The 144,179-nt window shown below is 42.2% G+C and overlaps 1 long non-coding RNA gene across 2 annotated transcripts; it reads right to left on the bottom strand.

Moving 5' to 3' along the window:
• Positions 1-77,826: 77,826 nt before the first annotated feature.
• LOC133215941 (uncharacterized) lies at positions 77,827-128,701 on the bottom strand. 2 transcript variants are annotated; one of them, XR_009726521.1, is made up of 3 exons: positions 128,404-128,663; positions 83,679-83,820; positions 77,827-78,271 (listed from the first exon to the last, which is right to left on the bottom strand). It is a non-coding gene; the product is annotated as an uncharacterized LOC133215941 (long non-coding RNA). The 2 variants fall into 2 exon arrangements; XR_009726520.1 differs by lacking the exon at positions 77,827-78,271 and having other exon boundaries at positions 83,518-83,820; positions 128,404-128,701.
• Between the last annotated feature and the right edge of the window lie 15,478 nt (positions 128,702-144,179).

The following is a 144,179-nucleotide window of genomic DNA, read 5'->3' as shown; positions in this document are numbered from 1 at the left end:
TATTCACTTGCAAAGGTCATCCTGTTACCACTGATTAGCAGCAGACAGCCAGTCATACTTTGGCAGAAGGCAAGTTCATTCATAACAGGAATGCAGAGTCTTTCTCAGAATAGGTTTCCCAGTGACTGACTTGGCAAAGGCACAACATAGAAAACACTCCTGCCCAGTATCAGACATTCACCTTCTGACAGCTCCAGAGGACACCTATTCGTCACAGCAGTGCTGAGCACCGTCAGAGCCACAAGTAAATATGCAGAGGTGAAATGCAGGTAAATCCTTTCCAGATACTGCTAACCAGCAGAGTAAACAACCTCATTAACTAATCCCCAGAAGAACTGTTAAAGTTTGAGGAAATACAGCAGCAGAGGAAGCTGAAGTTCTATGTTAGGTCTGTTCTGGTGTTGGAAAAACCTCTTCCCAATTCCTCCTTCTGCATCGCCACCTCACTTCATTATAGGCAACCCAAGGAGCCTTCATGGGCTTTCTTAATACATACACACACCACTCCCCAGAGCTTGGTAAGTATCTTGCATCGTCTCTTTGATAGGCATGTAGGAAACAAATGAGAAGATGTCAGAAGAGTCCATTAACATTGTTAGGTTAGATGCGTTGACAATAAATCGATTCTTTTTGACATGACTGTCATAGTAATGAAGGTACATTTCTAGATAACTCTTCTTAATGTAAGATAAGATATGGACGGCCCATGTCTTTTCTGACATATGTCCAGCATATCAAATGGTGGCATAAGTAAAGGTTTTGTTGGTGCACCGATCAGAGATAAAGTTTAAAATTAATTACGATGAGTGGTTTTGTCTGTTGTATTTTTTGAGAGATAGAGGTCATACACTCCTGGGGATGGCAGAGTTAGCGTCCCAGCTCTGAAAACAAAATGAATACCCAACAAGACCCATATTAAAAGGTCCCTCTTTCCTCTAGAGATGAAAAGAAGCAGTCAGAGGGAAAAACATGCCTAAACTTGAATGTCATGCTACATTTCTCCACTGTTTCTGATGTTCTGGCATTTGAAGGGATCTTTTAAGGCTCTTTTCTTTGATACATAAAAGAAATTTCTAGTACAGTGAAGAAATGTATATAAGGGCCAAAGTGGCAAGAGGAGAGAAACAAAAATTAGTTTGTACCAGCGGAAGGCCATGGTTGCCTCACCATGGTAGTAGGCGTAAGCCATGTCCTATTGATCTAGTATCTGCTTGCTGACAGCCGCAGAAAGGATGGATTGAAATACGATGATCTTCTTTTCCTACTCCTAAATATACATTGGCCTGTCACTCTTCAGTTGCAGTCTGCTCTGGGGTGCTATCTGTTCTATGAAACAGAGCACAGCCCAGGGCTGTCCCAGCTGGTGGCATCCAGACAAGCTCTGAGGCCAGCACATGGTCCTGCTGAGGGCAAAAACAGTACCAGCCCTGGGACTACTGCACACTTTTCTTTGACTGGCTGTAAAGACACACAGAGCATTGCTTATAGGTGTTCCCTGGCAACGTTATGCCCTAGTCCGTCCACAGTTAAAGCTAATGTAATAGCCATTGTAGCACACAAGTGTTAGCCTATCTTGTTTGTAAGGTGAGGTACTGATATGGTTTAACCCCAGCCAGCAGCTAAGTACCATCCAGACACTTGCTCACTCCCCCACAGCTGGAGTGGGGAGAGTAAAAGTGAAAAAGCTTGTGAGTTAAGATAAAGACAGTTTAATAGATAAAGCAAAAACCACACATGTAAGCAAAGCAAACCAAGGAATTCATTCACCACTTCCCATTGCAGGCAGGCATTCAGCCATCTCCAGGAAAGCAGGGCTCCATCACACATAATGGTGACTTGAGAAGATAAATGCCCTCACTATGAACTTCCCCCTCTTCTTCCCCCAGCTCTACATGCTAGCTCTATGTCATATAGCATGGAATGTACTTTGAGTCAGTTGGGATCAGCTGTCCTGGCTGTGTCGCCTCCCAGCTCCTTGTGCGCCCCCAGCCTCCTCAGTGGTGGACTGATGAGCAGAAAACGCCTTGGCTCTGTGCAAGCACTGCTCAGCAATAGCTAAAACGGACCTATATTATCAGCACTGCTTCCAGCAAAGATCCAAAACCCAGCCCTGTACAAACTACTGTGAAGAAAATTACCCCAGCCAAAACCAGCACAGGTATTCAATTAATGTTTGGTGAGACCTCAAGTCTACAGAGAAAAGGCATTATTACCTTGAATCACCTTGAGGACAAGCATAATTATGTCATTAGGATCAATAACAAAACCCTTGGTAGTAATAAAATCTTAATTTTTTTCTGCTTCAGAGTATAGTTTCAACTATGGAAAGAATTAACTTTTAATTACTTTGAGAATAAAGAAAGAAACAAACAATTAACTGCTTTCAATTTACTTAGCTAAGTGATTAAGTCATGCGAAACGTATTTTGACTGGAAATAGGTAAAAGCCAAAATCTTGAAGATCAACGCTTCTAAATTCCGGGATAAGTTCAGGCTCAAATCCCAAGGTCTGAATCAGCCACCAGTGTTTTGGTTTTGCATCTAACCTAAAATGGGAAAAGAACCAAGAGCTCATTAGAGCAACTACTCTTGTGATGCTTTTGCAAATCAAGATAATGGAGCAAGATGTTTGCTGCTGTGCAGCCAAAAACTACAGAAACAAAGTTTGTGTGATTTCAGCCTTAAACCCCAAGCCTGGTCCAAACCTTGACTCCCAAAAAGCATCAATCTTTCTCTACAAAAGACCATGAAATCCTTCTGGAAATTCAATTTGCTCTTTAAAAGGCTGCATTTTGAACCTCTTGACTCTAACACTTCTGTTTCTAAGCTAATTTGATAGCACTGGAACTGATTTAAACAAACAGAAATGTTTTAAAATGTCATAGTTTTTTTTTTATTCCAAAACTTTTCACTCTGAAATATTTGTGGTGATTTTTCTAAAGCCTTTTTTTTTCCCCCTTCTTTTTTCTTCTTCACTAGGTTTTGAAACTTACTGTGATGGAATCACTGATACTTCCCCCATTTTTCCCCCTCCATTTTTACTCTCTTTTTTCCAGTTGATTTTCTGCAGTTTTTTAGTTTGTTTACAGTTGAAAAATTGTGAAAACGCCCACAAAATCCACAACTTTAGGAAGAAGTAAAACCGAGGAGATATAGAGGAACCCGTTCCAGAAAGATATGGCTGCTGTTGCATTCTCTGGCTTCTCATCTAAGTAGGGTGTAGGGGAACAGAAAGGAAAGAAGTACGTGAAGTGACATACCAGTATATAAACTATTAGCAGTTTGAAATAGCTGGTTTTAATCCAAAATACCCACTAGATACCCAATTTATTGTTTGTTTCTAGATTTAGGAAAGACACCTTTTCACAGGTGAAAACATTCCAAATTTTGGCTAAAACATTTTGGGTTTGATCTTTTTCCTAATACATCCAGTAGATTCAAGACCATCTTGCCAGTCTCCTTTTCTGTTAATCTGTTCCCCCAGTAATAACCTACCAAGGCACACACCAGCAGTAATTTCCACACACTTCCCTGATATCAACTGCCATTTGCACAGGTCCTGCAGTACCTGGTCCTTGCACATGCATACTTCCCATTCAGCTTTAACACTAGGAATTCATTCAATAAAATCACAGCTAATTAAGTAAATAACTAAGTCCAGAAATAATTTGCTAAGGAATTAAACATTCAGCTAATGGCAGCAAGCCTCCAAAGCTATTCAGCAAGATGCTTTTCCTACCTCTTAAAACAGCCCATCACATAGGGTGCAGTAGCAGGAAGATGGATTGGGTTTAAATTTAAAAGGGGCTGCCTGCATCCAGCTTGCATCGTTCTGCAGTAATAGGCAGCTGTGGTTCTTCCTTCCCCTGTGGCTATGCCAGCTCCAGACCTGGCCCTTTGTCTCCTTTGCTTCACTGTCTCCACACAGTGAAAACTCTAGATTTCCTCTTCTTTTTGGTTTATTTTGTTTTGGTTTTTTTTTTTTTCATTTTGCTCAGTGTACTGTGGGAATATCCTTGTTTTCTGACTTTGAAGCTGCAACAGGCTTGCTCTGGCTGCCTTTCTGCCTGGCATCAGGAACACAGCTTCAAAAACCCAGTGGTGAATTGTCAAGCAGTAACATGCTGAGCAAAACAGACCCAGCTTCTAATCATGCCCAGCAATAGGGCCACCAGGACTATCTGCAAAGGCAACTTTCCTGTATAGGCGAGATTAAACACAAATTTAATAGCAAACTGAGGCCTAGGGCTATTTGTGACATCTCTAAAATCTCAGACATTGTTCTCACTAGAATCTGGCCTCAAATCATAGAGGTAGGTTAATATTAGCCAGTTCAAACAGACTTTCAGTCAAGATCTCACTCAGAAACAGCTGGAAGAGAAAGCCAAATTAAAACCGTACTTTTATTCCTCACTTTTTTTCCAGTTCAAACTAAGTCTGAAGCCATAAGGTCAGGTTCTGACCTAAGAACTCCAAATTCAGGGACATGGTGGATAGTTTCCACTCCCAAATAGAAATCCAGTCCCACTCTTTCCCCATCTTCTCAGAGAGCTGAAGTTTCTCCATGAATTCACCTCTCAGAGCTTTCAGATGACACTGCTGATCTTTGAGATGAAGAACTGGGATTCCAACCAGATTTACAAAGCCAGTGCTGAGCAGACGAGCAGAATGAAATCATAGCTGCCTGACCTGCTTATACACTAAAAGGCCTGGGGGGGGGGGGGGGGCAATAAATCAATTAATCAATTTGTTTATAGAGGCAACTTAGCAACAGGGAGCACATGGAACTGATTGGTCAGGTCTGTTAATAAGCAAGTTGAACTCAGATAGTTGCATCAACTGATTTCAAATTTTGGGGTATTGATCTTTGTTAAGAAGATTCATTTCCACTGCCCCTCCTCCCAGAGAAGGAATCACTTTTCCTTTATGTCAGAGTAGTCACATGCTGCGATTAAGAATTACCACGTTACCATTTCAAGGAGGCTAAACAGAACAACTGCTTGTCTGCTACCTCCATCATTTGTGGAGGCACCTTGGGAGGCAGTGCTCATAAGATGCTAAAAGGAAAATATATTTAAAATTAACTGTAATAATTGCAAAGTGCCTGCTTGAGTAAAATAGTAGGTTATGTTCAAAATCCATGCAAAACAGGGAGAATTCCTAAAACCTCTTAGATTTTAAAGGTATGATAATACATATGATAAAGAAATATATAAGTATCAGTACTACCTGACAGTTTCTATAGTTTATTATTTTAAATTATATTTTTAAAGGAACATTCAAAACCCACGATACATATGAGTTTATAGTGCGTATGGTAATTGGATGTTACAAGCAGTATGAACGTTACAGCCCATAACCTCTCAACAGACAGAGGCTGGCCTCAGGGAAACCTGTGCACCCAAACACCCACACCCTGGGAACATCTGACTGCCAATGCCACCACTGCTTACTGCTCTGTAAACCCAAACTGTAATTTCCTTCTTTCTGCCACCACAATGTAGATGCTGACATCTCACTTCCATTCACCTTTTCAAGGTATGTTCTTTACTAAAACAGTATCCTCAAAGCTGACGCTTTGGAGAGGAATGCAGATACCTGTATGGATACTGGACACTGCAGCATCCCAGGAATGTGCTCCAGATACCCCAAAGGAAAAAAACATCCTGTAGGATGCAGAGACTGCAGATAACCCAAAGTGGGAGCAGCCTGCCTATGTGAAAAAGACCCTGTGTAAGACTTACACCTCATGTAGTCCACACATTAACCTCTAGACTCAAAAAGAGTGCTGAGTGTTAATAAAGGCTCAGTAGGAGGAGTGCCACAGAGAGGGGAGTTGTCATTCAACCCCAAACACCGCTGCCACAGTGCAGCTTGCAGGGAACAACTACATACTTAGGAGGCTCCAACCAATCTAGAAGATGACAGGAGTTGTTTGGTTTCTTTCTCTGCTCCCTCTCAAAACCTGGCACACGATGCACACGTTTAATTTCTTCTTCTGGCTCAACAAGACTGCCCACGATTATAAATTTTCTTGATAATTTCTTTGGAAACTTTGCCTCATTTAAGCTCATGACCTCATAACCTCCTGATACCTTTACTTACATCAGGACTTTTTCCACAGAAGTGCCTTTTATTGTCATTCTCCAGAGACTAAAAGGGCAAAGGAAAGGAGCTACAGGCACTTACATCTGAGATGCAAAAAATAAGGGTTTGAAAAAAGTATAAACAAATGAGAATGTGAATGCTGGGAGTGCAGGATTGCCCAGCACAGAGTTTCTACAGAGGCCCTTTTATTTACTGAACATTTATGTGTATATGAATATTCAGCCCTTGATAGAGCAAAGGGCTGGTTTTGATACTAGCAGCAAAAATATTTGCTGTAAATGTCATGACACGCCTTGTCCATAATATGATTTTTTCCAGATGGTTATTTTTTTCAAATTACTGAATGGAAAAATATGTCTTCAGACAAGTACACATAAAAATAATTCTTTTTCCTATTATTGCTTTTTTTTTTTCTTTCTTTCTACATTTGTAAATGCTCTGCTGGCTGCCATGGGATGATATGCTGGGAGAGAGCATACATCCTGACATCTGATTAATCATGCAAAGTGGTGGATGCATTATTCTTAACTGACAGGGCAGCTGACCAGGAATCATTTTATTACATGAAATGCAAAGGTGGACAATATCCTCACCCACTTCTAGATAGCTTCTAACACCAAAACATTCCACTGAGGGAGCAGTCGGCAGATATTCAAGCTGGCTTTAACTCCAACTAAACCCATACCTCTTTTGTTTGCTGGGACATGAATCTGCTTCTGGATCCAAAATTATCCCAGCTGACACAGTCCCACCCCATACAGCATCTGGATGATTGTCTTGATCCTGCTCCTAATTTATTAAATTTGGTGTCCATGAGGTTGTACCAGATGTGGGGCACCTCTCCTGTAAAACAACATCCAGCTCTGCAGCGTGTTTGTTTCCCACGGAGGAGTCAGTTGAGCTCTGCTCACAGTCTGAAGCCTGGAAAGCAGCTTCTCCAAGACATGATTGTGCTTGGACTGAGAAGGACAGACTGCTGCGTAACAATGGCACTAGTTTGGGAAGATTCCTCATGACAAGCATCATACCATGGTTTCCACTTGCTAAAGCTTTCTCTTATTTGCATTCCTGAGAAGCACAGTGACCTGCCAAACTGCTGGGGTGAAGGAACAAGGTTTTAGTGATGGAGTTCAGTTAAGAGTCTCATGCAGTTGGTGAGAATGGAAAGGGAGTAACCTAGCTGTGGGCTATTCAGAAAGAAGACTGGGGCCAGATCCAGACCACAAGATTTTCTCTCCTGTTCTACAGGCATCCAGCTTCTGCCCTTCTCCATGAGGGACCAATAGCTTCTTGTTTAGCAGCCCCACTAGCTGGTTGAAGGCACACTACTCATTTTCCTGCCTAGCACACTGTCGAGTAGTGCAAGAGGTATGGGCCCCACAAATGAAAACACTACTGCAGGTATGGTCTGTTCTTACGTATTAATACCATGTGTCATGCTGAATGACACCCTTTCCCAGCCAGGAATGGGGGTGTTGCCTGAAGAGATCAGTTGACATGGGCTGGAGATTGACTTTCTAGCTTATGGCCAAATCTGAATCTTATAGCTCAATTCTGGCAAGGTCAGAGCAACTTTGAGCTTGGACAAGAGTTAAGAGCACTTGGCATTTTGTAGAAGAGAGCCCTTAATGCAAACCAGTTAGTGAAGTATGAGCATAGTAATTTCTCTTCTGTAAAAAACAGAAAAAGAAATTTGGAAAGGGGATAGAAGGGCAAAGTTCAGAGTGGTTTCAGATTCCCACAATAACAACGAAGCCCCGCTCTTTCCCAAACACTTGCACATTTCCTTAGAAACAGGTGACAGACATCTGCAAGCTGAGTTCAGTACTGGAACGGCCCAGCCTCCCTTCCTTGGTTGTGGGTGTTCTGCTCTTACAGGAGTGAAAGAGATTCAGCTTAAATATTTCCAGACAATGCTGCAATTTATTTCAAGTGTAATAGGGGTCATTCTTCACTGAAATATAATAATTGTTCTGTGTGAAAGCAGAAGAAATGTGGGGAGGCAGTAGGTTGGAGGATTTACACCCACCCAATACATGGTTAAACAGCTTTCTCATGTCTCCACATCCTGGGTACTACATCCAAGCCAGTAATCCTGGTGCCAGCCACAGAATAGCACAAGACCTTTTGCTTGTGTTGTTCCATATTCACCAGGGGGATAGCTCTCAAGGAGTCAGATGCTGATCCTGAACAAACTATGGGTCTCATCAGCTGCATTAAGAAAGAAAAGTGTAAAGAACAAAGGTGAAAATGACCATCCAGCAGCAGTATAAACATCCTGCCTTGCTGAGGCTCTGATCAAATAACAACCACATTGCATCTGCCTGGTTTTCTTCTGGGGACCCTGAATGACCTTGCACAGTGCCTCATCTGGTGGGGTAAACAATTCTCAGTCTAGTTTCCTCCCTCCTAAATGGCAGACTAAGGGAAGAAGAGCAGGGAGTAGAGGGGTAGAGTCCACCCTGTAGAGACCACTCACCATCACCATCCTGAGAAGCATGAAAATAACAAGACAGAGAAAGCATCAACTGTCCTCAACGAAACAAAAGCTTCTCCCACCCATGGAGAAAACAGGGAGATTGACCCACTGGTCACTTCATCTTTCTGTTCCTGTCTTTTCCTAGTGTAAAACAGATTCAATGATACCTTCTTTGCAATGCAGAGGGCAAGACACTGTGTGTAGGGAAGTGGTGTTACTGCAGAGAAGAGGTACAGAGCCTTTGAAGTGATCCCTGTCCATCTTGAACTCCAGATTTGGAATTTGGTCTTTAAATCTTGACCAACACCAAAGAAAAAAACTCATTTCAAATCAAGTGGTAGAAAATCCAAGACTCAATTACAATACCTGCCTTAAAATGAACAAGCTTTTCTGTCTATGAATCTGACACACATTGGACTGTTTCTAGTGCTTTATACGGGAAATGTTTCAGTTGGAAAGCATCATCACTTAGAGAGAAAAATAAAAATACCGTAGATGGTTTTAAGCTCTACATCTGTGGAAATCTCATTAGGTAGTTTTAGATGTGCTGGCATCTGGAAAAAATCATCCCTCTAAACAGAAAAATATGTCATAAATGTCATAATGGGGTGTTGGAGAAGCACATGAAATTAGTTTGGTTCTTCAACTCAGCATCTCTGGCCGGAATCATTAAAAAGAAAATACTTGTATAAGGCATTAAAAAGTTTTTGTCAGGGTTTGGCTGTATGGACCAACGTGGTGTCGAAGAGCACTGAATACCTGATTTAAAGTTGTAAAACTCTGGAGAGCTACAAGAGGTTGGAGCCAACCCAAACATTCATAGAAGGTGAGTACAAGTACAGCAAACCCCACTATCTGGACAGGCTCCTTAAGCAACAGGCAGACGTTTTGCTCTGAGCGATGAACTATTCAAAGCCTCTAAGGGAAATCCTCACTCTGTCCTTATTCACTGGATGTTTGCAGCAGCATCACTGAAGATCTCAGGCCAGCATCACCTTCAGAGAAGTCCACTAAGAGCAAGCAGACAGCCATTGAGGGACCTCAGCCTTCCTTCAGGTGGGCAGAGGTGGAAAGCATTCATTAGCTTGGTAGGCTGATACTGTCTTCAGTCCCTCAAGAATGTCCATAGGGATCTTCTCAGCTGGATACGACAGCATCATGTCTATTGCTGCTCTGCAATGAGCAAGTAGGTGTTGGACAGAAGGCACACAGAGCTTAGCCTGTTCCTGAGTGCCGAAGGGCTGCAGGTACCTGCACACACCACACATCTCCAGCTTCACGACTAGCTGCTTGTATCTGCACTCTTTTTAGGCTCTGCCCAAGCAAAGCACAGTCCCTGTGCTAAATTTGGGGTTGGAATCACATTAGGCTTCTTTTTGCCAGGTGCCATGTCCACAGCACCATCAGTGTAGAATCTAGAAGCCCAGCTAGGTATTTTTCAGTGCTCTCTAGAGGCTCCTCACCTTCAGCTGACTCACAAACACACTGAGCAAATGCCTTTCAAACATCCTGAGCCTGTCCCCAAACAACTTTCAGTGCTTTTTGGTATGTAGAGTGGCAGATACGTTTTGCAGGGATGGATACGGCAACCAAAGCTGTTTTCTGAGGGGAGATACTCAACTTCTGAGATGTGCAAGCTGCAGTGATCAGATAGTGCTTATCGCTGCTTTATTATTACAGACTATCTCATCAAAATTAATGTGAGTGGTAAATACCAGCCCTCTAGGTCTTCACAAGGTGCACATCAAGGAGGTATAAAGCAACTGGATATACAGATTCCTTGAGTAGTATGTAAAACACAAGCCATGATCACAACTGGTCATTAAAAATCCTGTGGCAACGTCTGCAATAGAACGTTCAATCCATTGTCCCAAATCTAATCATTACACTCTGCCCTCTGCCCATTTAGCATCCTTCTAGTGTTTCAATTGAGGATAGTATTGCACTGCATTTCCTGACCTGAATAGTTTAACGGATCATAATTGTCTCATGGTTACTTCATGCTCCTGCAGTTGGTTTGTTGTATCCATCTGTTTTCTTTATTCTTACATGCAAACTGTAAGGTCTTTGGGGCCAATGACTGCCGCTGAGCTCTGTGTTAATACAGCACCGAGCACAGGGGGGGGCACAAGTTTTAGGTTCAGCAGCAGAACAACCCATAATTAATAAATGGCGGCTTGTCTGTTCCAAGCAGAAAAGCAGCACAGCAATCTGTCAGGGTATAGAGGAGGAGGGTGTGACCTCTCCCATCAGGCCTATGTCCCCTGGGATTCTCCTGATCATCCTCATTTTCTTTGGAAAAGTTATGGTGCCGATCAGTTTTGTGTGCATTCACTTTCACTCCAGCCCAGGAACAGATGGTGGCACAAAAGAGGAGTGACTTAAAATCACTTTGTCCTGTTCTCCCCCTCCACCTGCTCCTAATCACAAGCCATCCATACATTTAAATAGCAAACAAGAGGAAGGAAAGAGCTTGTGTGCAACAGAAATACCGAACAATGTTTGCATTAGAAAAAAACACAACTCAGACGTGCCTTTCAGCCCCTAGCAGCAGTCCCCATGGAAAATGATGTTAAAATAAACAAAAAAGCAACAATTCCTTTCTGACTGATGATTTTATAACATGGTCGGTGCCGCTAAATGCAACCAGCCATCCCTCCCACACTCTTGCTCTCTACCCAGGATGTCCCCCTGTGTTAAGGGTGTCTCTTCACCCGCTGACATGTGCACATGAATTCCCTTTCTTAATGATCTTTAAGCATTATTAAGAACAAAAGAAATCCTAATCATTATATAAGCCTATTAAAGGATGACAATGATAAATCATTAATAATGATGCAGAATGGGCAGAAATGTGCATTTAGCACTTCCACTTCTGCATGTAGAAAGAAGCAGAGTGATGTATTTTTATTAAATGAGGATGATGAAGTATCCCCCAGTCTATTAGTAACCAAAGAAGATGTTAAACAGTATTTATCAGACAGTTATCTCAATCTGCATACCTAAGAAACACAAAATCAGAATAAACTGGGTTGGAAGGGACCTTCAAAGGTCATCTAATACAACCCCACTGCACTGAGCAGGGATATCTTCAACTGTATCAGGTTGCCCAGGAACATGAAGCCAAAGTCCTCTAAGACGTGGCCAAGGTGCTCTCTGGTTTTGTACTATTATTTCTTAACAAAGCTGGAAAACGACTGTATTTCTAAAGATTGATACATGATTTGTGTATCTCCTCACCTCAGCTTGGCCCCATCTTGTACAGTTCTGTTGTGCACTCCTGGGCAGGTCTAGAAGTTGGCTGGAAGATCCACACACCACTGCTGAAAAAGAAAACAAAACCATGATGCACGTGACATTGTCTCTAAAACATCAGAAGGATTATTCAGCAGGTAATAATTCAGTTGTAGCCACAGATGCTACATCTACACTGTGAGGGGTGGCTACAACCACCACATGTGCCACATACATTAACTCTGTGCTGACTCCTGCAAGTAATGAGCAGTCACATGGCAGGAATTCTCTTAACCCTATGGAAATAAAATGGTTCATGGCAGATCAGCTGGAGTTACAACACTCCTAAATGCATTTGGGGTTCTACCTTCCTCAGCCCCAGAAGAATTTAGGCTTTACATGCCTTCAGTGATCTCTGTCTCCTGCTACTGTGGCATTTTTGGAGCCCTAAACTGGCCTAGATAGCTTGGAAAAAAAAGAGAGATGATCCTTCCACTGATGGTTGAAATTAGATGCTGCTATAAGTCATGGAAGTTGCCAGCAGGAAAGAGAACTGTCCCCAGCCTTCAGGTTTATAAAGCCAGCTCAGATGAGCCCAATTCCCACTTATCTCCATAACTCTCTACAAGAGCTGGTAATTCCCACAGCCCCACCCTGCATTCCTGAGTTCCTGCATCCTGTGCAGGACGGAAGCTGCATTCAGCCACCTGGCAACAACTTTTTTAGGGGAGTGGATAAGGGGTGGCAAGAGACCACTTTACAGCTCAAATAGGGCAGCAAAGATGAGACTCCCCTTGCTCCACCCTGATCCTGCCTGGGAGGTGCAATAACCACCATTGCTCCAAGGAAGATCTTTGATGTCCAGCCTCTAAACTGCCTAATGCTTGTCATCCACATGCAATGCTCCTCAACAGCACCTCTCCTTTGTGCACTATTGATGCCCCAGATTTCTCGTGAGAGGCTTCACACAGAGTTGTTGGGATGCCTGAAACAAGAAACTGCCACGCTGTTGCATTTGTGCTATTCAGTGGAAAATTGCCTTCATCGGGGATACTTTGATTCCTAAGCTGGGATGTAAGGAGTTGTAGATCAGCACAGTCCCACTGCTTTGAGCAGACTTACAGGATTTGTGTCAGTGCAGGAATTTACCACTTCGTACAGAGCTCCTTTAGCAACAGCCTACCCTGAATGAGGCCCCGTGGCCAGCAAGGGGAGGTAGCAATTTTCTCGTCACTGTGATAAACAGCAAAATCACAGACATTATTTTAATCAGCTGCAAGTGGATAGGAAGGCTCTATGCAGATAGGTGTGTATTAACAAGGCTCACGCTCATATCACGCTGCTAAGTATTTTTGGGTGGCCGGTCAAGCATAGCTGCCTTTCAAACTGCCTTGGAAGGAGAAATATTAATAAACTCCCTGCAGCAGGCAGATTTGATTGAATTTCTCATGGATCATAGCTCGCCTGCAGCAGGGTGGCATACCTGTCAAGCTAAGACATTGTTCCATAATTGTTCCTGATGCATTGTGTGCTAATTACCATTGCTGAAAATAATCTCCAAAGATTATGGCAGGCATCATAAATAACAAGCCAGCGGTTCAACACGGCATTATGACAAGGCCTCAATCGCTCTTATCTTTTACTGGAGTGGAGCCTATGCATTAGCTTTACTAATGAATCTTTTTCATTTGTACAAGTGATGTTTCCATTTGACAATGACATGAACATAAAGTGGAGGTTAATTTACTCTATTCCGAGAGGTTCATTATTTAACCTGACGTTGAGGACAAAACAATGTAGCCTAATAGATGGCAAATAGAAATTAGTTGTGATGAATTTTTGCCATTTAACACTCTCGTGCTCAGAGGCAGCGCGAACAGCAAGGATGAGTTTGCTTCACTGGCAAAACCGCTTTATTTCCACAGTTTGGAAAAAACAGAAGGATTCCCTGACTCCCAGAATCCCCTGTACCTTGTAAAACACGATGGATTTACACAGACATAAAAACTGCTGGTAACTAATGGCCCAACGTTGTCATTGTGTCAATTTTTATCAGATTAGTTGGCATTAACACTGTATCACCGATTGCCTTACAAGCCAAGCTGCTGTGAATTGGATTGGATTGAGGTAGCTATTAGAATTGCCAATTTAAACACTCGGGGCTTATCTCAGCTTTAAGCCATTGACAAAAAGGTTTGGTCACTTCCCCGACATATTCTGACATGTGTGCTCTGGGCAAGCGATGCAGCATCCAGGCGCTGGCTGCGCTCATCCCTCTAGGCCTTCAAAATGTATCTATTCAACAGTAATTTAGCATCATCCAATGTGGTTTGAATCAAGCAAATATTTTCCTTGTTTATTGCACACGCTCATTGTGCTGTTTCAAGGAGGTTTATTAATAGTTTGTAATAAATTTGCTAAACAATTTGCAATAAATTATACAGTCATATTTATAGCAGTGACACATTTTAGAGGACAAAAGTTGACCTTTCCCATGCCTCAAAGAGAGAAGGGGCAGGGTGTATCCATTACATCCCAGCCTTTCGTAGGCTCATATCCTGATTCCTCCAGCTCACAGAGAAGATAAAATGTAGCTGCTCAAAAGCTAGTTTAATTTGTTTACAAACAATTGGGCATATTCTCTGGGACCCTGTGAACGCTGCTGTGCTGGATTCCGATGTGCCACAGGAACTGAAACCTGTAGGGTTTACTTAGAGAGGCTTGCAGGGCAAGGAGCCCTTTGGATTTGGGGTTTTGCTTGTTTTGTTTTGTTTCGGGAGGGTTTTTGTGTTTGTTGTTTTTCTTCCTTTTCATTCATAGCTTGACAAAAAGCAACATCTTGAGAGGAAACAGTCCAATTTCAACAGTACTGAATTTTCCAACAACAACAAAAACATTCCTTTAATTACTTCCAAATCACATCTAATACTCAGTCAGCGAGAGATGTGGTGATGCTGCTCAGGGGTTTCTCCAGTTCCACCCTGACCCCATCTCACCACTCTGGCTCTCAGCTGTCAGCTGGCTCACTATCACAGCCACCTACACTCCTTCACTTATGGACCACCAAGTAAACTCTACATCTTCTCACTGCTCCAGCACAGAGCTGAGGTGGCATCTCTTGAAGGTGGCACATGGCAAACCTCTGCTCTTCCTTCAGCTCTGGAGTTTATAACCACTTTCTTGGGGCCATCCTCCTCCAACTTCCCCATTCACCTCCAGCTGGGAATACAGAGCTGAAAGAATAATCCTCTATTTTTCCAGGCATCAGGTCTGCTGTGGCTAACTCTGTCCTAACAAAGGGCAACACGGGATCATCAGTGACCACACGTGCTCAGGAAACCATGTTTTACTTTTCAGATTTACAAGAGACAGCTTCTCCTGTCACACCAGGATCACTTTCTTATGGGTGACTTGGGGTACCCAGGCTGCCTCCCTGCCGCCTATCACTCTGAAAACAGAGAGCAGCCCATCAAAGTTGCTGGTAAGGTAATGGTCTCACTTCTCAGATCAAGAGAGCACAGTAGTGAGAAAGAGCATCGTTTTAGGAATGAACTGGGCAGCAGTTTGACTATGCCTCTTTTTTACTGCATATTATTACAGCATTGCATTCATAGTAAGGGTCAGCTGCCATTTCCTGGGGTTTATAACTTGCCTGTTTTAATTAACATCAGACTGAAACTTGGTAGGGGGGCGGGGTCAGCCCAGATGTTAATGTTATTCCAAAAGTGCCTTATATCAGGGCTGTTATTTAAAATATACTAAACAGGGAATATTTCAGGATGTGCTGATTTCAGGATTATATTTTAGACAAATAATGAAGACAGGGCTTCATTTCGGAAGAAAGCAATTTGGGGTAGACTTTGTGCCTCCATGAGTGGCTCACCACTGAGAAGCAGGAAGAATCAGCCCTTTGCTGCCCATGGGGGCTCCTCTGGACTGGATCAGCCTGGCAAGGGAACAAGCACCCCAGCTGCCCTGTCTGTGCTGGTCTGGGGTCTCAGCATGGCTCTTATTAGCTCAGATGAAGTGGTTTACAAACTCAGTGGCATCCTTTCACTTAGCAGAAGTGGTTTCTTGATGTTATTCTGCCCCAGGAGCGCTGCTCCACAAAAGCAGAGCCCTCATCTGGGTTTTTCCACTGTCCTCTACCCTCTATTATCCTGTGTAATGAAGAATTGACTGTTTAGAGTTAGCAATAACACTTTAAAGAGTTGCCTTAAATATGCATTCTCTAATTTCCAGGACATTGTTGCTGGTACTGGATGTACTCTAGTAATACTAGTGCAGTTACAGCTATAGCAAAGTGGTCACTACTGTTTCTGCAGTATTTGCTTACAGAGTTGGGCTATTCTTTGCATGTTTGCAAATTGTGGAGGTGATCTGCATTATACACACAAAATCACTGTGCTTGTGCCATTGACATTATGAATGGAGGCACTGGGACTTGGCACCACCTTTTCAGAAATCCCTCATATAGTTAATTCAATCGGCTTCTGTCTAAAGAAGTTGTTGTCTTCACTATTCTGGTAGTAGATGGCTGTGTGCAGTGTTGTTCTGGTGAGTTAAAGACTGACAGGAACTCTCTACCTTAACTCTGAATGCCAGTGCTGTTGTGCACATAGACTATTTCCTGTGCTTTAAGCCAGATGTCTGGGTGTGCAAAGTCCATGTTGCTCTCTGTAACTTCGCCTCAGTCAGGCTGACTAATAATGCCTGTCTCTCCATGCACTTGCCTGCAAACTCAAAAGCTCTTGTAGCTTTAGGAGCAATTTTAGCCTACTCAGTAAAAAAGTCATCCCCAAAATCTGCATGTGTGCTTAACCGGCTTCCACCACTGGATCATGTTGCACTTGCCCATCTACTGAGTATCTATCGTTGAGACAGGACCTGGGCTCTCTTGGTGTTACAGGCAGAGAGTTGAAGTATGAAGCAGACAAGGAACTTGCCTGAAGTGATACTGGGAATCTGGGTAGAGATGATAACAGAACACAAGTTCTTGGGCTCTGAATAACTGGCTATCCTTCCCCAAAATATGGCCTCTTCCTAAGGATGCTGTAGAGGACGCTTGGAGAAAGCAGTACACAAAATAGCCCTAACTTGCATGCTGCTTGTCACAACATCTAAGAGAGACAGATCTTTAGCCTGTGGGGATGATTTCCGAAGGACACAGAAATGGTAAATGAGAGAAGCAAATCTATTTCCAGTTGGTTTAAAATTTTCTACAGAGGGTCATCTCTGTTAGGAAAAAGTTAGAATTCCATACATCAAAGAAGGCTAAAAAGTGCTCATTACTTGCCAGTTACATTATGCTTTGAGCTGGTCTACCCTGTCCCCAGCCTCCTTCCTTTTCTGCATAAATTAATAGAGAAGTGTCATATCATTACTCTTGCTACATTTGGATACCCAGGACTAAATGTTTAGGGATGTAGTTGGTACAATAGCTTTTCCCTTTGTGGTAAAGCTACCACAACTGCCCCAGGCAAAAGTGACATTTCTCCAATGCTAACAGTGAAAAATGCTAACAAGCTAATTTTGCCTGGTTTGCTTTAATTTTGATTAGGCACAAGCTGGCTACAGGTAAATATCTCAGTCTGATGGAGTTGAAAGTGTGCTGTTTGCTTTGTCTTCACTCATTAGTGAACAGCAGGAGCAAATAGAGTGGGTAAGTTGATTACAGCTCCTGGCTCCTTTCACAGGCAAGCAGTGAATTCCTCAGGACCACATTCCACCTAGGTGTTATATCCCCTGATGACCCACACAAATCATGCACTCTGAGATCATGGCTAGAGCATCCTATTGGTTTGGGGTGTGTGTGGTTGGGGGGGTTTGCTTATTTTCATGCAGAAATCTGGTAAGTTCACCAACTCTATCCTGGACATCTTTCATTGTGTTTACCTTCAGAATCAGCAGCATTTGATTATGTGTTGAGGAGCTGCGTGCTTCCTTGTAAACTGAGAAATTATTTTCAGGTGTATTCTGTGGGTATTCTCTCAGGAACTGAAGATGCCCTTGTAGCAAATACCCAGGTATAAGTATTTATGGAGTCCTTCTCATTTGTTTCTTGGGAACACAAAAGTCCCTTCTGCCCTTGCTAACATTGGTGGGAAGGAGTCAGTGGTGTTAAAAGGAACTGAATGACTGTATCACAGCACATCAGATGAGGGCATGTTTTCTGGAGGAGGAAGGGGGCATCTCTCTGATCCTGCTCCCAGTCTCTGCACCCATGGAAATTGCTGAATACATCAGTGCCACAAAGATCATAATTTCCTTTTGCCTTTAGTACATTTTCCAAAGAGCCACAGTTCCATTACAAAGGGAAAATGTAGAAGGATAATAGATGTTTCCGTAAGCCAGAAGCAAAGATGGGAAACAAGGAGCATCCGTATCATGGGTATCATATAACTATCTAAAAAGAAATGACAGCATGGTGGTTCACTGTTCATGGAGGTGAAAAAACTGCAAGTAGAAGAACAAAAACTAAACACATGGAAATACCTGCTATAAAGAGGCACTGAAGAAATAGCTCTGTATTAATGTGGGAGGCACATTAGTCCCCAGTGCTATACACCATGAGGTGTGCAATAAACTGGAAGAGGTGAAACAGGAAAAGATCAGAGGTCAGACCAAGTCATGTGAGAGCCCCTGGCTCTCTCCTGGGCCCACTGGTGACCAACACCCAATGCCTGGGAACATTCATAGCCCTTGACATCCTAGTCCTGTCTAGTCAAATACTGGCGACGCCCCAACCAGGAGATCTGCAGCACTTGCTCCAGGAGCAAGCAACTCCATTGGGATTGTCAAAGAGGACTTGGGCCACTGCTATGGCTTTTCACTGCAGATGCAGTCAGCTCTTGCCTGCCTGGAAGGACGGAGCAACAAAAAAAGATCCATCAGCAGAAGGCTGCACAAAATATAGTTTTTCTACACTATGTGACACCAGAATCAAAGATGCATCATAAAATATCATAAAAAAAACAGGCTGGATGGGCCTTTGAGCAACTTGGTGTAGTGGAAGGTGTCCCTGACCATGGCAGTGGGGTTGGAACTAGATCTTTAAAGTTCCTTCCAACACAAACCATTCTATGAGTCTATGAGAACTTCATCACTTTAGAGGAAAGAACTGTGGGGTTTGGGAGACCAAGAAATTTTCAACTTTTTTGTTTAATGTCAGGAGTTATTTTCTAACAGGCAAAAGTTATAAGCAGTTCCCAAGATCCGGGGATGAAGAGTCAATAAAGGCAGACAAAAGATTTGAGGTTATGTTCTTCAGAGGGGAGCCTCTTTTGTTTGTTTGGTTTGTTTTTACTCAAAGGGCATTTTTAATTTGTTCCTCGGTTGGCTGTTTCCAAATATATTTGTCTTTGCCTTTTCCTCCTTCTCTGCCTCGCTCTGGTTCTGATTTTCACAGCCATTAGTAAATACATCACCAGTGGGGATCTCTTCTCTAGGATTTATGTTTATAGTTAAAAAACAATTCCATCCCAGAAAAGAGAATGAAAAGAAAAAGTGCAAGAGAAAAAGGAAAAAAAGCTAATAGAAAGAATAAGTAAGAAAGGGAGAAATCGCACCAATGTTTGGATGAGACTGAACAGTCTCCCCAGCTCATAGGCAGAGCCCCGGTGCCATACACTGGCTTTGAGACAGTGTTCAAGAACGTACTGTTCTCAATTTATTAATTGAAATAAAGATTAAAAATAATTAAGACCCTTATTAGACTCCCTATTACAACTGTAATCATGTATGACACCAAACTGGCACATGAATGAAATTGATGTTTGCCAGAAGGAGTGGTTGCTCACACAAACTGCTGGGAAGCCCTGTTATTGTCTGGTGAGATTCAACTCCAAATTGCCAAAGCTTTGTATGGGCAGACTTGCATGTATTTAAACTTGGCCTCAGCAGATTAACTTGCATTAGCTTTTCCCAGGCACACACCAAATGGACACTAACTTATTTAGCTCAAGAAAGCTTAAATAGCTAAACGATTCAGGTAAATCAGCTGACGTGTCATATGTGGCTGGGGCTGGAGGCTGATTTGAGGAGGGATTGCTGTGTTAAGGCCTTGCCACCACCTCCAGGCTCCTCCTTTGCCCCTTTGTAGACATGCCAGTTACCTCACCCACACAACTGCATCCCGATGAAGCCATCTAAGTAGCCTTTACTAAGTTAGCTCATTTAGGCAGAAACTGATCTAAGGATCCCCCATACAAATAGCTGAATACTGCTTAGGGAAGCAGCCAGCTCTGGAAAGGGACAGCAGCAGGAGATGGCAAAGTCCTCCACCAGCAAAACTGCAGCCAAAAGAGACTGTGTGATAACAGCCTGCTGCCCTGGGGCAGGAAGGGCTTGTCCTTGCCCAAACTCTTGATTCTCATCAATATAAGCAAACCCTGAAAAACCGTAAACTTTCCATCCAGTCATTCTCAATTTCTTGCATCAGGAAGGAATAAACATCATACATTTTCTACATTAGATCTACCCTGAGCTGCACAGGATTTATTTTATTTAGACCACACATTGTGTGGTGTATTTATAAAGCAGAGACCTCTGGAATACAGTTCTGCTTGGGGAGTTCTCCATTGGGCCATATATTGAACAGTCACACACTTTAGCAAGCTGGTGAATGTCAGTGAAATCTAGAAGTCACAGAAGAATCTGGTCAATACAATGGAAAATTGGTAGGAAAGTGATGGTAGGGAGAGCAGGCAGGAGCCTGGAACTGCTGTTAAACTCCTGCAACTCACAGGAGAACCTTTTCCCAGCATCCTCCCTGCTCGCCATGAGTCACTACTGAGGCTCCAGGTTGAGTTATCACCATTTAGAGTGGCATTTCCTTTCAGACTGCACAAAGCAAAGGAGCCATATTAGTAAATTTATTGAGTATTTCATTAGATCAATATGGAGTATGATTTAGGAGCCTCTGCCCAGGCTCTTTAAATCTATTTAATCAAACCAATTAATAAAAAAAAATCTAGAAAGTTGAAACATATCCTGTAAGGTGCATCGTAAATATACTCCCTTACTTATGCTTTTGATCTCAGCCAGGTAATTAACGACTTTGGTTAAGTTCAAGTCATTCCCTCATGCCTGCTCATGGTCATAAAGCCCCAGGGCTATGCATAGCTCATGGATTTATTATGGGTTTTTTTCCAGTTACAAAAACCTCTCTAGCTCCGTTTCCATTTTTTTCTTCTTTTAATTCCATGTATGCAGACTTGTGTGGCTCTCCATCCTAGCTACAACAGCACCAGTTGTCATGCTTTGTGCAATAACACATCAGAAAAACAGGGCCCTTTTGTCTTATTCTAGCTTGTATGATACCATAAATACATCTGAAACCCTGACATCCCAACAGTTTTGCCAGAGCCATAACATGACCATTGCATATGCCAGACTAACACTCCTCAGAGGGGCATCAGTTTCACTTCAGGAAGGATGATTCAAACCTGGCAGAACATTGGCCTTACCTTCCTCATCCAAAAGCAAAGGGGTGGGAATATATTCCTCTATGGAGTAAAGAGTCTCTTAATTCTTCATCTAGAAAACTCTCAACAATTTAGACAAGCATGGAGGAAGCTGGAGGGAGAAAATAAATTGTGTCCATCACAGAGGGGCTGCATAGTGAGCTGGAGAGCGAGAGATCATGAACACATTCCTTCCCAGAGTCTTTAAAGTCAAGATAGCAGCTTTATCTTGCTTTACAATCAAGGAAATCCGGGCTCTGGGGGAGAGAGACAAGGAACAGATGAATGGGTTTCCTCTAAGCACATGTAATATATATCAGTATCTGAAGAACATTGGTCATAACTCTTGGACAGTGCCCCAGAACAAAATAAATAATGAGGAGTGCTGTGCTCACTGCCTGCTTGGAGCAGGAGAGCTGAGCTTGAACATGCTGCAGGCAAGGAGTTTCTTTCCTTTCTGTTTGCAGTAAGCATCTGATTTTACTCAAATTGCTATAGGAGGTGAAAAAGCAAAACAAAAATGTAAGAACAACTGACTTTAACACAACTCCCTAGAAGAGCAATGTATCTTTCCAAAACGAGTGTCAGGTTAATTCTCCATAGTTATGTGAACATCATCGGGACCTATACTGAGTGATTCCAGGTGATGAATAGGCCTATATAAAATGCCAAATGTCCTTCTATCTGGGATAAGATTTCTTTGCTAAAATAGTGTAAGACAAATACAGAGACTGTGGGAGGCCTGAGAGGTTGCATTTCTCACTGAGCGCTTTATGCCACCACTCTTAATTTCCAAATGAAATAAGAAACTTGCAGAGCTACCAAGATGCTCCAACAAAGACTCGATCTAGACAGACAAGCTAGAGAGAGAATGGAGGACATCTTTCCTGTGACAGATAGGACAATGCCCTGATTGTGATCTACAAGTTGCAGTCTTGTTTCTCAATGCCCAGTTCAGCCTTGTCACAGCTTGCACCTTTCAGGAAATACTCTGGCACCATCTGTGCGTGAGGATTACAAAACCTCCTGGGTTCATCACAAGAGCCCTGGAGGAGAACATCCCTTTTCTATAAACCTGACCTCCAAAGAATTGCCACAACCCAAGACCTCTTGTGGCACCCAATAAGAGCTGGGATCTTCTCCTGACTGCAAGGGGGGACAACAGTTGGTATGGCAGGAATAAAACTGGTTTGAGGTGTCTACTTGTTACCCAGATCTACCAAAAGCTTCAGGATGAGTCAATCTGACCTCTGCATAAGTGGGAGTACACAAATGGATCAATGCCTTAACATAAACCCTAAAAAAGAGCACAGAGCATAGCCTTGCTTCAGCTTTCAGCTGAGTTTTCCACTGCATTGAGCAGCCATGTGACCACAAAAGGAGCAGAGGAGATCATCCCTTCCTGAAAGCACTTGCAAGCACAAAAACTTGATCACAAATCCTTTGAAGACAGCAAGAGTCTTTCCATCAACTCCAGCTGACCTTGGATCTAGCCCAGGGCTCACAGCTGAATGACTCATGGGTGAGGTCTTTTTCTGCACAGGAAAGAGAGAAAGATGCTGCTGCTCTCAGGGCAGATTGGGGTCCATGCTGATGAGACCCCTCTGTATTTTTAGGAGGCAATGATCTGGGCAGATTCTATTTAATATCTACTCAGCTCTCGTGGGATTAGAGCAAAAGCATTATCAACTGTGTCTTATTGCCAGAGGGTTTCTAAACTTATCAAGCCAGAATGGGGTTCTTCCCCACTAACCCCCTCTTTCTTCCCAACATCTGGGGTCCCCACCAGTGTGGTCCTGTTCTCACCCAAACCATGTTCAGCTCCTGGGAGGTGGAGAGATAAAGGGACTTCTAAAAGCAGGAAAACAAATCCATAGCTAGTAAATTATATATAGCTCTTATCCCACAATTAGTTTGTAATTCTGAAGGACTGCAGACAGTCAGACTCCTGTGTAATAATCCCCAAGATCAGATTCACATTGAATTGAAGGACTTAAAGATACGCAACAAAAATTAGGCCAGGTTCTATACCAGTTTACACTAGTAAAAGGTCTGTAAAAGGGTTTTTAGCCAAAATGTGAGGCCCTGTCTTCAGTTAGGTTTTTTTATTTGCACAGGTTCTTTTCCCTTCTGAATGTTTTCTCTCTCTCAAACAGTTTATTCTTTATCACTACTTCAGTGTTGATCATAATAGGGTTACTTCTACTTTGCACTATTGTAAACCAGTTAGAAAAGAGATATCACTGTAGGTGAAGAGATACATATTTCCAGTTTGGATAATTAGAAATAGACATTGAAAACAATGTATGCTTTATATATATCACCTTATATATATAACATTGCAAAATGGGTGGTACTTGAATTTATCCATTCATCATAAGTATTGATTACTTGCGTAGTAAGTGATAAATCAAAATGCAGTAATCACTAAATCAAAGATTTATATGAGTAAAGAGCAGCAAAGCAATTCATCAATTCCCTGTACAGCCAATGATTAATTAGGTTCCAGTCTGAAAGTATAGAGGCTGGTTTACAATTAAGACTATTACAGATAGGCTTTATATATATATTATTTTTTCCCTAAACATCCTGTTCTTGAAAGGAGATAAGTTGACCCCAAACAAACAACGCTCTGAGAAGGATCAGATGATGCAGTTGTGTGTTTACATTCAGGGCTCTCAGGTCCTAGAAGCACAGATCACAGGAAACGAAAGCAGCAGCATGTTGCTAAAATCTCATAGTCAGACTCTTCACTCTGCATGGGCTTTCTCTGCTCAGAATAGACACTCACCCCGGTGCATGAGATGTGGGGGTTAAACCCATCAGAGGGACCCTCTTGGAGCAGCATGGAGCCTGCTGGCTCTCTCTAACAATGACTATTGAAGAACTACCAGAAGCCAGCATGAATCCAGGCTGCTTCTGACACCCAGATATGGCAGTTCGCAAGTGCCACCAGCTCTCACAGCAAGAAGCCCCAGCCCCCTCCAACACAGAGTCTGTGCTCCCCTTCCTGCCATACAGCATCATCACACAGGCATAGGGTAAAGCTGAAGCATCAAAGTGCCACAGTGCTTCCCATTGCAGAGGAAAGCATGTCCTGCTGAGACCCAGGGAGTACCAGCTGCAGCACCCCAGCAGTGGATCCTGCCTGAAACTACTGGTGACAGGGACTAGGACAGCATCCAGGGCAAACCACAGGCTGCTCTACACATCCCTTGCACAAAGTCACAGTGAGCAGATACCAACAGGGTATCACTTCCCAATCTAGATCATGGGGAAAGCTTCTGGTGTCCCACCTCCATGTTTTGCCATGTCTCACGTAGAATTCAGTTCTGAGTCAGGAGCACTGCTCCAGCCTGTTGAACTGGAAGCACTGGGCTGACGTGGGATCAGCTGCGTAGATCAGCAGAGCTGGCACAAGACAAATATTTTTCCCAAATTCTCCTACCATCAAGAGCTCCTCCTTATGCCAGCCAGCTGTTTGGCAAGAGCTGTCTCCTGCTCTTACTCATTACTTAGCCAGGCCAGTTCTTGTGCCTGGGAAAGCAGCATTAGCATTATGCTATGGCTGTTTCATCTCCCTCCCTTTTTCCAGAGAACTGAAGAATACACCAGAGAGCAGCTAAAAAATGCTGCAGAAGAGCAACAGGACATGCTGCTATGACTTAAGGTGCACCCTTAGTTTGGAAGGATTAAGCAAAATGTTCATGCAAAATGCTCTTTTTTTGGCTTTCTGTATCACCACTACAACATAAATTTGATGGCTGCTGGTTGTCAGCTGAGACCATCACATATCTGTATGAGAGACGTATCAAGCTGTATCTGTGCCACTGCTCATATCCAGGTGAGCAAGAGTCAGACCTGAAAAGGAAAGCTATCAAGGAAGGAATGATGCCTTGTTCATGAGAAAAAGGTTTTTTCCCTTGTCTGTTTTTTCACTCTAGTGTTTTTTAGGGTGCTGATTTATCTCCCGTCCCTAGAGAAGGAGATGATAGGGATATGAATATATATACACATGTCCCGAAGCCCTGTGTACTTTGGCTGAGAGGCACTAGCTGGAGCCTCCTTCACTTTGTCACTGCAAATTACTCAGGATAAGTCTTTTTGTACAATGTGCATATTGAAAATGTCATGAGTCTGCAGCCCTACCTATGAACCCTCCTGAGGCTCAGACGTCCAGCTAAGCCAGGTGGGAGAGCTGGGTCTGGGTGCAGAGGTAGGGACAAGGTCCCAGGCAATTATTTGTTTTACTCATCCAGAAGATGCAGGTAAGGGTTACCCAGACATCCCCAGATAAAACATTATCTAATATTTTTTAGGAAAAAGTCCAGTCACTTTGTTTGACATTTTGAAGAATGAAATGTTACAGCTCCGTATTTTAACAGGTAGGTTTTGAGACCAAATTTGCTAAAACTTAGGCTTTTTATATATAGTTGTATACATTATATTTTTTTCAAACAGAACAAAAAAGTAGGTTTTGCATAATTCAAAGTGAGAGGTCCCAGCACTGTCATCTCTCCTGAACACTATTTCAGACGAAAACTTGCTCTGTGTTCTCTTAAAATGGCGAACAAGCAGAGAAATTAATTATTCACACATCTCTAAAGTACCAACTGCACAGTGCAGCCTGGACCCAGGCAAAGGGACATTAGAAATCTCTCCTAGTCAGCAACTGATTTTTGATCCTGCTTCACCTCTGTACTGGACAGGGTATGAGAGCATTATGTGGCTAATGGCAGGTTCTCTGCACAGAGGTAGCATGAAGTATCCTTCCTGCATAACATTGCTTGTAAATGCTCTTTTTGACCTCATTTTGCATTGACGCCTGCATTGCTCACTGTAAATTCGGCTGCCTACCTTGCTCTCAAGCCTCTTGTCTCTACTTATTTGTATTAAACACAGGACACATGGACAAAATAACCAGAGCAATGCCAAAGCTGTAACCTAACCCTGTGTGTTTTGCAAACAAAAGGAAAAGAGAACAGCTTTTGGTGGGGAGAGGGAGAGGAAAGGGGGAGCTGGGTTAAGGAATCAGCTAATTAGCCTCATCTACATTTCAGCTACATGGTTCACAGGTACTAAATCATTCCTGACATATTTAGGTTGCCATTTATTACCAAAATTATTCAATGTGAATTTTGCCATTTAGGACGTGTTAAGAAAAATACTTATGCCTTCAGAGTGACTCCAGCTCTGATCCCTTCTGACATAATGGCACCACTGGGCCATGGTTTAAGTGCACACGTGCCTGCCCACAATAGCAACCTGGGCACACAGCTGTAATCAATAGGATTCCAGGGCTGGGTCCAGATCTAGAGAGTAAGAAATCACTTCTGTGTACCCCAAAAAACCCCATATCTCCCCTTGCCCCACAGGCTACAAATTAATATCTCCTGCAATGATAATCTTAACATTCAATTCAGAGTTCCTGAGATGTATTGGAGATTTTGCATGTGTAAAAACTTAAACTTAGTCTTGAAACTGTATAATCACAATGAAAACACAGCATAGCCTTTACACCAAAGAATACACAGAGATAGGCATGTGTAAACATGATTCACATGAAGGACAAACTGCCTTATATTTTTAGTTAAGGCTTCACTGATTGTCCACATTATTTTGAGCCATAGCTCAGCTCCCCCTCAAAAACACTAACTCAAACCCTTACCATACCTATGGGAGGGACTGATGGGGCCACTCAGCAGACAAGACCTCCTGATGAGTAGGTAGATTTGGAAAGGCAAGGGTATAAGTCACTTCCCTGCAGCCTCTCACCTTCCTGAGCTTCTTGTCCCAATTCTAATGGGCTTCTCCCCAACCCCTGCTTCGCTCTTCCCCTTCCTTTTGAATTTCAACCCTATTAAATCCTCCCATCCTTTCAGGTGAAACCACTAGCCTGGATCATCACACTCTAATCTATACCCAAAGCTTTAATGCTTATGGGAGGCTTCACCTGGTTTACGTGTGCTAGCTTTTGAAATAGCACAGCTATGCATTGTATTTGTGTTAGGTTGTATCTCTGATCGTATCACCACTGCCTCTGATCATCAGAACCAGGAGCTTTTCTCTTTTCTGATGTGCTTTCATTGCTCTTCCAATGGAAAAATGAGATTTTTCATGCTGTGTGTAACTGCATGTGTTTACATCTGTAGGTCCCCATTTAATAACTTTAAGATGCAGTGGCTAATTTCAAAGAAAATTTGACAGAGCAACTGAGGTCTCAGATATATGGAGTTCATGCAGGTTTTATGAAAATAGATTCCTGGATGGAGGAAACTGCTCTTATTAATGTCTTCCACAGAGAAAATGCTAATAAACTTACCCTTATTAGACATGAGTGAGTCATGTAGAAAAGAAACACTGGAATCTCATCTCGTCAGTCCTGCTGCTCGTGGAAAAAAATGTGTAATCGGGATTTAGTTTGCTCTGGGCCACCACAGCCAAAGATAACTCTAGAGAATTAAGAGTTGCCTGTACAGTCTCATATGAAGTAGCAAACAAAGCCCACTCTCCATTTAGGTGAATTTCACCAGATTAGTGATAGGTTGAAGATGAATTTTAATGATATATTTTGGCTGGCCACTTCCTCTGCCGCTGAAAATCAGCACGGGTCCAGAGGTGTGAATAAAGCAAAGCTGATTTTCACCACTTTATTCATCATTGTTGAGAATATCTTCATTCCTGAATCTCTGAGTTCAAAGATGAAAACAAAAATAGCCTTTTTCATTAGAGTACAAGTGGGAGGGGTTAGTTGGCAAGATTTTTCTAGTGAATGGGTCTTGATTTTGCAACTGGCTTCCCACTGAGTCCAAGGCAGCCCAAATTTGACTTTTAGGCTATCTGCTGAGCTATTTTCCCAGGCATTTGAAACAGATGAGATGTAACAGCAGTTTTTTTCCCTTAGCCAGGGCCAGTTTTCTATCAGAGGTGCAAAATTCAGATTTATCTACTACAAGAAGCTTAATAAAAAACACCCTTTTCCCCCTCCCCCCGTCATTGGTTATCATAAACAAATCCCTCAGCAGAAGCTAAAAAGAAGATACTTTGAGGTTAAAAGCAGCCTTTAAAAGAAAATGATGTTGTACATCATCCCAAAATTTAATATGACTTTATGCACAATAGTAATGTGTCTGGTAATGCAAAGATTTTTCTAAAGTAGCTTAATAACAATCCAATATTCTCTTCCTTAAAAAATGAAAATGTATGTCAAAAAGGGATCTAATGTAGCTGCATCTTGTATCCATTGATGGAGAGAGCTGATTTACATAGATAGCATTTAACATACTATCATCATTATCCTATCAGTCTTCTGTCTAATCTGGAAGCCTTGAGACAGAGTTCTCAATGTTCTCTGAGGTAAAAAAATACCAGCCAAAATTATGGTAAAGGGGGAGAAAAAAATCAGTGAAGGACAGATGAATATCAAATCAGATGAGATAAAAATGGGGTTTTTTTTTAGCCAGCATAGTATGAGCTTAAAATGCTGAAAAGTGGATAAAACAAATAACATTTAAGACTGTAGCATACAGTACCACAATGATGAGGAATAAAAGAGAGAATTATGTTAATGGTTGGGTCTGCGTGTGCTTGTGGAGACTGCTCATAGATTGCTTGTGATGGCCTGAAGGATACAGATAGATTGTGTGGATCTCTGAAATCCACACAGTATACAATATTCATTTCCTTTCCCTCTTGCCCCCTTTTGCATGAATTTAATGATTGTGGAGGATGTAAGCAACTGAAGGAGGCCTTCTGCTGTGAGTGGGATGGGGTCATGTGAAAAACTAGAAGGGTGAGACTGTCAGTGAGGTTTTGTGCATCTCTCTTTTTGGACCAAGTTTGCATTAAATCCCTCACCTTCAACACAAGTGTGTGGTTATGGCAACATTTCCTGCCCCTGGATCTCTCCTGCTTTTGTAGCCTTTCTTTAAACTCAGCAACCTACCGATGCCTGCACCTTTCCCAGCCCCATCTGTAAAGGGCTGCCCAAATTCCCACAAACTCCCTGGTCACATCTGCAGGTCCCACTGTTGCAGTGCCAGGCACCCTTCTCACTACAGGACTGAGCTTTTCAGGAGGGAAGAGAAGTGAAGACACTTCTGTTTGTCCAAAAAACTCCTCTTTTGCAAACAAAGCAACTAAGCAGGAGGCAGCTCAGGAAGGTCTATGAGGAGATCAGGGCAGGGCTCAGGTCATCAGGTTAGGGCACCAAAAACAGCAGAAGAGAGGTAGCAGGCAAGGAAACCATGCAGGATCCCATGTGAGGTGCCATTACAGTCCTGCAGCTGCCTTTGCTACACTCTGCACCTTTAAACCCTTATTGAGTGGGACTAACCACAGCCACACAGAGTACAGAACTGATGCTGGGCCATATTCAGGGGCCACCCAGACAGCACTCTCCTCTTTATGGCTCTCTGCACTCCTGTTGTGGGGTGGCATCCCCTCATACACTTCTGCACCCACCCAACAGGAGGGCAGTTACCATGGAGCTACAGGCACTGCAGCATCCCATAGCATCCCAACTATGTGATGCTCCTGCTCTGGGTCCATGGTGGGGGCATGTCTGAGCAGACCTTTCTTCACTCCTTTTTACATTGAACTGGACAGGGTACACGGCTGCTGCTGACCCCATAGCATAAGAGAACATGGCGTTTCTTTGCTGTCTTATAGGGACCACTATAGCCTAACCACTGGTTCATCACACCACTCCAGTCCTTTGGCTCGTGTCCAGTTGTTTGCCTGTTTGACAGATTGGTTCTTTCCCTCCAAACTAAACAACTTGCACGATGTAAGGATGTGGTCACCCTCTTTGTTTGAGAACGCATGGCAGGAATTCCAGCAGTGGAAGAGACCCAGGCTCTGATCTAAATCTGCTTCCAGTGAGCTGACTTAGGCAGATTTCAGTGTCCTTCAGTTTGGATCAGGTCCTTCAAGAGAAGAAAGAGAAAAATTAATACCTCTAGCAGAAAGCTTTACTTTTGCCTGCATCTCATTCACCATACAGGTCTCTCCCAAGACCATGAGCTAGCCTCGCTCATAGAAGGGCAACGCACAAAATCCCACCTGATGGCCATTACACAGAGTGAGCACAGAGAATTGGAGGGCAGTAAAGGAAATGGAGCATCCCTCTGGTGCTGTCTGCACCACACATGTCCCAATGTCATGCAGCTGCTCAACCCTACATTTAATGCTGCATCTTCCCCTGCATAGAAGCAAGTATGATGCAGTATAAAGCCTGGTCTAGTCACTGCACCTAATTATGAGGAAGAATAGAGCAAATTTTACCCTTACATGGACATGGAGTGCCAAAGCCATGCTGCTGCTGGTGGAGTTCCCCTGTGGTTGCAACTATAGGGCACCCAGCAGGGATTTAATCCTGTTGTAAGTAGCATTATCTTGAGCTCAGATGTTTATTCTGGGCTTCACAGGGTTAGCAGTAGGTATCAGTCCTGCCCCCAAAACGTAGTGTCTTTCAAAGAGGAACATGATCATCTTATTAAAGGGATTATGTGCCATTGTTTGTTTGCAATCACAAAGCTCTGGACTCAGTGACTCGGGAGGTACCTTCCAGTCTTTTGCTGCTGTGTTGTTGCTAATTGAAAGAAAAGATGCTGGTTTCCTTGTCCTCAACATTTATCATACAAAAATCCCTCGGAGATCTTGCAGAAGGTTTCCATGGGAGCCCAAGGACCTGGGACATGAAAATTTACTCTGAATTTCTAGCTCATATTTACACGTCTCAGTTTGTTATTTTTTACAGAAGAGGAGAAAAAACTGGGACCATGAAAGAGTGAGTTGCAGCATTATTTTTCATAAATACACCATGCTTCACTTGCTTGTTATTGTCCTTCTCAAGCACATACAGTCTGATCAACAGAGCTCAGAGCAGTGCAGCAGACAGGAGACAAAATGTGAGAGATCCAGACTAGCAAGAGCTATACTCACTGCACTTAACCTAGACCCAGGCTCAAAAAATATGCCCTAGAAAATAAGTTGCACGAAGTGAGCTGCCTGGGGAAATAAGGGGAAGAAAAAATTTCAGCAAACCTTTTCCAACCAACCACCCGTGGGTTAAATGAAACTCTGAAGAGGCAAGTTTTCTTGAGAAGAAAGAGATGTATGGATCTTACCACTGTTTGAATGAGTAGGTACTGCATTGGTTTGATGATGCTCTGCATAAGTTATTTACCTTTGCTGTGGTCCATGGGACTGTGAGAGAAGCTGATGGGTCCCACACTCTCTCGTGTCAGTCAGGCCCATGTAATTCAGAAGCAACACTGAGGTTTCAGTACATAAGTTTCAGCCCAGGGAAGCAAAGATCAGATCGTCTTACCCCCAAAACAGGAAAGAAAGGGAAAGACATCTCTTTAAAGGAGTTAATTTGGAAGAGATCAAAACTAATTCTTTTTCTTAAATATGATAACTGATCATGCCTGATTCTGGAGACAGACATCTAAGCAGATGCAAAGGTCTCATTGTAGAAAAGCATTAGTGTTTGTAAGATAAAGCCTTTATTGATACTTAAAGTTCCACCAGTTTAAGGAAATGTATTTTTAGAACTCGTTTAGTGAAAACATGCAAAACCCTTGGGCAGACACTCTAAAGTTGTTTTAATGGTTCTAAATTGAATTGGCTTCATGATTCCTTACTAAATTAAACTATGACAACTTTAAATTGTTCTGCAACAAGCCACGAAGTAGTATGCACACGATCAACTAAACCAAGTTTTAAACCTAATTTCAATCAAACCACCTTACATGTTAGTGTGGAAAAAGCCTTAACTACAGGAAGATCATTAAATACAGTATGGTGCCATGGCACCTGATTAAACACACTAAATACACTGAACCTTGTCCACTGAGACTCAGGGTTAGAATCACTTCCAAAACCTGATATATTTGCTTTCTTAATTGTTCTGTACAATTCTTACATACTCAGTTGGCTACTGATAAATGCTTTTCTAGAGTAAATCTCTGCAGCTCTTACATTTGTTGGAGTTCGCTGGGTTTGACTCCAGGAGACTTCACAAGAACTTTTAAACTATTCTCTCTTTTCTTTTTCTTTGTTGGCTCCTCCATGACTTTCTGAGAGGGGAAGCAAAGAGGTGACATTAAAATGGCAGCACCCAGAGACAGCAATGACAGCTCCACAGACTATGATACTGAAAGAGTGACAAGTATTTCTAAAGGCTGCTTTGACAACTCATACCGGAGTTTTCCTTTAAGTTACAATCATTTTTCTGAAGCAGTAAAATTGGTGCCTGAAGGATCTGAAAATGAAGAAATAAAGTTGTGTAAAGTTGGCAGTATCTTACAGTGCTCATCGAGCATCAGTTATATATATAATGCCCTGTCTTACACCTGCCAAAGTTGCCTCAAGACCCTACTGCTGTGCCATGGTACAGTAGCTTATTAATAAAGCTACTGCTCTGCTTCTGGCAACTCCAAGGCAGCAAACAGGGAGCAAGTGTGGGATTGTGGCCTGGGCTGCCACACTGGTACTTGTCCTGCTCCCTTCCTGATCCCTGCCAGTCACCCCCAGGCCTTCTTAGAACATTCAAAATGGGACCGTCTGTTACCTTTTCTGCTCAGGTTACTCTAGGTTACTGAGAGGGATCACTGGATTAGTGTCACTCTCATCATCAGTTGGAGGCTTGCTCTGTGCAGAGCCATAGTGGCAAGGCAGCGTGGTCATTCTGTTCAATGCTGCAGGAAAAAACAAGACAGTCCCTTCCCCAGACCCCAGCACTGAAGAAAAGAGACCTGAGTGCATCATAAGGACTAGCGCTGCCCAGGATGTCACTGCCCCACTGATGATGTGTTTGAGTTACAACTAACTTTAACAGGTGAGGTGTTTAAACCTAGTGAGATCCAGATTCAGCAAAACTGTGGGAGATGCTGAGATGTTATTTCACCTTTCCAAGGCTGCAGTGAGTTACCTTCCCAATGCATCAAGAAGCCAGTAGTGCGACTGCCTGGGTCATGTCCCATGTACTATCCCAGCAATGCTGAGCAGAAAATAGTTACCTGCCACACACTTCATTCAGGGTTTAGCCTGAAGGTTCAGCCTCACCCTTGAAATTTACTTTCACCTGCCTAGAGAAATGATTGCTTGCCTGAATAATTCAGTTGCTGTCAGTTTTATCAGCTGGACATCAGATCATTATTGTTTTTGTTTAGAAGACAGCAAATCATTCTTTGCCAAAGTGGGAATCATCTGAGAGCTGCAAAAGCTGGCAAATGCACAAACATCAAGGGGTCAGAGAACTTCTTTAACCTTGCACTTGACTTACACACTGGCATCACCCCACTCAGTGCTGTCCACCAAAAGGCCAACATCCTTTAATTTTGTCTCTTCTCTGAGTTGAGGAAATTCTTTCTTTTCCAGGCCAATCACCAGAAGCTCACTGAGATTTATGGCTTTGATGAGTGAAATTTTCAGCCTTGAATCTACAGACTGCCACTTTAAATACATTACAGAGATTATCAGCAATGTATCAAGGTGTCTTTGCAGGATGGTATAAACTTCTACTGCACTACTTATTGCCATAAACCATACTTCCAGGTTTTTATTTATATGCGCATTAGCTCAATATGATTGGATCTGTAGCCAGCCCTGTGGACTGGAGTAATTTATATATATCAATAAAGGTCTCCAGCCAGCCACTGGGTGCTCTAAGGGGAACAGTAGTTCCATTTAAAACATTAGGAACTGAAGAAATTGAAAATAACTCTCTATTTAGAGGCCAAGAAGTAAGACAGCAGGCAACAGAGGTCCCAGCACAGCAAGGCTATACTAAAGAGATTGTTAAAATGTCATTTCACTTACATATAAGCCCCAGAAAAAAAAAAAATTAACTCTTTCCCTCCCATACTCGCTATGAATAACACTTGAAAAGAAAACATATTCTTCAAACTTAAAGTGTTTTAAATAATCCCGGAGGATATGACCATAAAATTTTGAGCGACATGTTCAAAGAATTCAGGGGAGTTTACTTGCAAAATTAGTCTTAAAAAAGACAGAAAATCTCATTACCTTTGCATTTGTTAATGTTAGAGCTGAAATGTAAAAGCAGCAAAAAATCCCTCAGTGGCTGGATTTTACTACACACAAAAAGCCTACAGGAAGAAGTGTCATCTTGTCTACCTAAGGTAACCAAACCCAATACTATTAAATTTTAATGTTAAGGTGTCTTCAACTGCTCTTTAACAAGCAAGGAAAGCACTGAACAATCTTCTAGCATAGATGTGCTTTACCTGCCTCCACTGCTCCTAAGTTTCCCATGGTTTGTGGGTACACTTGGCTGGTAGTCTAGGTTTTAACAGTGTTTATATAGCAAAAATTTCATCTTACAGTGAACTTTACTGACCTGTAACTCAAACTCAGCTCCATCGACTTCCTATAATGTTTTCAAACATTCTCTTTAACTTTCCACAGAAGATAACCAGCAGGTCAGAGGGAGGGTAGGGCAGAAGTGCTCTAGACAGAAAAAAAGCCATATGAAGCTACACAAGAAAAACAGGCTGTAGGGGCTTGCTGTAGTCTGAACTATGGAGCAACACTATTCTCATGTCAGGACAAAAAGGCATGTGGGATTGTTAGAGAGAAGCATCTGCTAAAAAAGGTCCTTCCCCTGTTGTGCTGCTCTGTATGTCCTTCACTTTGAACTAGAAAAGCAATCAGAAAATGCAAGCTCCTTCTCACCATCTCAGCCCCTCTTCTCTCTCTCTTTTGCAGGAGTGAAGTGCCAATGTCTCATTTTGCTTTCTCAAAACTGATGATTTTTCCAAGTCTGAAACAACCAGCATGTAGCTCCTGCCTCCTGCAAAGCCAAGCAGTTGGGCTTTCTTTCTCTGCTATTTGCTTAACCAGGGGGAAAAAACAACAGCAACAAACAAACCACCAGTGTGGTGCTAAACTGGGGAGCAGTCATTCCTAAGCAAACACAGTATGGCCAATGTGACCACATTGCAGGGCAAGCGAGCTTTCCCCTCTCCCATCACCCCCCTGCACCCCAAGAGGAACAAAAAATTGCTTAATGCATAACAATGCCATTGTGTGCGGGAGAATTCCTTCCTGCCTCGAAGGAAGCATCCCCACCAGAGTCCCCGCATGCAGCTTGCAGTGCTTTGAACACTCCTGCTGTCCTTGTGCCGCAGCCAAACTAAATCCATTTCTATTCAAAACCTCAGATACTGCCCTGCTGTTCCAGGTTTTGTTTTGCTTCGTTTCCTAAAGGTTTGTTTCTTATATAGGGTATTTATTTGGAGTGGATTAATTTAGGGTTCATAAGGCTTTACTTTTCCAAGGATATTGCTTTCTGCTCTGGGGACATAGTGTGGGCTGGTGGATAGAGCCATTGGGTAAAGGTTATGGAGAGCTACAGCGTGGTTTGGAGCAGGTCAAGCCCTGCAGCCTCTTTTCCTGTCCCTTCAGCGAAACCACCCACCCTCCTGGTTTCATGCATGGTTTCATTGCTCCCACTGAAGGAGTGGTTGCTAATTAACGCCATGGAAGTGCTCTATTTAATCTCTCTAACGAGTGGGCCTGAGTTGATACCTAGGTCTTGTGTTAGAACTTGTGCCCTGGAGAAAAGTCATCCTGGGATAAGTAAGTGGGAGGAAAGCATGGCATGTTGTAGAGGAGGGATAAATGTCAGGAAGAGAAGTTAGTGTGACAGGGCAAAGGTGAAGGAAAAATGCACGGAGAAGTATCACAGCATGGTAGTTGATGAATGTGCAAAATTTGCACCATCTCCTCACAGTAATCAGCTCTTCCAGGTAAAGGAAACCAGGCTAATGCTTGTGGTGGAGGGATTACTGCAGTGGCCTTGGTGGCCGATGCCTTTATGGACTGCACACAGGCACAGGACAGTCCCTGTCCAGCCGAGATGATATGCAGATACTGGTCAAATAAGCAGATCATGGACAAGGTCCAAACTGGGGGTCTTGAAAATATTTCTGTGCATTCTGCATGAAATCACTGGTCCTTCCTAGTTGTTGATAATTATGGATTATTTTCCTGAATAAGTGCATTAAGGCCTCCATATTCTCACTTTGCTTGGAACTGCAGGCACACCACGCTGCAATGGCTGTGTTATTCTAACATTATTAAATGTGCACTCTTTTTTATTAGGCTTTTTAATAACATTTAAGTTGCACTCCTGGGAATTTTTGCAGAAAGGGAATGTTGGCCAGCCTAATTTGTACATGAAAATACCATATAGGCCAAGGAAACAAGATTCAGATGAATATCACATATAGCATGACTACGAATACAAGAAGTGCTCAAGGAGCTTTGAGGTGTAAAACCATTCAACTAGGAACGTTTGAATCCCATGTGTTGTGCTCTCTGGGCTGTATCTTGTTTGTACACATTACTGCTTACATTTCACATGTACTTCATTTCTTTAGTATCTTGTTTGTACACATTACTGCTTACATTTCACATGTACTTTATTCCTTTAGTAAATGCAATGGGGCAATGGAGGACTTATTGCCCTTACAGGAGACGCTGCTTTGCATGTCAATCCTAAATCACTTAATTCTCAGGCTACCAGAAACACAAAGCCCTGAGGGATGTCCTGGGTGAGCTGTCCAAGTGCACTCCCAGCCAGGAAATTCGTGGGTGTATAGTGATGTTAGAAGAGCAGGCAGATGTCTGTGTCAGGCACTGTGGGGACAGGCTCTTCTCTCAGGGAAATCACCAGCTTAGGCATGAAGGGGATCAAAGCTCTGGAAAGGAGCAGGGTGCCAATGCCAGCTAATATCTCTGAACTCAATTCTCTCCATTTTGCTCGAGCTGACACTGCTGCTAAGGAGCTTTTATCTGTAATCAGCTGTTTGTCATCTTCCCTGCTACTTCATTATCCCTTTTTAAGAAGCATTTGCAATAATTTTAGAATTGTAAACAAACAAAGTCACTTTAAAAGGGAAAAAACTGTGCATAATCCTTTTCCTTTCCCTGGGAAAATCCTAACTTCGACTTAAATGTTTCAATTCTTCTCTCTCTTGGATAGCTAGCACAGGAAGACCCTGACAGAAGGGGCTGCAGGAATGCACAGGAACAGCACTGCATTTCCTTGCTTACAGCTGCCTTCACTGCTGCAGGGTTATTGTTTTCCTATAATACTACACAGTTGGAAAAGTTGAGCTGTTGAAAGCGTTAGAAGCACAGCATCAGATTCAGAATTAAAGTGTCTGGAAAGAGATGTTCCTGTGACAACACTGGGACTCCAAGGAATAGATTTTGGCTTTTGGTTTTGCCAAAAGCTCCCTGACTTGCCTTAGTGAATATGTCTGTGCTAATTAGCCAGTGAATACGTCTGGGCTAATTATTCTCTCCTTTTGCTTTGTTTTTTTAGGACCAGATAAATAACCTCTTGTCCCCATCAATATTCAGTTATTTTCAACACAAACGCCTGTGTCTTTGTCAGGTGAATTGTTCAGATAACTGCATACTGGTGGAAAAATGGTAAGTTCTTTAACGTTTGTTGACCATTTTTCTGTACCTCCAGTCACTAGCACACGAGAACTCAGATCTTGCTTCAGAGCTTCCAGGACTCCCAAAATGCACGTTGTTAATGGCAAGAGCACAAAGAGAAGATGGGAGGGTTTGGGGTACAGAGGTTCAGTGGTACAGTGAATTCCAGGGCTGCAGTACTGCGTGGGAACCCTGACTCAGCAGTGGGAAGCGAGTTGCATGGTCACATCTCTCTAAAGCTTGCAGGTTACTCTGTGGTTTCTTTCACATAAAGTTTGTGGGAAAATTTTGTTCAGTTTCATGACAGAAGTTCTGGTTTTTCACTTCTCATGTTTCATTTTGGGCATGAGATGATGAACAGACCCAGAACCTCAAAGTGAAACTCATTGGAAACCACCACATTTCTTTGGTCTTTGTTTTAAATCCAGGAAAATCCACAAAATGCTCTCACTTTCTATGAAAAGCCATCAGCTGGCTTAAGGAAAGATCCTAATCAAACCTTCCCTCGATTTCATTGGGGAATTCCTGATTTATGCCAGAATAAGCAAAGAAGATTCATAGTATTAGTGCCCAGGAACTACATAGTGAACCTGGCCTGGGTTTCTTCTTGGTTTAAAAAAAAGAAGTGAAAGTAAATGAGCTAGATCAAGACAGTCCTAAAAAAGGGGCTGCTTTCAGGTTTCACGATGGACATTTTGCACTATTTCACTTACAGTCCATTTTCTCTTAGCAATTTATCTGCATCACCATAAACCATACTGCATGCAGGATTATCCACTGGGATATGCAGGTCCAAACACCATGGAGGTGTGCCCATGGGACCCATCAGGTCTGGCTTAAGTATGTTCTTTCAGTCTTTCACTTTCTAAAGCCACATGTTGGCACTGGAAACACACAGACCACAGAACTGAAAGGTGCATTTGCTGTGCTATGTGGCATAATGGCAATACAAAAGATGTGGTCCTGCATCACACCCCAGGGATGCAGGAGGAGAGGCAAGACTGGTTCTCCTAGGGAGCAGTGGTGGAGTTGGTTTTATCACCACTTGGGAAGTGGTTGCAGTCTGACAATAGTGCTGATATATGAAACACATGTGAAGACAGTGAAGTACACATGTGGCCTGGTTTGTGCATTGCCTTGTCATTTTCTCGTTCCTGGAAGACAAATGTAAGGACAATGATAGGCTTTTCAGAGGCTGGAAAATTATTTTGGTGTTTTGCAATTCTGTTGTAGCTCGTGGTGAAGCTGGCACAGCACGGTGCAGCAAGTGTGTTTGTGTCAAACGGAGCATACTCCTAAATAACCCTGATCTCAGACACTGACGCTACTAGCATTAGTCCTAATCTTTCTATATATAGTGACTTATTGAAAAGGTCTTACTCCAAAAGTGCTGCTGCTGCAAAATCACTGTTGCTGAGTAATATGACCCATGATATATTTACTATATCAGCTCTATCTCATCCCTGTTCCATTTGATACTGCAACAAGAGATATGTGTAAAGAGTTAGTCACTGTGACTCACCTAACCTCAGTGACTTTAAGGCAGCTGTTTCATGCTTTCTATCCTTTTTTTTTATAAAAAGAAGAAAAAAAAATATTTGTAAGTGATTCAAGAGTAAAAGGAGGAGATGGTAGTAATCTGTTCCACCTAATGATTGATCAGTTCGTGAGGAATGCTGATCAACTCCAGATGTTGCATTCCAGCCTCAAAATGCGATCATCAATTCAGAGCTCCCATCTGGTTTGTCTGACACCAACAACACAAGAAGTTTTCCAAGAAATTCTGAGAAAAAAATGTGGTTGTTTGGAGAATATCCCTGCTTCGACAGATGTATTTGCCAGTAGGATGTGGTAGAGTTCCCTTGTGTGAGTCTAGCTCCTTTTGGTGTCCCTAAGTGACTGGTCTATTGATGGTATCTGACAGAAAACCACCCACTTTTGGAGGTATCCTCTCCTAACACTCTGACTTTCAAGGCCAGGGATTTCTGGATGACACTCTCTAGCTGTGCTGGAGGAGAACTGTGGATGACACTCTAGTGTTCACATTTTAACTCCCCCCCCCCCCCCCCCCATAATCAGAAGGTAATTCAATTCAGCCATCCTCCCATTCCCAGATTCCCCAGGAAGTGACAACTGCCAGCATCTCATCAGTGTTTTGCATTTGCAAACTTTCTGGTTTTTGCTTCCTTATTTCTCAGAGCTCCACTTCCCTATTTACTCACCTACCCCATCCATTCCATGAAGAAACCATGCTTCTGAATAGCAAGGTGCCAAATTCAGTTCTCATATACAGATTCACTGTTCCCACTGACTTTAACAGGACTTATGCATGCATTGCCAGTAGAAGAGTCTAGCTCTTACCCTAGCATCTGTACAGATGTCGTCATTCCCACAATGCAGTGAGTTCCTCAGGGAGGGTACTTGCCAGTAGATTTCTTATATTCCTGAACCACATGTGGTCACCACTGAGGTGGAATTGCCCAGCAAGCAAAGAGGCAGAAAGGAGGACAACCCACCTTGCAAAGACACGAGGAACTGAGGAGGAAGGCAGCCAGTGGAATCATAGTGCACATGGGTTCCATCTGAACACCTGTAAAACACATCTTTTAATTGCAGTTTGCAATCATTTAATGACAGCTTGTCCTACCACAGGACAAGGCAGCCATCATCAGGCAATCAAACATTCAGGCTCAGCCATACCCTCCCAGACAGCAATCCTCCCCATACACAATCACTTTCATATCAGGGACACAGAAACAGGAGGAGCCAGGAATAAAACCCAAATCCCACAGAAGGCTTAGCTGCTGCCCTTGCAAGAAGAGTACTCCTTGTAGTGCACAACCAGCCCTGTACTGGAAAGCAGGGCTGAGAGGGAACAGGGCATCCCCCATGAGCATCCTGGTGGTGGGCAGAGCACAGCAGGCACAGCCCCGCTGCGGTGCAGTCATGCCGGTAGCACTCACAGCAGCCCTGCATCTACGGCACTAAGAAACCTACAGTAATTGGCTTGGTCTATCCAGCCCAGCTACTGCACAACCAAGGTAATTATCATGGGGGACTTTAGCTGCCCACTGGAAAAACAGAAGCCAGGCTTGGAAACCAGTTGCATCATGAATGATAATGGTGCTGACAGTTTTAAAAGCACTAGGGGACTTTTTAAAGCACAGCTAACCCGTCTGAGAGAACCTTTCATAGGGCAGGAGCCACAGCCGCGCAGGGAAACAAAGAGCTGCTGCCATGTTGGGCCCTCTGCATTTCCAGGTTTACCTCTCCCTGGGAAAATGCTGTATTACAATGCTGTCCAAAGGAGCAAGATTGCTTTCCAGGCAAGGGAAGTCCAGAAAACACATAGTGATCCTCATCAAGCTACAGCTGTCTAATAGGGACTCCCTTTGCTTGTATCTAAGGGCATCTATACAGCAAGGCAGCAGTAATGGCTGGGAAACTGCCAGCACTCACCCATATTGGATGGGTGGTTAAGGTGCCCCTACACACTTAAACACATTTCCCTGCTAAATTCCCTGCAGTACATTAATTTTTACTGATTGCTAATGGCTGCCTGGCTGTCTCTAAGGCAACTGGTCCAGTTATTATTAATTTTCAGGGTAGAAGAATAATAGACATCCATTTATCAGCGAAGAACAAAACAGCAGCTATTTTTTGTTGCAGTTGCAAACTGTTTTTAACTATACAAGTCTCACACTGATCATGTTTTGAGTAATTTCTTGCTGTAAAAAGTCCTAATGGAGGAAACTTGGGGCAAAAATAAGAAAGTGAAATTGAAGAGGTGCTTGGGAGAAATTTCTATCTCTTTCAGTGAATGAATATGAAGTGAATGTAATTTTTCAGCTGTCACTGACCTATTTTAGACCCTCTCCTTGCCAAAAAAAAATCCCTAGGAAACTTCATTTGCCATAACATGATTTTTCTAGAAGGATCAATGAGAAAAAAAATATCAGAAGAGAAAGTTGAAATACAGGGTTCATGAGCTGCTTTTTAGTCAATGCAGGAACAGGGGCGAGCAGAATAAATGGCTTTATGTCAGTGCTATAACTGTTTCTGTTCAGCCTGCAGGCCAGTGGGGAGAAAAAGTGACCCAAGCAAAAGTTAGCATGGCCTTAAATCTTTTCTGACATGCACTGTCTGACAGGAAATCCTAAAATACATAAGCTCAGCTGGCTTTAAATGCATTGCCTTCTGTGTGTTATAACAGAAATCTGCTGGGTTTTGCATGCCCTTGATTTGATATATTTTGGGGGACAAAATCTCCACTGGTATAACTGTTCTGTGGCACTGGACTTACAAAGACAATTCAGTCTGGTGTATTAAAGGCATGGTTAGGAGAACATAATCACATGATAGATTAAATTACCCTGTAATGCCATTTCTTGCCTCGGAATTGAGATCTAAAGGAACAATTTGCAATGGAAGTAGATGGATTGAACAATTTTTGGTGTCACAAAATTCACTGGTAGTGTAGGTTTATTTAAGACTATTTAACTGTACATAATTTGTATGGTTTTTGTAATAACTATACTTATTGTCTTCTGTCAACCGACATACACAGATTAGTATATAGTGTGCAATACTGTACAGAGCAGTCATATTTCAGTATAGCCAGGCTCTGTCAGGCTACACTATTTAACAGTCTCAGTTTCAGATTTACACATCATTTTGCAAACTTACTATTGCAGGGTGGGTACAGGAAATACTGGGTGAGTAAGTGTAAAAAAGTGATAGCAGAAGAGTGGGTTTTCTTAATTTTCAGATGTTTTTAAGGTATGGGTTTTACCACTTTTCTTATTTTTGGAAACGGTGATATTACAGGAAGCAAACACCAGATTACAGCAATTGCAGTGGCTGGATGCTGGTGATGCCCACTTGAAACCCTGGTTCTGCCCAAAATACCCCTACAATCACATTTTTATGTTTCAAAATTAAGGTAAAAATTGAGGAAACTTTCCAAATTGTTTTACAGGCTTTGGGTTTTTAACAAGACATTCTTACAATCTCAAAATGCCAATTTTTCATTTACGAGCAATTTTTTTTCTTTCAAAACCTCTTTCCATTTTTTTCAGACAACCAATTGCCTTTTCCCTCCATGTTTCCTGTGCTCTGTAATTCTGTGTAGTTACTGTAAAATAGAGGTTCTTTGTAAAACGCTTTGAAGAGGAAGAATTAAATGTGTTATATGGGAAACTACTATCATTAACATTGATTTACTAGAGCATTTTGAGAATACTGAGGTTGGATTTACATATTTAACTGCAATCTCAGCCTTATTCACAAAGTTCTTCCATGTACATAACTTTGAACTGAGAATTAATGACTTGCATGAGTTCTGTACCAAGACACCTAGGTGAGAGTTACAGATATAAAAGAGTTCTAAATTACAGGGTATTTTAGGTTTCTTTTGAACGAGTTATAATGCTGCAGTGAATATATTAGCAATTTCTATTTGAAATCAATGGAACCATTTGCACGACACCAGTGGAAGGTTCAGTCAAGACCCTTCTATAGCTGAGCACATGTTTTATTACCAGTTAAATAATCAGGGGATTCCAGATAAAACATGCTAATAGATAAAAGTGATACTACTCAATATTCCTGCTATGAATCAGTTGGTGGTCGTTGAAGCCAACAGTACAGCAATCTAACCTAGAGCAACAGGTTTTCCTGAGTTCATCCTCAAGTGTAAATACTCAAAGCCACCGAAAGCCTATTTGAAATTGTCTACTTGATTGTATCACTCATTTATTGCATTATGTCAGACATGCAGGAGAGAGAAATGATACTGTACAAATTATCAAACTAACACAACATAGAACAATATTGAAGTTTCAGTATGCTGAACGAGCAATGGTAAACCATTTCACCATATAATGTACCGCTCTATATATAATCATAGAATCATAGAATATACTATAATAAATTGGCTTGCATGATGCAGATAATCCAGAATGATAACAGAACATCCAGCAGGGCTCCTTACGTAATTATAGAATTATTATATAGAAAAATAGAATTATTACCATTTGTATCCCCCAGTGTGTGCTATGCTGGCTTCATCTTTAATATCTTGGGGGTGGGAGGATGAAAACTACTCATCTCTACTAATATGTCATGCCAAAGGTCTGGAAATTTGGATCAATTTAAGAATGTTCAACCATCCAAGATGGGCAGTTCCAGGGCTCCAGGATGTTTTCCAGGTTTTCTAACTAATGAGCCTTTCCCTGTCCCATGATTCCCTTCTGATTCCAGTGGTGGAGATACCCCCTTACCTCCCACCAAACTCATCATCTTCTAAGAAAGCAGCCCCTGCACCTTCGGAAGCTCTCTAGAGAGTTGATCTCTCTCCCATGTTTAAAAATAAACTTTTCAGTCTGCAGTCCCTTGGGAAATACTTTGTTAGGAAAGGCGGGGAGTGAAAGGAGTTAAATCATTCACACTATTAGCTCAAGTGGCTACTGCAGCTGGTCCAGTAAATGCCAACCCAGCCAAAGCTCCATCATTTTCCCTCTCACACACACTGTGTATAGTGAAACGAGAGTGTCTGCAGATTTATTAGCTTGTATATAACACTAAATTGATGAAAACATCCTCTAGGCAACTTCATCTACTTTTCACTTGCCATGTTCCCATGACAGTGACAACTTGTTGTGTTACAGCTGACCTGTCAGCCTCAGCTACTCCCTGTTCATTGGGGGCTGTCTGTCAGTGGATGTATATGAAATGGGAGGTGAGCAGAATACAACAGGCAGTTATACACACATTCCTCCCAAACAGCCTGCTTAAAAACTGGCAAAGCTGACAGTGGAGAGATTATTGTTGAACCTTCACAACATATAAGTCTGTTCTAACAGACGAATGATACTGCTGCAAATATTTTCACCTAGCTATAAATAAGGAAATTTTTGAAGTTCAAAAAATAGCAACTCTGGACGTTTTCTGCATTTGCAAATCAGTGGTGAAAGGGGCATTCATTAGATCCTCTCTCCCAGATAGAAAGGTGACCAGCACAAATCCGGTATCAGGCATGGCGTGCATGCTCCATTGTTATTGCAGATGTGTCAATCCCTGGAAACAAAAGAATCGACACCCGTCTAGGAACAAGCTCCTGTTAGTTAGCAATTCAGAATGACTTCCAAAAGCAATCCCTTAGTCTCCAATGATATCTGTCTGACAACTACTTAATCTCGGCAAGAGCTGCGTTAAACCAGCCTGTCATCATTGCTACCTCTCAGGTGTAGCTTGAAAAGGGAGAAAGAGAGAGAGATCTATGAGTTTCAATCACTTAGAAGAAATTATAACTTTTTAGAAGCCTGTATGCAGATAGCATTTACCATATTGAATGGAAGATGACAGTTACTATATAGACAGAGTGGTACAATGCAAAATGCCAGCTTCCAGGTGATTCTATCCCATCTCCAAGGCTGTCGGGAGCTATCAAATTAATGTTGAAATAATTGTCACTTGTGAATACCTGCCAGTGTAACCAAGTCGGGTATTTAACAAAAAAAAAATCCCAATTGATCAGCCTCACAAAATGTTCTGAATACTTAAAAAAGTTTCACTGAGGTGTGACACTGATACATATTCATTTCAGCAGAAGGAAGGTTTTTTCTCAAGAACAGAAGCAAAAATGAAAGTATTTAAATTTCCTCATTGAAGTGGTGTTAATATCAGCTCTGATTCTTTGATTATTTAAAATTCAGCTACTTTTATGATAAAAGAAGCAACTAAAAATTAGCTATTTTTTAAATCTTTTGCTACAAGAGTAATTTGTAATAAATCTTGATGCCTTTCTATCTCCCTGTTTCTTTGTTATGAAAATTTCCACTTTGATGAAGTTCCCTTGTATCTCTGCACATCCTTACAGGGGTTTTATTGGGGTTAATAGTTTTTCCAGGTCCTACTGCAGCAAAAGTTAAAATGTTCTTGGTGTCTACCTTGATGAAGAGCAGGGATAGATCCACTGTGGCGCTCCAGTCCCATTCTAGTCAGCATTTTATAATAAATGACACCATGAGAAACTGTATTCTCTGTTCATGGAACACATGTAGCACCAGCATCAGTATCACACATTTTCTCTATATTGGCTTACCAATGTACCTACAGGAAAGAAGAAAGAAATAAAGTCTCTGTGCAGTATCGGAGCACTCCCAGATCCCACTGACACTGTGCTTGGTACTTGGCAGGTTTGAACCTTTGACGTTTCTCCTAAACCTCTTCAAGGCACCAGGTTTCAGTATTCACCAAGCACATCTTATTATCCAGTACATGGCAAATGATTGCATCTTCCTCTTTCAGACTTGTCTCTCACCCCTTCACCCTTTGCTGTCATCATCTTGCAGAAGACTAAAAGCAGTGCATCCTGAACCAGCTTCATTTAAAAGCTGCAGCCACTGCTGAATTCAGCAGGCAACTTCTGAAGAGGCAGGACACTGTACCAGCACTCTGTGACCTGTGTTGGCCATCACATGAATGTCAGGAACAGTCTAAGGTTCTAGTACAAAACAACCAACCATTCAGTCATCTGGTCCCAGGCTACTTGAGGAAGCACAGTACCCTCAGTGATGAACTGTAAGATTTCAGTCTGATTTTCATCAAGGAAGATCAAGTTTGCTTTCCTCCTTGAAGGCAAATATGATCTTGTTCTCATTGTTACCCAGTCCATCAGTCTTTTCACTTCTATATTTGACCTCAAGGCTGGCCAAACAGGTCGTGTTTTGTGAGCCAGCAGTTGAGGGAGCCATGAGTCAAATCGCTGGATGCCACCATGTAGAGTCCATGTGCACCAAAGCACAGGCTGGACTGTTGGACCATACAAATGATCTTGGAGCCTCACAGTCCTCTGATAAAGGCTCCTCTGTCTCTCTTTACTTCCTAGAAGCCAGACATCTAAATGCTGTTCTCTAAACTGATAAGCTTAATTTTCTCGTAAGAGCTCCTGTGCTGCAACGGGTCTGAGGTCTACTGAAACTCATTTTCAACCACTTAATATTTACATAAATTTAACTATTCCTTCTCTATCAAAGTGTATCATGTTAACAAGTACTTCAAGCTATTTATTTCTTTTCTGATACACTTAAACAATTCTTACAACTTGAGCTACATCCTGATTCCCACATTATGGAGCAAACTGGAGCCATTCTATACTTATTCCAGCATAAAATGAATAATATTTTGATGCTTGCATGTATATGAAAATGGACAGAGAAAAGATAGGGATTTAATAGGAAATTTATATGAAGTATATTTGTATGCACACTTCCATGCATTTACATGGTTAATCCGTATGGTATTTAGTTGTTATACATCCATGCATGTTTCTATTTCTGCTTATGTGTAGCTAATATCCTGACAGTGACCTGCAGAGAAGAAAAAAAGGGCATGTTCCATGTTTTCAATTTCAGGCCATATATCTCCAAATTTTGGCGTGACCTTTGCCAAGGGATGAGCCCACACTCAGGAAGTTTTTCCTTGGAAGCCCTACCCCACAAACTCCCTAACACTGTCATGACAAAGGCAGCAGCTGTTTTCCCAGGCTTTTGCTGAATTATTCCAGCAGATTAAAATATACATGTATATATTTATGCCGACAAGAAGGAGGGAAAGTGCAACTTCTAGTCAATGCCTAAATTTCCTGCCTCCAAAGCCCAGCTGGAGAGCAGGAGTTATAACAGAAAACAGCAGCACAATTAGCTGGAGTTCTGTAGCTGTCTGCAGCAGACTGCTTGCTCCTGTCTCTCTATAGGTGGTCTCCCAGTTCATCAGTTCATAAATAAGTAATTTGAAATGTGTTCCTGGGGGAAATTTTCCTCCTTCTCTCCTGAACAGACTGTACTCATCAGTTTTCCTGTTCTCCAGGTACCTGGCGTTCTCATTTATAATGGCCAGAGGAACTATGCTGTTCTAATTCTTGCTTCATTACATTTCCTAATGCTTGTTTTCAGCAGCTTCACAACTCCACATTTCTTTATATATTGATAAAAAAACCTCTTTGCATATATTATTTATTGGCACTTTCATGTTAGCTTTACTGCTGATTTAAATGGAATATTTTTACATACAAAGTAAGACTGTGAAGTTGGTTTCAGGTCTGAGGTTTAGATATCTTGATTTAAATTAGGGGAAGGGGGGTGTGCAAATCAGCAAGAGAAATCATTGTCACTGGTCAGTTCCCTCCCCTCCCCATCACACAATATCCAGACAGATAGCTAGCACACAGCAGTGCTTTAGCAGAACGTTTTGTACTTCAGAGAAAAAAACAGAGGCCAGATCAAAAGCTTATGGAGCCAGTTTATGAAGGTCTTTAGGTAGTCAAGGATGCAGCAGGATGCAGAAAAACAACTTAGCAAGTTAGTACTTAATCCTAAATGAACAGCAAAGGAAATCAAGCAACTAATTCACTTAACTCTTTTGTAAATACCTATAAGTGCTTATTGGTAAGGGTCTATGTCCTCCATGAAAAACTAGGTCCTTTGGCACACATGACTTGTCCACCGGTTGAAGGGATGATGATGTTAACACACATGCTTATGCAAAGCAAAGCAGTCTGAACCCAGGAAGTTTAGTAGCAAGCAGCCAGGTTAAGTATTTCTGAAGTTTTGTTGAATAACCTAATTAGTAACAATAATGAACCTCATCACAGCTCCAATGTGATGCTGCAGGAGGATATGCTAAACCCTGCTGTGGCCACAGGGTCTCATGAAGCCCACAGGAGTGGGGGGGCTCAAAGAAGAGCCAGTCATGACATTGTCAGTGCAAAATGAGGTGTACGGTTGTCAACACTGGCACAGAAGACAAAATATCTCCTGTAGATGCATTTCTGAAGCTTTCTGAGCTCCAAGTCACCTTCAGAATGGTGAAGACCAAGACTTCAAGACTTGGTTGCCCGCAATAGTTGGAGATTTAACTCGCTGACCTAGGAGGGCTCTTCTCCTCTATGTGCCCACGAAACAACCCCGCTTTAACAGCTGCCAACAAATGCCTCAACAAAACTCTGGCAAGTGCATGTGGCTTTAACTGGTCTCATTTTCATTCCTCTGTAGAACAAAAGGAAAATGCTGCAACCTTGAAAGCCCCCATGAGATGCAATTGCTGCTCCCTAGGAAGTCCAGATTAGGTACTGACAGACCCTGAAGTGGATACAAGCCAAAACTGAGTCTCTACATTGAGGGGAATTACCTTGATTTTATCTTGCTCTTTTTGGACTTAATCAAAGACACCCATTGACTGCAATGGATGATCGATCAGGCTTTGCTTTTTGCCATATTACACTAATCAATGGCTCTAATATATTACATGGAACAGTTCACCAAATGACAGATTTAGAAGCATCTATCTTTTCCCTTTAAGAAATTACCCTGAAAACACCTAATGAAGAAGAGCTTATTATTGCTTCTAGCTAGGGCCAAATGTTGCTCTTAATTAAATCAGTGAAATTCAGAATCGTGCCGTTGAGTTCAATAATTGGCTTGTGAATGCCAGTGATAATTTTGATTTTCCCTATATTTCAGAAGCAGCTGGAAACTTTCACCAAACAGGTTTATTTTATATAAGGAAACACTCAACTTACCATTTTCTTTTAGTTTGCTGCAATGTCTATACAGATTAGATCTATTACTGGTTCCTTGGTTGGTTACTGGGTAGTTTATTTTTAAAGCAATATGAAAAAAAAATTTAACTTTTAAAAATAGAAGGGCTGCTCTGTAAACTGAACTGAGAAACCCTAAATAGCAAGTCAGTATTTTCCTTTGATAAAACACATCAGCATCTAGTTAGGCAAGCTGAATTCAAGCCTAGTCTTTTTTCTGCACTATTAGATGAAATTCATATCACAATCCATGTAGCATTGTCAAGCTCAAGTCTTCAGGCACCATGAATCAGGCCCTCCAATTTGATAAGCTTTGCTTAAAAAAATACATAATTAAAAAATATTTAGAATCCTATTCTGCTTTTATTTAAGGCTGCACAAGGATTAACCAGCATTCTTCCCCTGCCTGAGTATTTTCTGCTTTGCCTCAAAAGCAGGTATTTACATGGTGCCTGGGGCCGGTGCTTCAAGAAATGTACTAACTACTTTGACATCCATGGTCACAGATTACACAAAACTGATAATCCTCCCCTCCTGCCCAAAAAAGCAAAGCCAAGAGTTGATGGCAATTGCTGTTTTCCAACTGTTATTAATATTATTCAGTGAGAGGTGAAGGGGGAATACTTTGTAAACCTTCTGAAAAAAACACTGTAATTAAAGTCATCTTCTTTTCACCTGGGATTTTCTTTGGAGGAAAAGGGAATTTTGTCACCCAACTGGTATTGAATTTCTATGCTATCCTTAATTATTTGCTGGTTACCTTCATAGCTTTGCAGTCACAACTGGGGCCATATATTTCAGAGATTCTCCCTTTCCATTGTAGCTCTTGCAATGAAGAGTATGCCATTGGGCTGTACCTAAACATTTGGAAAAATGTTATTCTTAATGGATGCAGGAAAAAGAGAAAGTTGTTGTTTCTTCTAAAGGCTGATAGAGCAAAGAAAACAAACTTAGAGACAAGGCTGGAAAGAAATTTTTTTCAGCAGACTACTTGCAAAACGAAATCCAAACATATTTCAGAGCCTTTCCTTGAAAGGGATGGGGCGGGAGGAGAGGGGAAGCAGGAGGCAGACAGGCTCCAGAAAAGCAGGCATGCTTAATTCTGCAGCAGGCAGAACTCGTTGGGAGTGCAGGTTTCTACTGCACTTCTCACTCAGGCAACTTGTTTCCAAATTAGAGTAGTTCCCAAACGACAGCAGCTCAATGTATACCCACGGGGATGTCTGCAGAGAGTAAGAGCGAGGGGCAGAGGGAGCAGTGCAAAATTGGCACCCAACAAATCTTGCAGATAGCTGGTGCAGAGGAACAGAGACCTGGCTCTAGCATCCATCCCTCCTTGCCGTAGCCCCATAGGCAGCCCCATTCTCATGCTGGCATCACCTGTGTTGCAGCTGCACTGTGCATGCTGCTCACTCACTCCCCTCTCACCATAATATTCTAGGCAGGGAAAGTACCAAACAGGTTACTTTGCTCCAGGAGCGCCTTATCTAAAGTCCTCCTCAAAAGAGGAAATGAGCCAATTTGCATTTTCCTGCTGCAGCAGGGAGGAATGTTTCTCGTTACATGATGGTGTATGCTGAGGTTTGCCCCAGGCCTGCTTGTAGGCTAGAAAAGCTCTGAAAACACCTGTATCCTTCCCATTTAAATGCATGCTTCAGACAAATCTTTTTGGAGGCTTTCAAAAGGGATAGACTAATATTTTTCCATGCTCACACCGATTATTTTTTTTCTATGAGATTTTTGAAAAGAGAAATTAACCACTTGATTCCCACACATTCCCCTTCCTTGGATCACTCTTTTATCTACAAAAGATTCCCTCTAGGTTGGGCTTTGGCTGAGCCTCTTTCTCCACAGGAAAAAAAAACACACAAACCTTTGGAAATGCAACATAACTCAAGCATCTGTCATATCCCTGAATGAAAGATTCCAAGGGGACATTTCTATTGGGAAAGACTTGGCACATTCCTTATCAGAAAATTCAAAATCCATTAAGCCATCTCTCGCCTATGGATTTATTCTCACTGTTGAAAACATCCTGAAAATTTATTACAGCAAGGAAAGCCACCACTTCAAAAATGGTTCAAGGCAGCTTCCCTTCGTGTGGGGCTGTTCTCTGCTGCAAAGGAGCAGTCGTTGGGATTGGATCCAAATTTTACTGAAGTCAAGGCAAGGATCCTTACATGAGTTCATGTGCATCCCTTCCAGCCAGGGTGGGGGAGAAACTTTTCTGTCTACTACTAATTGCATGCACAAAAAATTCTGCCTGGATGAGAATAAACCTGGCAGAAATACTTCAAAGGACCTGAGCTTAAAGATCAGTCACTGCATTAATAAGTAGTGCCTATGGGAAAAAGCTGGGTGCTCCCCACACACTGCAGGAAACTGAGTTCTCGTGCTCCAATTGATGCACTGTCCTCTCCATGCACCTAGGAGATTCCCTTCCTGCTCCATGACTCAGTTTCCCCATCTTGTAAAGCTGTGAGGCTAACCCTCTACTGGAGACACATGGTGAAATCTCCTTAAGCAGCATCACTCAAGTACTGTACACTGCAGTGGATGTTCTCATTTACACTTGGACTTAATTACACAGTGCATGGACATGATTGTGCATATGTACATGTGGTTACCTTGGTGACAGCTTTATTCTGATACAGAGTCACCATAAGAAAACACCATAGGGATTGGCAGGAATACGGGCAAGAGACAAATCAGTTCCCATCAGGATCAGCTAGAGAGAGCCTGATGCCAAGTTACATAATGGGGGGCAAAAAGTCAATGTTCTTCCCCGGTGTTTGTTTGGTAGAACACCAATGTCCACAAGTCTTCCCTCTCCCATGATGTTCTAAAGCAGTTTCATTAAGGACGGAGTGAAGATTTTTCTAATGCATTCAGTAATTTCCCACTCTCTCTCCTAAATGATGGTTTCATGTGTAACTGGCAGGAGGAGAAATTTCAACAGATTGAATCTCTCTCTCTCCCCTCTGCGTGCACATACACACACATTCTTTTGGTCCCCAGACAGAAACTGTAATTCCCCTATATAAAAATGGGGGAAAAACATTTTTTTTCCCTTCCATTTCAAATGTATAACATAGTTGTGAAGGCTAATTATAAAATAATGTTTATACCTTCGAGACCAAGACAGGAGGTTACAAAAATGCTTTAAAAGTCCCAGCGCTGCAATGGAAGAATTTCATTAACTGAAACAAAGCAGAGCTGGTGAAAGTTTGAAAAACAAAGTATGCAAAACATTAAAAGAAACAAAGTCAAATCTATTTACTGGTCTGGTATATATCAAACTTTCAAGGTTCACAGTGATTCCTTCACATTCCTAAGTGAAAAATGCAATTAAAATATTCATTTTTGTTCCTAAAACCTTGGCTTTGAAATGCACAATGGGTTTTTAACTTTCAAGCCTAAAGGAAGTGTGGTGCTGACTGGTTCTTGAAGAGGTTCAGCTTGCGGTGTCCACTCAGCACCCTGCAGGATAAGGCTCTGTGTAATTCGGGCTGTGCAGACAGTCTCTTGCAGCAGTAACTCCTCCAGGAGATAATCCGCTAACACAGGCTTGGGGTACACATACTGCGGGGCCAATCCTATCCCCCGTGTATAACAAGTTTGCTCTGCGTGATTTTCCGATGGACCTGGCAACGAGGAGATGGACCCTGACAGATGTAGTCTTTATCACGGAGTAAAATAGGCTCACAGCAGTGTCCCGCCAACATGAATGTCACATTTTATGAATTGCCATATTGCATGCTGCAGTGAGCACTGCCTGCCTAGGCTTCAGGCAGGCAGTAGCAACACATCTCTCCCCCTTTACAGCCTCAGCTCACTGCCTGCAGCCTCCAAAAGTAGCAAATAAGAGCAAAACCTGCAGCATCTGCTTCTCTGCAAACTCATCACCCTTAAGGTTCAGAAATAATGTGAATATAATGTAAACAAACTAAAGGAGTCAGACACCATTGTTTAGTTTGCCGGTACATCTAACAAGGGTAACATGGGGATGAGCAGAGGAAGCAAGGACCCTGACTCATGGTGGCATGAACCTCAAAACAGCAAAAAGGGCACTGTTCCCCTCCCTGGACACCCACCCACAGCAGTACCCAGGGTCAGCATGGAGCCCAAAATGGGCAGGGTACCACCTTGGTCCTCAAAAGGACCATACATTTAGTGTCACTTCCATCAGCCATGAAGGGCTGAAATGCCACTCCAGTTACAGACAATGAAGATTGACTGGAGGCAATCAGTTGTGCTTACTCAATTCTGACAGCACTGCTCCATCATATGTGTAACATCTGCATGCAAGATCATGTCGCTGGGGAGGATAACAGCAATGTTAGCAGAACTGGTGCAAACCCACCCTCTTTGTCCTTTTAGAGGCTTCTTCAGTGGGAAAACCTGTCATACGAGTCCAGTGTCTAACTCAATCAAACCAAGGCTCTAAACACAATACGAGTAGAAGCTAAACCAAGCAGCTCCCTGCATCTCTTGGAAGGATCATTCATAGTAAGGGAGTGCTGGCTTTTCGAGGACATGACACTGCTGTCCATTTTGAGGGGTCTGCCCCTTGCAAAGAAACTTTGAGCTTTCCTGGGACAACTTCTCTTTAAATTAGCCTTCCTGCCTCAAACTGAGGAATCCCAATGGTTGGGATCACTAGAGTCAAACGTCCACAGTTTTTGTCAAGAGAAAGTTGTATTTAATGCCTCACACTGTCACAATCTTCCTACTTGCCCATGAACCTCTGAGTCCTCCCTCTGTAAAACAGGAAAACTAGTACTTCCTTAACTCCTAGGGGAACTATGAAGGTGAAAAGCGCTGAAAACCGTGTGGCATTCAGATGAGTTGCAGCTGCAGTATGGCAGATAGTTAGAACATGGTACTATAAATGCAATAATGTACGTGTGTATACATACACACACTTTTAAAAGTGTCCAAGAGCATAAACCTGGTGTGAAATCTTGCCCTTGTCTTTAAGGTCTCTGACTATCGAACCTACCTAAAACTAAGTATTAGTAAAAGTTGTCAGATCCCAAGGCAAGACAGTCTAAAAGTATTTAACTTCTTGCATATCAGAGGACTCATTTTATTTTGGCTCACAAAGGATAGTCCTTTTGACAAATCTATCAAACCACTTCTGCCTGCTAATCACAAGGGGCAGGGCGACCCATTAAAGGAGTAAGATGTACATCCATGTGACAAGCACAGTCGTTTAATGAAACACAACCAGCAAAGCTTCAAAATCTCTGCCATAAAAGTGGTTCTGAATTTTTTACAGAGACTTCAATGGCACAAAATCACATTCTTTATTCTAAATATAGTCCCGCTAATGCTGAAAGTTCTGCACAAAGAAAGCAGGTTGCGTTGTTTTCAAAGGCACATTGTTTTCCGGACTTTTTTGCCCTGATAACAGAATAGGGTTTCTCAGAGCCTGATGAATGCTGATTTGAAATTTTCTTTCTTAGTAAGTAAATGTAAAATTTGCTAGGAAGAATTTTTCCAATCAATCCAACTCACAAAGTTTTTTGGTCTTTGCAAAGACCAAACCCAAATTTTAAGGAAATAGAAATTCCCATAAAGCTTCTAACACTTTCTGCTTTTAACACCAGAGGTAAAATTCTAGGGATGATAAAATGTAAAGCAAATTGAAAAACTGTTTTTAGCAATGAAACTTTCCCATTTTTACCAAAAGAACTATTTAGTTCTTCAGGATGTTTATACCTTTGTCTGGTAATGTTTGAGCACTGATTTGTGTCTGTTTGTATTTTATTGAGGCCACCTGACCTTTCCCAAGCCTATAGTTTTTCTCTCTATTTCTGAAGACAGAAGATAGACCCCAGGAATGGCAATATCATAGACACTCATGATCAGGCACTTTATTAAAAATGAAAAGAAAAACCTGTTTCAATCCAAGCATCTTGTTACAGGATCTGTGTCACACAAATGAGGAGGATTCCATTCTTAAGTAAACTTGCTTCCTGAGCAAACTTGCTTTTCCTCCTTTTCAAGCAGCCTGGGAGATTTACAGCAGCTTTAGATCCAGGCAACCCCACTAAAACCTTTGGAGCTAATCCTAATTATTTACCTCAAGTTTCACGAGAGGACAATCAGCCCCTCACTTGCCTTTTGCTGGATTTACTTGTTTATTTGCCTTAAATGTTTTCCTCCCTGCTAGAAAATGGAATAGCAAGAGACATAAGAGAATTGTCCTTTGGAGAACACGGCTCTGGAGTTACAGCTCCTCAGAGGGCCTGCACTTGAGTCCTATAAAACTTGTCATAGGCTCGCAGCTACTGAAAATGTTATTTACAGGTGTAAATAACATGAACAACAGAATCCACCAAGTGTGAGTTACTCCCCCCTTCCCCTCTTCCCACCTTTAAAAAATAGCTAAAGAAGAAACAAGAATGACAGCAAAGGGAATAAAAATTAGGGTTAAATAGAAGATCATGTGAGAAAAATCTCTTTCTGCTCCAGTTTGACAATGCCATTGATTCAGGCCAGACTAGGAGTTTAGTGCCTGCTGGTTTAAGAGAAGAGGACAGCCCCTCTTGTGAGGAAGATGAGACATTTTCCTTGGAGATGTCTGTGGTTTCTTCTGCACAGAGCTGAGCACAGTTTCTATAACTCTAAGATAGCGGGGGTCACTGTTATAGCAACCTGCTCTGTAACTAACTTGCAGTCCCCTTGCTAATTAAAAGCCTTTGTTTCCAATCTGTCCACTGAACTGCTCCCAGGCTGGCATCAGTGCTAGAGACAACTTGATTTCATTGTGGAGAAAGTACATTTACAGGGCTGGGCTTTGTTTGCTTGGTAAAGAAGTCACTAGAGGAACAGAGGATGGATGATTGACAGCCATCAGTGCCTTGTTTGACACTCATTAGCACTGCCCTCCTGCTCACCGCCCTTAAGCACACCTGCAGACAGAACTGGGAATCTGTGGAGGTTCACTGCCCCAGAATCCCAGGCTTGGGTTGTGGTCACATACAATCCAGATTACAACACAACTAGGGTTTGAAGACTGCCCCGTGGCTGATTATTTGCTGATACTTCCTATTCAGTTTAAACCAACATACTGATTGTATCAGTCATAAAGCTTTATGGAGGTTAGTTTATTCCCCCCTTCAAATGGACTGTTCTCCTTTCTGTCATAAAGTTAATTTTATAGTCTTTGTTCATTTTCCTAATCTGCAAATTACATCCTCCTGTACTCTGATTACTTACTATTGGAAAAAACAGACCTTCTATATTTCCCCTCTGCTTCCAGTCTGAATATTCTCTGTATTATCTTGATGACCTTAATCTCTTTTTTCCCCCCCACTGGCCTTTCAAGGAAGCTGCAAATGCACCAGCAACACTAAGTGTGTCAGCCAGAAAAAACAATCTCAGCTCCTGTTCTATGCTTAATCCATCACTCTCCCCTCTCCTTCTTTTTCTTTCTTATTTCCTTTCTTTTTTCCCTTTCTTTTCTTCCTCCTCTCCTCTTCCACCAGCAAAGACTGTGGGAAGAAATGGAACCAAGGCAGGAAGGATTTAGCATCCTTGTAGAAATCCTGCATTTCCCGTTGGGAAGGAAGGCAGTTTATTGAGAAACAAGGTACTATATGCCATTAAACGCCATTGAACAACATTGCAACAAATAGGTCATTTTCTATTTAAAGATAAGTTAATTAGGTAAGAAGTGTGTTGATGCCCATGCTCACATTTCTGCTTAAGATGGCCACAACCCAGCAGCAGTATATGTGCCACTAGGAACAAGAGATGTCTCATGGGAATTCATGCCTGGGCGCCACTGAAGTCCTGCTTGAACCTCAAAAATAAAGCCCAGGCAGGTTTCAGATTGCTCCACGTCCTCATGCTATTTCTGTTCATTGGATGATCATCCTAAAACAGATCCCGAGCTCCTGAGTAACTGTGAAACCATATTGGCAAGCTTGGAGAAGGAAGCCCTGAGGAGGGAAAACTGATAGATGGGATGTTGCTATACACAAGGCAAAAATGGTACATGGGAGCAAATGAGAGATCTGCCAGAGCACCTGATAACAGAGAGTGGTCCTATCCACAAACCCATTCTTTCTCACTTGAGATATTCTCTGCCTGTGGTTTTTATCCTTGTGCCCATTGCACATCCCTAAAAATATAGCTGCATGTGAGCTGACAGTCTGTAAACTTGTTTTAATTTATTTCCTTTTGCAAATCTCTTTGAAAGTTCCTATGAATACCACGGGACCCAACAGAGCATGGTTTGAACATCCCAGTACAGCATCCATCCTCTGCATTGGACATGGCTACTCTTTACAGATTACAAAGTGGGGAAAATGAACTGCTCACATTGCTATCAAAATTGTGGACACGATCCACTCTGGATGGAGCATCCCTGAGCATCTCTGTGAAGCCCCAAATATTTTGATAAACATTGTCCTTTGATGGAGACACGCATCCTCCCTGTTGGGAATCTGGGGCCTTAAATGCGATGCCTAACCTCAGTTTCTAGCCAGACAGACTTCTCTGGAAGAGGCCAGCCCTGTCCTCAGCAGCACACAGGGCACAGCAGCACAGGTTCAACAGCCTGTTGAGAAGCCTGTTGAGAAGCCCCCTTCCTCCTGGAAGTTGAAAGCGCTAGAAACCACACACTTGTTAGGTGGGAATTCATGTGTTCCTCTGCTATCTGTGTCTTCCCTCACCCAGCTCCTGCTGAAGCTTTGTCCATCTCCTTCCAGCTGCATTTCCCACTCTGTTCACAGCCACCTCTCATCCCTCCTCAGTGTTTCTCCAGTCTCCCCTTGCCCAGCCTCCCTGGCTCATTTATCTCACTCTTTCTTCCCTAATCCCACCCATTCTCTTCTCCTCACCTCTCCTCTGCCCCACTTCCACATTTTCTTTCCTCCCCTCACATTCGGTTTCTTTTCATTTTAAACCCTTTAGGTATCTTGTCTCTGTTCCTCTTACTCCCGTCCTTCCGAGTCTCGCCAGTCTCTCTCTCCTGCCTCCTCTCCTCTTTGCCGGTGTAATACAGTGGGAGCTGCCTTTCACAGCCCTAATTTGCAATGCTGACGGTGGGACTGCTTATGTGGCCCTCACTTGCAAACAGCAGCTCCAGCCGGGAAAATAAGACACCAATTAATTCTAGCAGCCAACTTTTTGCTTAAAAACCTCGCATTATTTCACATTAGAGACCAGCAGCCTCTGTCTGACTGCAAACTGCCCAGTGCCAGGTTCGTATTTACAGAAGGACCTATGGAAGGAAGGGTTTGAGGGTTTGGTTTGGGTTTTTTTTTCCATAGTAAACACAGAGATACGGGGATTGTTTCATTTCAAATGCATGTGCAAATTCTCCAGGGCGCAGCTCGAGGCCAGAGCAGGAACAGGTCTTTATTTGTAAGCTGTTAGTCTTGGCAAGTCTGCAAAATGTTTTCCCCCAAATGTATTTTACACTCATAATTACTGCACGGTGGGTTTATATCAAATCCCTATAACTTCAGATGTGTGACACAATCTATTAAAACCTATACATAATTCAGGGGCACACTGAGGGTGCGGGGGGGATGCGGGGAGCACGGTGCCGGGGCTGCTCGGGCCGTTCCCGGGCTGCCAGCGCCATCTAGCCGGGCACGGCCGCCTCCAGCCCCAAAACCAGTCTCGCACCCAAAAGGCCGCTTTTTTGACCTTCCTGCCTGCACGCACGGCCAGCAGAACCCCCGGGCCGGCTGCCCTCCGGAAGGCTGAACCCACGGTTAAGGGGCATCACTCCGCAGCACTGCCACCGCGCCCCCCAGGCTACGGGGAATGGCAACGAGCCCATCTCCCAGCTCCAGTCCCCGCTGGAGATACCTCATTGCAGAGACAGGTTTTGTGTTTGGTTGGCTGTTGTTGTGGTTGTCCTGGGCGGTTATAGGCACACAGGGGCCACCAGAGGGATCAGAGCTGTGGGGCTCAGTAGCTGGTTGTGACAAATGCCCAGTGTGTGTGCAGAGGAGGGATGCACAGGAAACGTCAGAGTAGGCAAAAAACCTTTGCCTTTGCACAACATTTTGCTCAGCTGCTGTTGTCCAGCAGATGAGCTGGACAGTATGAGCTGGGTAATATACTATGAGGATAAGATGATGAAGTGACTTGCAAATGATTTCAGACAAGAGCCAAACTGTCCCCCAGCGAGGACAGTGAGGTGGTTGTTTTCTGAGTTGGTGGGTGTTAGATTGGGCCCGCTGAGAATTCAACTGAATATTGTGTAATCCTTTTGCAGGGAAATATTGAAAAGGATAATATGGGAGAATTTCATGGAAAGAAAATTCAGGCCTCCCTCCCCAGGCTGCAGAGCCTGCTAAGCTTGGAGAAGAGCCACAGAAGGTCCATCAGGTATTCCAAATGCTCAATAGTTGTTTCATAACTACTTGCCTCACAAATTAGAGCTACATTTAAAAGAAAAAAACAAACAACCAGGAAACATTTGTGCAAGTATTGCCATCCCCTTCATATTCTGGCTCTTCTTTTTGCCACTCCTGCCAAGATGAGAGGTAGTACCTAAGCACTGCAGTGAGAGGGCTGTGGAAGTGTCTTTGACATATGTTTGCCCACTGCCTTTCTTCCCTCATGACTGTAAGGTCTTAACATAGAAGCAGAGCAAGTTAACTGGCCTGACCTCCCCTGCTCCAGGGAGCATTTATCAGGGGTGCTGTCTCTAAGCTGGATATTAGCCACCAAAGACAGATGACTCTAACATGCTTCTTGCATCATTTCTCACCCTAAATGGAGGAGTCTGGGGCAAAGATGATGTGGCCAGCACCCGTTTCCAAGGGTGTTACCACAATACCAAGGTGGAAGTGATGGGTTGCCTACCTTGGAAGTTATTATCTGCTCTGCCTGACTCCACTGTAAAACAGGTAACCCAACCTGTACACATCAAGTCTGAAGAGGACGTTTCACCATTGCTGGTCACACAAGAGAGGCACCGCATCTGAAGACAGATGAAGATCATGCTAAGCCTTGTGTGCTTCCGTCAACAGCACTGGATGAAAAGACCTTTCTGAACTTCATCTTGACCACTGGAAACTAAAGCTTTAGCAGCAGACTGAAAACTCATGCTTGCCTCCCCCTCTTCCCTTCTTGAAGAGCCCCAGTACAAAGTCCTCTGCTGAAAGAGCGCCTCTGAAGTTCTCTCCATCAGCTTCGGAAATAAAACACTCTCACTGTTTCTTTCCTGAGATGCCTGCTGACCTCTTCTCTCACATAACATAAAACTTTCACACTTCAACTTCTCTGGGTTTCTTAAAGTAACACTTGGAAACACAAACCAGTCAACACCTCGGGGAGCCAGGGCACTTGGCTGAGGCACTGCACTGCTGTTGTTAAGGCAGAGCTCTGCAACAAGAGCCAGATGACTGGGCAATGGAGAGTCGGGATAAATGCAGATAAGGGATTCTTGCTAGGCAATACAACAGACCAGTGGTCCTGGCCATTGCTGCTTCTCCCAGACACCTTCCAGGTCACTGTAGTCAGGCCTTTTACCTCCTCTGCACGTCTGATTCCTGTCTAACATTTTGCCTGCCTCTCTCCTCAGCTTGTGTCTTAAGCTGAAACACTGTAGTAACACCACTGGTAAGAGCTGCATATGACATTTACTAAGCACAGTATAACTGGAGATGTTGGAATCTGAGTATCTTCACATAGTACTTGCTCACAGGGGAAATGAACTTGATCTCCATCTTAGCTGGGCTTGTGGTCAAAGCACCATTGCCCTAGAAAGGGACATGCCATGACAGATTCCTTTTTGGTACATGGAAATTACCATCCACATTTAATTCTGGGGGAAACTGGAGGGAAAACATCAATTGCTCTGCATTTCTTCTTCCCAGCATATTCTGGGATACTTTTCGGGATACTGTTGTGTTCCTAGTGTTTAGCAGGTTGATAAAGCCATATGCTCAGTGGGAAGAGGTTCCTTTGCACTTTGTACAGGGTGTGCTTGTTTGTGAGGGGCAGCTGGAGATGCTCTGGCTCTCCCGGCTTGCTGTGGTGTTTTGTGGATCACACACTGCAGCACAGAGGAGTGGTGGGCAGGTCAGGGAGCTGCCATCAGCACACACTCACAGCGTGCACACCAGGAACTGAATATTGATTCCCAGCAAGTATTGCATCACCAGGCTCGGTTTTGTCCCACAAAGCCTGAACTGTAGCTCAAATCCCAGAATGCCCTTATCGGCATTCCTTATTCAAGTGAAAGTGCAGTTTTGTTCTGAAAAGCTCTAGGAATGGTATTACAGGGTTCCACAGTTACTGTATCTTAGTGACTTCACAGAAAATTGTCTTAGCTTGCACACAAAGGATTGCCGCCTTACTTGCAAATTAAATCTGAGATCTAAAAGGGACTTTGGGTTCTCTCTGTTGCCACCAGGAATTAAGACTCTGTGACTGCAGCTTTGCTAATTGTTCTGTCAGTTACTGCAAGTTAATTTGTGTGTATTTATTTATCACATTGCTATCGAAACTGAACTCAGAGCTCTGCAATACACCAATAAAGACAGCCCTTGCGGTGGGAACTGTGCAGCTTTATTTATACTGGTTTGCTCAAGAAGTACTCTATCTGCTGAACTCGCAAGGAAGGTAAAACAGGTCAGGGTCTAATCCAGCATCCACTGGACTGGGATGAATGAGTGTTGGACCTGCTTACTGACAGGTTTTTGTTAGTTCAGTGTTAGTTTTTACCATATATTTATTTTGCTGTGGTCCCATTATTTTAAGCAGGCAGAAAACAGAACTATAAGCAACCTCCCTTCACTAAATGTGATTCTTCCTTTTACTGTAATTATGCAAGCACTGCTAGGTGAAGTCAGGTGAACAGTATATAAACCCAGTTAATATAATAATGACACATGTGATTGTGTGTAATGTGGCAGGCAATTGTACACTAAACAGGAGCATTAGTGGTCACTGCACATGATAAGTCACTGTGACACCTCTCATTTCCCACTGTATAGAAAGAAAGAAAACAGAATAATATCCTTCCCCCTGGCTCCCCATATTTTACAAAAAGCTTGTCATTAAAGAAGTGTAATTTTTTATTCCATTCTCTACAGATGGTTCTTTTGCATAAAATATTCTCCTGCTCTCTGCCCCTTACTCCCTAGAGCTCAGCTCCCAAAAGACATTAGTCCCCTTTACAACAACCTCCATAGGAACCTAAAATTCAGGGATATCGGGTCCAACCGCTCCTCCACGCTGAGGTCTCCCTGCCTTTCAGATTCCCAACAACTAATCTCTTCATTGAGAAATTCTAGTTGTTTTCAGATTAGAAAACTATCAGAATTTGTTAAGTAATATATCTCTACAGATATACTATAACACGTGTTTGTGCATAAATGAATCCTATATAAAATGTATAAAGCTTGCCAAATAAACATGCTATTATTTACAACTATAATACTACAGATATCATTTATTTTACAGTGAAGAGCTTTTTCACAGAATACATCTAGTCCTTATGTTTTTCTAGAGTGGTTGAAATAATTTGCCCAAAATGCTCTTAATAGTAAATAAAAATCACCTTTTCTCCCTGAACAAAATTTGTCATTAAAACTTGTTAACTTAATTAACATAATCCATTTTCCTTGGCATTCCCTCTGTCTGTTGCTGCTGATACTGTTATTACAGATTTGATCAGAATGATGTTTCAAATTCTTTTAAAATTTGTTTTCCAAATCCCATATTTTCCTCCTGGAAAGTCCTATAAAAAAAGGAAGGAGAAACTTGAAAAAGGATTTTGGAAAAGGACTGGGGTTTTTTGGAATATGTTGCAGAACATGCTGGAGTGTAAAATAACTGTATAAATCCAGGACTGGAAAGAAGATGAAATCTTTTTATACTGTTTGCTTAAAATGGCTTCTTTAATTTTGACCAGCTCTCTGCATTTCTGGATCTGGGGAAGGCATGATTTTTTAAAGCTTGTCGGATCATCTATCACTTCATATGCTATTACATTTTACAATACCAAAGCTTAGCTAGATTATCACTGCCGAGAAAACACAAACACATTCATACAATATATGTGTTTATTTTAGTGCACATTATGGGTGTGCACATAGAAGAACATTCCATGGGAAATGTGCTCCCATAATATATAACTGTATAATCTACTATATATAAAGTAATGCTTACTCATAGATAATTGTGTATAGGAACGATAGAGGCAAAAACCTTCGTCTCTGTGCAATTTTGTTAGCAAAGGCTTTGCAAATGAAAGTTTAATATAGCCACCCTGGCTGAGGCACAGCACACATCTGAACTGCACAATTCTTATCTCACTGGTGGCTCTTGCAAGGAAGATATGAAAGTCTCATTCTTTCATAAGAGGGCTGCGTGGAATTGAGGATTGTATGGTTCTGGGGAGACTTGCTGTATAATATCAGAAATTGCTAGACATTTGAAGACAGAAATGTCTTTCTCCTTTGAGTATTGCATCCTAAGTGCCAGCCAGAAATGATTTATACATGCTCATCCTTATTATGGACTACACATAATAAGGGCATGATAGAAATCGTATCTGCATAGATTCAGGCAGTTCCAAGAGATCTGCTGCCAGTTTTGTTTGACAAGACACTCAATCAAGTGAAAAGGTTCAAAATATTTCAGGAGGAACCTTCTGCATTTTTAAGACCCAATATTTGTATCCACATAACAGAAATCCTAAATGAGAGTAACATTAGCCTATATTCACCCTAAGTTGCATTTTGCAAAGAGGAAAATATTTTGAGCTTGGCTGCCAGAGTTTTAAAATAAACATTTATTCATTTCATCATTTCAATAAGATCCAACACATTCCTGTTCCTTTTTTCCTTCCTTGGAAGCATGTGGAACAGGATAATAATGTGCTGGAAAAAAAAAGGATCTCAGAATACATTTTGTATATTATTTTATTAATTGGGTTGAGGATATTCCATTATACTATTTAATGCCTCTACAGCTCTCTTCAAACCCTACCTGGTCTTTGAAATGCAAGTCATTTTCCAAAGAATCAGATGCATAAAGAGAAACAGAGTACTTGAGAGAATTTTATACAGAGAGAAATTATAGTGATGGGAATTGAAATTCCTTAGAGTGCATCAGATTTTCCATGGAATGTTCCACTGATCCCATCAAGGCCCAGTTCATCCAAACTTGAGCAGTCCCATTACAGTTAGTAAAACTACTCACGAGTAAAGCTTCACAGAGATCGCTTCTGGTGGGCAAAGAAGGAGGGTAAGTCTTGTCCTAAAAAAGACAAAAGCAGCCCCCTTCCCTTCCTCCCCACATCCTGAAAATCCATGGACAAGGAAGTAGTTAAGCTGCTCCTAGAAACGCTCATTTTTCTAAGACAATGTCGTGCAGCACAAACTGAGTCATGTGTAGGCCAAGAGGCTGTGCCATAGCAAAGCACTGAGGAGTAAAACATTCACTCTTCCAGCACTTACTGCACTGACAGCTTGATAAAAAGGTTCAAGTCATAATGTTCAAACAGAGGGAGAAAAAAATTAAAAATCTAATAATAAAGTTAAATGTAACTGTTTGAAAGTATAATTCTTTGGAGAGCTCAGTTTTATGTTGGGCCGGCATTTGAAGTAGCACTAGTCATTATTAACGGGAAGCACAGATAGAGGAGATTTAAATCACTAAAGTAATAAAATCTGAACGAGGGCTAGCACCTTGAAAGGCTCTTGGAGAGAAGATTGCATACAAATGCAATTAAAACGATGCTTATAAAATACTAAGATGTTAATTGGGTTTAGTCCCAGAAGCCCCAGCAGTACAGTATGTCAGAAGTTAGCTGGTTTGAAGTTTAAAAAGAGTGGTTTAATTTGTACACCTTGTCCTAATTACGAAGCTTTCTGCAGCCTGTGTATCGGCATGGTTTATTGTAGCTTAGAGCTTTGTAAAACAAACACACACCAGTTAATTGGGTTATTGCAATGGAAAATTGGGCTGCAGAACTGAAACCTTCCTTGCTAGTGTTTTTTTACAGCTTGTAATGAACGCTCCAGCAATGTCAGGATAGACTGATTTGTAAGGTGTGCAGTTTACAACTTGGTTATACCGCTGGTCCGAAAAATAGGTGATACAGTGAAAACAAAGACCAGCACGATATAATGTTGCTGAGCTGGTGGGTTGAAGCCCCAGCTGGCTTATTTATATCTTGCAACCCTCCAAATATTCCAGCAGGTCTGAACTCCACATTCCCACATTCGAGAAAGGACCATAATAAGGCAGGGGGAGAATACCATGGTTGTTCAAGGAGCCCATGGAGGCTCTGAGCACCTGCTGGGGGTCCTGTGAGGTCATGTGTTTTTTCTCATAATCAGTAAATAAATACTTAGAATAAGAACAGAGTGGTAGAAGGAAAGGGGCAGAACGGGAGACGTTACTGGTCAAGTGCTGCTCAGGACAACTCTCCTTGGAGTTCATCTGTACCATTCAGCTCACACTTTATAAATCTAGACTCTCCCTCCTGTCTTGCTTCAGTCTAGAATTCAGTGAAGTGGGGGTCCCAGAACACATCCCAGTGAAGTCCTTATCCATGTCATTAAACCTCCCCTATGTGGTTTGCTGTTATTTATTGTTAAATAGGCTCTGAGCCTGGCACCCCTTAAACTTGTACTATAGCAAATCAAAAGTTTCTTTGCTGAGGTCAGTGGATTCATCTAATGGAAACCAGGAGATGAAATCAAGACCTCTGCCATCAGCTCAGTGGTGATCACAAAGACAGTGTGACCCGAACCTTCCCATCCCTGCTCCAGCTCAGCTGTTTGAGGCCAAGTACCAGAAAACAGCTTGGAAACTTTATGAACCCTCAAATGCTCAGAGAGTGATGTGACAATCTGAGGTGACTCTGATTTAGGTCCTTGATGTGGGGACTTCCTCCAACAAAGGGAATTTCTCCCCTGCCTCCCTGGGGAACTGCACTTTGTGAGTCACTCTAGGACAAACTTCTGCTGAAAAGCAGTGAGCTGCACAGGCTCGTGACTGTTTGGACCTGCCCCGCTGTGGGTCAGATCTGTGTCTGTTTGGGGAAGCGTGGGAGCGTGCATGCCGGGAAAAGCTGGCGATACACTGGGAAAGTGGAAGATTGAGTTTTCTGCATGTTTCTCAGAAGACTGACTGCTTCCAGGCCCTGGGCAGTGACTGCAACTGAGCCATGGCCAAACTCTCCAGCTAAAATGCATGAATGATGCAGGGAGGGTCTGGAGAAACTGCACATCAAGGTACAAGTCAGAGCATAACAGAAATAATACGATGCTTGACCTGTCCTACAGTCAGCAGGCTACAGGACAGAGGAAGGAATGCCCCTTTTTGCACATCATTATCTCCTTTGTATGTATTATTTACATTATTATGGGCACAGTTGGCTAGTTAGGCACTATCAGATCACTTTAGTCTTCAGGTAGTAAATAAGTTGCTGATAGACAGAAATGGTCATGCAGTACTGACTTTTTGCAGTCCAGGTGACATGACTAGCATCAATAGATCATAAACAGTGGGTCTAACCTTCTGCAGTCTTGGCATACATCAGACATCTTAGAAATGTGTAACAGTATGTACCTATGCAGATAAAGTTCTCACTATATATAGGAAACTGATGTTGATTTTGTAACTGGTTACATATGATGGGAAATACATGCTAAGAAAATCAGTGTGATCACTGGCAAATCCAGCTTTTCAGATGGCCCCTTCCCACCTTCCCCAGTAAACAGCTGTCTACTCAGCTATCACCTCCCTTTGAAGGTTCACAAAGCCCTGCATTTCCCAGTCTTGAGTAGGTGCCACCCCAATTCCTGTATTTACATGCTACTTAAGATACATCAGGGCATAATCTCACCTCATTGAAGAGGGGATTTACATACATAGCTACCATTAGCATTTATAGGCAATATGCATATAACTCACAGCCCAGCATAGGATGAAAATATAATTATCATAACCATTGCCACATTGCATGAGGTTGGGGCCATTCTGAGGCATAGATCTAATTAGCTCTAAGCTGCAGAAGATTTGAGTGTAGTAGTTTCTTTTTGACTTACTGCTTGGTGCTTGGCCTGAATATTCAAATGAATGGTTTCTTTTTAAAGTAGCTCCTTCATGGCTCATTCTGTCACGTCAAAACTCCCTTATCTCAGTGACTTTTTGTAAAGGTCCCTGCAGGCACATTAAGATGCATTTTTAGCCTGTTCTGCTGATCTCTCTGTTCTGGCTTCATTGTTTATAAATGCAGAAGACCAATGCTGCACTGGTAACACTTCTATTTTTTATTCACCAGGATCTGCGAGCAAAGTTACGCAACACTAAAAGGAGACTTACATGCACTATTTCTAAATAAATGTGTTTTGTGTGTGTTTAAGTCACTTCAAAAGTTTACAGTATTTGCAAAAATGGCAACTCAAGGCTGCATCACATAGATCTGCCAGCTTTCATTGTGTTCAGTGTTCCCCAAAGTTCAGAACAGTCCCTCTTGGCTTTTGTGCAGGCAAGGAATAGGGATGCACCACAAGGAGACAACTGAGATTTAGGGGGATTGAATGAAGCTCAAGAGGGTCTTCTTTGTTTTTATTGAGATGAGAAATTTATCCCAACCTTACCCTAGGGACTTAGCTGACGTACCTAGAATCCGCTTTACGAAGTATTGATTTTAGGATGCTAGATCCATAACAATCCTGAGGTAAAAGGACATGTCTGTAAGAGCACATATCACAGAACAATTTCTTTTAAAGGATCTCAAGAAAAAGGTGCCTGTAAACTTTTTTCTTATAGAAGGCCAAGTCTCAAGATCCTGCTTTAGTTTCACTCTCCTCTACAGAATGAGGGGTTTGCTTGGGTACAGGATGAATAAGAAATAATGATGAAGATTTTCAAGGTCTGGTCCTTCCTCTACTAAGAGCCATGACGCGATTCTCATCGGCTGCCTATATTCACTAGCTCAGCTCAAGTGGGCTGCACATTATGTTGAGTGTTCCCAATGCCACTTGAATTCTCCAGTGCATCTCCAACCACAAATACATCTGCCACCTCAAGAGCCTTCAAACAGGCTTAACTCCTGGGCTTGATGAGGGGGATCTTTGCTGCATCTAAGGGTGCATCTTCACATTACAGCCAAGTTGGTCAAATAGAAAGCCCCTACAGAAAGGGAGATCCCACCTCAGCCTCTATCTACTGCCACATGCCTCTGCTGCTCACTTCCTTGATGGACGTATTCAGCGTATCATCACTGGGCAGCTCAGGCATCTGGTTGACTTGCAAAATAAATCAAGAATTTTCTGCTGGATCAGCCATTTGAATCAATTCATCCCATAAGTCAGAATATGGCAGAAGTCAGTCTCCTTTTTGGGTGAAATCTCACCCTCACACTGGCAGGTCTGGGGCTAAAAAAAGTAACAGGGAGGTGAAAAGGGGAGGTGACCTGCAGGTGCATACAATATTAATCATCACATTAATTTAGGGTTTCATGGGAGATATAAGTGGATGAAGAAATACTACATTAATAGAATGGTACCAGGAATTGATTAGGTACACACTGATGCTTAACTCTCTTCCATTCCACTGTTTAAGCATTCAGAAAGTCCATCTGCGTGGCATGTGAGAAGTTTTGAGCAAGACACTAAGCAGTGTATGTCTTGCTTGTAATTTTGCATCACTTTTTGACATCCAAGTCCAAATGTTACTGAATTTTATTTCTACTTCCATGCAAAGTCCTCAGCTAAGAGTTCTGCTGGGCTATTGCAACACCTTCAGGGGAATGGTACAGCTACAGTAACTTTCTTTATAATCACCCTTATTTCCAATTACCATCACATATTATTTATGATGGTAAAAGACTGAAAAAACAGGTCTAAAAAATGTTGGGTTTTTTTCATTCATCATTGTTTAGCAACATATTTTGCTTCTTCCATCACCACTATTTTGGAAGGAACCATGCAAAAAGGCACATGAAATCTGGATTTAGAAATGAACTAGCTCCTAAAAGTTTCATCTCTTGGGCATTCAGTCATTCCATGAAAAACAGAGAACGTACAAAAAGCAAATAATGTCCTTTTTTTCCTAAAACTTTCTGTTCTGACCAGAAAGTTGACAGTTGGAGGGAATGTGGTGAGGGAGGGCTGAATGGAAAATTTTCAGCTTGCAGTTTCCTCATCTGGCCCCTTCTTACAAGCGGATTGACAATTTGGAAGCTGAAACCATCCATCAAGAGACAGGGCTGCCTTGCTGCTGAAGTTGCCTCCTCAGAGGTCTTGCTCCCCTCTCAGTTTGAGTGTCACCCTCAGGCCTGGTATCCAGCATCCAAGGGCAATGCTTTGCGGGCCAGGACCCATCTCTAGAGAGGAAGGAAACATCAGCATCTCCTTTTCCTCCCTGGGAGTGTTGGCAAGCTCCATTACACCATCATGGTGTGAACTCAGAAAGAAATCCCTCTGCCATGGAACCACTGCCATTTCAGTGTATGCCTGACTCCTTCAGAAAGGTGTCATGAGCCTTCTTTGTTCCACTCACTGTTCTGGAAGCAGGAGATAAGTGACATACTCCAACTTGCCAAGGGCTTTGGGAAAGTCATCTTGCTGGAGGAACTGTAGGAGAAATCTCCCTGGGAATAGCAGCTCATATTTAACCTCCCCTAGATCATGTCAATGTGAGTCTGGAGAGAACAGGTCTTTCATTTTTCTTCCTCAGTAAGCTACCATATGTACCTCATCCCCCACTTAAGCTAAGAGATTGATGGCTAAATTGCTTAACCCTGGTGTTTTTAATTAATTAGGCCTACTTCGTAGAAGGTTTAATACAGTAGTTTAATTTAGACTTTGCTCAGTGCATGATATAAAATCCAGATTTATTACTATTTTTTATCAATTTTTATTTTTATATGATTCAGTCGTATAAAAAGACTACTGTATGTTATAGACTTTAGAAAGTGATTCCCTGTAGGTATTGTAAAGTATAGGGTCTATTATATGACAGTGGTGTGTTTATAGCTAAGTTTTGGTGCATTGTTCAGGAATGAATTCAAAGATGGCATATAGAAAAGCCATTTATTCTGTAAAATAGTAAAGGAAAGTACCTGTTCCTTTTCAAGTATCATCTTACAGTGCTTTTACATAATATTGAAGTGTATGGGAGAACGACTGCTTTAAGAAACTCAATACTGAAAAGAAAATCACTTTGAATCTTTAAAGAATAGAAAAGGCACAACATTCTGTTGATAGCTCTTAAGTAAAAGACCCGCAGAGCTGTGATCTGGTGAAATCCACTGCTACTCTCAGTTAATGAGCAATTTGTTAGTTAACAGATGTTGTTATTAACATGAGAGGTACCTGGTTTATAACAGCAATACTTAATCATGGGGTGGGGTGGCAGAATCACTTATAAGAGCCAGCGCAGTGGCACTGTGGCAACTGTAAGTGCTGCCATGTGGGACCACAAGGTGAAGGGGTCACATATCTATTCGGTGCATGTGTTTGTGCTCTGGTTTGGGGGATTCTGGTTGCACTTTGCAAAATCCCAGCAAAAGTGGCTTCAGAAGAAATGCAAGCAAAGTCTGAGTGGAGACCATTTTAGACAGGGAATCAGCTATATTCTCTTGATTTTAATCAGATATATTCTGCTGTGTAAATCCAGGCCTATAAGTATAAAAGATTTCAAGGTACTGAGATGCCCCGGTGATGGAGGACACGAGGACCTTACCCAGCCAACAGACAAACTGACAGGTCCCTGTTTCTATAACGTGACACTGCCAGAGACTCTCAGAAAGTTTTGGGATGTTTCTCTATGGAGCACTCAGTTTCCAGACCCCATTTTTTTCAGACGGACAGTTTTTGCTGAGAGTCACACAGAGCTGGCCCAGGTTATTCAGGTATTTCACATATTAAAGGTATTTCAAGGTAAGAACCCAAAATCTTTATTCTCTTCTCTGAATTTTGACCCAAGGAGCCCAGGCACTTTGTTGCTTTTCTGAGGAGATTACAATAACAAATTGCTTGATTTTCTCCACGTGCTAAGAAATCAGGGGCACTTATGACTTATAAGGGAGTTGGAGGGAAATAGAAGAGAATGAAGCCACTGAGGAACTTTCACAATGTCCCTCCTGCCCAGCTGCTGGCTCAAAGCAGTTTCTCAGAATGAAGTCTCTCACAACATAAGGAAAATCAAGTAAACTGAAACAGCAAAGCAAACAAGCAACTTCCAAATATGAACCTGACTTCTTAGATGAATATTTAGGTCTGGAAAGTAGGATTTTTTTAGGCTAAGTTTAAACCTTTCTAGGTGCACAGCCACCCCAAAGCACAAGTAGTAACCATACTTAAGAAAACAATGTCTTGACATATTTGGCCTGTAAGCCCAAATATAAAATGCTACCTAGGAGGACCCTAGGAAAGAAAACTGGGAAACTTCATGTCACAAGATTTAACATCATAAAAAGTAGCAAAAAGAAAGGAAGGATACAGCTCCCCTTGTTGCCCTTTACTTCCAGTTCAGCAGACATGTCCTCCTTCCTGCAAGGATTATCTGTCTGACCTGAACAGACCTTCACCCAGGTAACCTTCATCCTTAAATCAATCCTCTTAGTCATTGCACAGGCTGTTCTAAAAGCAATGGGAGCTTAATGCAGGTTATTGCTAAGCTGAAAACATCAGAGCCCCTGGTATCATCACCAAAGCACCTCACAGTACTGCAGCAACAGTTGCACAAGAGACAAGGAGGACTTCGAAAGGAGCAATTGCTCAGCACAACCCTCCTGGATTCCTCGAGGGAAAATGATGTAGCTGCCCAATGGTTAGTCCTTCCACCAAAGGCAGTGAATTATAAGAGTGTGAAAAGAGCTCCAGGTTTTCAAGTTAGCAGCTCAAGAATATCACTCTGTAGAGTAAGAAGAGTGGGGAAAGAAGTGCAGGTTTTATTTCCAACTCTTCCCTCGATAGTATTTCTCCTGCAAATGCATGCAGGGCAGTTGATAATAGAGGTACAATATGTGTTTTGAAAGAAAGCTCTATTAGAAGAAGGAACAAGAGCAGGTTAAAAGGTAAGCTTGCAGCTTAGATTGAAATCAGTGTATTGACTCAGCTTTACAGATCCCCAGCTCGAAATGAATTCCACACAGTAACTAAGCAGTTGCCTTCCAAAGGTGTTAAGCCTATTTGTGTTTTGTTTGTTTTGGAATGGCCAATAAAACAGCTTTAGATTATGTCAAACAGTGCTTAGGCTCACACAGAGGGAGACAGCTGCTCAGATAAATACTCAAACCCCAAACCATGTTCTGTTTTACAAGTCATCAAAAGCTCTTTGAAAATCCACTTGATATGTAGCTGGGAGCTAATGTGACTTCCTCACACCTGCCAAACCACTTTGGGAAGGTCAGAAGTAGGCAACAAGCTTGCCCACCAGTCTGAGCTTGTGCTACTATTTCTTTTCTGCTAGGAAAAATTTAGAGAGTTCTCATATCATTCTGAATAGTAATCTCCATATGACATTGCAGTCCCTGAGACCAGGTGCTGCCACTGCATCTTGCAGCATAAAAGTGGTAGATATAGTCATGAGCATGTACAACCAAAGGTGCCCGAAGGCACTTCCCATCATTTTACTGAAGACGATTGCTATTGCCAGGCAAGTTCCTCACACAGTTCTCTATTTATTCTTTTCTCTGTTGCTCCCTTCGACCTGTAACTTTAACCTCTCAGACTTGAAATATGACAAATGTATACAGTACTTTAGGTATAATACATAAAAGCACTACGTAAGCTCTGAAGAGAGAATCATTTGTGTTCTGGGGATGAGAGAAGACTCCAGTCCTTACCCATCAGTTCCACAAAAGCCAAGGAAATCACTAGAGCTAAGAGCTGAAGGTGCTCTGCGGTCTTGCATTCAGCCCCAGTGACCATATGCAAAGCCAAGTGGTTAAGAAACTGCTAGTAAATCTATGTGCCAAGCAAAACACAGGAGGTGCTTTAGGGCCTAATAGCACTTACTTTTTTAATCCTGAGCCCTGGTTTAAAACCAGTCACTGGCAGAAATAGTAACTCAGAGGGACATGTCCTGGTATCCCATTTATCTGTGCTGTGAATCATAAAAAGGGAGGTAGGGCAAGAAGCACGCTGCTGAATTGGTGTTATGTTTCAGACAGTCAGACAGGGCTGAGCCAGACTAATGTACCACCTATAGCAATATTCTCCTGGGCACAGAAGGAAAAGCTGCTGAGAGATGTTTGAGAAAAAGTATCTGTGGGTGGGCTTTCTGCACATGCTTGATTCCAGCACAGAAGCCAGAGACCTTCATAGGAAGACAAAGCAACACTTCTGGGCATAACATACACAATCCTGATCCTAGAGTGCTCCATGTTGCTGGCTAGAAGGATGGGTGGTTAATGGAACTTTGTACAGATTCATGTCTCTGCCTTCGCTTCAGGGGGCTTGAACAAATGCTTCAAATAAAACAGAAGCAGCAAAGAGGAAAAAATAAAAGGAAAAGTCCAGTGCATCCTTTGTCTAAAGTGGTCTCTGCTATGACTTATCCAAAGGGTGGATCAGAACTGGTAGGATTCCTCAGAGTCACTGAAAACCAACACAGTGACTTCCTTCTGAAATGTTGATGAGGAGATGAAACTTTCTGAGAAGGTGAAAATTAAGGCAGATTGTTTGACAGCAATAATGGTTTCTTCAATGCAACGTGATCATTTGCTCTTTATAAAGGGGAAAGAATGGATAACATGGCCAACACCAATCAAACCATTTACAATGGCCAAAAGAGATGGAGCTGAGGCCTTCAAGTACTACAAAGAAGCCAAGTAGGGTAAGGAGAAAGATGACAAGAAGTTGGATACAAGTGCAAAATTATTTCCTTTCCATTCAACATAATAATAGACCTATAGCTGACCTTGAAACTTCCAAAAGGTGCCCTTGTATTGAGGCCTGGAAACAGTAGAAACAGCAGAGGGCTTCTGATCTCTAGGAACTTCACTCATTCACTGAACTTTTGAGCTGTCGTTTCCAATAAACTTGGCTGCAGATGAACCAGAACTTTTTTTTAAAGGAAAACTATTCATAGTTTGAAAAAAGAATTGTGGGGATTTTTTCCCTTTGTCGTTCCATTTGACGTCCAAAAAACTATAATATCCTTGTGGAGTAGAAAGCGAAATAGATGGAAGAGGAAAAGCTGCACGAATAATTTTACAATGAAACCACAAGCAACAGAAGAGGAAATGTTAAAGACCCCAAACCCAAAGAGAAAAATCAAGCTAAGAGCACGTCTTTAAAGCAAGTGAGACCCAAATGTGCTTAGGGAAATTAAGTGATTCCCTATATGAGCTACTTTCTCATTTTAAAACGGGTTGATAATGATTAGCAACCAGCATATTAAATGAATCTCTCTTTCTACTATCAAAAGTTTTAACTCGTCTTTACCAGACTTGACTCCTAAACCTGAGCAGTTCAGGAAGGTGACCTGAGATGACAGCCAAGGATGACACACTATTGACTACAGTGAAGAAGTAGGAGGACTGATTGTGCCTATCAATTATTAAACAGACAGAAAGAAAGGACCCAGAGAATAGCTAATACATGGCAGCCTCCATCTCTGTTCTACAGTCAGACTTTGTAGCCTAGATTTATAAGAAGAGGAAGCTATATTACAGATAAAATTTAAGTTTAAAATGATCAAATGGTTTCTCTTTAATTAAACAGTTATTAAAAGCTTGTTTGTTGTCAATCTGATGTAAAGCAATGTAATCTTTGGGGTCCCCTTCCTCATCCAGGCTGGGGAACACAGTGTTAGGCAGTGAGGAACTGAGGACTAAATCCCTGAGTCACTGAAAGCCTCCAAAGAATGCTTGGTGGCACTGCTCATACAGCCAGTTAGGAAAACCTTGGCTGATGAATGGGAAGAGAAACAGTACAGCAATAAATTCCTATGTCTACTGTGCAGTCAATAGATTTGTCTTGTACTATATTCAAGCTGGGTGTTTTTCACCTTGTACAGAGAAACAATGCATTTAGGCTACATTTAAGTTTGAGTAAGCCAAAGCTTTCCAAAGCTTCCTGAGTACTTCCTAACTGTTCCCATGAGTTCCGAACATGGCTTTTCATTTTCTAGCAGAGAAGGATTGCAACTTTTAACTCATTCCAATCCTGCTTTCACTTCCTGTCATTCTGTGCCTGCTCTGCATCTTGTCTATTGACCTTTCTGATGTAGCAGAGATTTACAAGCAAAACTACCTTGCTGAAGCCCTTTAGGTCCCAGAAATAGAAAGAACCTTGTAAGAGGTAGATGCATGCATGAAATGAGATAGCTTATCCTACATCTGATAAAGCTTCCTTGTCTTAACTGTCTGAAAATCATTACCTGTGTCTATTTCTGTAATGCATATTGATCAAAAGAGTGCATGCTTCTTACTGGCTCTCAAAACCCAAAAGTTTTAGCCAGATATGATCTGAACTGACATGTCTACAAAAATGGTGATGTGATACAAGCAAGCCAAGGAAAAAACCTCCTTTAAACAATCCCTCTTAAAATAGAATAAACATCAAATGGCCCCAAATCTGTTTTCTTTAACTCCTAGAACTGCTTTAAGGAGTAAAAGTAGAATTTCCCTAATGGCCTCTATCACAAGGAAGTGAAAAAAAGACTTCCAGGCTTCATTATGATGGGATTAAGTCAGAACAAATCCATTGACTCCAGTAGCATTACCTCAGCCTTACACCACCACATCCAGAATTCCCTCAGCATCAGCAGAGCTGCAGCAAGTTTCCTTTGCTGCCTTAGATCCAGATCCCACTATAAATCTCAGGTTTCATTTGGCTGGGAAGAAGGAAGTTTTATTTTTCAAGTCTACCATGAGTTGGCAGGGATAGTTTTTTAAAAAGGCTGTTGATGTTTGTATCCATCTTAGATCCACTGAAAACAATGGCTTTAGCGTGGGAAGGTCCAGATCTGTTGCTAATTTGTTTTATGGGAAGCCTTTTAGGAGGGAATCTTTTATCCAGAGCTCAATAGAATTAGAAAGAGAAGAACAGCTGAAATCAGGAAACCTGGGATCAGAGGTTTTGCCTCTGACACATCCATGGTTACCAGTAACATGGAGGGTCACTTTTGGCTGTACAAGATTGAACGCAAAAGTTACCATCAACCTGAAACATGCTGGGTGCATCCAGTTCATTTTACACTTAGTGGGGTGATGGCAGCTTGCAGAATCAGGCCCTGTGGGTGCCAGAGAAGATCAATAGCCCCTTCCAGCTCCTGCACAAGGAGGAGAGATCCTCAGCCACACCAGAAACCCTATCAAAGACTGAGGACAGGCAAGCTGGTTTTAGGTCATTGGCGTATGGATGCTTCACAGAACAGTTGGGGTTTTAATAGGCTAGATATTGTCCCAGCATTTGGTGCTCATGGATAATAATAGAATTAAGTTTACTTAATGTATTTGCTATTTAGGCAGATGATTCATGTTAAGCCATCGGCATTCAGTGGCAAACATCATTAGTTCAAATTGTATGAGAAAAAGGCCCAGGAAGAGGAGTCACAATCTGGCCTCTATCATAAACAGCTGTGTTTTTAAATCCCCATTTTGAGGTTGTTTCCTGTAGTTGTTGGTATATACTGTACACTGAAAATTAGGCCTCAAAAACACTTATTAAAAATTTATACAGCTTATGACAGGCTCTTTCAGAAACATAACCCTTAACTAATTCATGTTCACTTACCCTGCAGTTTTCTATTTATAATACTTTACAATTTCTGTGTATTTGTACTATAAATTATTCAATGACATCAAGGTTTTTATTTTGATGAGAGAATTTTTGATGAATTTGACAGAGTAATTACTTCAAATCCTGTTCTAGATCGCTATGAAAATATTTAATTTTATTTACTCCAATAAATAATTAAAATGTGAGAGTAGCAAGCATACTCACAGTGCCTTATAGCCTGTGACTTCTGTTTGCTTCTCCCTAATTAAAATAGCAATGTTTATGTGTGCACTGATTTAAATTAATAATAAACTACCAATTGGGGAGAGGGACATCTAAAGGAGGAGGAAAAAGACTCTTGTAGCAACAAGCACAGTCTTAAACACAGGAAAAAATTATTCTGAAGAAAGAGGAATTTATTGATCCTCTGACACTGTTAGAGGCACTCAGGACAGAATCTCAACACGGCGCATGTTACTCAAATATAGACTATTCCTTTTGTGGATTTAAAGTTTAAGAAAGGGCAGCTTTTTAGATGTTCCCAGTTGATTCAGCAACACTTTAAGCACATGCTTAACTTGAACCCATGAGCACTTCCACTTAATTCAAGAATGTCAATGCTCAGATTTAAAGTATTGAAGTACTGTTCTGGCAGCAACCTAAATCTTCTGCTAAATCAAAGATTAAAATCACAGTGTCTCCAAACTCTCTGTGATTTAAGCCAAAACAGTCTTTGCCCCATTGAGGAAAGCTCAGGTCACAACGGTCACTAGTGTTCAAGCTGCAGTCCTCTATATCCTCCATAGAATTTTCATAGAGTCAAATCTATTTCCAAGGCGCATACGTAATTTTAATGCTTTCAGATGAGAGGGCTCAAAGACAGAAAAAGTCTATGTGTAAAAACAAAGAAAGAAAGAAAAGCCCAAACCCTCAGAACCTCTTCATCGTTCTACAGGTCACAGACAGGGACATAATCAAAGTTTTTAATTACATTGAAGCCATCAAGCATGCAAGTGCATAGTCATTATCATATAATAACTGGTTAATTACCTCATTAGTTGGCTTTTTCTTTTGACATTAAGACTTGCTCATTATTAGTAAGTACAGTGGTGATCTGGTTACCCATGGACTGGTAATTGAGAAAAACGGACAGTTCTTGACAAAATGACTATTAGTATTTCACAGGGCTGGAGTGAAGCGGGGACGGGACATCGGTCAAATGGCTGCAAGGAAAAGGAGAAATATTTTGCTCTTTTCTAAACTATTTACATGCTAAAAGAGGTAGATCGCAACGGATCCTTGCCTGCAGTGAAGGATGGAGATTTTGGTGCTTTAAATGCAGGTAAGAAACCGGCGACAGTCGGCAAACTGTGGCTGAAAATCAGTGCCATCTGTCGGCAGTTTGCCGGATTATCTCAAAGCTGAAGAGGTGATAACCTCAGTGCAATTCCCGCTGGAAAGGTGCTCATATCTCCCCCAAAACATAACAGCTTTGAAACAAATTGGCACTCTGTGTGGCAGCATCAGCAGAGAGGATGCAATATTCAGAGGGCTGGGGAACTAAACAGCAAATAATTTCAGACCCACCAGTATACCCAGTTACTCCCTAACCTCAACAGGCTCCATCTGCGTAACTGAGATGCAAATTGCACCCTCCTTCATCCCCAAGTGCCTCCTAGTGACACAAATAGTTTAGAGGCTAAGCACAATGGGAGGAGATTTTAACCCCAAGCACAGGGCACACTGCAAAGGATGCAGTGCCACGCTACAGGAACTCCCTGCCAGATCCCATATAGCTCTGTCTCTGTCTCTCACAGTGATTGCACACAGACACACATGCACAAAGCTACACATGCCCACAGACCCCACCATTTCATCATGAGTTCTGACGTGACTGGAAGTCATGACCAGTAATAAATCCTCACTGCTGGTATGGGGTTGGATTGCAGTTTGGTGGGTTAATCCAATAGCAGACCCTAATAAAACGACTTTCAGCTTGCTGCAAAAGCAATTTCTGTGCAACATGCCATATTTCGATGGCAGTGCCTCAAGTCGCAATGAGTAACACGTTCTGTCACAGGCTGTTGTAAACACGCGGGCTGCTCGGCATGGACCGCGCGCGATTCGGCTGAGCGGAGACCTAAAATCTTACACCTGACTGTTTCACTCACTATCAAGCCAAAATAAAGCTTCAATGGCAGAAGCAAGCAGGGAACACAAACCAGTTGTGACTGGTGCTCAGAGCCGAACGCACAAGAGTAGGAGACACAGGGTTTGGCATTTTATTTGCTTTTTGTGGAGACTGTAGAAGTAGCAGCGTTAAGGGAGGATACAGCCCAGGACCCGGCTGAGCACTAGTCAAGCACTTCCAGGCAATGGGAAAGGAAGAACTGGAGTTTGTCCTTTCTGGGACTAAAATCCAAATGTTTACTTGGCTACAGGTGCAGGTAAAATGTGATTCTGAGCTGAAGGAGGTCTGGTAGCTAAAAGGATCGCAGAAAGACTATTTAACTTCTATTCTTGGTCCTCCTATTGATTTGTTTGTAACCTCAGGAGAGTCCTGTCTGGGCCAAAATGTCCTCAGATTGGAAGCCAAAAGTTAATTTAAGATAATGCAGCTGTTAAATAAGCATTCTGATTTTCAGAGTTGATTATATCAAAGAATGGAAGAAGGATGCAATACAACGTTTTTCTTCTGTAACATTCTACTTGCACTCATTCGAAGACATGAGTCTATAGAACAGCAGCCTCTGTGACATGTAAAACCATGTTTGGCATCTGGTTTTCCCTTCATCTTTCCCCCTTTTATTTTTTTAGTTCTGGTGCGTGCAGCTAACAATGAAGATTTTATTTTTCCTTTTTAATGGAGAGATTGTTATTGACTACCTGGTGCCTGTGCTCACAGGGTAGGAAAATAACCCAATAAAATCTACTGAGCCTAAAAATAAAGAATCCAAAACAACAACTGGAGCTCTCCGTATCATGTGCACCTGGAGGAAAGCGTGCTGTTGTTCATGGAGTCTACTGCACCTTAGGAAATATGATAATGTAGTGGGCCTGTCTATATCCTGCTAAACAAGAGACCTGAGGCAAACTGCCTGCTTGTCCCACCACTCTGGACTATCATACACACAGGATGCAGTGTATGAATAGTCAAGCTTATTCACAGATCTGCAAGTTCCTTGGTTCCCATTAAGTTTTAGAGGGTTTGACAGTCCTTTCCAAAGGGCCCCTGTCTTGATCTAACTCTGTGACAACATGAGAAACAAGTTACAGTACCAAAGCCATATCAAAAGTCTGGACCAACTTGCCCAAAGATCAGCAATTAGCCAGGGCTTGAATATTTGCTTTGAAAGCTTAAAAAGTTTATGAAGCTTGAAGAGCACACTTTAAGAAATAGTCCTCAGTATTGAGCCTTGCCCAGTATGTTCTAAAACCAACAGAGTTAAAACCCTGCCTGTGACAGGCCCAAGAACTGATTTGAAATTGCTTAGCACTGCATTTAAGCATCTTCTCTCCTTTGCCAGGAGAGAAATTTACTATTTACAGATCACTGAATATTGACTGCAAAGGAAGCAGGCATACAGGGTATAGCTTCTATATACACTCAAGGCCCTTAGTGTTTCTCCTTTGAGAATGAGGACCTCAACTACACCAGGACACAAATGGTGCTGGGGTGTTACCACCAGCAACAGTAAAGCAAATCTTAACTTGTGTAAAAAAGGAGAAGAAAAAATCCTTCCTCAAGAAACTTCTTGGGTGGGAAGTGACAGCAGTCATGCCACAAGGACAGGAGGAGCAAGGGCATTTTATTGGAAAATAAAGATGTGAGTAAATCTACTATGATGAATATAAAATGCCTCTTTTGGATTTAATTAGGAGTCACTCTTTTAGGTGACCAGGAATTAAACTTCTCTTTTAAGGGCACTGCTTTGTACCTGACTTCACACAGCAAAGCATATGGCAAAAAAGCAGGAAGTGAGGATTAAGGTACATTTTAACAGGCGGCATGTTCAGCCAGATGGCCTGCTCCCTGCTCCTCAAGAGCTGCATGCTTTTTTCCCCTCCAGAGTTATTTTGATTGAATTCCTTGCCCCAAATAATACAAAAAGGTCCATATTTTATGTTATTTAACTGCATACTTCTCAGTCTACCTCACATACTTCCCCATGCATAAGCTTTTTAAACAGAAATCATGATGTAAAGGTAAGTAAGGGTCTTTCTGGCTTTGAGGACCACATTACCTCAAGACTGAAGAGTCTTTTCCATGCCTTTTCTCTCCTAATCTGAGCAGCAGCAGTGACAGCATCATGATGCTGTTATATCCATGCTGACAGCAGGAAAGGAAGGCAACAAGGGGCCAGAGATGGTGAAGTGCAGCACAAGTCTCTGACTGCCACAGCCATGGAGTTTCCAGAAGTCCAATGCAGGGTACAAATCAGGAGGGATTTTTTCTACCAGCTCCTCTTGCTTTTCTCCCTCACTCTGCTGTTGAAGCTGACAGTCCCTCATTAATGTACCCCAACACCGCAGAGCTGTCCCAAAAGATTCTGCTCGCTCGACAAGCTGAGCAGAACCAGGAATTCCCATGGTCAAGCCATCACTGATGGCACCAGTGAGTGACCAGGAAAACATAAAGAATGTTTGCTGAAATGGGAGGAAGATAATGGCAATTCAGTAATCTGGGTGCTCTTAAGAAAGCACAGCTAGAGAACTCTAGTTCATACTGTTGCTACATCAAGACAAACTGTCCACCTTTCCTTTTTGAAGCCAAGAGCTAAATGTGGGATAAGAAGTCCTCCAGAACTGAGTTAACTGCAATGGAACTAATTGTCAGCAAAGAAGAGTACTGAGAAAACTCAAGAAGAGAAAAAAACCAAAGGAGTGGTGCAGTTTGGAGAGTCCTCTAATGAGACATACACACCACAATTAGGTATTGGTACCCTTGGACAATTTTCAGTAGCCAGATGAATTGGTCCAGTTTCACTGAGGCATTAAGCAGCCAGGTACCCAGGTCACTGGAAAGCAAGGGCTAGAGGCACCAATCTTCCTGACACACTGCACTGAAGCTGCTCTGGACCCTTTGGACAGATGGAGAGAAGCAGATGGAGGAAGTGCATATCTCCATAGTGCCTGGAAGCAGTACTCCAGGAACAGCCGAGAACAGAACAGAGAAACACCCACATCCAGTCACATATATATCACAGCTATTGTTGTATATACCTTTGCCTGTGTATACACATACACACAAAAAAATATAAAGCAAGCAAGCAATCCCATTTTAAGAGAAATACACTATTTTTATGGCATACAGAAAACAGTAATGATGATTACACTTCCTCAGTGGAAGCCTTCATGAATATAGTGTAAATTGCATGAAGCAAACACAAGAACAAGGCTTCAGAATTGTGACAAATAGCTACTGGAGAAATTTGGATGAGACATCGAGGAGGGAGCAGTGGGGAACTTCCTGTGACTGGAGCTGGACAGTGTGTAATGAGAAAAATTCATTATCTTAAACTTTTGGCTATGATGTGTAATTGTTAACCTCTGCCGTTAGTTCAAGGCTCCTTTCAGTAAAATATACGAGTTGCCATCAAAGCTGATTTGGATTAGGAGGCAAGCATGTGCCCTCACTTTTAGGTTATATTAATACACCAAAATCAATAACATGCCATAGCTTTCAGAAGTAGCAATAAAACACCCTAAAATATTCCCAGAATACTTCTATAAATTATTTGTTCAATGTACTTATGTTAAAAAGGTTGTCAGTTACAGTGCTCTGAAAGACTCTAAAATTACAAGTCATCGTATTTGTATTTGATAAACCCCCTGCTGTTTTGGGTCAGAGAGGGCTCCAGAACAGGGAGGGGGGGGGAGAAATCATTATTTTCCCTAATAAATAAATTACTTGCCTATATTTCATGTATCGCTAAAACCTGCCAGTATCGAGGGCTTAAATAATAAATAGCAAATAGGTCCATTCATTTATTAATAATAATGCATCTTTTCTTCCTCTTACCATATTTGCGGGCAATGGATTGAACGGTAGTCAGGTGGAAGGACAAATAGCTGGGCCACTGGGAACATTTAAAATTTTCCAGTTTAAGGTGAACATGTCAGCACTGACAACCCTTTTAGCTTCATCTTTGCGGTGGTGTGGTGCCTGGGCTGTGCACTGGCAGTGGTAGGAGCCTTTGGGCTTCAAAACTGTAAAACCCCTTGGAAAGGTGATTAGCTAATGGAGCTTGTATGTGTGCTTCTCAAGTGAAAGCCCACTCTCAATTAGTCATCACAATATGTGTTTAACCCTGTTCAACAAAGCATGGAGCCCTTGGCAGGTTTATATTCATAACACCTCTGGTGGGGAGCCCAATCCCTGGCTGAATCCACCCAATCTGCCCAATCCACCTGAGCAGAAAAGGTGGCATTAAGTAGGGGGCTGACCCAAATACACACCTCTTGTATCTTCAGCTAACCAAAGATATGCTTCATTTGTGACTGTTCTCAGCATAAACTGCTCATTCCCTTTCTGACATAATCCATTTCTACATCACCTGACTATTTTTTAACAGTCATTCCCCTTCATGGTTCTTTGATTTAAAGAAAAACAAAACATGAGCAGTTTACCACAGAGGTGCAGGTTTATCAATCTCTGAAACCTCCGAACATCCTTGTCCCACAAGCAGGGTATTCCAGCTGACTGCAAGTACAAGTGGTGGCATGAATGAGTCCTAGAAATCAAAGTTCTTAACATCACCAGCAGCCCAGCCTGTAGGGTAGGGATGAGGACAGACTTCAACATCATGCCTTAATATAACATCTTCCATGAAGAATTAGGAGAACAAATGCACGTGCATACCAATGACCGCATCCACCAATGCCTTTCCCCTAGAAGAAAGAGAGCTGGAACCTCTGTATTGATGTAGGCTGTGGCATCATCATGCGTGGTGATAGAGAATGAATTCCTTTCTTTGTCTAAACACCCAGTGGGACTAGATAGGATGTAAGCAGCCTTATATTAACCAGAAGGTCACCTTTGACCCCTACCTGGAGTGCTAATCTTTTTTTCAAGGGAAGGGAAGAAAAAGCACTTTGCATTCTCAGCGTCCACACCTCTTCTGACAAAATAAAAAGCCAAGAAAAGAGAAAAATGCATCACCTGCTACTGCATGTAGCAGACATGCATCAGACCATGTTGAAATCTGGAAGCTCACAGCCTTGGATAGGAGTGGCTGACAGCATTTCAGCTTGTCACTATTAAGAAGAACAAGTATGGAGGCACTCGGTCAGGGTGCAGAGTCTTCAAGAGCATGCCCTGCTACCCTCCAAAGGAATTTAATCACGCAGCTGGCTACAGGAACTTCACTTCCAACTACCTACAGTGTGCAGGTTTGTGTTTAAAGCAGACTATTTCTTACAGCCTTACCCACTGTGAAGTGCAGTTATGTTTTTCTACAAGATTTAGCTACAGGGCGGAAGACTTCAAGCATCTAAAAATACAGATGAGAGATCCGACATGCTACTGCTGACCCAGTCTAACAGGACCCTTGATAGCTGGGCGAGTTGGGTCACATCCTACCTATTGTTTCCTTTTGCCCAGAGTGTCACTGGTTCTTTTCTGACCGAGGTAAATTGCTTCTTTTCTTCTGGCTATTCCTTAAGCTACCCTAGGCACCAAGCAAGGAAAGTAAACACATGGCAAAGGCACAATAGGCAGAAGGGACTTGATCTTTGTTTAAAGCATGGGGTCAGCTCCTTGCTGTGAGCAGATTTTCCTCTTTGGAAACAGGTTCATGTTTATGTTTTAAGTTCCAGCAACATGCTCTGGATTTTCAACATGTGCAGCACATCTGCTCCAGCCCAGATTTATGAACAAATCTGCATATAATTGTGCTGGGCTAGGGTGTTGTTGTTGTTGTATTCCCCCCCTATACCCACCCTTTAAATAAAATGGCTTTGTCCAGGGCTGTATAAACCCCTGATTCCAAGCCATATAATTTTATGGACAAGAAAAAAAAAGTTCTTTTGTATTGCACCTGAGCTCATTAAAACCCCCAAATTCCATAATTTTACACTACCATGTGCTGCATATTGTATTTAGTACCTAGCAGAGTAATTGCTTACAGTCCTCAGAGTGCACATAAGGTGGAGAAATGATGGAACAGGTGGGATAGCCACCCTGTGCTTGGTAATCGCAGGTTTACACCCCTGCACAGCTGACGTAAAGCCGTGTGGATGAACTGTTCAAAAGCCTGGATTAGGGTCTTTTGTTAGCCCTGAAGTGGGTGCCAAGTCCCAGACTTCCAGTCCTAGCTTCCAGTGAGCACAATGGCTTCTGTAAGGGACCAGATAAAACAAATAAGCATGTGGGATACAGACTGGGAAAAAGGAAAAGCCAAGGATAAGAGGGACAAGGTGAAAGATTCAAGATGCCAAAGGAACCAGCAACTTAAACAAGTGAACCAGACATCCCAAGAGAAAAGAACACTGGAAAATTCAAGAGAAAGTGAGCAGTTCAAGAGCAATTCTGTGGCATCATTCAAGGTTTCCTAGCTCGGTCTGGAACAAAACCAAAACCTTTTGTGTGTCCTCACAAAGGGAATGATGTCAAAACAGCTGTTTCTAAACCAAAAAGTCTGCACACTCCTTGTCTCTGTGAGCAAATACTTTATGAAGCTGCTTTTGCCACCATGTCTTGAACACACAAACATCTTCTGAGGTGGGATGAGGAGAGGAAGGTGCAAGCAGATTTACAGCACAGTCACTCATGTTCTATTTTGGGTGACTGTTCTCTGGAGATTAAGTTCCCCTCACTTGACATTAAGTGCTTGCTCGAGTGCTGAATGGGATCCAGTTGAAAAAAGGTCTGTGTTCAGTGCTCCTTAGGGGAACATCTTAAAGATATTTGTCTCAGTCCATGGGCTACCCAGTCTGATGTTTCAGGATGGATTTAGGTCTCCAGCCTGTAACAGAGACAGGTTTTTAGAAGCTATCCATGCATGGCTTGCTCAAGGACACATAGGAACACTGTAGCTGAGCAACTCATTTTAGCCATGGCTCCCAGGCCCCATCCATGTGTCCTAATCGCTAGACTCGTATCAGAGCTGCTGATAAACTCTGAGTGATTTCCTTGTGCCTGGAACTGTAAGTGCGTTCTGCTTGAGATTCTCCAATAGTTTATCCACAGTCTTTCAGATAGTTAAGATTGGGAAGCAAGAAAAAAGACAGATACACTGTATTCACAAAAAAACCTGTGAGCAGGGGGTGATTGAAACTGGCATATGCGGATGTACAGCTACACAGAGAGGGGGTCTGTAAGGGTTTTGCTTACTAGCCTGGTTTCCTAAGGAAGTAAAAAAACAAAACAAAAATCTCTCGAAGTCACTGAAACCAATGAGTAAGTTTTGCAAGGGTCAGAGAAGACTAATGTTTTGGTAACAGCAAAACAGAAACACACAAAAATGACACATAGCTATGCTCAGCCTTAAATGGTGGGAAAGGTGGAAGGCTCTAACCTCAACATCAGGAAACTTTTGACATTTAGAGTTTCAGAAGTCTCTTAGCAAGGAACAACTTAGGAACAACTTGCTTCTTTTCCTTTTTTTTTTTTTTCACTGTAATCCCTCCTCGTTTAAAACATATAATGAATGCAAACAGTCACCAGTCTGTAAATACTGGTTTTAAGTTCACTAGAGCTTTGTTGAGAGATTCCTCCTAGGTAACAAGTCTGTGGCTCATTAGTCCCTCATTAGCAAGATAGAAATAAAGATGCAAAAGGAAAAAAACCCCAACTTTCTCCAAAGATATTGTTGCAGTCTAATTGCCTGCAAGGAATTCTTAATAATGTTTACTAATGCCTTTTCAGCATTGCCAATTTTATAATGTTCCAGATGTGACGTTACTGTTCCCTGCTGTGGCATTACGAAGCCTGCTAAGGCACCTACAGTACTAAGTTTGGAAAGAGTTTAGCCCCATCTTATGTCACTGACATGAAACAACATCCACTGGGGCTTTCCAGCATCACATTTGTACTTTCAAAAAACATTATCAGAAAACTCCTTGGCTGATCCACTGTTTATACAGAACTAAGTGAAAGCAATCACAACACACACTGGCTGGAGCCAACAGCTTCTTAATGGACAACAGCAGCACTATCAGTTACTCAAAGTTCAGTGACACTTGCTTTCCTTTTCTTGATTTTTAATAGATTGGTTTAGACTTTGTGACATTAATTGTTTCCTTATTTGTAGAGAAGTATCTTTTGTTTGGGATATGATTTTATATTGTAAGCAGCATTTGGAATATAAAACTAACAGATGTTAGCAAAACTCTGAAAGCAAAGCTCACAGCATCAACATTGTGTTATGCTCTTGCTTTACAGCTAAGGTAAGGAACAAAGCAGGCAGCAAACATGCAGATTTTGAAACAATACAGCTTTTAACCTAAATTACTCTGAAGTTTCTTGGTGTTCTGGGAACAAGTGGGCTCTCCACCTGCATCAGACTTGTATGCCCTTGGGAATATGAAAATAAACAATTTTTTGGCTGATTTTACTAAGAAAAAAAGCTTGTGAAATCATCACATATCTCTCTGTCACTCTTTCCATCTAACAACTTGTGTACCTGCTGGCCAATTTCAGCCAAATGAAAAACAGGATGGAAATCTCTATGCTATGAAATTCCTGGAAATAATTCGGAAAACTGCCAGCTATTAGTGCTCCCAGGAACTGAAAATCTGTGGTGAGAGCACTGTATCCATATTTCAGAAGAAAGCTTTATACTGGAAAGAAATAGCAAGAACACCCCAACCACAGAGAAAGCCTCTCTTGGACAGAGACTCCAGCCATGATGCAAAATCCATGACACAGCATGATTTGTTCTTGTTATTCATCATGGACCAACTTGGGATTCTAATTACTTTTTTCCCTGTTTTTACACGTGATCTGGGTTGCTCATCTTCTCTGGTTTTAAGATCTGGAGTGCCTGAGTTTTTCAATATCACTTTAGACATAATCTGCACGGCCACCATTGCACGTATCTCCCTGTAGCATGAGCATTTCTTCATCATCCAGATAAGTAAATGGTCTGACTTCTCCTGCAGCCCTCCCCACAGAGGCAACTGTCCTTCAGATTTGGTTGTATGTGGTGACACTCTCCAGCCTGGCTCTGTCAAAACAATCCAGATAAGCTAAATTTTTCATAATGGCGTGGAGAAGCAGTAGTCACGATCATTTCCCCAGAACTGGGTTAAGAAGGAAACACAGCTATACCAGCAGATTTAAAGGAGATGGCTTCAGGGCAGTGACTAGCACCTGTGTAGCAGACTCAGCTCTAACTGAAATGGGTAATTATGACCATTTCCTAATGCACAATCTCAGGATCAAAGAAATGGCTGATTTTGTACAGTGAGGGAGATGGGAGGAGTTACAGCACAGTCCTACAATCCCAAAACCTAAATCATCAGCAAGAACAATCTGCTTTTTGAGTAGCTGTCCAACCTGTTAATTCAGAAAGCTTATGCAAAAGAACATACAGAGGTCTTGTGACTCTGTTTATCAGTTAATGGCTGCAAAACTCATTTATTTTTCCTAAATTTATAACCCTGCTCCTAAAATCACAGCTCAGTCAATTAATGCGCATTCGTTAGGCCTGCCAAAGTGGGGTAATACCATCTGCAAGGGCACCTGGCACTCGGCTCTTCCCAATCCAAAGAAGATGGACCCACTGCAGTCTGGCCACCTTGGCTCATGATGCTAAAAAGTTCTTGCTTCCAACTCTGAAGGTCCCCGGTTCATTTTCCCAGTATGTCAGCCAAGACGGTGGTCCTCACATTTGCACTCTTCTAATAGTTCCAAGCTTACATCACATTCCCCTTTATTTACTCTCTTTCCAAGTTATATATATATTCTTAGCCTTAATCACTATCCAGCCAAGGTTTCTTCAAGCAGACCCAAATCTAGTGATCAGTGGAGCCAATGGGAATCTTTCGACTGACTCCAGCCGACTCAGAATCATAAAGTCCTGAACCCACAAACATCTGCAGGATCTGGAGGCATTCCAATATGGATTCAGATTGGACATTAGCCACTCAGGCCCATCTTAATTCGTAAATCAACATACCCAACTGACTTTCTCTTCTCTGGATCCCCTCCAATTTGTTAATACGTTTCTGTTAACGAGGTGCTTAGAACTAAGCACAATATCCCCAGTGCAGTCACATGAGAGCTGTTACATTCCTACTTCATAATGTTATGTCTCCACATATCCCGGCCAAAATTGCACTGACTTCACTAGCTACCATGTTTTGTTGCAGCCTTGAAACCCTCATCCTGTCACTCTTATTCACTGAGAGCTATACTTTGCTCCACAGGTAATTGTAGCAAAGTCAGCAGGACGCCTCGCACAGGACTGGCAATGCAAGCAAGGAAAGCAGAAACTGATCCCAGAGAAAGAATTCCTAGCTAGATTTTTGAACTGATAAACTGAGACAGCAGAATAATTGTAACAATGCCATCCTGCTGCTTTCCTGAGCAATAATCTATTTTCCTCATTGGGATAAATGACTTGGCCATCAGTCTCCCGGTTTAGCCATTTGGGAACTGGATTATTGCTTCATAAACTGTGCAACGCACTCCTATTACTGTTTAATTGCATTGGGCAGAGAAAGGGGGGAAAAAGATTTTGCAATTTCTAACGGAAATCTCCCAGAAGCACTCTCTTTCTGTGTTACTTTCCTCAATAGTTGAGGCACTGAACTGCATTCCAATCCAAAATGTTCCTCTGAACAAAGAGCATCATTTTTCTTTACATGCCTCTGCCAGCGCAGCTCCTCTTTCCAGCACACTGCTCCTTTCCTGGACCTGGATGCTCAGTGTTCCTTACCACCTCCTGTTGTGAGATTACACTGCCTTCTAAGTAAACATTTTCTGCAAAATCTCTTCTATATATTCTGGCCTGAGTTCATATCCAGATTTCCTATTGCTATCAGCAGAAGCTGTCCTTGAACCTCTTCATTCTTTCCATCCTTTTTGGTTTGTTTTAAGCCTGCAAGCTCTGCAGAGCAGCGACTGCCTCCTGTTACCCAGAGAACCTCCCTCCATCCAGCGCTTCAGCTGTGAGGCTGTAATTGAGACATATCCTGTCTCCCAAAGCAAGAGCTGTAGCAGAGGAGACAAAAGGAAAGGACCTGTCTGCAAGTTTTTCATTCTTAAGCAGTGCATCATTCACTCCTGCCTCTAGCATGTTTTCCAGCACTAATCTCCATAATCTGACACAGCATTGGAAAGTCAAGTTCAAGGAAGCTCTGTTTGGTGGTTGGGAAAAGGCTGAGTCCCTGGGTTTTAATTCTCTAACATTGACACTTGTTTCCCTTTAGGAAATTTCAGCAAATTTTGTTTAATATTATTTCTTTCCAATTTCAGGAGGTGGTTCAAGTGTTTTCATCAGAATGTTTCTCAGGAAAAATACCCTTCCAACAAACATGGAAATTTCTGCTAGCCAAAGGATGCAACACGGTCAGTGCTTTTTACAGTTTTCCCTGTAAAAACCTGGCAAATTAAACAAATGAGATTCCTGGTGAAATGTTTTCCCTTAAATAATGTTTGGTTTTCAGAATGTGGCTTTGTACAAAGTCTGAAAACTTGTACCAAAAGGTACATTTTAAAATCTTGATCCCTGTAAATTTCACAGGAAACCAAAACAACTAAAACCAAAGTTAGGAAACTTTCCTGATGAAACCAATGAAGAGGAAATGGTAGAACTAAATCTATTTCTTTTTTTTTTTTCTCTGCAGGAAAAAAAACTGGGAGCTTCCTGGGCTTACAGTGTCCCAGACAAGTCTGAGAAGAGAAGCTGCAAGCCAGCTTCTCCCTTAAGTGTTGCCATGTGTTCTCCCACACTGCTCCTCCCATTTGTGCCAAAAACCTGTCCAATTACCTATCCTCTGGTAAACCATATCTTATCATTGACTTGTGCTTAGTGCTCACAGATTGTTCCCATTGCTTTCTGTTAATCAAGCAGCCAGATGACCTTTCTGTTAAACTCTGTGTATCCCATTGCAGTAAGTTCTTTCCAAATCACATCTGCCTGATTTGTCCAATTCATCCATCACTGCTTTTTGCAACACATAGCCTGTGAGCAATCTGGGGCTGGACCTGCCCCCTGCAGCACATGGCCAGGGAGCTCCTGTCCCACAGGGCTGCACATCTTAACTGGGATGCCCAGGTGCTGTTGTAATACTGATAAATACACAAACAACCAACAAGCCAGCAGCTAAACAGGGGGAATCCGTGGCAAAGGAGAGCATCAGCAGAGGAAGTAGTGACAGCCCATATTCTGATTTTCAAAGCTGGCAGTGCCGTTCTACAGAATATTAAGCTGTTACCACAATGGAAGGGAAAATGTTTGGCAATGGCAGCTAATTGTTGGCAGGCAGTGATTTTCACACACTGCTACACCTGGGACCCCCTTAGCTGTAAGCACAGTACATTTAATCATATATAATGTGGGGAAGATGACCCCTCTGAAAGGAGGTGCTTGTTCGTGCACAGCTCATGCTGCTGCAGGGTGACAGCCCACTGCACGTGCTGTAGGAGCAGGGATCTCTGTGTGTTTCAGCTCCCCCTGATACCAAAGCTCCCTGGCAGGATGTCTGGCCAGCAAGGAAACACGCTGGTATTTTTAACAGGAGGTTAGAGGGGTGAGAGATGGGGACAGCAGCAGGTCGGATGAAAGGCTTGGCAGGCCAAGTGATCAGACATGCTTCCATCCAGTGAAATTCCATCTGGAGATCTCCTATCAGACTCACTTCTCCTCTCGGCCGTTTCTGGGACATGCACTCCTGCCTCCTGCACAACTTTGCAGTTTCCAAGGAGACCGCATGCTGCTCGCCCCACACCTCGGCACAGATGACCGTGTGACTTCACTCGGTCAGGGAGACCATAAAACACGGCAGCCAAAACGATAGCGCTGCAGCTTGACTCACTGCGGTATCGGTGAATCCTAAAGGACATATGAACCTAATGATGGGCTGTTGGGTCTGCTTTTTCATTAGGGCTGTTATGATGAGACCTAGACGTGGTGTCACTGCTTGGAGACAGCCTAAAGAAAAAAAACCACTGCAGAATCACAGGCTTCAAAGAACCGATTCCAATAATCATGTTACTCAGTTTCCTGAAGGAAGATAAATATGAAAAGTCAATTTCATAATTGTAACTGTACAAAAATACACTAAAAATTCAACATTTATAACATCAAGTAAGTTCACACTGAGATCAAAGATTAAAAATTGGCTGCATTCCTACAAGTATGAAATGCATCCATTAGGTAGTACGGCTTGGTGTCAGGAGATGTGAATCTGGTGCCTGGCTTAGTTGCAAGCTTCCTGAAGGATTTTGGAAAACTCATACAAGACATAAATTCCACAGGGGTTTTTTTGTAAGGTAATACTCATCTCCATCTGAAAATTAGGCTCTGCTAATAGTTTTTCAGACCCCAGTCCATAATGAGATATCAACATTTACATGCTCTTTTGGAACCAAATAGAAATTAGATATCTGAATGATATCTACTTTATGAGTGTAGCCCTTTCTGTGACCTTAATTGTCTGTGTCATAAATAAGCACACTAGCATTTATCCCTCTGGAATGGGGTGACAATAAGAATTTTAAAGTAATTATGAAGTACATATAATGTGTAATGTGGAAAACAGCTCGGTAGTAGAATTTGTATTGCAGAAGTGTTGGAAGAAGTCCCAATTCAGGACTATAGGAAAAGGAGGCAGAAATAGCACACATGCATGCAGCGGGGTAATTCACAGGTAACAGTTGCAACTCAGCTGATAAGGAGTGCTGTACCGTTGGCAGCATCCAGTTTTCCCATGACACCATATCAGCCATGGCTATAGCAAAGGATGCTATTTATCCCAAGCAAAATCCACAGCTGGTTAGAAATTAAATATGTGAACGTTTCTTCTTGGAAAATTCATTTTTTAAAAAGCCCTCTTAATGCAGACTTTGTCTCAAACATTCAATCTCAATACTCAACCCTCTCAAATATTGCTCAAAATCCCACTGAAAAAAAAAATCCAAATGCATGTTCCAGACCAAGAGATAAAATGGAAAGAGCAAGAGGCAGAAATGTGGCAGAGTTCCCATGAACCTGCCTGACAAGAGCAGCCAGTAAATTATCTGCTCTTTAGGGTAATCTTCCAGTGGGCTCCAACTGATAATGTAGGACTGAAGGTGTGCTGAATGACTAAATAAGCAAGTGTCATAATTGTGGAATAAGTGATTGCAAGAGGCAGGTCCCAAGAGCTTCCACCGGGTCAGAGCTGTTTGGTCCTGAGGAGCTGTTCCTAGGTCTTGTTCACACACCAACCTGTGAATTAATGAATGCTTCTCCCCTAATTCAATCCTGCCTGACTTGTAGCCTAAAATATATCAAGATTATGATTGTTGAACAACTGCAACAACTCACAGCAGAGAAACAGCTGAGCGAAGCATGTCTACAACAATCATGTCAATATCCCTTAACTGCCCTAGTAAAGGAGGTGGTTACAGTGAGATATTGAAGGAAAACTATCTACTTCAAACTTAAATAAATAGACAGCTGAAGAGAAAATAAGGTGAAGTGAATCTCCTGCATTGACATAAAGATTAGCCTGGAAAAAAAACCACTTCAAAGTATTAATTTATTCCTTCCTTCTGAAAGGATCCACTTCAAAAACCTATATCCTATTCTAAAAGTAATGAAGAGGAAAATCCACTTCACTCTTCTGCCATTAAGGAAACAGTTAATGGGTTCAGCAAAAGGTGGTAGTCTGAGTTCCGAGGAGCTCCGTTTGCTTTGTCAGTGACTGACACGACCCTCTCCATTTGCTGGATGAATTGGTTTTTTGAAGATAAAATACTTTTCTTTCCACTCTTTCAAACATTGCTCCAGGAGTACAGTTTACCCAAAAAATGTGCTGGATGCATCAGAAATTGCAGCCCCAGGAAAACAGCCCTTGATAGAGCAGATTCGCTCTCTTACTGTTAAGTTTCCCACGCTTCTCAGCCAGATTCTGCTGGCCACAGCTCAGAGCCTGACTCTTGCTGTGAAAGTACGGGAAGCTGGTTCATCCTTACAGCTTACAAACCCTGGGTGTTTGAGCTGCATGAGTTGGAGTGGACATTGGAGGATAGAGACGTGACGCAGAACAGCCCTCCATAAATGGCTGGTACTCTAAAGCCTCCAGTCTGGCATGTTAGCCACTTGACAGACCTGTAACACATTCATTCCTGTAGCACCTATGTGAGGAGAGGAGAAACTTTACCGTCCAGATAGAGACTGAACACAAGGTCACAATGGAGAAGGCACAAATGAAATATAACCCTGTGGCTTTCAAGTCCCAGACTGTATCCAGCTCCCTCTTTTGTACATCATCTTGCTGCTCTTTTTCCATCCACAAAAAAAATATACAATGCAAGTCAAAGGCTTCTGTTCAGTCAGCTCCATCCGTAGGAGTCTTTCTGCTATGGCAACCAGAGGTAATACACAATATATATTGTATTATATGTTTATTCAGCTCACACTGGCTCTGGAATCTGTTATAACCTCATGGAAGAAACATGTCTTTTTAGGGCACTTACTGATACACCTGAAGGTAGAGAGATGCTTGGGTGCCTACCCGTCAGGAGTTCAGGGTATGTGAAACTTTTCCTGGGTCCTCTCTCTTTTCCTAAGCCAGCAGTTCACGCTCAGTGTTAGGTCTTCACTTCTCTACTTGCAAATTACAATTCTGCCTATTCAGTGGAGCCTTGTGAAATTTATTACTCAGCTAATAACTTGCAAATTATTATGGGCATTCCTAATGTTATCTGTATAAGGCAGAACTGTCTGGACGCCTTATCGTGCATTGGGATCCCATTGTGTTTGGAAAACATAAGACCCTATAAACAGCAGTACAATGGAACAAACGCTGGCACATCTGCAGATGCAGCAGTGGATACCATTTCAACCTCACTTTTTTCTTGTCTCCCACACTGCCTTCAAAATATTCTGCAAAATCACACTTCCTGTCCTGACCCCAATTCAAGAGGGAACACAGAAACCAGGGAGAGCAGGAAATTCCTCTCAAATTCCAGCTGCAATCATTTCTGTGAACAGGAGGGACAAAATGTGGCAGAGATTGCAGTAGATAAATGTCATGTGCCCAAAGAGGCAACCAGTAAAGGATAACGTCTGGGACAGGGTGCAGGTCACACATGGAAGTGGAAGTAGACAGCCCTGATCCTTGCCTTATAGATTGTACATCAATATTCATTAAGAATTGACTTTATGTAAATAAGACTAATATTGCTAAAGGTGTCTGGTTGAATTTCTTGTTCCCAATGACAGCTGGATAGAACTTCACCCCAGCTTTTAGGAGGTGGGAGGAGAGACTGGAATTCATTCAAAGGCTTTTTTAATCATTACTGTAGATCTTACTGTTACAGTTACCAGAATGAACTTAAGAATGCAACCCACATACACTCTTGAACAAAGAAAAGGAAGTATCAGAGTTTTGCTTAATGTCTTCGCTGGGCCTCTCTTGGACCATGAAGCTGTTCTGAAATACATAGCCTTCTTCAAAAGCACGAAAAGCCCAGGAGCTTGAAATGAGTGCCAGCAGATGTGTATCTTCTGATCTCATTAGAAGCCTGATTTAACTTGGTGGATTGCTCCCTGATAGTTTAAACCTAGACTTACAAATATTTAACTTCTTTTGTAAGCATGCTTGTGCAAGGCTGAAACAGAATAGTTTAACCCTTAAAGCAATGTCTTCATAGAGGTTTGCCATATTTTAAAGAGGTCCCTTATTTAAGTCAACTCACGGAAATGGTGCAAGCTCATCATAGAGGCAGGTCTGAGAGTGAGAAACCACCCTGACTACACTAGAGATGATAAAGATCCTCTTCCCTACTCTTCCAGGACTGCTGCTTTGCAAACTGAAGGTCACCACCACCAGCTGGTCTATTTATCTGCAAGAAAGTAACCTTTTCCATTTGGTTGGGGATGTTGCCAGGTCTTCCTCTGCCCTTTCCATTTGCCATTTTCCCAAGGGACTTTCCAAAACAATACAAAAAAAAAAAAAAAAAGGAGTCAACATCACTCTGACAAGTTGTCTCCTGCTACTATGCCAATAAAAATGATCTTCGTTACACCACACTTCTCTGAAACTGACATCTGTCCTAAATCTCAAGTCATACATACCATTCTTCCATTAACATGAGTCATCTTACAGACATCCTTCTGCTACTCTTAGAGTCATGTCAGAAAGAATCATTGACTTACTGTCAGCAGATTCAGCCTACCATGTTAATGGTGTCTGCAGAGCTTTCTCTGATCATCTTGTTCTTACTTGCTAAAAAAAATGCTGGAAAAGACTTGCTGAGCTGTAGGATGTCAGAAGCTGTCCTGTACTGCTACTCTGCTTGGAGTATAATGCAAAATTTGCCAAATTCAGGAGTTCTCTGCCTTGAAGCAGAGCAGATAAATAGCTGCTTCTTAGGAACTCACAAAGTCCCTATATGAAAGACCTGGTGTTAGCGATGCTCTTAAGAATTACAGGAAACGTAATTAATTTCCTCTGCAGAGATTATAGGCACTATTTACCCCACTTCCCTGTAAGAGGAATGTCATGATGGCTATGTCCAAGATGGCCTTTAACCATCACATCATCCAGAAGTGGTCCCTGTTCACAAACAACAGGGCCAGCATGGCACCTTCCTTAGTTGGCTGTGTCAGGAAGTTCCACACACAATTAGGCTAGAAGCCCGAAGTCCTACATGACCATTCTCAGGTGCCTCTATGGTTTTTAAGACACCAATAACCGTTGTATCTTTGCTGCCACATGGGCCTCCATTCCCAACTCCACTAAGACAGCAGACCGAAGGAGCTCAGCAGCACACTCTCCCCCATTATACTAGTTCTCCTCTGAAATCTTTAATAGTTAAATACTGCTTTGAATTCTGTGGTTTAAGGCTTAACATCTTCATGATCTGATGGGGATTTCCTTTCTTTAACTGCAGTGGAGAAAGGTCTCCACCAAAACTGGCTTCCTAGTACAGTAGGAAAGGAGATGCACATGTGGGCAATGCTCACATAGGTATCATCCCTAGCCCTTGGGGAAAGTGAGGCTGGCCAACAGGCAGAGGAGCCTCTTTTCAGTCAGTGTGTGCCTCCTTTTCCCCCAGTTCACAGTGGGGAACTGCCTCAGGTGCCAGCCCAAGAATTAGAGCTCCCTCCAGTTAACCCAAGTTTCAAGTTTGTACTATACACTCTTCTAACAGCCTGTTTTCTCTGAAAAGCACTTGTAAGTCATGCTACATAGAAGTGACGTCCCTGCTCATGGAGGCCAGAAAGGAGATGATTGTAGAGGGCTGTTACCACAGAAGAGAGGCCAAGCAGACTCCTGTCTTGCAGAGCTTTGTATGTCCCCATCTCTCCTCATTTTTTCTGCAGAGCTACACTGATTTCCACCTTCTTTTGCTGCAGCTAACTGCTCTGGAGACACAAAATGCAACTTCAGTAAGAGCTAGAAGTTACTCAGGAAAACATTTATGCTCATAATTCCTTTTAGTCAGAGCAATTTAAACACCAGAAGACTCCCATGCTTTATTCCCTCCCCAGCATGGGTGTTTTCTTTTCAGAGTGCTCAGTCATTGGGGTAATGGAGTGCACTCATATGGTGAGTGCACTGGAAATGCGTACAATAATCCTAGTGTATCAGTGAAGGGAGTTGCAGGAACCTCCCTGCCATGTCTTGACATACATAGCATGGAAAGCAGCTACCTGGGATCTCAGGGGAGCACTCAGATGTGGTAAAAGAGGACCCCCACTCAAAAAAAAAAAAAGCTTAAGAGGGGTTGCAGGAAGGACATCAGCTCTGTGCTAGCTGGGAAGGACAAAAAGAGTAGCACCCCTAGCACTCCTCTGCTCATCACAGCTCATCTTTGCTTAGGATCCAATGATCCCTCCCGGGCCCATCCCGAATGCAAAGGCATATGGTTGGGGCAATCACTGCAGCTAATTGCATGCACATGCACACACATGGCTCAGGCTTTTGGGACATGCCCACAATCCAGTATCAGCCAGGTGAGGGAATAACATGTCAGTGAGGTGCAGATGAACCAGTTCATTCCATCCCGTCATGACAGTGGACGTCAGGCTGCCATGAAACAGTCCCATTTCTGAGATAGACAACCACCTTGGCTATAATTAAAGATAATTATTCAAAGGCACCCTGTTCATGTAGCACTGCTCAGAAGCTCCCTGCATGAGCATGTAGGCAGCAGGGCTGTTTTTCTTCATAAAAACTTATGAGGAAAGCTGCACAGATTAACAGCTTTAATGACAAAAATTACCGCTTACAACACTGACTTCAAATCAAAGAACAATATCTGCAGACAGATATTTTCATGGTTTTCATAACAATTCATTATAGGTGGCACCAAGGGATTATATTTTTATTTCCCTTGTGTCATTTCTCTCAGACTCAGGTTCATTTCTCTTAATGAGGCAGTGGAAGATAAAGGGCAGTGAAGGCTCCTCCAATGCCTCTGCAGAGTGTGAGGAGTTTAGGGGCAAAGTGATAACTGATCCTCTAAAGGAAGAGGGAGGGCTTGGAAGGGGAGGGGGAGAGGGAGAGTGATGGGGTGGGATGCTCTCTGCCATAATGAACTAAAATTAAGACATAAATTCTCCTACCTTTGTTCTGACCAGATCTAACAAAAGGGATTCAGCTTTTTTAATGAAGAATGGATCAGAGGCAAAGTTATTAGCTAATTAATTGTAAAGGGAAGGGAAAGAAAGAGGGGGGAAAAAGATCTCTGCCTGAAAGAACAGGACTAAAAGTTTTTCTTGTGGGCTCTCAAAATAGGAAGGAAGGCCCTGAACCTGGAGGCTTTTACTCACACAGTGAGCCCCTTCTCCCCATGTAGTTTGGGATGACAAGGCAAAGGCCCAAGCAAGAAGGAATAAGAACTACCCAGAGCTCAACATGGGATCCAGAATTCCCCTGGTAATACCAAGCTTGTTAGGACTGAGAAGAGGTTCCCAATGGAACTGGATGGAAACTCTCCTGTGAAAGAGCTTTCTCTTGGAAAGTAATGTGGAGACAGCACAAAAGGGTTCCTGCGAGTGGGGGACTCCTGGCACAGCCTCAGGATACCAGGCAGCTGTTTCGTTTCTAAAACCAAAAACATCAACCCAAATGCTTCTAAGTCTTCTGAGAACAAAACAAACTGAGAACTGGCATTTCCAATCCATGGAAAGCCTTCTCATTCCTGAGTTTTGTTCCAGCATTTGTTCCAACAATTTTGGTTTCCCGTGAGTGAGGCAATCTGTGTTTCAGCAAGCTCTGCCCATCAGTTAGGGCCTCAAGGCTCGGCATTTGTGGCTTGAAGGGACAAAAAGAGAAAATTCAGGGTTTCCTCTATTTGGGGGATAACATTGGCAGAAAAGGTTCTATCTGGAGCTTCCCAAAGTGGAACAAAACTGAAATTGGGGCTATCAAAAAACCTCTAGTAAAGGGAATTGCTTTCTTTGGGTTAATTCTAATTCACATCCTTCTTCTGTCTGCTTTAAGTAGTGCTTTCCTGAAATCCAGCATTTTAAGCATTGCTAGAGTTGGGCAAAAGCCTGGGAGCCTGGATGGGTAAATATATCTGACAAGCCATAGAGACAAGAGACAAAGGGGCTAGACAGGGGAAAGGAGAAACCAAGGATAAATGAGATACAGTTAGTGTGTTTGGCTGTGGTAAAGGCAATCTTGAGAAAGAGGAATGAAGTATTTTTATCATAGCCCCTCTTCCTCTACTTATTCTTGGCTCCCAACTTTTCACCCTCTAAATGAAAAAAGAAATAGCCATCCTTTTGGGATGGGTAGGCTAGACTGAAATAGAGCCCTGCTTTATGAAGTAAATATCTATGGAGTATTTCTGCCTCCTTCAAATGATGAGGAACCCTTCATGTCTTGGCAGGGCCCCGACTCACACAAAGAGGTGTTTCACACCTGCCTTCCTGCACTGCACTGGCATCAGGGAGCAAACTAAAAACCATGGGGCTAAGGAAGGGCCAAGAACCCTTCCTGTCCTGTCTCCAATAAGTCAGGCTCCAACAAAGTACAAACTTTACCTTCCAAAATTAAAAAAAAATTAATATATATGTATTTTATATATACATATATCTCAAGAGGGTGATTCTTTGCCTTCTGTTTCCCATATTTTCCAGTCTTTTCGCTTGAAATCAACAGGGCTTGAATCATCTCTCTCTTTTAATGAAGGCTGAGCTTCTTGTGGACTCACATGACAGCAGGAGGTGCTGCTCGCTGAAAAGCCCGGAATGGTGGGAGACTTTGATAATATCACGAGAGTTGGTAACACGGGCAGAAGACTTTGAATAAAGCTGTCTGACCTCCTTGGCCCAAGTGCTTTTACAGCCAAGCAAAACAATTTCTCTGGACTCTAATGAATAGACTTCTGTCATTGTTCATCATAATAATGCCCCGATCCTGGCAAGATTACCTAGATGCTACCATAATCCTGTTAATAAGTGATGATTATAAAACACACACTTGAGGAAAAGGAAAGGTAGAATTTGGATCTTTTGCCCCAGTCTCTTCCCAAAGGAAAACAGGATAATAAATGACTTCTGACTGTGATATACGACAAAGAGCCTTACCACATCAGAGTCTGCTACAGCAAAATTCAGCCAGCTCACTCAGTTTTGTCCATAAAAATACTGCTCTATCCAGTGTGAGAGGCCTGCTAAATGGGGGGGACCATACTGAAGACATCTAGTGAGATTTTTTTTTTCCATTCTGGGGAAAACAGATGGAGACATGAAAAAAAGATTGTTTTTTGTAAAACAAACAAAACTTCCTCATAATACTACAGAAATATATGATTCTCCTATTATGTGTGACTTCCTATCCATTTTCAGCTAGTGACTTCTGTTTTCTGGCAGAGTCCAGTATTTTACCAACTGGCAAAACCAAGTTGCTTAAGACAGCAAAGTGTGACTGAGCAAACTAGAGAAAATGGGGAAAAATGTTCAAGTGGGCTAATTCTGGCATTTATTTTCTTGGAACAGGGTATGTGTAATGTCCTTGCTGTCCCACTCAAACTAAGATGCTGCCTTTTGACTGTGGAAAGTACTGCAGGCTACTTATCACAGGATAGGAGGTCACAGTTCCATTTAAAACATGAATATGTTTGATTTGCTTCAGAATTTGGTCCATCATAGCCAAGGGAAGATGCGGCACAGCAGTTTCTTATCCTTTCTTTACGTCTCATTTAAGTGTAACTACTGTTTCCAGTGCTAACATATAAGGATTGCTTCATTCAGAAGCATGTAAAATCCTTGCTGTATTCTGTAGCCTTAAAAGCAATGGATGAGATATTGGTATTACCAATGAATAAAGCAGAGTTATGATTATCTGACAGGGAGACCTCCGTAGGTACAGCTTAACCAGAGATCCTGGCAAATTCCAGCCCAGGAAACACTGAGGTACTCATGCAAGAAATGTGTTTCTACTGCACCTGTTATTATTCATTCCTGCTAACAACACATGTGTCTCCCCATTTGCACACTAGAAGTAGCTGGTGTAAGCCTGAATCAATTCCGAAAACCCAATACATATCCTGATTTCACAATGAAGTTATCAGCAGCTCAGCTACCACCCGAGCTAAAAAAGCCTTCATCTTAAGATGAGAGCCTTTCACTTCCCACTGGATTAGATTTCAGTGGGAGCTAGGCCAGGAAATTGCTTTTATTTATATTCTCCACCCCTGGCAAAGTCAATGGCCTCATTAATCTGCTGATGGGCCAGCACCATGATGGAAACTAGAGATGCAGCAGGGAAGACTGCCAGAGGAATTGCTTTTCTTCTCTCCCCAGCCTTCACCTTGCTGCCACACTAACCTCACCTTCAGATTCCTCCTGCCAGCCCTCAGAGCTCTTACCACCACCTCCTCCTTTCCACCTGGATCTCCACCCTTCTTGGAGACAGAAGGAAGAATATGGCCCCAAATTCCATGGACACATCACATCTGCTAGGATGAATTGGAAAAGGTTGAAACTAGAACATTGCCTCTGGGATCAGGCCCAAATAAGCCTTCACGTTCTTAAATGTGCAATAAAATTGTAGCACAGCCTGTAGAAAATTAATTGTGACACTGACTACGGTGAATCCTGGGAACATTGTCTCCCTTTCAGAACACAGCTCCAATTCTTGCTGAACCCCTGTTGGAGAGGCTGCTGCCCTTTCACTCCTTTTCAACATCTTTTTATGTTAAAAGCAGTTTTAACCATGGGCTTTAATACTGTGACTGGCTTTACTTTGACTTTTATTTTCCATATAATCTGTCTTGTAGTAGAGGGACCATTAACCAGTCAAACAATATTCAATCCCAATAACATTAGAGCTTAAAGGGAGCATGGCAAGAATTTCTACTAACTAGTGGGCAGTAAATTTACTCTTCTAATAGGTTCATCCTTTATTAGGTATTTATTTCAGGAGGTTAAACCATAATTAGATAGCATTAGGAAGCCAAAAAGGAAAGGAATGGAGATTCCAGCCTGGGAATTTGTTTTATTTGTTCCTCCAATGTCCAAAGAAATTCTCAGTACAATCTGTATTCCTCCAGATAGGGGGTTGCACAACTAAACAGCTCCAATGTTTCTGCCAGGAGTTTGCATTTGTCTTTCCTGTACAAAAGTTATTGCCAAGCTGTAATCTTTCCCTGAAATACAGTGTGTGGAGCCAACGCTGAACCCAATTTACTGTGGCAGATGAATATAGCCAAGGTGGTGGTCTGAATGTTTGGCCTAAAGGCACAATCCAATTTTCAACTGTTTCAAAGCTATTATGTCAAAGGCTGTTTGCATAAACATAACAATAGCATGAGAGCGCATGCAGGGAGGCAGGAGAGGGAAAGCCTGCCCTCTCGTGTCTGCTGCCTGCGGCTGCTCGGGAGCGCAGCTATCGCCACACGGGAAGTTCCCTGTGTGGTTATGATGGAAAGAGGCAGAATTCCCGGAGAAGAGCAGGTGTGTGCACGCATTGCTGCACTCAGACCCCATCTCTGTGTCCATGCCTGCAAGCGGTGACCTGCGCTAGGTACCATGTGCCTGCGTGGAAGTGAACACAGGTACGCACATCACTTCAGCTGCAGGCACACACACACATGCACAAACACTTTTTCACATGCAGGCATGTCTACACTGCCAAAACGCTGATTAAAAAAAAAAAAAAAAAAAACAACCAAAAAAAGTAGATTCTGCCAATGGTGGAAACGGGAGAATGTTGATGACTTTTTAAACTTTTCTCAAGCTTGAGAAACAGATGTGATTATTCAATTCATTACAAGAAAAATGTCTTGCAGCAGCATGCTTGTGATGAGCTGACTGATGATGTGGGAACCTATGAGAAAGCTGTTTCCCTTATTAGAACTGGAGGGTTTTCAAGTCAATGTTCTATTTCTCTTTCCCGTTATGTACACACATACATGCCTTTGTTAAAGAACAGAAATCTGGGCTAAACTTTTAAATCCATAAGCAACAAAAGCAAAATACCAGACCCAAAGATTCTGTAACCTGCACACTTTTACACATGGACTGGAGCTTTCCCCAGAACCACCATGTTCAGAGATTGTTTGGACTCAGATCAAATATATAGACTGGACCCAGTAGTGAGGCTCATCTCTAATTTAAAAGATGGGAAGAGGATACACTTATCAGTTTTCTGGAGAGCGGCTGGAGCAGGAAAATCGTTAAATGACAGAAGCTGCCAAAAATAAACATCCGCTGCTTTAAAAAAAACCCTCCTTATATAGAACCGTCAATACAGAGGGGCAGGCTTATTGAGACATCTGGCAAATTATTTTTTCTGATGGAGAGGATTCTCAAGGCCTCAAACCCAGAACAATAGAGGATTTCACAGCAAAACAGATCTGCAACGCTAACGTCACACATCCCATGGCCAGTTCTAGGAGTCTGAGTTCACTGGGGTCCCGCAGTTAAGATGGGGTTGAAGCCAACGTCAAGGGACACAACCCCACAATCACCCTAGAACGAAGTCCTTCTCATCCAATATCTGACGGCCAGTCAGAGCAAGCATTAGACAGCACTCATAATAGTGTGCAACTGGAGGAGTGTGACAGATACTGAGCAGCCAGGTTCCAAAATTAAAATTCTTTCTGAACTGGGATGTCTGGAATATAGACCAAAAAACATATTTTACATTTTTCTATGTAAATTTCTAAGTTTGCATTTTTGTATTGACTACAATTAGAAGTACCCATGTTATCTCAGGCTGTGACTGGATAGCTCTACCACCTTTTTACAACATGGCCTAGGATTCTACGTTATTTTTGGCAGATTAACCAAGTATGTCTCATAGAATTAGACACCTTAATATCAAAATATCAGCAATCTGAATAAAATGAAATGCAACTCATCATTATTAGAACTCTCTCAAACAGGTCACTGCTCATACAAATACAACAAAAAAATAAACAAAACACATTTATACAGTCAAACTTAATAGATGAGACTGTGGAATGTGAAAGGCCTGCCAGGGTTAGAGGGGAGTGTTAGAACACGGCACATAATGACCTAACAGAGGGCAGACCTCAGCCTAGGAAGCCCCAAAAAGATGAAGCAGACCAAAGCAGAGCAACAGATACACAAGAGTTATGCTTGAAATAAAAAAATAGTTCTTTTTCTCCCTAAGTAAAAGCACATCATATATTTCATCATATGTTTCCTTCCAGAGCCCAGGTAGGATTTATAAACCTTGTCTTCTGCTTTAGAGGCACAAAGGCTCACCAAGCTCAACAAGCCATGGGTACAACACTGCAGCATGTCCCCAGGGTTCGCCTGTGAAATGGGACAGTGGCAAGTGAGATAATCACATTTTCCATAGGACCCTGTGATGGAAGGAGCAGATCACACAAGAGATAATAAGTAGATATTTTCATTTGATTGGAAAAGATTTTTAAATCCATTTAAACACTGCCTGACATTCTGAACTGAGAGCAGCGACTTCTTCAACTATGTCCTGAATAACCTCCTCCAAAAAAAAGAGAGCTTCTGCCTGGAAGTGCTGCTCTCAGCCTGCCCATGTGATCTCTTAACACCTTCCACACACATGTAAACGCACCAACTGCAGCTGCTGTGACTTGTGTACCTAAAACTAAGCATGAGCTTGGGCCTTTGGGAGCTCAGGATGGTAAGGAAAACATGACACTACTTTGTCCAACTCTTCAGCAAAACTAAGTCTCCCAACTCACAGCCTGGTGCTTCACCCACAAAAGCATCCATCTTCAAGGGAAAGGCTATTGGAACAGAAGGAACTGGGATGCACTGAAGCAGCAGTAGGAACGACTGAAAGAGACAGCTGAGAAATGGTTTAACGAACACCAGCTTTGTTAGGTATTTTTCTGCATCTTGTTTTAAAGATGTTATTCCTGTTTACATTGTTTCAGTTGCTGCTTCGTCCTTGGCTTTCCTCAGCTCACCGTTAGATCCTCTCGCTGAAATCAGGATGTTGGAATTGCCGTTCTGCTGCTGTGACTCAGATGTTAGAAACTGCTTAGGCATAAACAAAGCCTACAGCTTTTGGAGGCACTCCTCCAAGGAGGGCTGTGGCAGCCCAAGAAGGACATCCAAAGGCAGTTCTCAGCTTAACCATGACACATGTGCGTCAAACAGGGCATGTGCGTATCCTCAGAATCATTCTCTGTCTAGACGCAAGGGTTTCTGCAGACAGAAGTTTCAGTGCTTTGATGAGTAAGGAAAGCTCTTGCTGAATTGATGATTGATTGAAAGCAAAGAAACAAGGACCAACTGGCTGCAGGATGGAAGACACAAAGTTGTATGTTGTGAGGCTGACGCATTATACTTGGGTCTCACATGTCTGAGACCCTACTGACAGGCTCCTGCTCTCACACACATCCCTTGGGTGGTAGCTCAGCTCAGGGGGACATCTCCAGAGAAAGCAGAATGGAAAGGATGTGGGTGAAGCCACAGAACTAGGACTGGTTCTGTATAATCAATAGTTCTGCTACAACTCACTTCACACTTGTGCCAAGTCCCTTTGCTTTTACAATTTTAACACCCCTCTGTTTTTAAGGACCCAGTTTCTAGCTCTCTGAAGGACAGCTATGTCGAGACTGGAGGAACGAAGAATACCCTTGAGCTCCTTCATCTGCATGGGCCCTGCTCCAGTCTCACTCCCACACCCTGATTTTCAAGAGCATGGGTCAATCAGGAGTCAAGACACAAAACAACAGACTCCTGACCTAGACACTGGAAGAAGCAGCCCCCAAAATCAGTGACCAGCACCAGGAGGTAAGCTTAAGAATCACAGAAACTGGAATGGGAAAAGGGGAAATTAGTAGAAACTCAAGGATCCTACAATTCCACGATACAAACCACTGTAAAAATTAAGATAACATCTGCCAATGAGGTACAGACACTACAGCATACTGTGTGAAGCCAGCAAGTCTTAGCTTTGTCTCACGCTGGTATTGCAAAGCTTCCTTAACATTTGTGAAATGTTTGGAGAGCCTTGGATGAAAGATGATATTGGACAGCAAAGTAGCATTGTTCATTAGTGTTAGAATTAAGTCTGTGTGTTGACAGCAAAGTAGATGGAATGAAAAATGTCAAAGGCTCAAAAAAACTGCAGACTTCAAGCTGCATAAAGGGAGCAGCCTGTTTTTCCCCTTCCCCCTTCTTCCCATCACACTCAGATGTAATAACTTTCTCTAGTTCCGTGGCTCTCACATAGCTAATGCTGTGTTCGGTTGCTGGAGTCTTTACAGATGCAATGCATTAGCAAAGCCTGCCAGTCAGCATCCTGTTTTTCCAATCACTCTTCTGAAACTCCTCCACTTTTCTCAGAGGTTTTATCAGAAAGATGTTCCTCTGAAACATTTCAGCTAGGGGATTTGACAGCTCTTCAAACACCAGCTGAAATTCATTTGTTTTCCACTGCTTCCTGTTTTTACAAGTTCATTAGTGTTTCACCAAGATAGGCTGAAGATTAGAAACTTTCACCAGCCATGCCGAATCCCTGACATAAAGTCATGGGAGACTGCCTAAACCTCCACATTACATATACAAACACAAAAATACATAGCCCATATGCATGTAGTTTCATACTGTATACATAGGTCTAATAATACATACAAACACGTGTCAAAAAACGTGTGTGAGAGCTGGGTATTTAAAAAGCCCTTAGACTGTCTCTGCAAGTAGCCGTGATGTGCGCACGTGCAGACACCTCTATGCACACATAAAGAAAGCAAAGACCCCATTACAGGCAGCCTGACTCCGAGACACTTTTTTAAATGGAATTTCTGAGGCCAACAAAGTAAATAAGCACCTAAAGTATCTCAGCTGTGGTCCATAGGTCAGGGCTGCTCTCAGAACAAGCAGGAGGCAGAGAGCATGTACACATACATTCCTGAGGACTCACAGGGGCTGAGTGTTAGAGCTCAATGAAGAAGGCACTGTGTGTGCTCAAGCATCCAGGCTTTCAGCTTTATCTCTCTGGAACATTAATATGCTAATTGTAAGAGAAGAAATGTGGAACTAATTCCGTGTATCGTTCATGTAAGAGCATCTAGGTAGCAGTGAGATAGGGTTGTATCAAAACAGACATAATCACATTACTTTTGATATATTCTAGACCAGGAGTACACAGTATGTTCCCCTATTTAAGGAAGTTAACAGGCTGTTTAGTTACAACAGCAGCAAGAAGATTGAAATCTATTTCTAGTTTTCACACAGAAGCTGCTCTTTCTCTTGTAGCCCTGAAACGCAGGCAGACAGCTTCTTCTTATAAATCACAGTTGTGAAGCAAACAGCAAGGAACAAGAGAGAGAGTTTTCAGCTTAGCAAATCTGTTTATTTCCAAAGTCATAAAGCACCATCTTGTTGTTAATAAAGAAGATTGAACAGTTGGCACTTAAACTGTCCATCTTCTTTTTGGTTCTTGTTTTGTTGCTGTTATGCTTTTTTTATTACTACTTTCTCAGAATCTGTTTAAATTGATGAATTCAGAAATTTTGAGGGGAAAAAAAAGGTAAAGGAAAGTATTTCTGCTTTGCTCTAGTGATTTTTAAACAAAGCTGATATGTCAGCAAACAGAAAGTGCCCTTGATAGAATCATGAAAGGCACTGGGTAACTTACTGTATTTTCACATTAAACTAAATTTGTATGATCTGGAAGCGGGAGCTTTCTAGTTAACTAAGAAGAAAATGTCAAATAACGTCATATTTTTCAAGTGGGTTCTGAGGCTGGTGGTGATTTACAACCAAATGTTTATGATAGGCTCGAAAAGCTGCCTTTTTATTTGCTTTTGTTGCAGGTCAACTCCTGTGATTTCAGGGCTCCATCATGTGAATGAGACCAGCCTCATTCTACAAATGGTTCCCTGGATGACCAAAGTATCAGATTCCTTTAAAATTGTCCTGAGCCCTTAACACCACAGAGCCATTATTAACTTATTGCCAGAGACTATAAAAAATAATATCATTGCTTGGTTACACATTGCATTTGTTGGTTTGTCTTCCGTTTTTAAGGGAAGTAAAGCAACTGCTCCATATCTGCCCACTTAGGAACTATTTGCCATCTCATGCTATTATTTTTAATGACTAATGAGAATTATCATTTAGCTCAATTATTACTTAGCTCAAGCTTCACTGCAGTGTTTGGTGTCTTTTATGTTTCCTTCAAACTCTTTTGACCTGCCAAACAGACCTGGAAACATAATCAGGTGTTTTCATGCAGTTTTCATTACTTCTCTCTCTGCCTGAACCAGCACTACAGCAAGAGTTTATTTGATGTTTTTCACCTCCACCTTCAAGGTTTTGCTGAGACCACCACAAAAGGACATTAGAGGAGAAAGTGTTAAGTAAACTAGCAGAGGTTTTCCTAGGCTGTGGGAAGGAGAACACCTACTGTCAGTTCAAGCAATGGGCAAAGGTACAGATCATCACCAAATTTATGATAAAAGACAACAGCCACCACCATCATGCATTAGTGTGAACTGGTTTTCACCTGACATCACTGAAAACTTTAGCCTAACAGCACAGCCATGTAGCAAACAGACTGTAAGAACTTTGGCACACCACAAGCCATGTAAGAGTGTGGATGTTTTAGCTGGTCATCTAGTCTGTAAGGAAATAGCAAACTTAACCCTCCTACCTGTTGCCTTGTCTTAGTTCCAGCCAAGCTATTTTATTATTCATGACCTACATAATACAAGTAGCATGTTAGAGTCTATACAGACAGGTGGAGAAGAAAGTCATACCAGAGGAAGGCAAGTTCACTGTTTACCTCTTCCTGGCTTTTTAGGAAATTCTTTGCAGAAACAGTGTGTTCCCTGTTAAGATGAGGAATAGGATGTGCTGCCTTTTGCAGAATGTACCAGCATGGTTGCTAAATGGAAAAAAATAGCCTTCAGCATTGAAGTAGCAGATCAAAATCTCTTCTCAAGTCAGGTTGTTAAAACAAAACTCTACCTGGCAGTTTCATCTGTTCATTAGCTCTTGTAAATGAGCAATGCATCATATTTACTTGAAGATAATCTTTTTCAGTCTCCCAGGCTCTTAAGTGCCACCCTGGGGCTGGTATCGTTGAATCTGAGTAAAACCAATAGAAACATGAGGGAAGGGGAGAGAGAACAGTAGAACTAGAAATGATAGCAAACTTAGCATGTTTGGAAATTATTTCTACTGTTTCCCTTTGAAAATCCCCAGATATTTAGTGTGGAGTGTTATGAGTGTATAAATTACCCTTTGGAAGGAATGAGTTTTAATGATGTGCTTGACGGAGGGGAAGCACAGGGGCATAGAAAACCATCTGGGAGCAGAGCACAGCATGACTTCAAAGGAAAAAGCCAAGAGCTGAGAGTAGGAAAATTCATCAGGCAAGTTGGCCAAGGCAGCAGAAGGCAGCGGAAGGAGATGAGAGAATGGAGACAAGCTTCAACAGATCTTCTTCCTCATTGTTTTTCTATAGCTACTGACCCCTCCATCTCGTTTCTCTCCAGGCCGCCCAGGCAAGGTGAGACCGTCTGGCGTCTGCTGCCCAGTTTTTCCCCCCTCTCAACACCATCTGGGAATCCACACTCCTAACGGAGTTTCCAGATGTTTGTGTCATTCTGGTGTTTGTGTCATTCTGGATTTGCTCTTTCAGTTCTGATCTCCTGTGACTCTGCTGTGGCAGTGCGGGTGCATCAAAACTTCACAACTCACAGCAGGAAGCACAAGTATCTTATCTAGACAAAAGCATGCTGTAGGTAGGGATAACTGAGCCTTCATTACTGATGTTATTACAAATCTCACAGATTGCCACAGGTGTGCTGAAATATCTAATGGGTCCTTTGCACCTACAACTTCCATGCTGTAATCAGCAAAGTTACTCCACATAATGGTATTTTAGGGATTCTCCCTGAGTTTACAGTTGAATTGCTTAAGCCAGAGCTTCTCAAACACAGAACACAGCCCCGATGTGGCTCTAATTAACATTTAATGGGTTTAAAACCAGACTGATTCTGAATCTGTTTCTCAGGTTTATGAAGATTTTCTGCAAGTGTCATTCAGGTGCATGTTCCCATCAAGAACTTAACAGGCTTGCTTTGCTTAGAAGCCATTTGGTGCTTTCAGCCTTCCTGTTTTCAAGGTATTGCCAAACTATTTTGGCAGCAGGTTTGCAGTAGACACTGCCTACGAGGCAGGAGCCATAGGAAACTGCCCTAAGAACTCTAAAATGTCTCACTGTCTGTTTGACAAAATGAAAATAATGTTATTGACTTTATACTGGCCTTTTAAATGGGGGGGGGGGAATGCAACCTGGTTCTCTGCAGCCACTCTAAGCAAGTGTCAATGCTGCTCTAGTAAGGATTTGATTAAACAGCAGAGGAACACAAAATAAAGGTGGATGGAAATTAAAAACACAGTAAATATCCCACAACCTCCTGAACCACAAGTACCTTTTCTGTAGTTTACATTAATCTATTTGCAAAGCAGATCAACCCAAGTTGCACAAAGGCACAGAAGAACATCCGCTCCGGGAGTTAACACGGAACAGTTACAGTGCCTAAAGCATATCCCCAGACTTACTCTGTACTAACTTCCTGCTCAGATAAGCCCCAAGAGTTGAACTTTTTGCTCCTGCTTTTCCCTGTGAAGCTGTGTGAAACCCAGGGTGGTGGGAGCATGTGCCTTGGAGAGCACTTCTCACTTAAATGACAGGGGAAAAAAGTTCCCTTACACTCCCAGCCAAGGAAGAAAGTAACTTGGCAAACAGACTTCTTCTGAGTTCTTTTACTGGAAAGATTTATGCTTTGCTCATCACAAATATACAGAGCAGACATATAGCACACTGCATATTTGCCTGTGCTCCTTGTTGCAGAAGTTTTTGGCAGTCTTTTCTAGGCTAAGGTTTAGAAAAATCACCCTGCTGGAGGCAACCTGGGCACTGTAAAAGCCAAAACCAGCTTTTAACCAGCTAAGTAACAGATTCAGGCAGTTGTGACTTTAGGGCAGAAGGTTTTACTGATCATTGATCTAGTCTCCTGCATGACACAGGCCATAGGGCTCCTCTAAATTAAATTCCACATAAAGTCCAATATCTGCAGCTGAATTCAAGTATCTTTTACAAAGATATCCAATTGCAATAGAGAAGTTTCCAGTAATGGAGAACATACCACATCACACAATACCACATTCTGCATGTGTGCTTTTTACACCCCATAGTCAGAAACTTCCAGAAAGTTTCAAGCCTGCTGTTCCCATGCAAAATTTACTGCAGCCCATGCCTTTGAATGAGAGCTCCCACCTACCTAAAAGTCTTAGACAAATGAAGCCAACCCTCCGATCTAAAAGAATTAAGGTAAATTCACTTCCTGTGCTCTCCAAAAAGACCCTCAGAAAAGCAAATGAGTACAGAGTTACACAACATCTGAATTATAGCCCCTGGTGCTTCTAAAAGGAAATTATCCTACCCGTTTAAAGCATCTTAGAGACACCTTGAGGAAAGGCAAGTAAAAGCAGAAGAAGGAAAAAATGTCCTCACCATGATAAAAGAGTTCTGACAAGCCCCTGATCACTTTCCCTCTTTGTTTTATAGTCTGTCTCTGTCACAAAGGGTCTCATCTGCATTGGGCAGTTAGTGCCCTACAGCTGCTCCATCCCTCCACTCAGCTGTATGCAGATTGTCTACCGAAAGGAATAGTGTTAACATTTTCCCAACTGACCTCCTGGGCTAATTGTTTTGGGTTTGGGGCACATACAAATTGCCATAAATATTGGAAGAAGTTAGCTGAAAGCAGGAAGAAAATCAGTTTCTTGAAACTATGCTGCTGGTGGCAATAAATTTTGCAAGTTAAGGTGCATTTGTGTGCACTGTGGATTACTGAAAGGAGGGAACTTCAACTGCATGACTGTGATTTAATTTGGTTTGCACTTCGTCATGCCAAATTTTAGTGCCTCTCTTGAGACTTCATGTTCTGCCTTGAGAGCAAGGACCTAATTATTGTTGAGCTTTACCTGCTTCATATACTCAGAAGTTTGACAGGGTAATGACCACCAGGCTTTCCAAAATGCCTGGTGATTTTGAGGACTTCTGTTCTCAGAGCTCAGACCACACTCAGCGAGTTTTCAAGCAGAGGCCAGCACCTACTTTCTGAAATGCAGGCATTTTTCAAGTATTCCAGCTGGAAAAGGAAGTCACTTTGGATGTTTCTTCCCAAGTGTCTGTCCTCAAGATATTCTGTTCAAGGAGAGGTGACTCAGTTCTATTGGTATTGGCATGAAGCTACCCTCTGTGAGAATTGTTCTCAGTTTCCACTGAAGGCAGAATGGAGGTGGTTTGATTTTGAAAGGTGCCTGCAGTGAACACGTATCTCGGCTCTTGTGATAAAGTAGTAGTAACACAATCGTACAACCTCTTTCCCCTTCATATTTTGACTGCACCCAGCCCAGAGAAGACTTCTGATTTGTTAGTACTCATTTTTTAGATCACTACTGATGGCTACCAGACTGCAAGTGTTTTAGCTTGCATAAAACATTGGCATACCTAATTTAACTACAGAAAACCAGGAATTCTGTGGCCCTGCCATGCAGAATATCTATGTTTCAGCCTAATGCAGTAAGGAAGTCTTTTAAAAGCATTGCTAGGTAAAAATTACATTATATATGTTAGAGTAGTATTAGAAATATGGACAGAAGATCATGGGGGGTTTTTTCTCTCTTTTTATCCTGTGTTTAGAAAGAGAATTTCACCGGACAACCAGCCAGCTGGTGCAACATCCATTATTTACTCCTGTTGGACTGGGAATCTCAACAAGACCCAGCACCAGTGACCTGACACAGGCAGCATAGAGAGTGGAGGCAAGAAAGATACTCCCCAATGTCCCCAGCAGCCTGTTCCTGCTGTCTCAGCCAGATGAAGAGCACTGCATGTTGCTTTTGTTTGGAAAGTAGAAAAAAAGAAAGTATTTATTTATTTATCTAGCAGCATCTTAGAAGATTCATTCCCTGCTCAGTGGGGCTGATTTTCCACTGCTGCCCTGTAAGATATAGTTTCTTATACCCATGTTGCACTATTTTTGTATGGATTTAAATGTTGTTATTTTATAAAATAGAATCATAATTTGAACTCTCATTTACACATTCCTGATGGAGGAAACATACCCTCCATGACTGTGGGTATCATGGACTTCTTTTTTAACCTTAATATAGGATGGCCTGGCCCTGCAGCTGATCAGGAAGCCATAGTGCAGAAACTGCAGAATCTTGCAAGACAGAACACATGGGAGTTGCAAGAGTATCTATACCATCTTCTATTTTTCCTGTATTTTATTTCATTTATCTTTTCCTTGAAGGCTGTGCACTTTGTGATATGGTAGTGGAAGCTGTATATGCAACAGAACACGGTATAATCAATGGCAAGATACATCGCTAGCCCCAAGAGTCCAAGGAGCCAAACATGCTGCCCAAATTCTTCTTCTGACTGCCTGCTGCAATCCCACTCTACCCATGAAAGGTCCAAACTCCTGCTGGTTACAACCACACTTAGGGTTTTTTTTCATTTCTGAAATGCAGAGGTTTTCTTTGAGCAGCAGAGCTAGCCTGAGAAGAGAGGGAAATTCAGATTCTAGTCAAAACACTTTCATTCACCCTCTGGTCTTCAGACCTGGCTGGGTCCTAAGGGATCCTCAGAAGTTAACAACCCAAATTCCACTGTTCATACATTAAATCCAAAATGTAGCAGTTTGCACTTCTCCTGAAAAAAATGGAGAGGTTCATGATTCCAAAAACATTTAAAGCTTGCTGCTCTGGGGAGAAGGTGGTAAGAAGCAGGAAGCACAGACCACAGGCATATACCTCCAATGGCTAACACATTAACAAACATATATGGTCCAATGAGTGCCAGAGTAAATACTCTCTTTCTTTTTACCCTAAGATATGTTGCCTCCCAGCCCCCACCCCACAAAGGTTTTCTTGCAGAATGTGTCATTTGTGACCAGCTTTGGGTATTTAAAACATTTATAAGGGGAGAAAGACAGATTGATGCCTTTAGTGCAGCCTGCACTCATCAGGTCTAAAGACAGGTCAGGGAGATGACAGGAATACTAAGCTTAAGGTGACGGGCTTGGCGCCATGCTACATTTAAGCCGAGACTGAGAGTCCAGAATTTCTGGACATCATAAAGAATCTATTATCATTGTGGTCACTTTCAGCAACGGTGGTTTCATTACCATCTGTCTTCATCCACCAATGCTTAGGGAATAAATATTAAATATGGAACTTTTCCTGGATTCAAGTCACAGAAGGCAGAAGGCGAAGCCGCTCTCTAGTAATATGGTCTCAGACCACCTTCGAGGAGGTGGAGGAAGATAAAGAAATCAGACAAGATCATTAGCTCTGTCGAGTTGAAAATAAGGGTTCAGTTTTCAGTTAAGCAATAATTCTCTTTCCAAGGTGGGCAATATTTAAGCAATCATCCCTAGAAAATTGGTCATTACCACTGGCTAATAACCGATTTGTTAGTTAATAGCCCAAGGTGAAACCAAGGGCACTAAATGCTCTGGCAAACCACCACTGACTGCAATATTAACAGATTTCAAGGGCATCATTGCTATTATAAACCATGTTCATTGATTTATAACAACACTAATATGTTTTATAAAAGAGCAGCGCAGTGTTCTGGAAAAATTAATCATTTCTTGCTAACCCACAGCTGACTGTCCACTGCTCTCAATCCTGCAGTAAACTGGATACCATCATGTTTTGTTCTGTTTAGATTAAGAAGCACAAGAAATAGACTGGAGGAAGCAGGGGAAAGGAAGGAGTAAGGCATCTGTATGTGTGCCATTGTGGCAATAAGATATATGGCTGCCCAGTCTCTGCCATACACAATTGCATGTTTTTTCCATGGTCTTCCTGGTATCACATTCACATCCATTTCATCCCCAAAATCCACTCACAGAAGGGGTCTCCTTCTGAAAGCTTTCACAGTTATACCCAAAAAACAAGAGAGACACAAGGCTCAGATATACATTCATGCCATAAATTACTGCATTCTGCTGCACTACAAGCTCAGCACAGACAAACTCACAGCCAATCTATTCTGTGATATAATTTGACTCCACTCAACCTTATGGAAAGGCATTGACACTAAACTGCACTACTTTGCTGCTGGAGCGTGCTAGAAGTGCATGGGTGGATGATACTAGAGCTCAGCTGATGGGTTATATCTTGTTAAGTAACCATAACTCCGGCACATCCCTGAATCCACAGATTCTGCAGCTGAGGGCGGTAGCTATCACAAAGCTAATCAGATCAGAGCAAAGCCCAAGCACACCCACAAGCAACACAGGGCTAGAGGGCTGGAAAAAAACGCAGCTTCTACTTGATCTATGCTGCTATTCCCCCCGCAGCACCCTTTCCATTTCACCCTGGGTGACGTATATAGAGATATAGTACATATTCTTCCCTATCCTTACCATCAGCTGAAAGGAACCTACAGACCGGTACAAACGTCCTGCCTGGGGATAATCCACTACTGCTGTATGTGCTTGACTCCTGTGAGCAAGGTGAGGAATTCCAAGAAAAACATTTTGCAGGAGTTTTACCTCTGGATTAGTGTTACCACCTGGCACACTGGTAATTCCAAGTGCTGCTGCAGGCTTGGTTGAATCTTGACAGGACACACTCAGACAGAAGAGTGTTAAAAAAGAAAGAAAACTTTCTGTTAATCCTTCCCTTTTGGCAAAAACCAGGATTTTCCTAATTGCTGCAATGCTTGAATTGAAACTAGCTCACATAAGAAAACTTCAGGCAGGGCTATTCCTCATTAAGAAGGATACTGAAAGTTCATTCATCCCTTCTGTCAGTAAATCTGTTCTTTCTGCCAAAAATGCCCATCAAGCCTGAAGGAGCCTCCGTGCTTTCAAGGGCAGGACATGGCAGTTCATGCAAGTTTTCCCAAGCTGTAGTATGAAAGCCTCAAAGAGAAAAACTTCTAGGAGAATGAGCTCAGCTTCCAGATGGTCAGGAAAACTCCTGTGATCTCTAGTCAAGTAACACTCTTTAAGTAGCTAAACTACTTGAAGCATCATTAGAACTGAAGCTGAAATGCCCAGCTCCTTAGCTGGATACTCTTGAGCTAATATTTAATCTACTTCTGAGAGTAGATACTCTTGAGCTAATATTTTAGTGGGAATTTGGTGCCTAAATACCATTGAGTTCTGGAGCAAAACCTCCAACCAGAGAAGGACTTTACAAACCCTGCCTGTTGTTTTCCAAAGCAAATTTGAATTTGAACCCAGCTGTGCCAAAAGAGACAAACAGATGAGCCAGAGCTACTATATGTACATACCTGCCTGTATATAGATTAATCATAATAAGGATCTGGTGTGGACATTTCAACCCAGTAATTTTAATGGAAATGAGGCTCTAAATCTGTATTATCGCACCAAGAAAAATGGAGCTATTTTCACATCTCAGTTGCCTAATGGACTAGACACACATTTTCCTTTGTCTTGGGGAATGAGCTGTAAGTGACAGGCTCTCCCCTGGTTGTTAATGATGCTTTCTTCTCTTGCCTGGCCCATGACAGCCTGCTAGGTGCAGTTGTCATAAGAAGTACCACTTTATCCCCCAAAGCAGTTTGTGCACACGTTGGTACACATGGTGTGTGCACTATACATGCACAAATGCACACCTCAGTGACCAACACCTTGTACTTCTGAAATGAAAATATCTGGTGGGCTGATGCTGAATTAAATGCAGGTGTGAACATTTACTTCATGCAATAGTTAAGGATCCCAGGACTTGCTCAGAAATGAGGTTTTGTCACACAGAAAACCTATTGATCTCGTAATAAGGACCTGGTAGAAACCACGTCAGAGTTTTGAGATCTGCCCCAGATTTACCAGTCCTTGGACCGTGCAATACATGGAAATATGTTTTACATATATTATACAGGCTCACTCTATGACACGTTCTGAAGCTGGGCCTGCCCAACAGACCCAATAAAGACTGTCGACTGCAATAAAACTTCTTTGACAAGTTAGGAAAAACAATTGGAAACAAAAATTCATGCTGTGGATCCAGCACCTCAGCAAACATTTACTGCTGCTTGCCTTTTTTTTTCTTACTTTCCCACAGAATGGGTTTTTTTAAGAAAAAAGAAAAAAAAGGCAAAAAAAGGACAAAGAATTATCTGTATGTTTGTGGATTATTGGTTTTCCTAGAATTTATTGCAATGCCAGAAATTAATTTATGAATAATAGCAAGCATGGGATCACAACAAGCTTCATGCGAAGGAATAAAACCACCTAAAGAATGTTCTAGTTGGCAAGAAAAAGCCCCTGCGTCAATCTGAATGCCAAAAAAGGAGGGTAAATCTTGCATACCAGCTTTGGAAATCATTAGGGGTTTGTAAATTATGAGACAATGTTACATTGTCTTCCCAAACATTTTTTTCCCATTTACTTCTCTGTGTGCCTAAGCTTACAGTGTCCTGGAATTTTATTGCTTTATGGCCACCGATATGCAGAGATTTAGGAAAATGTCACTTTTTTTCCCAACAGTTGTTCTTTCTTTCCTTTGAATGGAGATTGCTATGTATTACTCATTCCTGTGTCTCTTTGACAAGGATCATTACTTATGTTTATCATAAAAAGATGCTCTGTATTACTGTCATATGGTTTAGGGATTTGTTATTATAATGCTGCAGAGTCCGGAAATGGCACAAAACAAAGGCCAGTTTTATTTGGCATATCTGGGATAGTCTTTCACTGCCAAGCTCCTCCTCAGTTGCTTCAATACAAGCATCTCGAAGGTCTAAAATAGAAGTACTCATTTTGCATAGGGAAATAAAAAACGGGCTAATTCTCATCTAGGAAAAACAGGTTAAAAAATCATAGAAAACACATACAGGAGTTTACGTTTGTTTATAGCATGGTTCACATTACCAAGATAGGGCCAAATACATCTAGCTGTCCAGGGTTTATAGCAAGTTAAATCTCACAAGTGCCATGAAGCTCCACCTTACGACTGGCACCCTTAGCAGAGCTCAGCAGAGACAAATAGCAGGAGGGCACTGCTTTAACCAGCTTAGAAAAACACAGATAAATTAGGGACACCACAGGGAGCAGCACTGGAAGTTACATTGTGCACATTCCTGCACAAGAGGAATTTGCGGCTACATGGACTATTCTCCATCCCTTAACCAGAAATACACCATGAGCTGTGAGACCCTAAAGGAAGAGGAGATAGAGAATCCTTAATGTTTCCTTCAACCTAGCAAATTCCTCTCAGGGAAAACTCTCCCATCAGTGTGTAGTTGCAGAAGGACTGGAAGCTGCCAGTGAGTTGCACAACACTGTACTCGAGAAAAATTTGGGGAAAACACAAGAATTTGCCAAGCGCTGATGTCTAAATTCTAAGGAAATGGCGAAGGAAAGGCTGCCTGGCTAGACAGATTCCACCAGTGTTTCCTTCACTGTGATGTATCGACTCCAATTTCACCTAGTCAGGACTTGTGATGCTGGCACAGATACTGGATTGACATGAGACCTTTTGTACAACAGATTATCCATTAGATGAAAGTAATACTACTCACTTGCCTCACAGACACGTTGTGACTGTTAGGCACTGTTTCTGGGGATCTCCACGATTCAGGATCATTGTTACAATCCATTATAGTTAAAGTGGAGCTTTCTCATGTATTTCGAGTAAAAGCTATATATTCATTTAAAGACAATCATGGTCTTGACCACTAGGAAAAACACAGGCAATAACATCTTGGCCACCCAGATGTCAGTATAATGAACATTTGCAGCTCTCAGAGAAAATGTACACTGTTCACATCATTAAAAAGTGAAAAGGAAAATCAACGTTTTGAAGCTGTGTTTCAGTCTGAGATTGGAAGAAAACTAAAACCCCTTAAAATTTCTGTTGGAATATTCTTCATTTATGCTGCATAAAAATAACTTCTATCAGAAAGGTCGAAATGTTTTCACACTGTGTTTCCTTTTAATTTCATTCACATATTGTAAGAAATCACATTAAAAATGAACTGAAATATTTGAACCATCTTGGAATTAGAGATCTTCCTTTTCTCATCAAAGTGAAACATTTCAATCTTATCTAAGGGAATTCTGAAATATCTTCCCATGCACATGATAATAAAGTTGTTACATTTGTGAAAATATTTCAGTTTTGTTAAATGGGCATTTTCCAATGGACTAATTCCAGTACACTTTCCACAAAGAATTATCCTGTGGAGTAAACCAGACGTAAAATTCAGGTTCTTCTGCTTTTATAAGAGTAAAAAGTACCCAGTGCCTCTGATAACTCTTGATTTGAGAAACATTTGATTATCTTCAGCAGAACAACAAAATTTGTACTGGACAGCAAAAGAGAAAACTAGTGATGTTTTGCAAAAGCCTAACAGCAATCTCCAAACAAGTCACACAAAAATTGTCTTGCAAACTCCCTTACTGTAAATCCACTTTAAAAACAGTACCCTTCAACAAGACATTTCTAGACTGCCCCTACAAAATGTTCTGAATATGGCCAAATATTGACTGCACACACAAGACCAGGTGAAAACCAGCAAGATTTCAAGCTCCACAAGGGTTGTGCTAGAGAGCTTTCAGCTCATGAATCAAAATTAGGTTTCACAGGCTTGTAGTCACTGAATCCTGCCGCAGCTCTGCGGATGGCTGCTCTGAAAGCCAGAGGTGCTAATGAACAGAGAGCACAGTTAAGACTTCCTGCATTGGAAGTAAATGACAGAGGTGGTTTATCTTATTGTTTCCAATGGGTGCGTTTGACAGAAGTTCAACTGGAGCAGAGAAAGAAAAGAATAAAAAGAAGAATGTTAGGTCTGGACCAAAATAATAACGACTGAGGATCACAGTGCTTTCCTTTCAAGTGCCTCCAAAGAAACTGTCATTTTAACTAGGGATAGGTCTTATCAGAAATGGAATGACAGCTATATAGGTGGCCGTAGTTATAGATACTAGCTATAGGGTCACTGGAGTATAAAAAACACACTGGGAGGATGTTTTCATTACACATTTGCTTTTGTCTTCCTTTGTCAGGTTAGCGTTGCATTTGCTCTGTTGTGTAGTAGCAGTGGCTTTTATTGATTTGTATTTTTCATACCGTAAATGCTTCTGGCCAGAGGCTGTCATCATTGCTTGGTGTGACTACGTTCTGCATAATACTTAGCATGAAATATATCAATAAAAATGGTGAAGCCCCCAAAGGACAGAGCTGTGGAGTGCTGAGCATGTCCCTGACACATCTCACCTCAGGATCCATAAAATAAAGGCTCACAAAGGAATTAAAGAAAGAACATTTTGCTGCATGTCCCTTCCTCAACGTGTCTGCTCCTCTGTGCAACATGGACAGGCACTGGCATTTGGAAAAAGGGAGTCAAGTCCTCAGTGATTATATCATGGGAGGGTTTAATCTTCAAGAATTAAAAGGTTTTTACAGATGCAGAAATAGAGAGGTTTCTAGAATCCCAGGACCACAGAGATTAATTTTCAAGGAAAAAGATCCATTACCCTGAGACTGCTACTAACATAATGGAAGCCAGCAATGATCTGTTCAGGGCTTTCTTTACGAAACCTCCTTAGAGAAACTTTTCATCTTTACTACTTCCTCATGACCCAGTTCAGGATTTTCACTGTTATTCTCTGGGGGCCTTTACGCCACTGCTACTTGTCTAATTCAGGTCCTGAGTCAGCAAGATGCTTACATTTCTGCCTAGTAGCCCCACTCACTGTACTGGGATTACTACCATGTTTAAAAGTAGTATCTTGCCAAATTGAAATAACATGCCCTACTTAAAAATCACATAAACTAGAATCTACTGGGCCCAGACCCCAAAACCACTTTACTTAGTCTAAGTGTCTTTACTTAACTACTATCTCAGATCTCTCATACGATCAGCCAGAACCCAGGAATCTTGTATCACTACCTGGGTGTAAGAAATGTATGTATTTAAGGCTATGGCTTTTCACTTTCAAGTCCTTGGGGTACAGAAGATGACAACATTTCTCTGTCAGAAAGATAAAAAGGTCTTAACTGCTTTTAATTTAAGAGATTTGAATCCAGTTATTTGTTAGAGTGATGGAAGGGTAATGGAGCAATCCTGTTTTACCCGGATGAATTTCCCATGACAAATGATATTGGCTCATCATCTGTGGTCATGATTAAATTCCAGTATTTTCCTTGCTCTAAAGCATGGATAAGGCTGCAAAGAGCTCTTGTTTTCCTTGGGACATTTGTTTCCAATTTTGCAAACACTGAGAATGTGGTTATTTTTGTAGTCCTGTTATGAAAGCCTGGCATTTTCTTCTTCATGTTGGAGTTAATTATAAATCATTGGAGTTGCACTGCCCACAACAAAGTTCTCAGACCCAGAAACCAAATCATTGCTGATCACTGCTCTCCCACCCCTGCTCTCTCTCTCACTGTCAGTTACTCTTTGAGGAAGGGAGGGGGCGTTATTTTAAGATGTTTTTATTGGCTTCGGAATATAAAGTGTCAGTTCCAAGGTCTTTTTTTCCCAGAGCAAGATAAACTCCTCCGGGCCATATATCATGGGGCTTTCGCATAACTTGACAGGACCTCACATTTAAATGCCTTTGCAATACCATATCTGATGAGTTATGGGAGGACTGTAGTTTTTCAGGGGAAGCATCATCAAAAGCCCCTTTCAGTAGCACTGGGCTTAGTCCCAGGTTTGTTTCTTTAACACTTTCAATAGCAACTTTTCTTCCTTAAAAAAAAAAAAAAAAAAAAGGAAAAATAAAAGCATACACACAAGCACACTTATACACACACATGCACAAGTACTATCATAACAGGCTGGCTGTGCATGCCTCCAGGTTGCGGGGTTGTGTTTGTTGGGAAGGGGGCGGTTACTGTTGTGGTGTTGTTTTAAATTAACAGCTTAGCTCTTTGGTGAATTTCGTCTGTTTAGGTTCAAGCACATTCTTTAAAGCAGATTAAGTCTGAAAATTCAGGTCAGAGGATCACATCAGGCTCTGTTAAAGGAAATTTGTTAAAGCTCCCCTCCCACTAACCTACTTAGTGTCAGGTCTCATTTGAAAGTAGGGCACTTATAAGTGTAAGAGTTTAATCAGGCTTCCTCTTTTTTTATTAGAAAAGATGAGAATCCAGTTTCCCTTTAAAATACACTGCTTTATTTTTATTTGACTCTTGGTAGAAACATTTGTGTTCATTCCTAAGGATGAATTCATTTGCAGGAGCTGGTTGCTGCCGACTTGTGAAAAGGGATTGTCTCTGGAAACAAAATAATCATATTCAACTTAACTGGGCCCTTGTTCAGCAAAGCACTTAAGCACAAGTATAAATCTAATCTTACTCAAGACAAGACTTATACAAGCACTTCAACCTGAAGTGCTTAATTTTCAGTGGAGTCAACAGAGCATTCCAAAATCATGACTCAGGTGCTGGAATCATTAGACTGGTATGACACTGGGGAAAAAAGCTTACCTAGATGTTATTTTACTCTGTCACTACAGTGGCTAGGAAGTTTCTTGAAAATAAAGCTCCTTCCTTCAATCTTAACAGCAAGCTTAACTGCAGGACTTGTGTTTTCTGAATTAGAGATAGGAAGCACTAAGTCAGTGCACTGCAGTATAATCTCCCCTCAAAGGAAGATCTTTTAGAGATCCTGAGAAATGTACATGTTATCAGAAGATGAATGTGGTGGTATAAAGAGATGTTTGTAGAAGACTTCACTGGAGGTGGGGTCAGAGACCAGAACCATTACATGGAGGTTACTGTATAGCACAATCCCCAAAGGTGATAGTGAAAAAAACACAACCTCTCATGTTTAGACTGATGTGGATATCGGCTGGGAATAATTTAAAAACCTGTCACTACCTCCTTTGAAATAAAAGGAAATCAATGTTGAATGCAAATACCAGCGCAAAATGCACAGCTATAAATGGTGCATTAAGTTCCCCTTCATTTAAACGAACAGCTTTGTGTTTGTAAAGAGGAAAGTCTGAAAAGATACATCTATTTTGCAATTTTGGGTATCGTACTACTAAAAAATACCTTCTGGGAAACAAGCCTGTCAGCTTGCATGCATTGTATATGAAGGAAATAATATATTCAGTGTTAAATTACATCCTGGCATAATATTTGGAATTCTGTTGCTGGCCATAGAGCTGCACGCTCATTTACACTAGTGGGCATATTGGCCTTAATTCTACTATTCAGCAAGCAGGCTCAGTTATTCCTATTTTAAAAGCCCAAACTCATTACAATAAACCTGTGTTTCTAGTAGTTATATCTTTTCCTCACTTTTCCATGAGCCTAAGACATTTAACATTTCAGGCAACACCAATATGCTGTTTGCACCTGGGGTAAATCAGCTTGATTCCAGTGAAGACAGAAAGGCAATGGCAAGTCCCTCTAGCTGAGAATCTGGCCCACAGTGCCTTCTAATTTCTCTGTAGAGGCTAATGGGGAAAATGCCTGTCATTTTGCGGCTTCTTTCTCTCCACAAACACATTTAAGACAAGTTTGGTCAATTATCCCCATGTCTCCTATATCCATTTAGTGTAATTCCTATTAAGTGCAGTTCCACCTACAGCACTAATGGGAGAAATACTGATCAACCACAGGTCTTTCTTTGCTATATTTAGCAAACATAAATGCTTGTGATTCCAGTGCATTGCCAGGGGAATGAGATCGTTATAGACTATAGCATTTCCATTTGACTTCCCAGGAGGATAGACCAGCATGGGTGAAAACCAGAAACCTACTTCAACAGACATAGAAATAAGAATATGCGTGTCTGTAGGCTCTGCAGCCACAACATCCTGGAAAACAGGCAGCTGAGCTGAAATAACACGAAACCAGGTATCCAGAAAGCTCAGTTCAACTTCTGTCGCTATCCTATTGTGTGGCCCTAAGCAAATCACTTTTATCACTTTGAGGCTTTCTACCTTATTTTTTCCTCTTCTTGCAGAAAGTGTGTAGTGTTCCACTGCCTAGTTAGAGCTTGGTCTTGGTGCTCATCTTGGCTTCACCCTCAGCTTTGCCTGGCAGGAAGCAGTTTCCAGTTTGCTTGTCTGCTCTCCCTGTGCACAGTGGCCTGGCAGACAGTTGGAGGTGCTTGGATAAGTGGGGTGCTCTTTGCCCTCAGGAGCACATACTGCCCTGTCTGCAGTCTCTGCATGTGTGCCCAGGGAAATGTGGTCCTCTCTCACAGCGCTCTGGGACCTCATTCTTTCTGCAGCCACTGGTGCCCAGTATTCCCTGCGTTTCTCTGGGCTGAGCCACTTCGGGGTTACTTCTCTGATGCACAGCTTGTTTTGACCCTCAGAAATTTGAGCAGACATGGGTACAAGTTGCAGACAAGAACCTGCTTGAAGGCTTTGTGGTGCAGAGAAGTATGATCTGGCTGCAGTCCACACTCGCATCACAATCAGAACCAAACTCACTACTCCTTTACTTGTGATACTCCACTGTTAGGTCTGCCAAACGGCAGGGTTGTCCCATAAGTGCAAATAAATAAGAATATTAATTCAAACAAACAACAATCAGCTAAATGTGTGCTTACACCTAGCAATATGTAAAAAGCTTTGTAGAGCTCAGCAGTCAGGCACATACGTGCATCCAGCTCCAAAAGCAGGTTTTTATTGGGCAGGAAAAGGATATAAGAGATAAGCATGCAAAATCAAGCCAGTGGGCAGGAGGGAAAGAGATAAGGAGTCAGAACTCTAGAGGGAGTGCAACAAAACTTTGTTTTCAAAATCTGTTCCTGTATCTGTAAAAGAGTAGAAGGCCTGAGCAACACACAGACACTAGGAACCTGCATACCCATTCCACTGCAGAGCCCAGAGCAGGGGAACAAAAACATGTGGCAACAGAGATTATCAGCCTAGGTATATTTCCTGCTTCCTTCCCACACTGAGCACAGGTAGCGTGATTCTCAGGACTTATGTACATCCACAGTCACACAACCTTAAGTATACATTCTCCTTCACTCTAACCCTCACACATAGCGATTATCCCTGCCACATGCTCATATACTCCTGGATGCCTTCACGACGTTTCCCAATTCACAGTGGGTGTAGGGTTAGACCAGAAATCACCAGATGGAGGAAGTTGGACAACTTTGGACAATGTGTTACTGCTGCTTGATCTCTCTTAAGTCAGATCTTCTGCCAAGCAACTAAAGAACAGAATCGTTAACAGACAGCGTAGAGGGTGGGCAAGACAAGCATGGAATCATAAACAACTTGTTAGAGCAGCTAACAAAGCTCAATTCCCTCCAGCTTGGTGCTCAACATCCCCTAAGCCCTTGCTGTGATCCTCTCCCTCCTGTCCAGTCCAAAGTTACCTCCTCCATCCCATTAACTGAGCACAAGGTAGGACAAGCTATGGGTGTTTCATGGCTCCATTTGTGCCCAGAGGTTGGCCATTACCTGTGATGACTGGCCAGCTGGCTGCTGCCTCTCTGAATGACTAAGATGAGCTATAACTGCATTTCTCAGTGCAGGCACTAATTAGGGTATTTCTTCTCTACCCAGCTGCTGATTTTCATGACGCTCTAGGAATTTAGTATCCCTGAGTTCAAATGTGCTTGAAATTGGCCACCTGGCTCCAAAACTGTTGAGGAGGAGATGACAGACAAGCAGAATGGCTGTACAAGCACCATTTCCCCAGGAAATCAGTCTCAGATGAGGGCTGGAAAGGACCTCAAGAGATCTCCTAGACCTGCCTGCCCCAAGGCAGGAGCAGCTCAGTCTACATCAATCTTGACAGATGTTTGTCTGCCTTGTATCAGACATTGAACACTGGCTTGGGAGAGTGCCCAGAAGATGAGCAAACTGGCTATCTTCAAACTACCTGGCAAGCTCTTCCAGGAGTTTAACACAGCATTTCTCAGCACCTGGAAGCTTGAGAACATCTGCTTTCCACACAGGGAAAGCAGAGCTCAGTTACATCAAACCCTAGCATTCATCTTTTAATCTTATGCGGCTGACTACACTGCCATCAGCATAGTTTAGGAGGGCTGGAGTCAAAGTGACTTGATATCCCCTGCAAACTTCCCTCAGCTCCTGCCCATGTAGCTGTTTTTCCTTACACCAATGGCCAGTGAACCCTAATGCATCCTAGCAAGGGGGTTCATTGCCGGGTAATGTCCCTTCTCCTACACACACTGCTAGAGTGGCTATGGTCTAATGCACCTACTTGCTCCATTTCATCCACACACTGGCCCCAAATCAGTTCAACACACCACTAACTCGTGTAATGGCCATCAAAGAGTCTTTTAAGACATTCCACCTTTCTCCTGCCAGAACAGTAGGAAATGGAAGTTATAGCTGGAGGAAAGGAGGTTTGGCTGGGCTGTCGCTGAGCTGATGCTGGGTTTTCAGCACACACAAGACAGACCACACAGGAGGCAGCCCTGACTCACCAGATGGAAGTGGCATCAGGACTAATGTGAGAAGGAGCTTCAAATCCTCCTTTTCCAGATTACTGTTTTGCCTTCTAGATTTTCTTTTGTACCCTCGATTACAGCTCAGTCCATTTCAGTACTTGACAATTAAAACAAGAGGAGTTAAGGACAGAGTAGTGACCTTTTTTTCATGAGCTGTTCTGCAAGCACAGGTCCAAACCCAGTCACACACTGAGTTAGTTAGGACTCCATTTCAATCCCAGAGTCCTCATTACACACAGGGGTCACTGTTGTCCAGAAGTGACCTGCATAACATGAGTAACTCAGTACATGCCAGAAATATTCCTGACCTCATTAAAGAAACTCCGTGCTTGGAAAAGAGGTTTTCACTCATCAATCACCATTTTATTCACGCACGATAACAGCCTCATTAAATCATATGAGAGTTGCAGGAGATTTTTATATGCTAATTTAATACCAGTGTAACCAATTACACAAACTTCACATAATATTTTTAAATAATCAAGTGGGTATTCAATTAACATGCAGTGACCATTTATTAAAATCTCAATTCCTTGTTTAAGTGCACTGATCAAACTGTACAAATCCTAAATAAACCCATCAGGAGAAGCCATGGCCCTGACACAGCAGCACTGCCCAACACATTAGCAGCAGAGATGCAGGAGCTCTCTGACACTGCCTGTCCCCCTACACAATGAGCACTCCATATGTCCCCTGGCACTAAATGTCACTGCCCCATTTGATGGAAAGTCAAGTAGCAGCCTCAAAGAGTACAAAAGCCTTGGCTCCAATTCTGCTTCAGCTGTCTCCGATCAGACTCGTAGGGTCTAGACACACAGCCAAAAGCAGTTCAGTAAGTTGCTAAGGATCAGCACAGCCACAGTAATCAACTCTGTTGGCATCAGTGATGAAGTAAGACATGCCTCACAAGCAGAGTCAGATGACAAGCAGTAACTTCTTACCATGGTTAGTCGGTTGCTTGACCAGGCACTTTGAAGCATGTCTCTGAGGAGTACTCCAGCCCTAGGCTGGAAGTTCCTGGGGCCATTTAAAGCATTCTTGCCCCATGTTCTGTGCCCTGTTGGAAGCCCTTGCCCCCAACCAGGAGCTAAAAGAATGAGCTTTGGCTTTTGTAAAGACCTGACTTGCATGCCAGGACCACTGCCACCCTGTGTTTGAGCAGGCATGAGCCCCTCAGACCCCACCTCTCACAGGGCTGTCTGGCCATGAGAAACTCATTTTGCGTGTGCTGGTGATCAAACACCACAAATGCACAGTCTCTAAATGTTACAAATAAAGATTCCTTTTGTACCTCACCAGCAGCTGGTCATCTTTGTCGTCACTGTCACCGTAATGCTTTCAGCTCCTACACAAACGGCATAGCAAACATTCAACAGCCTTCCAAGAGCTCCAAACCACATGTTTGTCCTCTCAGCTGAGAAGAGGTATTTATGCAGTTCCTTATGAAAGACAATTACGTGCATTGCTTCCAGCTGAGCAGCTGAAAAATCTGCTTTGTATACACAAAATGTTTCCGTGCACTGAGAGCTCCTTTCTCACCTGTGAAAACAGAGCGCGGGTCGCATGTGCAAACAGTTGTACTTACAAGTGGCACAGCTGTGTTCTGAGAAGCAGGGTGGAAAATTTAGCCCATAGCAATTTTGCATTTTTCACAAGGTTTATTATGAGCTCTCTGACAGTTTTACCCTATGGTCTCAAGGGATTGTGTCACACTTGGTTTTCATTTAATGGTGTTAATCAAGAAGTAACTGTGAAACATGTTTGTCACTGCTGCAGCTATTAGACCATTCACCTGGCAGCAAAAAGAAGTTTATCTTTGGAGGAAAAGGAAGAAAAGGTTTGCCCTTTGTTCATGTTGGGGCCTCCTCCTTTCTTCCGCGGCAAATCCTCTGGCAGTATTAAGTGCAATAAAAGAAAGCAGCATACAGACGTTATGATTGCTCCAGTGAGCTTTTTCTGCTCAGCGCCTTAAATGCTTTAGTGCGATTGTTCCACTAGATGTCAGAGCCGAGCACGAAGCGACCAGACAAGACCCAGCTTCGGGTTCAGCCCGGCTTGCAAAACTGCTGCTCCTCAACATCGCACCACTTACAGGCAGCTCTGTGTGGCCTTGAGGGTCAGCTTGGAAGGCGAATAGTCCTGCATGCTGCTGAAGAAAGGCGCAGGAAACAGGAGGGGGCCCTTCCCAGTCGGTGTCCTGCCTTCATTAATCAGCAAGAGGAGACTTGCATGCTTGATGGGCTTAGTGGAGAAAAGCACAGCTAAAAGTGAGACTGGAATGTGCTGACGTATTGCTCCCTGGTGTGCAACCTGTGAATTCTTCCAAGGGTCCCTGGGCGGGTGCAGCTCTGCAGCAGCTTAAAGCAGAGCTAAAGGAGGAGAGGGGAAAAGCTCCTGGAAAAAGCATACTTGGCATGTTGGACCATAAGGATGGTTCATCCTACTCACTCTGCCATACAGACCAGCCTGTGACCTGTCACTCATGGGAAGGTACATGTTGTGTATCAGATCTCCAGATGGGGAATGAACAGAGATCTCATGGTGCAGAAAAGGGATTTTAGGGTGCATAAACTTTACCTCCCCTCTCCTGACCCTGAGCTGCCATTCACATCCTCAGTTTCCTGCCATGGTCATCAAGGTGAAGCTGAAAACCTACACGGCAATGAGGCGATTGTGCACTGGCCTGCCTGTGGGAGAGCATGACAGGGCATTCTGTCATGAGAGTCCAGAGCTCAATGCATGAGGTTTTGGGAGATCTGCACTGGAGAGTGGGGGCTCAGGGAGCCAGAGAGGTGTTGGGAAAGAACCTGTGAAGACAGGTTGTCTGTGTGTCAGACCCTGGGCACTGCAGCTCCAAGGTGCAGGACAAGGCATCTAAAGAATGAACCACAAGATTCACACACTAGAGCTGTCTGCACCCATAACACAGTGCCTTTAACATGATAGCCTTTTATAAATCCTGACTGGACTGGGAGGTACTGGGCTGCCAAACGGAATGAGCAGACATCCCACACAAGGGTGTGCATTTCATTTCTCCTGCTAATGGGAGGGAACACAGGACCCCCAGTTTCAGTTGAGATACTTGCCTACAGTGTCTGGGTCAGGCCTGGGGGTAGGTGTGTCTGCTTGGATACATGAGCTTCTCTTGAAAGGAAAGGCAGAGCCACCCTGACTGGTTCAGCTCGCTTTCCTCTGGATTTCTGACAAATGCTTTGTATTCAAAAGGTCAGACTCGCAATGGCACCTCACGCCCTGGAGCAAAGAGTCACTCCTCACTGTTTCGCTCTGCTCACGGCTGGCTGCTCAAGCTTGCTCCTTCTCCCTGCATCTGACATCCAAACTCCTCTCAATGCAGGGGAGATGCAGCCAAGTCCTGGCATCAGCTGTCAACTCAAATAGAGGGGAACAGCACAGTGACATCAAAAACATGTTGATGGGTATTAGCCCTTTACCCAAGCGCTGCCTGTAACTCGCATGCAAGGGAGTAAGTTTTTCTCTTTCAGCAAGGGCCTTATTCTTTTGCTTGAGCAATATTCTCACAGGCTTGGGTTTTTTTTGGAGGGGAAACAGGGAGGGAGTATTACTTTCCTACCCAAATCTGGTAGTAAATAGCTGCAGTTCTTGTGAAAGATACTTGTCGTCTTTTGCATACTCTTATAGACAGGAGCAAGAAGAGATAGAGTGCTTAGAAAGTGGATGTACTCCTAAAAAGAGACAACCCTCCCCTGCAGAAGTCTCTTCTCATGAACTGCATTTCATGCCAGGAAGAACCCACCATTATTTAACTCTTTTCACTTCCAAGAGAAAACCATTTCCCCCAGTGACCAGTTTTGATGATTCTTCCATTAGTACGTGTGAAAGCACCTGTTCTGTGTGTACTGGCAACCCTGGGGAGTCTGTGATGACGCAGCAGAAGGAAATGTATTGTTAGCCTCCAGACCAGGGAGCTGAAGTGTCCCAGGTGAGAAAGGTAGGTGTTTAAACAAAACAAAGCAAAATAGTTAATACAAGTGTGTTTGCAAACATACTGGGTAACCAAAATAGGAAAGTCCTAGGGTGACTGACTGGGTCAGACATGTTTCTCCTGCTGTTGGTCTCATACCCTCTTTGTCAAGGTCTATCATAGTAGATACTGAACTTTTGTACACGATCCATTTCTTTCTTGGCAGAGGAAAAGGTGCTCTTTGGGCTCCCTCCTGCATGAGCCAGCTCACTAAGGTGGCAGAAAACAACACTACAAAATGCAACAAGTCATTAGTTTCTGCTAAGTCAGACTCTGAAACAATAGCAAGTGTGACGCAAGCACACACCTAGAAGCTGTGTCAGTCCCAGCATAGACCAGCTTAGGCAGTTGTGTAACCATTCACCAAGTGATCCTTACTTTTCCAAAAGACCTGTCTCCCGACAGAGATAGGAGGGCAAGAGCAGCCCTCTAGGCACTGCGCTGATTTAGTTCAGTTCAAGGTAAATGGGAAATCAGTCTCCAAGTATAACCGCTCTTCTATGGCATTCAGAATCCTTCATGAGGATCAGGGCTGGTTGGTTAAAGAGGTGTAAAACCACACAAACCAACCACACTGAGAGCTGGGACATACCCTGCGTCCAAGCACAGCTTTTAGCACAAGGAAGGCTTTCTCTCAGAACCAAAATTATTATAGACAAAGAAACAAAGGAGCTTAACCCAGACTTCAACAAAGAGGAACAAAGCTGCTCACCCTTTCTCTAGAGGATTAAAGCTGATTGCTTAAGAGGAATCCAACATAGGCAGTTTATTTTTCAAAATACTTGGCAGCTTGAGCTATTGCACAACAGGGTTTGAGCCACAGGCTTGTTGAAAGAGGGAACCTTGCACCAAACCTCTCGACTGAAACCTTCAGCATCTTTCAGCATTGGCAATATTTAACACAAAACATCTTATGCCTTTTAAAAATATTTTCCTAACAGTTTTTGTAAAAGAAATAAAATAAAAGTAATTTGTCTCTACAACAGTATTTATTGAGGAAACATAATAAGGATGTCTTCACCAGCATTCTGGTTAAAAATGTGAAAAATTGAATTTGTGGTGGTGTATAAGACACAAAAAGCATCTTTTCAAACTCTGAAATGAAGGTTCTCAAATGTTGTATTTTTTCATTAAAATATCTTTAAGAATTCATATAATTAATATAATTTAATATGGTATAGTATAATATAAGCCTTTCAGAATTTGGGATCAGGTTCTACTCTCACCTGCACCAGCATAAAAAATGACTAATAGCAAAGTTGCATTGGTCTGGCCATGCAATAGGTATAGACATTTTGCCTGATACTAAACAAAAACAGTGCAAATATCAGTGTTGTTACAAATTAATCTTATCTGAAGTTATAATTAAGATGTGATTTTTTTCAGATTATTATCTTACATATCAGTGAAGGATTGTAATCAGAGTGAGACCTTATTTATAGTTTCCAATAATTTATGCTAAACTTTAACCCCAGTACTTACACATTTCAGCTGTAATATCCATGTGAATACCAAAGACAGGTATAAGGACCAATACAATTTGAGTGCACAGGAAATGAATCTGGAATGACGAGGCCTTTCAGACAAATTACCACATGGCATTTTAAAATTGCCTCATTTCCCTTTTTTTATCATCTTAATTGTTTTGTCATCTCCATTGGGGAAAAAAGGGCTATAGAAAAGTTGGTTTGTGGGATTGCATGAACTTGTCCCAGAGAACCTCTAGAAACCCAGAGTTTATCAGCCCTTTAACCTTTTCTTACCACAGTGACTCTATCGCTACAAACATCCAGGGCCATTTCAATTCTCATGAGTGATATACCTGTGAAACAAGAGATGCCAAAGGTACTCCCACATGACCACTGTTTGAAGGGTTATTCTAAATTCTTGTTTAATTGAACACATCAACTTTATAAATCTAGAAGATAAATAAATAAGAATGTGGGGTAGGAGCATAGTGTCATATTGCTAGCAACTGGCAAGTACAAAATTGACCTGATCTCCCTCTCAGAGACTGAAATTCAGTCACTGGCAAAAGTGTTATGCAGACATTGTATTATAGGCAAAACCACCACTCCTGTCCACTATCATAGATGAAGTGATAAAGTGCTGTATCCAGTTGTATCAGGTAATAATCACTTTCATAAAATACAAAAGATGCATAAGATTCTCTTCAAAGAATTCAGGTTTCTTTTGTAAAAAGATGCACTATGGGCCTCATCTTAGCTCCTTAATAGTGGCCTCACTAGGTTTCAGTAAAGCCAGTCTCTGAAAGGTTTACAAATGTACATGTCATACAGGGTTGAAAATCATAATTATTGACATTCTTCATCAGTAACAGTAATTGAACAACAAACTCAGCAGGCTTCGCTTAAATGGTTTAATGGCTTATTACATCTGCAGGCTGCCAATCTATCCCCTTCCCTCCATACTTCAGTCACTTTTACCTTTGTAGTCCATACAACACACTGCATATTGCTTCTTTTTTACAGTGTCTTTCTATTAACAAGACACAGAGCCAGCAGGAACATGTTGTAAATGGCATATGACATTGCACTGTGGCCATCCTTGGAACATATATTCAATAAATATGCAAATCATTTCAAGTACATCTCTCCTCAGGTGGGAAAAGGTATGGAAATATAGTCAGGTGTCACTCTAAATTATCTTCTCAAGGGAAAACAATAACACTGGAAGGAACCAAAGAAAAGGGGAAGAACGTAACTAAAATTAACTTTTGTTTTCTAAAGAAGGGGAATTTCTTATGCCTTCAGTCACAATCAGTTCACAAGAACCTCACCTTCAAAATGCAACAGACTGGGGCTCATTCAGTGTGAATTACAGACACAACAACACAATAAACATGTCATATCTTCACATTAGAGAAAAGCACGTAATGCCACAACAGTCACACGGACCATGGGGCTGCCCAGCATGACTGAAGAAGTCTGTCACTTAGTGGGACTGCAGAGGAACAAATACTGGAAACTTTTGCTGATATCTATTTTTCCATTAATGGGCCAGATTCTGGCATCTTCCCGTTGGCTACAGCTATAAATGAAAGGCGTTTGTACCCCAGAATTTAATGGACACCTTAGCTGAACTTCATAGAACACCAGCAGTATGATTTGGATAGCAGAATACTTAATACTGCTATAGAGTCAGTGGGGCTGATCCTACTTTCAGTTACATCACTGTAAACCTAGAGAAAGCTCTGCTTTGATAAACGGAATTAGTTCACATTTTATTAGGGTAAATGAGCCAGCTTTTGACAAATCATTCACCAAGCTGCCACTCAGAAGATTTATTCTCCTTGATATTTAAATAAACACACAATAAGTATGCACCATCAATGCACATGGGAACTGAGTGCAGTGTGGCAGACAACTGACTCAGCCTTCTCCTTGCCGTACATAGAAGCCACTGGTGGGGGCTAAGCTGCAAGGAGACATGCCAGGTCATTGCGGCTCTGCTCCTAACCTGCTGTATAATTTTAGAAGCAGATTTTCCCTTACCCATGACTCCATCTTCCTTTTTATCATGCCTAGGTAGACTGTCACTTATTTGGCATGAGGGACTTGGTTTTGACTCTGACCCACCAAACTTTAATAAGAAGCTAAGAAATAAGGCCCTGTTTTAAAAGGGAGAGAGGTGGTTTTTTCCTGAAAACCTCTCCACTGTGACACGCAGTTTGGAGCACACCATTTTCAGCAGTTAACACCACAGATACACCAAGTCTCTAAGCCAGCATAAACCAGCACCGCTGCTAAAGGAAATGGCCCTTCCTTCCCCTCACCCCCAGCCCACATTCCTCTTCACTCCCTCTGCTATTCCCTGCCCTGTGCCAACACAAGTGTTCTTGTGGCCCTGCAATGAACCACATCAGGGAACTCATCCAGGTTGAAACTAACCTGGGGAAAAGGAAATTGTTTAGTTTTAACCTGGCAGAGTTCCCTGGCCTGGTTCACTGCACAACCATGTGTGTGCTGGTGCAAGCATGGGGAAAGGAGCAGCCCTGAGCCAGGAAGGAGGAGGCAGAGGAACGGGAATGGTGGACCTCCCCCTGAAAAAGGCTGTTGCAGGGCTGGCTTATGCCAGATTAAAGTGTTTGTAGAAATGCAGCACACATTTAAAACCTCTCTCTTCAAGGAAAATTTGTCTTCAGAGGATTAATGCTTCCCAGGATATTCCAGCCTTGGCCATCTGTGGAGCACTGCTTCTGCCTCTCTTTCCCCCAGCCGAATATACTGGCATGGAATTAAAGCCTGGGAAACATAAAAGCGACAGGCCTGGGGATTTTGTGACAAATGCAAAAATGCTCCTATTTGTCAAACCATTAGCAAAGGGGCACAGCTGTGTGAGAGTCTTGACCACATGCCAAGCTCAGGCCTGCTGAAGGTTGCGTGCCTGAATCAGACTCACTCTCGCAACTCCCATTGAGATCCCTCCTGTGTATTTGTGTCAGGTGCCCAAACAAGCCCAGCTGACTCCAGCATGTCCAGAGGAAGATTACTGCACCTTTCCTGAGCCATGGCTATGTGCAGGAATGCTGTGCTGTTTGCACGTGGCTACAGCACTTCCAAGTACAACCAGGCTCCAGTGCTGCAGCTGCATTTGCCCACCATAGTTTGAATGCAGAAGTCCTGCCAGATGTGGGGCAGCTCCTGAAGGTCAATGCAGGGCAGCTCTATGCTGTGTGACTGGAGCCTGTATTGCTGTAAAGTCTAATGGAACAGCTCTGGATAGCAACAGCCTGGACCATGCCCATACCCAGGCCCAGTGGTGGCCCTGGATATGGAGGCAATAGGTGCAGTCCCAAATTTAGAAGAAGATAAAATGAAGCTACAGCCTTCACTTCTCAAGGCTGAGAACAAGGGAAGAGGGGAAGACGGAGCAACCTTGAATGTGTAGAGCAAGAAAAGAGGAGGTGGAAGTTGGTAAACCCAAGGTGAGGAGCAGATGACAACAGATACCTCTGGAACACTGTTTCAGGGTACCATATATTTAGTAGCTTCTTTCACTATCCCCCTTTACCCTTGGAGAACTAGGTAAAATACAAAGCAGACATAAAGGGTTTGGATCTGATAGTCTGGGCTGAGTCTACTAGAGATAAGGGCAAGGCTGTGAGGAATCAGTCAGGCTTCCTAGCTTTTCACTGAGCTGCTCCAAGCTCAGCTCTTGAGAGCACAGAGTTCCAGACGCTGTGTTAATAGCTAAGCCCAAGCATTTCATTTTGACTAATTGTCCAAAGTTCAGGGCTGATCCCAAAGTCCTTGGTCAGCAAATCTGGCTAGAAGTGTAATGCGATTTGGCCTCCACCGGATTCCCAGAAATCTATGGGCTGGAAATGCCATGAGGATTAGGCAAAAATGAAATCTTTCTCTTAGTTTATCTAGATATATTTGTCCCTGCTCAGCAGAGCAAATATGTTTGTTTTCCATATTTGCCCATCAGTTTAAGGCTTTTTTGTCACTGCTGCCAATTTCTGGCAACTCTAAAGCCTGACAAATCTTTCCTCTCTTCTGTACCATGTTATGTTTGCTGGGAGCACTGATTAATCCCTTTCCACCCTCATTCTTTGAAGAGCAACCTTCACTTTATGCATTTAGGAAGAGTGGCTCCAAGGCTACAGCAAGCCAGAGCAATGTTTGAGAATGGAGCTGCCACTAAAAATAATCTATTCTAATTGTGGATGGTTTCCATGTCACTTTTTGACACTTGGTCAGGCTCTGCCACTTTCACTTGTTCTCAAAAGGTGTAAATTTTTCCTATCTTTAGGATTTGTATCTCTGTAGCACTCTGCTGGGTGGGATGAGCACTAAACACTTTATTTGCACAGGGTGTGTATAGTGAGAGACACTTGCACAAGTTCTACTCTAACCAGCCCTGGTGACACAGGGAAGGGAGTAAAGCATAAACTGAGGAAGGTTATATTATGATTGAGTCAGGGACAGATGTAGTTGTATCAGTGTAAGACCCTGTCCCTAGCTATGTGACACTGACCTGCCTACTTGAGTATACCACCTTTCCCTCTTTCGACATGCTGACGGAGCAGGCTCATGTGAGTGTGCTGTAGTTTGCTTTCTGTAACATCATTTGGATAAGTTCATCCATCCACCTGGTATTGCCTGAATTCAGGATCACTCATGGGATGTTTCATTGGCAGAAGGGATGGGGCAGTAATGTCTGGCAAGGTACATGATGATCTCCTGGGAACAGCAACGTCTTCTACCAGCACAGCTGGATTTGTCCACAGCTGTGTAAACTTTGACCAGCTAAATCCAGCTAGTCAAAAATAGACTTTCAAATCAATCCCAGGCCCCTTGAGCTCAAGTTGAGTGAAGTCTCCTCATGTCACACAGCCCTTCAGCTGCTCGGAACAGCTCCAGCACTTAAAAACTACTGAACATGCAACAAAGGAGGAGCGGGTATAAGGCCTTGTAAAACTCCAGTCTCAATGCTCCCTTTTCCAAAGATAACTAATGCCTCTCGGAGCAATTTGAATAAAAAGCATTAAAACCATTGCAGTGCTTTAAGAGAGTGAACATGGTCAAGAAATAATGTTGATAAATACAGATGCCTACACAGGAATCCACCCTGCCCTGGGACTGTGTGGGCAAATAAGCACTTTTTGAAGGGCATTTTCCAAATGAAATCATGAACAGAGAAAACACAGGGAAATAAAACTGTATGGGCAGGTTCTCTCAGCTGTCAGCTACCCTTTTCTCACTAATGAAAGGAGGAATTCGACAAAAAGAAGGGGAAATAAAACAAATTATGAAACATCCAAAGTCTGGTGTTTAAGAGCTACACTCAGTGGGTTATAAATCCCTCATGAGGCAGGAGAATTAGTTCCTTAGCCTAACAAAAGCCAGGTAAAGTGAAAACTATCTCTGTGACCATTGTCAGAAGGGGAAAAGATGAGGAGAAACTAGAACCTGCATCTCCTCTGTGTTGTGAATACAGCTCAGTTAGTCTTGGTGGAGTCACCAGGAAGATGTCCATTCTTTTCAAGCAATGCTGAATCAGACTAACAGTGAAAAAAACTAAACATGCAGAGACTGGAAGGAACATGAACCACCCCAAGTGAAACTCATCTGGAGCACATACAGGCACAGATGAAATTCCAGACCCTTTTGTTGGAAAATGTCTACTGAAGGAGTAGGGGGCATTTAGTGGGAACTGGCTTTTTCACGGCAGTATTCACCCATTATTGTGCCAAGGATGATTGCCTTTTATTCAGAAAATGAAAAAGAATCTAAGAAAAATGTTGATGAAAAGAAAAAAAGAAATGTAATTGAAATATTTTCCACTGGAAATAAAGGAACAGAGCCATTTGCCTGCTGGCACTCAAGTGTGTTCACTCATTCCACTCAAACTAACCCTCCACATCCCACCTGATGCCTTTTATCGTCTACTGGAGACTGGCCTCCCAGCATTGCAGTGCAACTCAACCCCCTGCCTGAGATCATAGGGAGAGCAACCAGTCTTTCCAGTCTGTCCCAGCTCCCCAGGTATTTTGGCACAGTTTCACTGACACAGGCCTTTTCACTTGCAGAGGAACTCAAAACTGGAAAAACTTGAGATATTTGAGGTCACAACCAAGCATGTCAGCAAAGCTGAGCTGAAAGGAATCTTGCACAATTGTCTGTGTACTCAGTGCCAGGAAGCAGTTAGCCCTAACACTCCTCCAGTTCATTAGCATCAAATAGACTTATACGGGGAAAAAAAGGGAAAAAAAGAAAAGATGCCTACAGATAATTGGCTTCTGTATGTACATATCCCCTCTCCTCCCTGCAATGGTGTATCCCCCTTGCACCTAAATGCCATCACCTCTGGAAAGGGTGTCTCCTTCACTTGAGGGATTACACTGCCTAATTGCCCTGAGCTATAGAAACTCAGCATTCTGCTGGGTCTGCAGAGCTCCTTTAACATTCAGCCCATCATCTTCTCAAGTGCAGCTGGTGTGTTTCTCAAGAGCCAGACTGGGCTGATCCCATTCTCTGGAAAAGGACACGCATTGTTGCTCAGCAATGGGTGTGCTGGGAAGAAATTCTAGCTGTGGCAAGATTTCAGCAGGCAGTTGCAGTATGCAGTAAAACTGATTTCAGTTGGCCACAGCCAAGCCTTGTGTGTGTTCCTGGTGACTGTTCAGACAACCACAGTCCCCTGTGCTGAATGCATGTAGGTGTTTGCCCATTCCACAGAACATGCAGCTCTTTTTTGCCCTGAGGTCTGTCAGTGGGCATTACAGCCACATTCAGCATGCACCCATTTCTTTATGATTTAAAAAACTATACTGAACCTCACATGAGACCATCATGTACAATGGTACAAGCTGTGGCCAGGAGATCAAGAAATCCTGTATGGGACATGTTCTGTGGTGTGATACACTGGAAAAGAGCCATCTAGGATTGTCAAGCTGCTGGACAGTCATATAATAGCTTGCTATAACCACTCTATACAAAATGCAGTGACATAGTAAAAACCAGCATTTGCAAAATTATTGTCTAACACTCCAAAGTGCTCACAACTTTCCATACAAGAATTTCCTCTCTCTTCTACCAGTCCATAGGTTTCCTCTCTACACACTTGATGAGACATTAAAAATGTTTATAATCATGTTCTTAAAGACTTTGGCCAGATTTTCAGCCAATTCAAGTAACTATATGTAATGGCCACAAGCTGCATGTATGGCAAGCATGCTGCTTGGTCAAGAGCTCCACTAACAAGGGCTCCACTGACTCTGATCCAGTAATATAGGTAATATTTTCAAAGACTTTTTAATTGTTATCATTTTCAAGTGTCAAAATATTCTTACTGAGCACAGACAGTATTCTCAAATTCCACCAAGCTCAAAAAACATTTCAAACACCTTGTTTGGAGACTATAAATAATTAGTACTGTCTTCAACTTCAGACAATGTATAAACTCATCCCAGCTATTTCCTACCCCAATTACTCATTCAGGCCTTTTTTTATGCTGAACTGAGTCCCCAAACATAACTCTAAGCATGTAAAGTTAAGTGGATAAACAATTACAAGAGGTTCAAGTTGGGTTTAATGAAAGCTACATCATGTAGAAATCTAGGGAAATCCAGCTCTTCACAGCTTTTGAAAAGTTGTATGGATAGGGAAGATTTGGTTATTGTTTGAGTTCAAGCCTGACAAGAAAAAGGGAATAGTTTGTTGTTTAGTTAAACTCTGCACTGCAGCCCATGTCTGGCTTGCCTGAGCAAAAGAGGGTAACCAAGGAGTCGTTGTACTGCCCAGAGCTGTGAATTCTCTCCAACACCAGATGGGACTTAATTCAGTCCATGGAGTGGTGAGAAGATTCCAATGCTGTTCTTTGCAGAAAAAAATGAAACCCTTTCAACTGGATAGTCACAGCCTCTGGGCACTTATGATTTTGTTTTCTTTATTACTTTGCTGTGAGTGATCAGTATTTTCCTTCACCAAGTCACTTGCATTTTTTACTGACACATGTTAAAGCCAAGCTGACCAACACAAAAAGCCCTGGGAGCTCTCTGGGCTAGCTGCAGACACAACTGTGATATGAAGACTGTTGGAGAAGCTCAGTTATTCCTTCCTGACACTTCATATCCACAGCACCCATTTGTGCATGAAGTCAAGCAGTTTTTTCCCTGAGTCTTCATGCCAAGATTGGAGTTTTAGGAAATGAAACCATGTATAATAATAATAATAATTCTATTCACTAAGGCTAAGGCTTGTAATGGTATTTAGCCATGAAAAGATGCAGCCAGTGGGATTTTCAAATTGCTTAAGTAGATTAGACATCTACTTCCCATTGACAGCCAATGGGAATTAGGTCCCAAACTCCCTTAGGCACTTTTATAAATCCTATTAGGTGTCTGTCTGCATCTTTGTAGGCTTAAATACCTTTGTAAACCTGGGCAAAGGTGTGTGCCCATGCTCCTCAGGTTGCTTTTCAGGGTTTCAGTGACAGAACAAAGTGAGACCTTCTAGCTTATTGTGCAGATCTCAAGATTTGGAGCATGAACTACAAATCAGGTGATTCTTTGCTACCTGTGGAACCTCTGACGTTAGAGCAGTAAACTTGATGAGGTGTGTCCAGGGGTTGTGCACTAGAGTTGACTCATTGCTGCTGGAGTAACCCTTTTATAATCAGCTGCCCATCCCTTCAGCACTGCTGGAAAAGGGCATGGAGCCCAGAGCTCCAGCCTTGTGGCCTTGAACCTAAACCCACAACAGCACTTCTCTTTTACTTTATGGTGCCATAAATACAGATACAGGAGATTACAAGGAGGAAGCAGCTCACTTGAGTTTTGCTGTGACCACAGCTGGCTTGTATACTTCTGGATGAAGAGCACATGGAATATGTGCACAGTACTAATCAGGGTAAGCCGATTCCCTAGAAGCACAATGGTGCAATTTTTGAGAGACCACAGCCATGATTTTTTCTAAGTCTGCAAGAATGTATCCTTTACTGAAATGGCTTTGTCGCAATGTGAAACTAAGCAGGCTGAAGTGAAAGCAAACATTGGCCTCCTCTGAAAGGCTCCAGTGTGATCACAACAATGCCAGTTGAACCCTTCTCTAAGCTAGAGTAGTGCTGGTGACTATTTAGAAAATAATTAACTGAACTTTACATGACATTCAGATGTTTCTTGGCTCAAACACCAGTCTATTCCTCTGCTGAATTGTAGGGATTCTGCAAACAATGAAAAATATTTGCTTAATGGTAGACTTCCATGCTATGTTCTTCTTGTGCTGAGTCATTATATCTGTGAAGAGAGATGCTGAAAAGAATGTTAGATAGAGAGACAGCTTTGCTACATAGATGTTGAGTGTGATGATGATTGGCCATAAATATGAAGCAAATACAGAGTGTTTGTATGAAAATGTGTCATGTCACTTGGTATAAAGACAGTTTCTTCAGCTCCCCAAAGGGATTCTTCAAAGCATGTGGAATTTTTACTTTGTTGAGGTAAAATTGCAAATGTAATGGCTATAAGTGTCAAATGGTCTTTGGCTCTGATTGTATCAAGTGAAGAGTAGGCTTGACAGTGGACTTAAGCTTGCTAGGCCATGTGCCCCCCTGCATTTCCATTTGCATTGCTGGCTATGAATTGAGATCAAAGTACTCACATAATCTTCAGAACAGTCAAGTTCTGGACACCTACTGCTGAGTTAAACCCTGTTTATATCCACTCATACAGTATGAATAAAACTGTGCTCAACAGTTTTCTCCCACTCAGCTCTGAGGCTGGGATGGTGTAGACTTGACGGTTGATGCTTGATCCTTCATCACTGTTGCTTGACTTGATAGTGCCTGATAATTCTCATCCTGACAGTGGGTTCAAACTTATGTCAGGGTGACAGTGTAAACAGATGTGCTACATTTTCTCCCTCAAAATCTGAATAAGGAGAAGCTTGTTGCTTGGCAGCCCAGAGAATGTTCCAAGACCAAATTGCCAGCTTGTAAAGAGAAAGAGAAAGGCAGACAGATAATGAAAAAAGCTTGCTTGAAACAATGGGAGTAAAAAAGAAATGCTATATAAAAAAGAAGTACAGCTTAGTCCCAAGGACATTTTTCCTTTTATTGCTGGGTGGAAGGGCAGATGTCTGTGTGCATGTCCACATATCTGTGTGTACACAGTCCTGGAAGTGGAATTTCACATACCTGAGGGAAACTGCAATTCCGAGTTGTCATGAAAAACTGGATATTCAATTTATTCTGGAGAACAACGTCTTCTAGAAAGCACTATGACAAGCCTATGAAAACACACAGACACAGGAGAGAACTAGATGGCTGGTAAAAGAAGCAAAGGTTTCGTATTTGGCCATAGCAACTAAGTGGACTTATGACACACTTGCACCTAATATCCATGTTCTTAAAAGCATCTGTTGCCAGCCACTGTAGCCTGTTTTATGCAAACAACAGTTGCAGTGTTTCGGTTTCAGAAAGATGGTTTTGTTATGAAAAAACTCTGTGTACAGGTGCATCCTAAAACAAACAGCTCAGATACCATTACTGGGGCTCGCTTTCATTTATGAAGCAGAAAATAAAAATGACTCAAAATAGATCTTTCACTAAGAAGGATTTATTCATGATCATAACTGTGGCCATACTGAAATCAAGAAGATGGCAAATAAAAAGTACACAGATTGTGCAAATGATAATGCAATCTCCAAAGAAGAGAGATGGCACCTAGGAAATATTGGTATGGAAGCAGCAGCTGCACACTAGACACTTCCTCACTCAAAATGGAAGACTATCTGACTTACAGCTTGCAAGCTTCTTACTTAATGGAGTCTTGACTGGGACTCGCTGGACTAAACCATTTAACACAATCCTTTTAGCATTAAATAGCTCCTACTGTCAGTATCATAAAAATACCTCCAAACACAAAAGTATTCTTCGTATGTACTCAATACAAACTGCAATAGAAAAAGCCATCATGTTGGACATCTCCTCCAAAGGATTTGAGAAACCCTTTTGAATGGCTTGTGCAGGATGTGCAGGATGCTCCAGAACAGCTCAGAATGGCTCAGCACTTCTAACCAAGTAGGTTTGCAGGGACGTCCACATCACTAACAGCAGGTACTCAGTGGCAAAGAGCTAAACAGTTTTTGAAAGATCTGATTACTGAATGGTTCCCTTTTACTGGCCATGTGCTTTCTCCATGGATGGCTTCATTGGATGTGCAACAATAATTGAGTTTCATCCCATGGGTAAAGTCCATTTGGCGACTTAAGTGCAGTCACTTGTCAAGATGGATTTTTCCACAAATGTACATTTCTCAGGTTTGCATGTCTTTTGTCAATACCAGGGCTCTCCAAGGGACAGCACGTCAACTTCCTACACTCCTACATTTGACTGGTACTGAAAATCCGTCTGTTATGGCTCTCTGAAGTCTGTTTGATGGGGAAGGCTTTTTGACAACTCCTGCATCTCCAGAGCTCTTATCTCTTTGTTTGTGCTGTGTGCTTTTTCTTTTTCTTTACCCTTTTCCCAATAACAGAACCCTTTATTCAGGTTAGAAGCATTTATACTCTCTTTTTCTGTTCTTGTCTTCTAAA

The sequence above is a fragment of the Neopsephotus bourkii genome, unplaced genomic scaffold (genome assembly GCF_033783945.1).
Source record: "Neopsephotus bourkii isolate Nb327-2 ecotype Australia unplaced genomic scaffold, CSIRO-AGI_Nbou_v1 NB_1016, whole genome shotgun sequence".
NCBI lineage: Eukaryota > Metazoa > Chordata > Aves > Psittaciformes > Psittacidae > Neopsephotus > Neopsephotus bourkii.
Note: the sequence above shows the minus strand (reverse complement) of the source record. Positions and strands in the feature narration are given on the sequence as shown.